The sequence below is a fragment of the Staurois parvus genome, unplaced genomic scaffold (genome assembly GCF_062004578.1).
Source record: "Staurois parvus isolate SC_StPar_1 unplaced genomic scaffold, SC_StPar_1.0 ptg001220l, whole genome shotgun sequence".
Taxonomy (NCBI): Eukaryota; Metazoa; Chordata; class Amphibia; order Anura; family Ranidae; genus Staurois; species Staurois parvus.
Genome location: NW_028319016.1, coordinates 533,491 through 677,669, shown reverse-complemented (window position 1 = coordinate 677,669; position 144,179 = coordinate 533,491). Strand labels below are relative to the sequence as shown.

The window sequence follows — 144,179 nt, the reverse complement described above, 5'->3', positions numbered from 1 at the left end:
TCACAGTGCAGATGGACAATGACCCAAAGCAGACTGCAAAAGCAACCAAAGAGTTTTTAAGGGAAAGAAGTGGAATGCGGCCCAGCCGCAACCACCGAAGGCAGTCGGTTACAGCTAGCCAACAGCTTGTCATTGCAGTGTACGGGCTTAGTGGCTGCAGCTACCCACTCACAGTTGTCAAATCCATCCGAAGAAATCAGTAAATATCCCCTGAAACTGTCCTATTGTTGATGAAACGCGTAAGGAGGGGCTTGTAGCCCTGTGATGTCACTCCTCCGTCTGGTGTACAATGGCATGGCATTTTATGCTTTTCCTACCCCGAGATGCTTGTGCGTACCTTTTTGTCGTTAGTCTTCTGACTAAATACGTTTTTTTTTTTGTCTAAATACGTTTTAGCAGTATTACCCTATGATATTCTGCTGTTCCTTCCCAGTACTCCTGAGGAGAGTGGTACATTCTGATTGGTACATAATTGGAGACGTGCAGTGGATTCGGAGAAATTTAACTCATTTGTTAAAGCACATTTGATCTCTTTTTCAGTCCTCATGCACACGGGACATTTTTACAGCGGCTGTTTTTGGCTTTTGATGGTTTTTTTCTACAGCCAGTAAACCCCCCAGCATGTTCTCCTATGTGTCCATCCCCGCCATGTTCTCCTATGTGTCCGTCCCCAGCATGTTCTCCTATGCGTCCATCCCCGGCATGTTCTCCTGTGTGTCCATCCCCGGCATGTTCTCCTGTGTGTCCGTCCCCGGCATGTTCTCCTGTGTGTCCGTCCCCAGCATGTTCTCCTATGCGTCCATCCCCGGCATGTTCTCCTATGAGTCCATCCCCAGCATGTTAGCCTACGTGTCCATCCCCGGCATGTTATCCTACGTGTCCATCCCCGGCATGTTATCCTACGTGTCCATCCCCGGCATGTTATCCTGTGTGTCCATCCCCGGCATGTTCACCTGTGTGTCCATCCCTAGCATGTTCTCCTATGCGTCCATCCCCGGCATGTTATCCTACGCGTCCATCCCCGGCATGTTATCCTACGTGTCCATCCCCGGCATGTTATCCTGTGTGTCCATCCCCGGCATGTTCTCCTATGTGTCCATCCCCGGCATGTTCTCCTACGCGTCCATCCCCGGCATGTTATCCTACGCGTCCATCCCCGGCATGTTATCCTACGCGTCCATCCCCGGCATGTTATCCTACGTGTCCATCCCCGGCATGTTATCCTGTGTGTCCATCCCCGGCATGTTCTCCTGTGTGTCCATCCCCGGCATGTTCTCCTATGCGTCCATCCCCGGCATGTTATCCTACGTGTCCATCCCCGGCATGTTATCCTGTGTGTCTATCCCCGGCATGTTCTCCTACGCGTCCATCCCCGGCGTGTTATCCTACGCGTCCATCCCCGGCGTGTTATCCTACGCGTCCATCCCCGGCGTGTTATCCTACGCGTCCATCCCCGGCGTGTTCTCCTACGCGTCCATCCCCGCCGTGTTCTCCTACGCGTCCATCCCCGGCGTGTTATCCTACGCGTCCATCCCCGGCGTGTTACCCTACGCGTCCATCCCCAGCGTGTTATCCTATGTGTCCATCCCTACCGTGTTCTCCTATGTGTCCATCCCCGGCGTGTTATCCTATGTGTCCATCCCCGGCATGTTATCCTATGTGTCCATCCCAGGCATGTTATCCTATGTGTCCATCCCAGGCATGTTATCCTATGTGTCCATCCCAGGCATGTTATCCTATGTGTCCATCCCCGGCATGTTATCCTACGTGTCCATACACACAGACTGGAATTAATGTTTTTTTGGCTGGAAAAAACCCCCAGGACTAATGGGTTTCTAGGTTTTTTAGCTGTAAAAACACTCCTAACACTGAAAAGCATGGCAAAAGACCGCAAACCGGCGTTTTTGGACTTTTTGTTGACAAAAAAAAATTATTTTTGGTAAAAAAAAAACCTAAAAAAACACTAAAATGCAAACACGGAAAAACGCAGCAAAAAGCTAATGCAAAAACACAAAAAAAAGCTGAAAAACTCACGTTTTTAATGCGAATTTACACAGCTAACGTTGCGTTATCAAAACACCCCGTGTGCATGAGGGCTCATTCTTAGATTGTAAGCTCCCAGGATCAGGGCCCTCCTATCCCTCTTGTATTGAACTGTATTGTCTCCCTTTATATTGTAAAGCGCTGAGCAAACTGTTGGCGCCATAAATCCTGTATAATAATAATAATAATATACAGATCCTGGTTTTCCGGTAAGGTGTTGGCATTTTCAGTGTACGGTTTTCCTGGAGCACTGCATGCACCATATATCCACAAGTTCTGCATACTGGATTAAATACTGCTTTTAGCCTGATTTTGGACACTGGGTGTGGACTGCATATGTTTTTTTTTCTCTGTTATAATTTTCTTCTCCATTTTTGGATATTGGTCTAGACTGTTTATTCTCAGTTTTATACACCAGATATGGTTAAGGAGTGACATTGTGTTCAGTCATATTCAGGGGCGGACTGACAACTCATGGGGCCCCCGGGCAATAGGGGATCACGGGGCCCCTGTGTCCTTGCCCACACTCAAACCACACCCAAAAAAAGCCTAAGAAAGGTACCAGGGGCATCTCATGGGGCCCCCTACTGCCCCTGGGCCCTCGGGCAGTGCCCGATCACCTGAATGGTCATTCCGCCCCTGGTCATATTCATTTACACGTTTAAGAGGATTGTGCACCATTTTTAGTACTGCATATAGCCGACAGCCTGCCATTGCAGTGTACAGGCTCAGAGGCCACAGCTATCCGCCCACAGATCTCAAACTCAGCTGATTCCTGCCGCCAAGATTTGCACTGTGCCTAGATGCCCATCAAATGCAGCCTAGGGTTCTGATCATGTGACTGGAGTCACATGATTTAGAGTCTGAAAACGTTTACCACCTTCTTATACACTCACCGGCCACTGTATTAGGTACACCTGTTCACTCGCTTGGTAACACAAATTGCTAATCAGCCAATCACATGGCAGCAGATCAATGAATTTAGGCACGTAGAGGTAGTAAAGACGACTTGCTGTAGTTCAAACCGAGCATCAGAATGGGGAAGAAAGAGGATTTAAGTGACTTTGAACGTGGCATGGTTGTTGGTACCAGATGGGCTGGTCTGAGTATTTCAAAAACTGCTGATCTACTGGGATTGTCACACACAACCATCTCCAGGGTTTAGAGAGAATGGTCCGAAAAAGAGAAAATATCCAGTGAGTGGCAGTTATGTGGATGAAAATGCCTTGGTGAGGTCAGAGAATGGGCAGACTGGTTGCTGCGACACTCAGATGGTGGGGTCAGAATTTGGCGTAAACAACATGAAAGCATGGATCCATCCTGCCTTGTATCTACGGTTCAGGCTGCTGGTGGTATAATGGTGTGGGGGAGATTTTCTTGGCACAAATAAGGTGTACCTAATAAAGTGGCCAATGAGTGTAAGTCACAGTTGCAGAAGGCTATGGTATAAAGTGAAACTGCATTTACTTAACCCCTTCATGCCTAAGGGTAAAACAAATCTAAATGCCTAAGCACAATTTTGCAACGTTGACATGTGTTAGTAAAACCGTACATATCATCACAACTACTTTGTACATCCAGGTGGATTATACCGTGTTTTTTTCAGGACAAATTGGGCTGGTAATGGATATCTGCAATTTTTTTTTATTATCAAAGGAAAACTGGCCCAAAATAGGAAAAAAAAAAAATTTTTTGCTCCTACCATAACCTACCACCAAAGAACAACCCAAAATAAATTTTCCAGCTCTTGATGACTGCAGTGATACCATATATGTGTATGTTATTTGTTGTTTGTACTGTTTTGTTTTTTTTTTTTACCTAAAACGCAGACACCAATTTTCTTTTTCTTAATCCTGACATTTTGCCCTTGACCTCTGACCCAAACACTAACCCTGGCACTGAACTAGATCAAACCTTGATCTAAGTATTAATTAATTTTATTTTTTAATATTTATCTTGTGTTTTTTTTTTGCAAACATTTTTTCCCCTCTATGCCAGGAGCTAGAGAGAGACAATGTATCTCTCTCCTCCATTCATAGAGAGAAAAAAAAACCACAAGGGAGCCGGGCTGTACAGTGACTGATCACTGTGATAGCCAATCAGAGGCTATCAACAGTGATCATGTGACCTGGAATCGGGAGTCCCGGATCGTTGGAACGGGACCCGGGGCTCTCAGTGACACTGCGGTCTTTGTGCTGGGAGCGCGCTGTGCGGTGCGCTCCCATCAGAAGGACAGGTATGCAAATATGTGGCCCCACAGAAAAAAAGCCCAGTTCTGTAAGGCCGCATATTTGCGTAAAAGCAGTAGCGTATTTAGGTTTTGTGCTGCCCTAGGCAACGCAAAAATTGCCCTCCCCCCCCTTCCCTAGAGAGAGGCTGACATTGACCAACAGCACCCCTGCCTCCCACCCGAGAGAGCATCGAGAGAACGACACTCACCTCCACAGCTCCGGACATCCCAGGGAACAAGAGCCGGGCTGTGCACACACCGTCATGAAACTTGCAGCCTCTCACCAGGTCCTCATGCCGCATGTGTCCCTTTTTCTGAGGGGCAGTGCTGCCCTCCCCCCTGAAAAATGCTGCCCTAGGCAAATGCCTTGTTTGCCTTGTGGTATATACACCCCTGGTCAAGTTAAGTTCATGCACATGGGTGCAAAATACAATGAGCTCAGATCTGTGAATGCGTAAAGTTTGGGTACAGAGACTGAGTTGTTAAAGGCAGCTCTCGGTTCCCCACTAATGATCAGAGCCCCCCCCTAAACCCCCCCCCCCCCTGAAAAATGCTGCCCTAGGCAAATGCCTTGTGGTATATACACCTCTGGTCAAGTTAAGTTCATGCACATGGGTGCAAAATACACTGCTCTCAGATCTGTGAATGTGTAAAATTTGGGTACAGAGACTGAGTTGTTACAGACAGCTCTCGGTCCCCACTAACTATCAGAGCCCCCCCCTAAACCCCCCCTGAAAAATGCTGCCCTAGGCAAATGCCTTGTTTGCCTTGTGGTATATACACCCCTGGTCAAGTTAACTTCATGCACATGGGTGCAAAATACACTACTCTCAGATCTGTGAATGCGTAAAATTTGGGTACAGAGACTGAGCTGTTAAAGTCAGCTCTCGGTCCCCACTAACGATCAGAGCCCCCCCTAAACCCCCCCCCCCCTGAAAAATGCTGCCCTAGGCAAATGCCTTGTTTGCCTTGTGGTATATACACCCCTGGCCAAGTTAAGTTCATGCACATGGGTGCAAAATACACTGTTCCCAGATCTGTGAATGCGTAAAATTTGGGTACAGAGACTGAGTTGTTACAGACAGCTCTCGGTCCCCACTAACAATCAGAGCCCCCCCCTAAACCCCCCCCCCCTGGACATACAGACTTTGTTAAAGGGACACTAGGGCTGAGTGGGAGGCAAGGAGTCTACTGTAAACAATGTGTCTAGACAGGCACACATCAATGTATATTTATTGAAATACAGACATGCCCAGTGCTGCATCAAACAGACAGCGTTCTCATAGCAGCGAGCGGCTTCTTCCCTTGACTTTTCCTCCTCCCGGATCACCAACGTCTTACCTTCTCTACCATCATAGTACAAATAGTTGCAGAACCGTCATCTTACACTACAAATGCTCCCCTACCGGATCTAGAAGCTGTTAGAAAATGTCAGCGTGATTCATTGGACGTTTGTCAGTTTTGGTTTCCCTTGCTTCATTCCTGTAAGTGTTTAAATGCCCATAAAGCGGCGACTCTGTAGTGCAGCGAACACCCTCTTGTTTGGTGCTTTTCCCATGTTTGATGTCAGGGGCGCCTGTTTGGCTCCGCCCACGTGACGCGTGCTCTGTTAGATATAATGAAGTTCATTTATTGTATATCTGGCTCCAGTCTTGACCTTAGAGGCTGACACTCCGGTGATGGCCGAACGTCGCTCTGCTTCCTCTCTCGTTGAGTCTCTCCCGGCCTGCACTGCTCTCTTCTTCCTCAGCCTCCATGTCTCTCCCGTCCAGACTGGTGACGTCACTCAGACCTCGCAAGTGTTCCACCGAGTCGCTTTTCTGCAAGTCAGAAGCGATGGTCTGCAGGCTGAGGAGGGAAACCGTATCGGCGGGCGGGCCCATCTCGGCGTCTGTTAGTGGGGCGGGGGCTTCGGCCCCAAGTGGAGGGGCCCGGAGTGTTAGCAGGGGGCCTTTAGTGCGACGGGCGTGTATTTCCTCACTGATCTGCTCCAAATTGCGGAGTGCCGCTGAGTATCGCAGTTTGGCCTGTGACACCGAGACCTCCAGAGATGTGACCCGGGCCTTGTGTTCCTGTGAAAGAAGAATGAAAGATATGTAATCAGCGACATCGGTGTAGAAAATCTGCTGTAACCAACACTGAGCCTGCCATTGCTGACCTCTTCATCAACAAATGCTAGTTTCCTGGCTGTAAGGCTTACCCTCTAGCAACAATAAGCTCTTTTGATTGATTTTCCTGATTTGCTCATATGTTTAAAATGATTGTAAAGGGTCCATTAAAAAACAAAAAAAATAATAACAAGCATGTTATACTTACCTGCTCTGTGTAATGGTTGTGCACAGAGCAGCCTAGATCCTCCTCTTCTCGGGTCCAATCCTCCCAATGCAAGCCGCTTGGTATGGAGGCTCACTCCTGAGTCGCGCTCTGTGTGTCCATCGACACACAGAGTGCAGTTTGGCCCTGCCCCTATTCCCTCCTTACTGGCTGTGATGGCCCCGCCCCTATTTCCTCCTTACTGGCTGATGGTCCCGCCCCTATTCCCTCCTTACTGGCTGTGATGGTCCCTGCCCCTATTCCCTCCTTACTGGCTGTGATGGTCCCACCCCTATTACCTCCTTACTGGCTGTGATGGTCCCGCCCCTATTCCCTCCTTACTGTGATGATCCCGCCCCTATTCCCTCCTTACTGGCTGTGATGGTCCCGCCCCATTCCCTCCTTACTGGCTGTGATGGTCCCGCCCCTAATCCCTCCTTACTAGCTGTGATGGCCCCGCCCCTATTCCCACCTTACTGGCTGTGATGGTCCCGCCCTTAATCCCTCCTTACTAGCCGTGATGGCCCCCGCCCCTATTCCCACCTTACTGGCTGTGATGGTCCTGCCCTATTCCCTCCTTACTGGCTGTGATAGTCCCGCCCCTATTCCCTCCTTGGCTATGATGGCCCCACCCCTATTCCCTCCTTATTGGCTGTGATGGTCCCCTCTGCTGTCTCTGAGCCAGTGAGGATGGAGAGAGTGGAGAGCACCTCTGCTCTTGTGCACAGTGCTGGATTGAGATCGGGCTCAGGTAAATATAAGGGAGGACATGGGGGGAGTTTTTTTTTTACCAAACTGCATAGAATGCATTAAAGTGTTACTAAACCCCGGACCCTGCATTCACTATATCTGGTCTGCCCGGACCCTGCATTCACTATATCCGGCCTGCCCAGACCCTGCATTCACTATATCCGCTCTCCCCGGACCCTGCATGCACTATATCTGGTCTCCCTGGACCCTGTATTCACTATATCTGGTCTCCCCGGACCCTGCATTCACTATATCCGCTCTCCCCGGACCCCGCATTCACTATATCCGCTCTCCCCGGACCCCGCATTCACTATATCAGGTCTCCCCGGACCCTGCATTCACTATATCCGCTCTCCCCGGACCCCGCATTCACTATATCTGGTCTCCCTGGACCCTGCATTCACTATATCCGGTCTGCTCGGACCCTGCATTCACTATATCCGCTCTCCCTGGACCCTGCATTCACTATATCCGGTCTGCCCGGACCCTGCATTCACTATATCCGCTCTCCCCAGACCCTGCATTCACTATATCTGGTCTCCCTGGACCCTGCATTCACTATATCCGCTCTCCCTGGACCCTGCATTCACTATATCCGCTCTCCCCGGACCCTGCATTCACTATATCCGCTCTCCCCGGACCCTGCATTCACTATATCCGCTCTCCCCGGACCCTGCATTCACTATATCTGCTCTCCCCGGATAGTAGGGAGGCAGAAGCCTGAACTGAGCTTCTGAGGAACTTCTGGGAGAGGGGAGCAGGGTGAGCTGAGCTGCTGCATCACTGCTGGTTGAAGGGAATGGGAAGCTGAGACGTCACTATTGGGAAGGGGGGAACGGGTTGAGCTTAGTTACAGGTGTGAGAGGAGAACTGAACTGATCAGTCACTGCCGGGAGAAGGAACTGGGTGAATCGAGTCACTGCTGCGAGGGAAGGGTATTGTGAACAAGTCACTGCCAGGAAGGGGGAGTAAGGGACGGTTAGCTGCTGAGTTACTACTGGGAGGTGAGAGCAGGGTGAGCTGAGTATTTGCTGGAAAGGGGTTCAGCAATGGCTCAATAATGAGAGGGGGAGCTAAGCTGTGTCACTTATTATTCTGTGAACTTTGTGGATGAATTGCTCTAGGGTGCCTCTTGTTACAGAGGCCAGTGAAGGCTTGCTTTAAAACGGTTCTTAAGTCACTTGTAGAAAAATTAAGACAGCAGCTACAAAAGTCCAGTTCTATCTTACCTCGGGCCAGTTTCTTCACAGGTCTTCGGTCCCCGGCAACGGCATCTTAACTGTGGGCAGCTAGCTGTGACTGCTTGCAGCTCCACAGCCCAGCTACCCACTACGCATGCGCAAGCTGCACTGCACTTTGTGAATGATCCCGCCACCTTGTGGGATCTGTGATTCTGTGTTCCAGAAGGATACAGGCAGGGAGGGGGCAATCTGAGTGGAAGTGAAAGTGGGTACCTGTCAAAACCAGGAACACCCCCCTCCCACCCCCTCAAAAAAGTGCCAAATATGTCAAAGTATGGGGGGAGGAGGTGGTGGGTGAGACTCCGCTAGTTTACTTAAGGACGGATATATATAACTAGTTATATCCTGATGTGACCAAATAAATCACTGAATCGATCAGCAGATTTAAAGGGCTATTTATGTTCAAATACAAACCTCTAGCCTCTTCATTGGGCCCCTGGGATTTATTTTACGCTATTTGAAGTGATCTGAAATAAACCGACATGGCTTTAATCTTTGAAATGCACAGACTGGGCACATCATTTTGTCATAGGATAACAAGACATTGTTTTTGGAGCCAATATAAATGGTGAATGCTTGTGAGCTATTATGAAATGAGGTGTTCAATATGTGACTTTAGATGTCCTTATTTCTCACGTGAGGTTCGCTGGCACTTGCACTGACTCATATGCTAGTGTATATATAATATTTTCAAAATAGATAGTGCCGCGCTCCCATGTACCAATATGTATATCTTATACTTTCAAAGTGCTAATGAATAGCTTTCAAGATACTGCATGTATCAAACAATTATTACTAGTGACTCAAAACATCATTGTGAATATTAATCTTCATGCAAGTGACATTAATAACTGATAATCCTAAGGTGATAGTGCCTATTAAAGTACAGTGATATACAAATCAGAAATACTCCTCTATTCTACTGTGATCCTTATATTTATATTGTGCAAACACATATATATTATGTGCACGTGCTTATGATATATTCAATAAAAAAAAAAAAAAAAAAAAAAAAAAAAAGTCTTTCAAAATAAATGTGCAGGTGGATTCTTTGTTCCCTCTCGCCGAGTGCTTAATGGTCTCCCTATGTGCTCACCTCTATATTTGCCTGAATAAATCCAGGCAAATACACTTTTTATCCTTCCAGGATAGATGGGATGGAATGATGCTCTTGAATTATCTCAGAAGGTGGATGTGGATTTATATTTGTTCTCCTGTAGCTGCTCATGAGTGGGTATACTGACCATCTCTCTGAGGATCTCCCAATTCCCCTCCTGGGGCTGTTTCCTTTTCCAGTCCTCCTTATATCAGCTCAAAGGGTGTTGTTCAATTGAGAAAGGAAGACAAACAGACCATAGTGTCTAGATGATTAGATCTAATCATTCCCCCTGATGAAGTCACGTGACCCTGTGACGATACGCGTAGGGGAGGGGCTCTGACGTCACGACATTGCACTGGAGAGGCTCGGTGATCTGAATACAGACACAGGTAGACAGCACTGCAGGAACAGAGGCAGAGCACATTTATGCTGGACTACAATTGTATACTACTGTGCAACTGGCAGCAATAAACCCCCTTTTTGCACAAGGATAAGACACTATGGTCTGTTTGTCTTCCTTTCTCAATTGAACAACACCCTTTGAGCTGATATAAGGAGGACTGGAAAAGGAAACAGCCCCAGGAGGGGAATTGGGAGATCCTCAGAGAGATGGTCAGTATACCCACTCATGAGCAGCTACAGGAGAACAAATATAAATCCACATCCACCTTCTGAGATAATTCAAGAGCATCATTCCATCCCATCTATCCTGGAAGGATAAAAAGTGTATTTGCCTGGATTTATTCAGGCAAATATAGAGGTGAGCACATAGGGAGACCATTAAGCACTCGGCGAGAGGGAACAAAGAATCCACCTGCACATTTATTTTGAAAGACTTTTTTTTTTTTTTTTTTTTTTTTATTTTTTTTTTTTATTGAATATATCATAAGCACGTGCACATAATATATATGTGTTTGCACAATATAAATATAAGGATCACAGTAGAATAGAGGAGTATTTCTGATTTGTATATCACTGTACTTTAATAGGCACTATCACCTTAGGATTATCAGTTATTAATGTCACTTGCATGAAGATTAATATTCACAATGATGTTTTGAGTCACTAGTAATAATTGTTTGATACATGCAGTATCTTGAAAGCTATTCATTAGCACTTTGAAAGTATAAGATATACATATTGGTACATGGGAGCGCGGCACTATCTATTTTGAAAATATTGTTTTTGGAGCCATTTCAAGAGCCCCTTTTGGGTGCTGGAGTTTCAGTGATGATGACATTGTACATGGAACAACAAGGAGTGATCACCTACACAGCGGACATTTAGGACATCATGTTCATGTAAAAAGAGAACATTGATTACTATACAGATTTATCACACTGAGACCAGACTAGCTGATCTTTATCATACAGCAGAGTGTTGTCACCTCTAACACTGTATTGAACTGCGCCTTCAGTTCGAAGTATGAGCGACTCTTGATGATGACCCGTTTTAAGCTCTTCTGCAAGGTCTGCACTCTGGCTTCGGCTTCATGGCATTGCCGGGTCACCCGCTGGTGTTCAAACTCGCTGCGTAGCCGCTCCTCCTCCGCCTCGTTCACCTGTAACAGGGATTGAGGAACCAGAAATGAATTTAAAAAAAAAATTATAACAACCATTTCTAATGGCAGAACTGTTCCATCTAAAAAAAAAAAATCACCATATGACTTAACCCCCCTGGCGGTATTCCTGAGTGTAGCTCGGGGTAAAGTTTCAGTACCAGAAGCGGTAACCCCAAGCTACACTCGGGAATACTCTGCAGCGTTGCTCCGGGATCCCTCCTGCACTTACCCTGTCCTGCGCTCCTGCGATGTCCCCCCTGCAGCGTCCCCGGCCAATGCCGGCATCCATCTTCCAGATTCTGTTCCCTACGCGCGTCGAGACGTACGGGGAACAGAACCGGCGGGAAATTCAAAAATGTTAAAAGTGACATTCACTAAATACACTAAAATCACATAGTATAACATTCCTGTATCAAACCATTTCACATACATTTTGTCCCGAGTGCTTTGTCCGGCGCCCTGCCTGCATTTTTACTGTTCTTTCTGCCTGGAAAGTGAGAAATGTCCATGGCGTCCAAAAAGAGTCAAAAGCAGTTTTAGACTGGCTAGAGAACAGCGATAGTAAATCAGAACCACTTGCAGAATTGAGTGATAATGATTCGTGGGGGAAATTCCTCATCAGACACTGAAAACGATTCTGCGACTTTGCTCAGCGATGTGCGAACTTGGCGCTATATTTCACATTTCAGTGTTTTTGGTTTTATTATATTATTAAATTAAATTTATTATTATATTATTATTTTTTATGATTATTTATTATATAATAATTTATGATTTCGTGTTTCAAGTTTTATCATACCCGGGATGTTTACTAGACTCTTGTTTGGACAGATTTCAGTGAGTTATTCCTAAGACTTACAGGCCTGCAATAAAAAAAACAACATATTTCCATGAAAAAAAATGTACCGCTTTGAGCACAGAAATACGGACATAATCAGACCATTAGGGAGGTTAAAGTAGTTCCAAAGGCTGAAGGTTTTTGCTACTGCGTGCTGCTCGCCCCCTCAGCTCCCCAATATTTACCTGAGCCTTTTCGCAATCCAGTGCTGTTCCCGAGAGCAGCGGCTCTCTCTGGAGGGAGCGCAGGACAAGGTAAGTGCAGAAGAGATCCCGGAGCAGCGCTGCAGTGTTTTCCCGAGTGTAGCTCGGGGTTACCGCTTCTGGTACTGAAACTTTACCTCGAGCTACACTCGGGAATACCTCCAGGGGGGTTAAGGACAAAGTGATAAGTTCACTTGACAGACCCCCACCAGCCGACTCTCACTTTGCATGTTCTCCCCCTGCCTCACCATTAGAGCCAAAAATGAATTTCTGGAAGCTCTGTCTGAGGACTTACCAGCAGCTGCTAAAATGATAATAGGGTTATCCTATGTGTACATGCACACTATTTTATGTTAGAAGAGTCTTTCAAGCTTCAACGGTTTCAAGCTTCAGAGTTTTTGAGCGTGTTTTCCCGGCAGAGAAAAGTGCTGAACAGTCCTAACAACTTTTTTTTTTCTTTATTCATTAACTGTAAAAGTGCTAAAAAAAAAACCCATCCAACACTCCTAAAATGCTATTATAAGCCAGCACAAAAATGCCATTATCAGCGTTTTTCATCCAGTGTTTTTTCGAGTGTTTTTTAGCCTTTAAAAAATGCTAGCGTACATGGGGCCTTAAAACAGCCCTGTGACAAATAACTGCTACCCCACCCTGATTCCAACAGGGAACCCGGGAAAGTTAAACACAAGTGTGGTTGAAGCTCAGGTTTCACACCTAATTGACAGAGCAGTTGTTCAGCAGTCAGGTTTACATCAGGTTCAGGACAGGATCAGCTCAGAATTTTATCCTGTTCACACATGTGCGATTTAGATGGTTCTGATAGAAGTCAATAACCTGTAATCCGCACCTGAACCGAACCGCACTGCTCAGAAATCGGACAGGACTTTTTATTTTTTAAACTGCACCGCTAGCACACTGGACATATATGAACAGGCACCATAGTAAGCCATGTTACTTCACATGTCATGCAGATTGGATGTGGTTCAAACCGCATTCAATCCTCATACATGTGAACTGGCACTTACTTTGCAGGTAGCGTGGTTCAGCATTTCTTGCCACGTTGGGTCCAGTCTGTTCTTGTCAGCAGTGACACCCTGCTCAGCCACAAACACCATTTCCCGGGCAGCGGCATGCATGCTGACCGCCCTCTCGTACCGTAGGGCAGCGCTGTGAGTGTCCTGCTGAGCCTAATAGGAATAAAATAAATCAAAATGAAAAAAAAAAAATATATATATATATATTTATATATACACATATAGTGAAGAAAATAAGTATTTGATCCCCTGCTGATTTTGAATGTTTGCCCACGCACTAAGAAATGATCAGTCTAAAAATCGAATGTTCGGTGTATTGTAACATTGAGAGACAGAACAGCAACAAAAAAATTCAGCAGAAATGCATGTCTAACAAATGATGCACTGATTTGCTGATTTGCATGTTCATGAGGGAAATAAGTATTTGATCCCCTATCATTCAGCAGGATTTCTGGCTACCAGGTGTCTTTCATACAGGTAAAAAGCTGAGATTAGAATCAGTCTCCTAAAAGGAGTGCTGCTAATCTAATTTTATTATTTATTACACCTGTCCAAAGGAGAAATCAAACAATCAGATTCCAAACTCTCCACCACAGCAAAGAACAAAGAGCTGTCCAAGGATGTCAGGGACAAGATTGTAGACCTACACAAGGCTGGATTAGGCCACCAAACTATCGCCAAGCAGCTTGGTGAGAAGGTGACAACAGTTGGTGCAATCATTCGCAAATGGAAGAAACACAAAACAAGTGTCAGTCTCCCTAGGTCTGGTGCGCCATGCAAGATCTCACCTCGTGGAGTGTCAATGATCATGAGAACAGTGAGGAATCATCCCAGAACTACACGTGAGGATCTTGTCAATGATCTCCAGGCAGCTGGGACCACAGTCACCAAGAAAACAATTGGTAACGCACTACACCGACAAGGACTGAAATCCTGCAGTGCCCGCAAGGTCCCTCTGCTCAAGAAAGCACATGTCCAGGCCCGTCTGAAGTCTGCCACTGAACATCTGAATGATGCAGAGGAGGACTGGTTCAAAGTGTTGTGGTCAGATGAGACCAAAATCGAGCTCTTTGGCATCAACTCGCCGTGTTTGGAGGAGGAGGAATGTTGCCTATGACCCCAAGAACACCATCCCAACTGTCAAATATGGTGGAAACATTCTGCTTTGGGGGTGTTTTTCTGCTAAGGGGACAGGACAACTGCACCGCATCAAAGGGACGATGGACGGGTAATGTACCATCAAATCTTGGGTGAGAACCTTCTTCCCTCAGCCAGGGCATTGGAAATGGGTCGTGGATGGGTGTTCCAGCATGACAATGACCCAAAACACACGGCCAAGGCAACAAAGGAGTGGCTCAAGAAGAAGCACATTAAGGTCCTGGAGTGGCCTAGCCAGTCTCCAGACCTTAATCCGATTGAAAATCTGTGGAGGGAACTGAAAGTTGGAGTTCCCAAACGTCAGCCACCAAACCTTAATGGCTTGGAGAGGATCTGCCAAGAGGAGTGGGCCAAAATCCCTCCTGAGATGTGTGCAAACCTGGTGGCCAACTACAGGAAACATCTGACCTCTGTGATTGCCAACAAGGGATTTGCCACCAAGTACTAAGTCATGTTTTGTGAAGGGGATCAAATACTTATTTCCCTCATGAACATGCAAATCAGTGCATCATTTGTTAGACATGCATTTCTGTTGAATTTGTTGTTGCTATTCTGTCTCTCAGTGTTACAATACACCGAACATTCGATTTTTAGTCTGATCATTTCTTTGTGAGTGGGCAAACATTCAAAATCAGTAGGGGATCAAATACCCATTTCCTTCACTGTATATATAAATGCTCTGGTCATATTTTATTTGTAAAACTACACCTTTACACCTGAGGGGAAAAAAAGCATGTACTGCAATACAATGTATATATTCATCATATACCTTATCTCAATATGATCTCAGGTTTTTGCCGTTTTAGTTCCTTATATGGTTATGTATCTTCAGATTTGGATCTTGTGCGCCTTGTAGACAGGAATAAACATAAACAATGGTCTTCATATTGTATGTGCCATTTGTTATCTGAGCCTACTCTGAGCTACAGGGGCCACAAACTGAAGAGACAACACTGCTCTTGTGAGGCCCTCTCCCTCTATGCCCATGAGGGCTCCTTGTCTGTATGGGATATCCGCCTTTTCTGTGCTGGTTATAAAATGATCTGAGAGGCTGACCATGTTTAGTCTGTTGGATGTAATGTAGACATACACTGGGGGTCTTCAGCTGCCTGGAGCAAGTCTGGCCTTCATGTATGTTGATGTACCTTTAGGAAGGACAAAAACGGTTTCCAGGGTATGCCTGCTCTCAGTTTATTCATTGCTAAGATAGAGATGTTTATATACTGTATGTCCCAGTATTGGTCCTCATACACCTTAGAGAAGGGGTCCTCAAACTTTATAAATAAAGGTTACAGTTTACGATCCTTTAAACCATAGAGAGACCGGGCTGTGGCCAGTGGACAAGAAAATGCCCCCGACTCAGTGGGAGGAATAGTGCTCCATCATTGGAGTCAATGGGAGGAAGAGCGACCCATCCTTGATGTCAATGGGAGGAAGAGCGACCCATCCTTGATGTCAATGGGAGGAAGAGCGACCCATCCTTGATGTCAATGGGAGGAAGAGCGACCCATCCTTGGTGTCAATGGGAGGAAGAGCGACCCATCCTTGGTGTCAATGGGAGGAAGAGCGACCCATCCTTGGTGTCAATGGGAGGAAGAGCGACCCATCCTTGGTGTCAATGGGAGGAAGAGCGACCCATCCTTGGTGTCAATGGGAGGAAGACGGACCCATCCTTGGTGTCAATGGGAGGAAGAGGGACCCATCCTTAGTGTCAATGGGAGGAATAGCACCCCATCATTGGTGTCAATAGAAGGAAGAGTGACCCATCCTTGGTGTCAATGGGAGGAAGAGGGACCCATCCTTAGTGTCAATGGGAGGAATAGCACCCCATCATTGGTGTCAATAGAAGGAAGAGTGACCCATCCTTGGTGTCAGTGGGAGGAATAGTGTTCCATCAGTGGTATTAGTGAGAGGACTAGTGCCCCATCATTTGTGTCAGTAGAAAAACTAGTGCTCCATCATTGGTATCAGTGAGAGGAATTGTGTGCCATAATTGGTGCCAGTGTGAGGAAGAGTGTCCCATTATTGGTGTCAGCAGGAGAAACAGTGTGCCATCATTGGTGTCAGTGGGAGGAATCGTGCCTCATCATTGGTGTCAGTGGGAGGAATTATGCCTCATCATTGGTGTCAATGGAAGGAATTGTGCCTCATCGTTGGTGTCCATGGGAGGAATTGTGCCTCATCGTTGGTGTCCATGGGAGGAATTGTGCCTCATCGTTGGTGTCCATGGGAGGAATTGTGCCTCATCGTTGGTGTCAGTAGGAGGAACTGCGCCTCATCATTGGTGTCAGTGGGAGGAAATATGCCTCATCATTGGTGTCAGTGGGAGAAATTGTACCTCATCATTGGTGTCAGTGGGAGGAATTGTGCCTCGTCATTGGTGTCAGTGGGAGGAATATTGCCCCGTCATTGGCGTCAGCGGGAGGAATAGTGCCCCATCTTTGGTGTCAGTGGGAGAAATTGTACCTCATCATTGGTGTCAGTGGGAGGAATTGTGCCTCGTCATTGGTGTCAGCGGGAGGAATAGTGCCCCGTCATTGGTGTCAGCGGGAGGAATAGTGCCCCGTCATTGGTGTCAGCGGGAGGAATAGTGCCCCGTCATTGGTGTCAGTGGGAGGAATAGTGCCCCGTCATTGGTGTCAGTGGGAGGAACAGAGCCCCAAAAGAGCAAGCAAAGGATTGCATCAAGGACCACACTTTCCAGGCTTTCCTTGCCTCAACATTTTAGTTTGATGCAACAAAACCCTCTGTTTTTAATCTAACCACTGAAAACAGTAAATCATGTTTTGCCGTCTATGTGGTACAAGTACTGGAGACGTTTTCTAATATCTGGATGGGGTAACCATACCGTTAAAGCATTTCTAAAATCTCTGTATTGGTGAGTATATTTCAGGAACAGTCTAGTAAATGACTTGGTGTAGTTTGGGATCCCTGTGGATGTTATTTTTCACCTCAGTCGTTATTTTTGGCCATGTGATTTTAAGCTCTCATTGCGAAAAACAACAATCCTGAAATATTTCTCTGTGACTGTGCAACGAACAGCAAACAAATAATACCTCCTTGGCCAATCTTCTGGCTTCATAGTACGGCCTGGCTTTCTCAATACAAGCCCCGAGCTGAGTGGCCAGAGAATTCAGGCGCCTCGCAGACTCGGTGAGGATTCGGCGGTAGGCGGTGCGGGCATCCTGCAGGGGGCGGTATAATACATGTCAGTGTTTATGGCTGGAGCACCGGGATAGAATTACAGAGAAGTGACCCAACACTCACATCCAACTGCAGCTCCAGCTGGTTGATCTCCTCGCTGGCCTGGTTCAGACGCTCCAATTCTTCCTGGAGAGACAGTAAATGTCACAATGCAGTACAGACAGCAACAAGTACAGAGGATGACAGGTACAGAAATAACCAAATGTCACATATAAATATTGGTGATTTTATTACCAGGAATTGTCACATCTATGTGACTTAAGGGAAGCAGTCATTCCCAACATATGTCCACCATACTGGTTTTATAGCAGTGCCATAGATTTCTGTTTCTGTCTATCCAGGCCCAAGATATATACAGCTCTGCCACACAGCACAGCCCTTTGTGACAGGGCATGAGTCCTGATTTTTCAGTTGCGGTTAAGTAACATTTACAGGTCTTGACCCTCCCCCAGCCTGTGATTGGCCAGTGAACAGAGAAGCAGCAGATTGGTGAGCTCAACTCTGTCATTCTGCTCTCTCAGGGGGACCCATAAGTGACGTTTTACACATCGCTTACGGGTCAGCAACAGAAGGTAGAGGATAGTGGATGTGTGCCCACTCAGCTAGCTCCCCTCTACCCGGCGGCACCCGCTAAGTCGGTCATAAGTGCCTCCTCATCAGCACAGCCCACCAGTGCCGGCTCATCAGTGCCACCTCATCAACGCACATCAGTGAAGGAGGAAGATACATGTTTGCAAAATTTTATAATAGAAACAAAGAAAAACTTTTTTCCCAAAGTTTTTGGGTTCTTTTCCTTTACAGTGCAAATAATAAAACACCCGGTGGTGATTAAATACCACCAAAAAAAGCTCTATTTGTGTGAAAAAAATGATAATTTCCATTTGGGTACAATGTTGCATGACGGAGCAATTGTCATTCAACGTGAGACAGCACTGAAAGCTAAAAATTGGCCTGGTTAAGCCACTTGCCTAAGACTTGAGTCGGAGATATTTGAATGGTTCTATTGCTGCAAATGGGGTGCAACCTGTCATTCCACTTTGAACTGGTAACTCTCAGGACAAGTCACATTGGTGTGAACTAGGGTGAAATGGTGTAAGGCAAGATTCACACCAACGCAGGTTGCCACTGATGCGTTTTTTTCCTGGTGCATTTTGCGTTTTTGTGATTTGTTAATGTGGCTAGGGGGAGGTGTCTGTCATGCAGGAAACACACAAAAAGCGCAGGTGCATGCATTGCCAATGAAGTCTATGGAACCAAAAATGCCACCTGCTGCAAGCAAAAAAATCCCTGACCCTCTATTAGTTATTTCACGTATTTATATAGTGCGGGATATCATTCTGTGCTTTGTGAAGTATGATGAACCATTGAGAAGAGTCAGTGCAATCAGGAAGAATCATTGAGAAGAGTCAGCGCCATCAGGAAGAATCATTGAGAAGAGTCAGCGGCATCAGGAAGAACCACTGAGAAGAGTCAGCTCTATCGGGAAGAACCACTGAGACGTGTCAGTGCCATCGGGAAGAACCACTGAGAAGAATCATTGCCATCAGGAAGAACCACTGAGAAGAGTCAGCGTCATCAGGAAGAACCACTGAGAAGAGTCAGCGGCATCATGAAGAACCATTGAGAAGAGTCAGCGGCATCAGGAAGAACCATTGAGAAGAGTCAGCGCCATCAGGAAGAACCACTGAGAAGAGTCAGCGCCATCAGGAAGAACCACTGAGAAGAGTCAGCGTCATCAGGAAGAACCACTGAGAAGAGTCAGCGCCATCAGGAAGAACCACTGAGAAGAGTCAGCATCATCAGGAAGAACCACTGAGAAGAGTCAGCGCCATCAGGAAGAACCACTGAGAAGAGTCAGCTGCATCAGGAAGAACCACTGAGAAGAGTCAGCGCCATCAGGAAGAACCACTGAGAAGAGTCAGCGTCATCAGGAAGAACCACTGAGAAGAGTCAGCGTCATCAGGAAGAACCACTGAGAAGAGTCAGCGCCATCAAGAAGAACCACTGAGAAGAGTCAGCGGCATCAGGAAGAACCACTGAGAAGAGTCAGCGTCATCAGGAAGAACCACTTAGAAGAGTCAGCGGCATCAGGAAGAACCACTGAGAAGAGTCAGCGGCATCAGGAAGAACCATTGAGAAGAGTCAGCGGCATCAGGAAGAACCACTGAGAAGAGTCAGCTCTATCGGGAAGAACCACTGAGACGTGTCAGTGCCATCGGGAAGAACCACTGAGAAGAATCATTGCCATCAGGAAGAACCACTGAGAAGAGTCAGCGTCATCAGGAAGAACCATTGAGAAGAGTCAGCGCCATCAGGAAGAACCATTGAGAAGAGTCAGCAGCATCATGAAGAACCATTGAGAAGAGTCAGCGGCATCAGGAAGAACCATTGAGTGCCATCAGTAAGAACCATTGAGAAGAGTCAGTGCCATCATGAAGAGCCATTGAGAAGAGTCAGTGCCATCAGGAAGAACCATTGAGAAGAGTCAGTGCCATCAGGAAGACTACAGTCTATGGAGTGTATCACAATCACAGCAGCTCACATATACACAGACTGAGGCCAGTGCGGTCAGATGCTGGTTAGCATATTAAGATATTTTTGGGTTGTGGGAGGAAACCAATGCGAATGCAGAGTACGAGCTCAATGCAGATAAGTGTCCCTTATGGGAACTGAATTCGGGACCCAGAGCAGCAAGGCAAGAATGCTAATCACAGCCCACAAGAATGTGAAGAATGACAATTACTTCACAGATGATGCAGAGGAAAGGTGGTTTGCTCTGTAGATATAGGGCAGAGAGTTCCTTATTATTCTCCTTCAATGAGCGTGATGTCATGGCAGGCAGTTAGAGGCACAGTCCATCTTTCTGACCAGGTTTCATATTTATATTATGAACCATGATTACACTCCTCAAACCCCCCACCCTCAAAGTGCTCCCCCAACACATTTACCTGAATTATGGGGTGCTTCTTGCAACATTCTGTGTTTCTTTTTTTTTAATTTAGGGCTCATCGTCATCATTCATTCACAGAAATCTCAGCAGAGGGACTCAATGGAGCACAAAGGCACCACACTCATAGTCCACTGACTACTTCCTCCTTCAGTCCCATAACAGAAGGTCCGTACAGAGCGGGGTGAAGGGAATAATGTGAAGGAGTCTGTGCGCTGCACCTGCAATACACCGACTACGGCTGCAATGCTCGGCAGGCTCCAGTGTAAAAATATAATAAACTCACATATTTTTTTTTTGTCTGTAATTGTAGGTGCATTTTTTATCAGGTCTCGATGTGGACATGTCAGAAAGTTTGACATCATCAGCCCGCCTCTCTGACTTCTATTTTGTTCCAGAACACACTGCTCTATACTGTATAAAGTCTCAGCTCCATACAGTTTATACAGCATATCCAGCAACTGCACGTTAGTGAGGGAAATCGTGTTTGGGCCAGCTTGGTTTGAAAGAACTATTTACACTGAAACTAAAGCTGTAGATCAGCATTAAAGTGTTACTAAACTCCGGACCCTGCATTCACTATATCCGCTCTCCCCGGACCCTGCATTCACTATATCCGCTCTCCCCGGACCCTGCATTCACTATATCCGCTCTCCCCGGACCCTGCATTCACTATATCCGCTCTCCCCGGACCCTGCATTCACTATATCCGCTCTCCCAGGACCCTGCATTCACTATATCCGGTCTCCCCGGACCCTGCATTCACTATATCCGGTCTCCCCGGACCCTGCATTCACTATATCCGCTCTCCCCGGACCCTGCATTCACTATATCCGCTCTCCCCTGACCCTGCATTCACTATATCCGCTCTCCCTGGACCCTGCATTCACTATATCCGCTCTCCCTGGACCCTGCACTCACTATATCTGGTCTCCCCGGACCCTGCATTCACTATATCTGGTCTCCCCGGACCCTGCATTCACTATATCCGGTCTCCCCGGACCCTGCATTCACTATATCTGGTCTCCCCGGACCCTGCACTCACTATATCTGGTCTCCCCGGACCCTGCACTCACTATATCTGGTCTCCCCGGACCCTGCATTCACAATATCTGGTCTCCCCGGACCCTGCATTCACTATATCCGCTCTCCCCGGACCCTGCATTCACTATATCTGATCTCCCCGGACCCTGCACTCACTATATCTGGTCTCCCCGGACCCTGCATTCACTATATCTGGTCTCCCCGGACCCTGCATTTTTACACAATGCAGAGGATTAACCCCTTAGCTTCCACAGTGAGTATAACAAGCATGTTATACAGACTGATTGTACTGATGGGGGTTTAGTAATACTTTAAAAGAGAGGTATCCATTGGAGTGATTGCCATCTTTGTATATTTTTTTGGGATTGGTGTGGGGGTACACTGGACATCTTCTTTGTGCTTTGCTGGGCTTCTACTGTGTCCTAGCACTTCAGGGAGGAATGGGCTGTCTCCAAGCATACCTGACCTCAATGTATCCATTGCTATATATGCTCCAACATGGAATTAGGACAACGCTTTACAGAGGAGCCTGGACAAGGCAGTGCCAGTTCCACATAGATTGCAAATGTTCTGCAAATTGTTGGACAGTGTACATTTTTTTTTTTTTTTTTTTTGTGCAGTGACAAGAACACCCGACTCGATGAAGGACCCTACCATTTATAAACCGAAGAAGTGAGAAGGCCCAGGACTGGAGTGGCATGTGGCTTTAGATAAGAAACAAGAATATTTGGGGAAGGCTTTCCTTTATTGCTGGGGAAGGATAGGGGGGGTAACATTATCCTGGAGATCAGCTTTGACCGGCAGGAATAGGAGATTGCTCAATACAGTGGTGTCCCAAGGCAGGTGCGGGGGGGTGCATGCCGCACCGGGTGACACCTACCGCAGGGGGTGACACCGGACCTGCTCCACAAAAAGGTAAGTTGTAAAGCAAGCTGACGATCCCCGCGGGATGGATGGAATCTGCGGATTGGGGAGCATAATGGACCGGACTCCGATCCATTATGCTCAGTCCTCAGATCCAAACCATCCCGTGGGGATTGTCGGCTTTCTTTACAACTTACCTTTTCTTGGAGCGGGTTCGGTGTCACCCCGTATAGGTTGCATGCCGATGATCCCCGCAGGATGGTTTGGATCTGAGGACTGAGCATAATGGATCGGAGTCCGGTCCATTATGCTCCCCAATCCGCAGATTCCATCCATCCTGTGGGGGTCGTCGGCTTTCTTTACAACTTACCTTTTTGTGGAGCGGGACCGGTGTCACCCCGTATAGGTTGCATGCAGACAATTCCCGCAGGATGGATCGGATCTGCAGATTGGGGAGCATAATGGATTGGAGTCTGATCCATTATGCTTAATCTGAAGATCCGATCCATCCTGCGGGGATCGTCGGAGGGGGTGTCACCAAGTGTTACCGCACCGGGTGACACCAACCCTAGGGAAGCCCCTGGCTCAATATATACTAGCCAGCTGAACTCCTCTATTCACTCTCTGAGTAAAGCTGGCCAAACATAGATAGAAATTCACGATTCAACAGGAACTGCCCAAACTTTATTCAGTGTGTGGCCATCCCTCCTGAACAGAAGTTGATCATTTACAAATTTACCATTGATCAGCAGCTGCAGTTTCCAGTGGCAGGTGTTGCTTTCAGAATACAATATTTGGCTGAATGAAAACAAAAAAACAACTGTGCGGCCAGCTTAAAGCAGTATTACCGTTATGGTTGCATTCATTTTATTTTTTTTAGGCTTTCCTTCTATTTTCATCTGGTGATCTGGCCGGTAAGTCTGTTGTTTTACAACAGAACAAGCTCTCCTGCAGATGTAGCAGTTCCAGGGATGAGGCAAACCATTAACCACTGACAGGGGTGCTTACAACGATCAGCTTTTATTTATTCATATAAAACCTTTATCCCAAAAGGAAAAAAAAACGGTTTGCTGTAACAGCTTAGAAAGTATTAGCTAGAGTTTGGTTTCAGTTTGTTAGTGTATTTAAACCTGCTAATACATTTGACACTCCTATCCCCCCTGACAATGCTGCTGTCTAAGAGCCAGTTCACAGCACATGCAGTCCAGTGCGTTTTGTTTCTGCATTAAAAGGCATTGATATTAGCTAACATGGTTCCTAATGTCATAGTTCACTCCAGTGCGTTCCAGTTACAGAAAAAAGCTGCATTTTTTTTCTGCACTGAACTGTACTGGAACGCAGTAAAATGCATCAAAAACACACCAAAAACACACAGGAACGCACATGTCCTTATTTAGGTTGAAGAAAAAAAGGGGAAAAAATGAACTGGAACGCATCAAAAATATGGTGTGAACCGCCCTAAAAGTGTTCCTTCAGGCCGGTTCACACCATAGAAACGCAGTCCATATGTTTCCACATGCACATTTCTGACGTGTTCAAACGTTTCTGACACGTTCTGATGCATTTTTGATGCTTTCCGGTTCATTTTTCCCCTCTCTTTTTACTTCAGTTTAAATAGGGACGTGTGCATTCCAGCGCATTTTTGGTGCATTGCAGTGCGATTTTTGATGCGTTTTTCCACGTTCCAGTACAGTTCTGTGCAGGAAAAATGCAGCCTGTTCTACTTTTTCTTTTCAGCAACCGGAACGCACTGGAACTGCAAGCACTGATGTGAACTATGACATTGACAGCCATATCACCTACTTTCTGTGCGTTTCGGATGCAGAAAAAAAAGCAACTGAAACACATTGTGACGGGAGTCACTTTGGGTGGGGGGCCCATGGAACGCAGCTCACTTTGGAGAGGTGGGGGGACCCGTCTTAGCTCCCCATATCCCTCTTATGTGTAAGTCACCCTGTGCCCGTTAGGGGTACAGGGTGATCTGTCCTAATATTGGGGTGGGGGTTGTTGACTGTTTAATGCCATGTGGTTGCATCCCATTGTTCTATTGTGTGTCTTGCTTGGGAGCAAACTATTATGGGATGTATGTGTTTGTATATTGGCTTGGTGGGGGGTGTCTGTTGATGTGTCTCTTGTTGCTAGATGTGGTTTGCCCCGCCCTGTGTCAATATGCAGGGAGGGGGGAATTGTTCCCTTGAATATATATATCTTGCATCTGTGTTAAAACAAAAGAGTCTATTTCCTGATTTATTTAAAGACTGGTCTTGTCTTGTTTATGTGTATTGGCTTGGTGGGGGGTGTCTCCAGCAGCCCTCCCTACTGATGGGACTGTCTGCTGGTGGGATGTTTGAATACCTGTGTGTCTCTTGTTGCTAAGTATAGATTGCCCCGCCCTGCATCATTATGTGGGGGGGGGGGACTGTTCCCTGAGTTCGAGTTTCAAATAAAGAGTTCCATGTTCAGACAGACCGGTGTTATCTAGTCTTGTATGGTCGGCTGTGGGGTCTGTGGTCGGTGTTCGTACGGGGAAGCGGTATTATAACGGAAGTACCCAAGCGCAGACTGGGTCGGTTCCGTTACACACATGCAGTGTGAACTGGCCCTTCATCCAGAGTGGAGGCACTCTAATACAGGAGGTGTTACTGACCAGATCACCAGGTGAAAAGAGAGGGGAAAAAAGCCTAAAAAAAAAAAAAATGCAGCCACCACATCTGATTGATAAGCTGCAATAGATTACATTTATAGCTTTGGGTTTAATACCGCTTTTAGAATATAAATATAATACCTGTATCCGGGGATCCAGCTCTTCCTCTAGCTCGCCCTCGTCCTTCTTTCCATCGCTGAGGTTTTCAGCCGGCTTCTTCATCTCAGTGCCACCTTCGCCCTGCAGCTCTAGGTGGCCAGTTGGGTGGTCCTCGGCTCCTGGAGTCGGAAGCCTCTCCTCACACGGGGGCCCCTCCCTGACCTCCATGATGGGACAGCTCACAAGTGCATGGTTTCTTCAGCCCTGCGGAACACAGAAACAATTTATAGGAAGAGATGAAGAAATGTCCTATTGGGAAGTTGAAACAGAACTCCACACAAAGCTCTTCATTGGTCATAGTAGCGGATTACATATGAAGGGGAAGCTGTAGTTATAGTTTCTAGATATAATCCATATGATCCTAGCACTGTGTGTTAATGCTGACGTTTAACCTCTTCGCGCCTGCCAGACACAAATGTGCGGCCTCTGGGCCTTGACGCCGAGCGGCCGCACACTTGCGTGCAAACTGGTTAGCACTTCCACCTGGCAGTACTGGGGTCGTTGGTTCGAATCCCAACCACGGCACCACCTGCCTGGAGTTTGCGTGTTCTCCCTGTCCCTGCGTGGGTTTCCTCTGGGTACTCCGGTTTCCTCCCACACTCTAAAGACATGCTGGTAGGTGAATTGGCTCCTGTCTAAATTGTCCCTAGTATGTATGAATGTGAGTTAGGGACCTTAGATTGTACGCCCCTTGAGGGTTAGGGTCTGATGTGAATGTACAATATATACGTAAATTGACGGCGCTATGTAAGTACCTGAAATAATAATAAAAAATAATTAAGAAAAACACGTGTGCTGAGAGCACGCGCCCTGCGCACTCCCAGCACGCGTCTGGTACTCACGGAAAAGGTCCCGATCTCCTCTTTCGATCGTGACAGCGAATCATGGCGGTCACATGACCCTAAAAGCCCGCCCCGCCTCCTAGCTTCTGAAACCCTTGAAGGGTCGGGAGGCACCAGCGCCAAGGGGTTAATCAACTTTTTTTCCTTCCTGAGTCATCAAGCAACCATTTCCATTTTTATCACATACCTTTTTTTAGACCCATGCACATCATCACTGGGTCTCAGTCCTTGTCTATGCAATGCAAGCAGTCATGGCTAGTGGGAGGGGCTAGGCGGGTGCTGTACATAGTTTCCTAAAAACATCACAGCACCTTGCCTCGGTACTCCTCTCACAAGCCCTCAGCCCTAATGCAAGCAGTGGGCTGGCTCTTGGGAGGAGTACTGCAAATATCACATGGGTGGGTAGGTGGGTGTCAGTCTGGATGGGTGGGTGTCAGTCTGGAGGAGTGGATGTTCATGGGGAGGTTGTATTTGCATGTAGACCACCCTAGGTAATACCCACATGTGATGCTGAGCTTCCATGATTGAAATCCACCTTCTGCGATATTCCAGCCCTGACCAGATGCTTGGCGCTGTGCAGGAAACCGTCTGATGATCTCACAGCACTGAACACATCTTCCAGTGTCTGAGCCCCCAGAGATTCAGAAAAGCAAACCCCTTCCACCTGCTGGACTATGATCTGGCCTTGGTTGTATGTTTGTACCCGGAGGATGGGGCCGGAGGGCTGACATTGTCACAATCCAATCACAGCCCTGAGTGACATCCTTATTAATAGTCTTAGGCTACAGCTGTCAACTAGCTGAAGTTTAATCTGCTTAGACTTTGCCTTCCCCGGTTCCCCCCTCCCCCCTTATCCACATCCCAAGGAAATATTTACACAAAATCGGTTTTCATTTCATACCACGCTTAAGAACCAGTGAGGCTATCACTTGGTCTCTGTGCTCCTTTACACAATGCAGGCAGATAATGGCTACTGGGAGGGTGTTGCACATTCCTGAAAACATCACAGCACCCTGCCTCAGTTCTCCTCTCAAGAGCCTTCAGCCCTGATGTAAGCAGTGGCAGGGGTTACGCAAACATCAAAATGCCGGGATGGGTGGGTGTCAATCTGGAGGAGTGAGCGTTGCTAGGCAGACTGTATCTGCATACAGACCCCGCTAGGTAACACCCGCATGTGATACTGAGCCTCCATGATTGAAAAGGCTGAAATCTAGTGCATTAAAAGGGCAGGTCGAGGACAGTCAGTATAGGGAAGAAAAGACTAGATGATGATGGACGTCCTCCAGCCAAGAAATGAGGCGGAGTTCTGACTTACTGTGCTGCCTCCTGAACACTGAAAGGGCCACCAGGAGGCAGCAGTAGGGGTTATAATGAAAGAAAATTGTTGCTGTGTAAATACATCTGCTGGCAGAAATGGCAGATGGATATAGAGAGACACAAATTAATTTTATTAATAAACGTTGATCAGACAGGAGATAGAGATTCAAAGTAACATTGTTTATAAACATTGATCACACAGGAGATATAGATACAAAAGTAACATTGTTTATAAACATTGATCACACAGGAGACATAGATACAAAAGTAACATTGTTTATAAACATTGCACGACTGTGCAATTGTCATTTAAAGTAACGCAGCACCATATCCCAAAAAATGGCCTGGTCAGGAAGGGGGGGGGGCAATCCTCTGGAGGGCAAGTGGATAAACATTGATCAGATGGGAGATAGAGATGCAAAGTAACATTGTTTATAAACATTGATCAGATGGGAAATAGAGAGATACAAAGTAACATTGTTTATAAACATTGATCAGACGGGAGATAGAGATACAAAGTAACATTGTTTATAAACATTGATCAGATGGGAGATAGAGATACAAAGTAACATTGTTTATAAACATTGCACAACTGTGCATTTGTCATTTAAAGTAACGCAGCACCATATCCCAAAAAATGGCCTGGTCAGGAAGGGGGGGGGGGGGGGCAATCCTCTGGAGGGCAAGTGGATAAACATTGATCAGACGGGAGATAGAGATACAAAGTAACATTGTTTATAAACATTGATCAGACGTGAGATAGAGATACAAAGTAACATTGTTTATAAACACTGATCAGACGGGAGATAGAGAAATACAAAGTAACATTGTTTAAAAACACTGATCAGACGGGAGATAGAGAAATACAAAGTAACATTGTTTATAAACATTGATCAGACGTGAGATAGAGATACAAAGTAACATTGTTTATAAACATTGATCAGACGGGAGATAGAGAAATACAAAGTAACACTGTTTTTTAACCATGTATAAAGCGAATAAATGTGAGCGCACAGAGAGGACGAAAGCAGCTATGCACAAGGAAACCAAAAAAAACCCTCTAAAAGACAGTATAAAATAAATGTGCAGCGCTAACTAATAAAATCAATACGATATGTATGAATGCTTATAAATAATAAAGAAAATATATAAATTACAGATATAATATCAAAATGGCACATAAACAGTTCATAGGTGACTTTATAGTGCTCAGATATTCCTATGACTTCCTGAAGACGAATGATGTGCATACAGGTGTGTAAGGAATGCGCACTCACCAGAACGCGCAAATTATGGAGCGTTTGTATATTATATCCTGATGTCATCTAATGGTCATCTCAGAGTAAGGCAGGAATCCAGTAGACTCCCTCTTGTGGTCCTGGGACTCAATGGTGGGACATCAGGGGTATCCAGAGTTCCCCTTAACCTCCCTGGCGGTATTCCCGAGTGTAGCTCGGGGTAAAATGTCAGTACCAGAAGCGGTAACCCCGAGCTACACTCAGGCTTACCATGCGGCGTTGCTCAGGGAGTCCCTGCAGAGCTTACCTTGTCCTTCGCTCCCGTGATGTGTCCCCGGCCATCTCCTCCGGCCGATGCCGGCATCCGGCTTCTGTGTTCCGGTCCCTGTGACGTCGGGACGTACGGCCGCCGCCGCCGCCAGTGGGAAATTTGAAAATTTTAAAAAATGTCTTTTTTTCAAAATTTTACATAGTAAAACATTGCTGTTTCAACCCATTTCACATACATTTTGTCCCGAGTGCTTTGTCCGGCGCCCTGCCTGCATTTTGAATGTTCTTTCTGCCTGGAAACTGAGAAACGTCCATGGCGTCCAAAAAGCGTCCCTTTAGGTCAAAATCGGTTTTAGACCGGCTAGAGAACAGCGATAGTAAATCAGAACCACTTGCAGAATTGAGTGATAATGATTCGTGGGGGAAATTCCTCATCAGACACTGAAAACGATTCTGCGACTTTGCTCAGTGATGTGCGAACTTGGCGCTATATTTCACATTTCAGTGTTTTTGGTTTGATTATATTATTGATGTAAATGTATTATTATTATATTATTATTTTTTATGATTATTTATTAAATTATAATTTATGATTTCGTGTTTCAAATTTTATCCTACCCGGGATGTTTACTAGACTCTTGTTCGGACAGATTTCAGTGAGTTATTCCTAAACATTACAGCCTACAATAAAAAAAATACATATTTCCATGCAAAATAATGTACCGCTTTCAGCACCAAAAATCTGAAATAATCATACCGCCAGGGAGGTTAAGGTATAGATGGGTGCAGCTCTCTGGGTGTAATGGAGGCTCCCTCTCTGGTGGTCAGGTGGTAGGTAGCTGTAAGTTGATACTGCACCCCTGATCCTGTACAGACAAGGTACTGCCAAGAAGTGAAAAAAAAAAAAAGTACCTTCCCTATACAGGATCAGGGGTGCAGTATCAACTTACAGCTACCTACCACCTGACCACCAGAGAGGGAGCCTCCATTACACCCAGAGAGCTGCACCCATCTATACCTTAAGGGGAACTCTGGATACCTAAGGGTTTCAGAAGCCGGGGGGCGGGGCGGGGTTTAGGGTCATGTGACCGCAGTGACACGCTGTCACGTTGGTCACATGATCGGGAAAGGTCCCGATCGAAAGAGGAGATTGGGACCTTTCCGTGAGTACCGGACATGTGTGCTGAGAGCGCGCTCCCAGCACATATTTTTTCTAATAGAACGCAAATGTGCGGCCGCTCGGCCCAGACGCCGGGAGGCCGCACATTTGCGTTCGGCCGGTGCCAAGCGGTTAAAGCGGAACTTCCCCTTTTGGGTGGAGCTCCGCTTTAATGATACCCCAAATGCAGGTCGTAAATGTACTGCATTTGCCCACACCTGCCTGCACCGGAGCACACAGTATTGTTGTACCAGACGATCCGGTTACAGCGCGTTTTAAAATGTAGTGCATGCACTGCTTTGGGCACGCTGCGATTTTAGCCCATTCAAAATGAATGGGCTTGAAAACGCGGCGCACAGATCCACGCTGTGCGCTTCTGATACGGGCATGGTGCGGACCAGCCCCAAAAAACATTTACTTTAGGGTGTTTTCTTGCCTAGTAACAGCTTTACCAAGAATAAAAAAATGCTTAAAGTGGAACTTCACCCCAAAGAGGACGTTCTGCTTTTCTGCCTCATTCCTAGGCGATCCGAGCGGAACTTCACCCCCCATTCTTCTGCTCACAGCCTTTTGGGACATGTCACAGGTCCCAGAGGACAGCAGGGACATTCACAGGACGCAGCGCGGCTTGCGCATGCGCAGAGCGAAGCTGCAAGGAGTCACAGGCTGCCACCAGTTAACATGCTGGCACCGGGGAGCTGAAGAAAGGCAAAGTACCGGCCCGGGTGAGGACAGCGCTGGATCCCTGCACAGTTAAAGAGGATCTATAGTCAGAAAAATAAGTCATGCAGGCCGGCCCCTTCTGCAGGTATAGCCATTAAAAATAAGTGACTATCTCATTTAAAATCCAGTAATACAATGTCTTAAGCAGACCATACATGGGTCGAATTCCGAACGATTTTTCGATCAAAAACATCATTCGTTCTGTAATCCGATGGTGCCACCAATGATTTCGAAAATCGGTCGTTTTACACACATTTTCCAGCATGCCCGATAAACAAAATGGGGAGGAACCACGAAAATCGGCCGGTGCTATTGCCCCACTAACAGAGCGAAAATCACCTGATTATTCTTAGGTCTGATTTTCGAACGAAAAAGCGTTAAAAAATCGACCTATGTATGGCCGGCCTTACACTGTTCTGCACATGCTCAGTTGCTCTCTACTGTTAGGCAGTGCGCTGAATTTGTAGAGGCTGACCTGCTGAGAGTCTAAAGATTAAAGTGGAACTCAACCTATCGATTTAACAGTTCAAAATGAAAACTCCTCCTACAAGCTTTAACCAATGCTCAGCTGGACACTGATAGAAGTCACAAGACTGCTGTATACTGCTGATGAGAAAAGGTATTTAGCAGTTTATATTTACTAAAATAATTGCATTTCCATGTTCTGTGGGAGACCAGATACAGTCAGGTCCATAAATATTGGGACATCGACACAATTCTAACATTTTTGGCTCTATACACCACCACAATGGATTTGAAATGAAACGAACAAGATGTTCTTTAACTGCAGACTGTCAGCTTTAATTTGAGGGTATTTACATCCAAATCAGGTGAACGGTGTAGGAATTACAACAGTTTGAATATGTGCCTCCCACTTCTTAAGGGACCAAAAGTAATGGGACAATTGGCTTCTCAGCTGTCCCATGGTCAGGTGTGTGTTATTCTCTCATTATCCCAATTACAATGAGCAGATAAAAGGTCCAGAGTTAATTTCAAGTGTACTATTTGCATTTGGAATCTGTTGCTGTCAACTCTCAATATGAGATCCAATAAGCTGTCAGTATCAGTGAAGCAAGCCATCATTAGGCTGAAAAAACAAAACAAACCCATCAGAGAGATAGCAAAAACATTAGGCGTGGCCAAAACAACTGTTTGGAACATTCTTAAAAAGAAGGAACGCACTGGTGAGCTCAGCAACACCAAAAGACCCGGAAGATCACGGAAAACAACTGTGGTGGATGACCGAAGAATTCTTTCCCTGGTGAAGAAAACACCCTTCACAACAGCTGGCCAGATCAAGAACACCCTCCAGGAGGTAGGTGTATGTGTGTCAAAGTCACCAATCAAGAGAAGACTTCACCAGAGTGAATACAGAGGGTTCACCACAAGATGTAAACCATTGGTGAGCCTCAAAAACAGGAAGGCCAGATTAGAGTTTGCCAAACGACATGTAAAAAAGCCTTCACAGTTCTGGAACAACATCCTATGGACAGATGAGACCAAGATCAACTTGTACCAGAGTGATGGGAAGAGAAGAGTATGGAGAAGGAAAGGAACTGCTCATGATCCTAAGCATACCACCTCATCAGTGAAGCATGGTGGTGGTAGTGTCATGGCGTGGGCATGTATGGCTGCCAATGGAACTGGTTCTCTTGTATTTATTGATGATGTGACTGCTGACAAAAGCAGCCGGATGAATTCTGAAGTGTTTCGGGAATATTATCTGCTCATATTCAGCCAAATGCTTCAGAACTCATTGGACGCTTCACAGTGCAGATGGACAATGACCCAAAGCAGACTGCAAAAGCAACCAAAGAGTTTTTTAAGGGAAAGAAGTGGAATGTTATGCAATGGCCAAGTCAATCACCTGACCTGAATCCGATTGAGCATTTCACTTGCTGAAGACAAAACTGAAGGGAAAATGCCGCAAGAACAAGCAGGAACTGAAGACAGTTGCAGTAGAGGCCTGGCAGAGCATCACCAGGGATGAAACCCAGCGTCTGGTGATGTCTATGCGTTCCAGACTTCAGGCTGTAATTGACTGCAAAGGATTTGCAACCAAGTATTAAAAAGTGAAAGTTTGATTTATGATTATTATTCTGTCCCATTACTTTTGGTCCCTTAAGAAGTGGGAGGCACATATGCAAACTGTTGTAATTCCTACACCGTTCACCTGATTTGGATGTAAATACCCTCAAATTAAAGCTGACAGTCTGCAGTTAAAGCACATCTTGTTCGTTTCATTTCAAATCCATTGTGGTGGTGTATAGAGCCAAAAATGTTAGAATTGTGTCGATGTCCCAATATTTATGGACCTGACTGTATAGTGAATGCAGGGTCCGGGGAGACCGGATATGGTGAATGCAGGGTCCGGGGAGACCAGCTATAGTGAATGCGGGGACCGGGAGACCGGATATAGTGAATGCAGGGTCCGGGGAGACCGGATATAGTGAATGCGGGGTCCGGGGAGACCAGTTATAGTGAATGCGGGGTCCGGGGAGACCGGATATAGTGAATGCGGGGTCCGGGGAGACCGGATATAGTGAATGCGGGGTCCGGGGAGACCGGATATAGTGAATGCGGGGTCCGGGGAGACCCGATATAGTGAATGCGGGGTCCGGGGAGACCCGATATAGTGAATGCGGGATCCGGGGAGACCCGATATAGTGAATGCGGGGTCCGGGGAGACCGGATACAGTGAATGCGGGGTCCGGGGAGACCGGATACAGTGAATGCGGGGTCCGGGGAGACCGGATATAGTGAATGCGGAGTCCGGATATAGTGAATGCGGGGTCCGGGGAGAGCGGATATAGTGAATGCGGGGTCCGGGGAGACCGGATATAGTGAATGCGGGGTCCGGGGAGACCGGATATAGTGAATGCGGGGTCCGGGGAGACCGGATATAGTGAATGCGGGGATCGGGGAGCCGGATATAGTGAATGCGGGGTCCGGGGAGACCGGATATAGTGAATGCGGGGTCCGGGGGGAGTGGATATATTGAATGCGGGGTCCGGGGAGAGCGGATATATTGAATGCGGGGTCCGGGGAGAGCGGATATAGTGAATGCGGGGTCCGGGGAGACCGGATCTAGTGAATGCAGGGTCCGGGGAGAGCGGATCTAGTGAATGCAGGGTCCTGGGAGAGCGGATATAGTGAATGAAGGGTCCTGGGAGAGCGGATATAGTGAATGCAGGGTCCTGGGAGAGCGGATATAGTGAATGCAGGGTCCTGGGAGAGCGGATATAGTGAATGCAGGGTCCGGGGAGGGCAGATATAGTGAATGCAGGGTCTGGGGAGACCGGGTATAGTGAATGCGGGGTCCGGGCAGGGCGGATATAGTGAATGCGGGGTTCGGGGAGAGCGAATATAGTGAATACGGGGTCCGGGGAGACCGGATAAAGTGAATGCAGGGTCCAGGGAGAGCGGATATAGTGAATGCAGGGTCCGGGAAGAGCGGATATAGTGAATGCAGGGTCCGGGGAGACCAGATATAGTGAATACAGGGTCCGGGGAGAGCGGATATAGGGAATGCAGGGTCCTGGGAGAGCAGATATAGTGAATGCAGGGTCCTGGGAGAGCGGATATAGTGAATGCAGGGTCCTGGGAGAGCGGATATAGTGAATGCAGGGTCCTGGGAGAGCGGATATAGTGAATGCAGGGTCCGGGGAGGGCAGATATAGTGAATGCAGGGTCCGGGGAGACCGGGTATAGTGAATGCGGGGTCCGGGCAGGGCGGATATAGTGAATGCTGGGTTCGGGGAGAGCGAATATAGTGAATACGGGGTCCGGGGAGACCGGATAAAGTGAATGCAGGGTCCAGGGAGAGCGGATATAGTGAATGCAGGGTCCGGGAAGAGCGGATATAGTGAATGCAGGGTACGGGGAGAGCAGATATAGTGAATACAGGGTCCGGGGAGAGCGGATATAGTGAATGCAGGGTCCTGGGAGAGCAGATATAGTGAATGCAGGGTCCTGGGAGACCGAATATAGTGAATGCAGGGTCCTGGGAGAGCGGATATAGTGAATGCAGGGTCCTGGGAGAGCGAATATAGTGAATGCAGAGTCCTGGGAGAGCGGATATAGTGAATGCAGGGTCCGGGGAGGGCGCATAAAGTGAATGCGGGGTCTGGGCAGGGCGGATATAGTGAATGCGGGGTCCGGGCAGGGCGGATATAGGGAATGCAGGGTCCGGGGAGACCGGATAAAGTGAATGCAGGGTCCGGGGAGACCGGATATAGGGAATGCAGGGTCCGGGGAGAGCGGATATAGTGAATGCAGGGTCCGGGAAGAGCGGATATAGTGAATGCAGGGTCCGGGAAGAGCGGATATAGTGAATGCGGGGTCTGGGGAGACCAGATATAGTGAATGCAGGGTCCTGGGAGAGCGGATATAGTGAATGCAGGGTGTAGGGAGAGCAGTTATAGTGAATGCAGGGTCCGGGGACACCGAATATAATGAATGCAGGGTCCGAGAGCAGATATAGTGAATGCAGTGTCCGGGGAGAACGGATATAGTGAATGCAGTGTCCGGGGAGAGCGGATATAGTGAATGCAGTGTCCGGGGAGAGCGGATATAGTGAATGCAGGGTCCGGGGTTTAAGAACATTTCAACTGCTGCTAAGGGTTCTAGGCTTCAACAAAATGGCGGCCTCCAGTAAGAAGAAATTGGAGCAACGCTGGAGGCAAGTAACAGCACACACTAATTGTGGTTGCATAATTATTAATGTGGAATCTACACTCACCAGCCACTTTATTAGGTCCACCTTGCTAGTACCGGCTTGGACCCCCTTTTGCCTTCAGAACGGCCCTCATTCTTTGTGGCATAGATTCAACAAGGTGTTGGAAACATTCCTCAGAGATTTTGGTCCATATTGACATGATAACATCACGCAGTTGCTGCAATTTGTTGGCTGCACATCCATGATAGGAATCTCCCGTTCCACCCCATCCCAAAGGTGCTCTATTGGATGGAGATCTGGTGACTGTGGAGGCCATTGCAGTCCAGTGACCTCATTGTGATGTTCAAGAAACCAGTTGGAGATGATTTGAGCTTTGTGACATGGTGCATTATCCTGTTGGAAGGAGCCATCAGAAGATGGGGATACTGGAGTCATAAAGGGATGGACATGGTCAGCAACAATACTCAGGTAGACCGTGGCATTTAAACAATGCTGAATTAGTACTAAGGGGCTCAAAGTGTGCCAAGAAAATCTCCCCCACACCATGACACCACCACCATCAGTCTGAACCATTGATACAAGGCAGGATGGATCCACCACACCATGACACCACCACCATCAGTCTGAACCATTGATACAAGGCGGGATGGATCCACCACACCATGACACCACCACCATCAGTCTGTACCACTGATGCAAGGCAGGATGGATCCACCACACCATGACACCACCACCTTCAGTCTGAACCATTGATACAAGGCAGGATGGATCCACCACACCATGACACCACCACCATCAGTCTGAACCACTGATGCAAGGCAGGATGGATCCACCACACCATGACACCACCACCATAAGTCTGAACCATTGATACAAGGCAGGATGGATCCATGCTTTCATGTTAAGCCAAATTCTGACCCTACCATCTGAATGCCGCAGCTGAAATGGAGACTCATCGGGCCACGCAATGTTTTTCCAATCTTCTATTGTCCAATTTTGGTGATCTTGTGAGAATTATAGTCTCCGTTTCCTGTTCATAGCTGACAGGAGTGGCACCCAGTGTGGTCTTCTGCTGCTGTAGCCCATCTGCTTCAAGGTTTAGCGTGTTGTGCGTTCAGAGATGGTATTCTGCATACTTTGGTTGTAATGAGTGGTTATTGGAGTTAGGCTACTTTCACACTGATCCGCCACAAGAACGCATAGACGTTTTTACCGCACTTTGAGTTTTCTTAACCATTAGCCGCCCGGCCTATAGCCGTTTGGCGGCAGCAAAAATGCTTCATCTTTCCGGGTGGACGCCATTTGGCGTGCTCCCGCACATGCGCAGTTTGTGCGGTTGCAAAGCCGCGCAGCGGCGCGATCTGTCACCGGCCGTGTACCTCGGACACGGCCGATGACAGATCTGAGTACCGGCCCCCGTTGCCGGTACCATGTGACTTGCTGTGACCAATCACAGCAGGTCACATGACAGTTGTATACAATGGATGGCTTCATTCATGCCATCCATTGTATACTAGTGTCTAGCTGTGAATGGTCGCAGCTAATCACATGCACATGTCATGTGATAAGCTGTGGCCAAATCACAGCTAAGCACAAAAAAAAAAAACCCTGAATGAATCGATGTCATTCAGGTAAATGCTTGCTTATAGCAAAGTAATTCTTTGCTATAAGCAAATTGTGTAAAAAAAAAAAAAAAATACTGATCACTTCCCCAAAGTAGTACAATGTTACTATGGTAACATTGTACTCCTTTGGTCATAGTAAAATATGAAAAAAAATCTTAAAAAAAATAAAAAAAATGTAATAAAAAATTAAAAAAAATAAAAAATATATATATATATATATTTTTTTTTCATATTGTCACCAATCAGTGTCCCTGATCACCGCCATGCCAGTTATATGATGACGCTGTACTGCACTGGTGACAATATGTAAAAATAAAAATAGTGAAAATAATTTTTTTAATTTTTTAATTTTCCGAAAAATTATGACAAAAAAAATACAACTTCAAAAAACTCGCCATGCCTCTTATGAAGGACGTCGGACTGTCTACTCTGCAAAAAGGAGTCATTTGGGGGATATCTGTACTGTTCTGACATTTGGGGGATATCTGTACTATTCTGGCATTCTTGGACCTCAAGAAATTAGATTGGCTGTCAGTACTTCAGGATTGATCAATATTCAGATCTATACCATAGTTTGTGAACTCTATAACTTTCCTACAAACTAAAAAATCCCTCCTAATTTGGGTTATTTTCACCAAAGACATGGAGTAGAATACATCTCGGCCTAAATTTATGAAGAACAATTATTTATTTGTAAACTATTATAACAAAAACAAAGAAAAACGTGTTTTTTTTTCAAAATTTTTGGTCTTTTTTTGATAATTTAGCAAAAAATAAAAACCTCGGCGGTGATTAAATACCACCAAAAGAAAGCTCTAGTTGTGTGAAGAAAATGATATAATTTTAGTTTGGGTACAATGTTGTATGACCGCGCAATTGTCATTCAAAGTGTGAGAGCGCTGAAACCTGAAAAATGGCCTGGGCAGGAAGGGGGAAAATTGCCCGGTATTGAAATGGTTAAAGAACAAATGACTTAAAAACTGCACCAAAAACGCTTCTCGTTTTTGAGGCCTTTTGAAGCGCTTTTCATTGATTTCGATGGGAAGAGGCATTTTTGTCCATTTTTTTTTTAACTCCCCAAACATGCCCCAAAGATGCTGTAAGGAATTTACACACAGCACCGCAAGCGCAGCGCCTCAGTGTGAAAACATTCATAGATATACATTCACATACACAGGGAAGCATTTTTCTTGTGCTTTTCAGGCGCTTTTTTTAAACTCAGAAAAACTTCAAAACTCCTCAGTGTGAAAGTAGCCTTACTTGTTGCCTCTCTATCATCTCCAACCAGTCTGCCCATTCACCTCTGACACCAACAAGGCATTTTCGTCCACACAACTGCCCCTCACTGGACATGTTCTCTTTTCCGGACCATTCTCTGTAAACCCTAGAGATGGTTGTGCGTGAAAATCCCAGTAGATCAGCAGTTTTTGAAACACTCAGACCAGCCCGTCTGACACCAACAACCATGTCGCATTCAAAGTCACTTAAATCCCCTTTCTTCCCCATTCTGATGCTCGGTTTGAACTTCAGCAAGTTGTCTTCACCACATCTAGATGCCTAAAAGCATTGAGTTGCTGCCATGTGATTGGCTGATTAGCAATTTGTATTACCGAGCAATTGAACAGGTGTACCTAATAAAGTGGCCGGGGGGTGTATGTCCCTTGATACAGAATCTTACTATTTTTTTATCAATTGTTATGAGGAAAGTTCCGGTTTAAGTCTCCTTTTATTAAAAGTCAACAGCTACAGGATTTGTAGAACCTCTTTAAGGCTGGCCATACACTACACAATTTTCTGCCCAATTTCCTTTAGAATAACCTTCAACTATGTAGTGCAAGAGCCTGATTGGATACAATTGAAAGTCTTGTTTAGGTTTGACCTATTATATGTTTTTTGGTAAATCTAAAGCAAAATTCTCAAGAAAATTGTATAATGTATGGCCAGCCTTATGCAGGCCATAGATGGTTCGAAAATCGGCCGATTTTGCGGCCGAAAATAAAATCGGCCGATTTTCGGATCGTTAGTGGGCGATTTGGTCGGCCGTTTTTCGGTATTTTGGCCGTTTTTTTTTTCGGTAAAGTTGGAAAAAAATCGGCCGATTTTGCCGATCGGCCGATTTTCGCGGCAATTAGTGGGCAAATCGGCCGATTTTTTACCGATAAAAAAATCTGCGCATGAGCAGTGACCTGCAAGAGGAAGACAAAAAGAAGAAAAAGAAGAGGAAGAGGATGAAGAAGAGGATAAAGAAGAAGAAGAGGAAGAAGAAGAGGATGAAGAAGAAGAGGATGAGGATGAAGAAGAAGAAGAAGAGGATGAGGATGATGAAGAAGAAGAAGAGGATGAGGATGAAGAAGAAGAGGATGAAGAAGAAGAGGATGAGGATGATGCTGATGAAGAAGAAGAGGATGAGGATGAAGAAGAAGAAGAAGAAGAAGAAGAGGAGGAGGAGGATGATGATGATGAAGAAGATGAGGATGATGATGAAGAAGAAGAGGATGAGGACGAAGAAGAAGAAGAAGAGGATGAGGATGAAGAAGAGGATGAAGATGAAGAAGAGGATGAAGATGAAGAAGAGGATGAAGAAGAAGATGAGGATGATGAAGAAGAAGAGGATGAGGAAGAAGAGGAGGAGGAGGATGAAGAAGAAGAAGAAGAAGAAGAAGAGGAGGAGGAGGATGAAGAAGAAGAGGAGGAGGATGATGAAGAAGAAGAGGAGGAGGAGGATGAAGAAGAAGAGGAGGAGGATGAAGAAGAAGAAGAAGATGAGGATGATGAAGAAGAAGAAGAAGAAGAAGAAGAAGAAGAGGATGAGGAAGAAGAGGAGGAGGAGGAGGATGAAGAAGAAGAGGAGGAGGAGGAGGATGAAGAAGAAGAGGATGAGGATGATGAAGAAGAAGAGGATGAAGAAGAAGAGGATGAGGAAGAAGAAGAAGAAGAAGAGGATGAAGAAGAGGATGAAGAAGAAGAAGAGGATGAGGATGAAGAAGAAGAAGAAGAGGATGAGGATGAAGAAGAGGATGAGGATGAAGAAGAAGAAGAGGATGAGGATGAAGAAGAAGAAGTAGGATGAAAATAAGAAGAATTCGAGTCCAGCAAAAAGTGTCTCTGCAGAGAGCTCTGCTATTTCTGACAGTTCCTTGACATTTACAGCGGTTGAAACATTGTATCTATTTGTTTCCGAATAAAAACATCTGTATCCTAAATGGAAACAAATAGATACAATGTTTCAACCGCTGTAAATGTCAAGGAACTGTCAGAAATAGCGGAGCTCTCTGCAGGGACACTTTTTGCCAGCTGTAGAAGGGATGAAAATCGGCCGATTTTTTTTACCATTGATGGTAACGTCGGCCACTTGAACGACCGAATTTTCGTTTTTTAAAAGAAAAATCTGCCGTTTTTTCTCCCCATCTATGGCCTGCATTAGGCTCCATGCACACTAGAGTTTTTTTTTTTTTTTTTTTTGCTTCTGGAAAAAACCTAAAAAAAAAAAAACTACAAAAAACATTTTTTTCTGCTCCTAGAAGCTGAAGCTCAAAAAATGCTGATAAGTAGTGTACATGGACAGATAGGAGAGCGCTATTTAGTTTCTAAGAACAGAAAAAAAAAGTGCTATTAACAGCTTCTAGGAGCTTAATAAACTGCTAGTGTGCATGGAGCCTGAAGCAGAACTACGCTGTATTGGAGCAGAAACTAAAAGTGCCATTTCATTAATTTTTAATATTCAAAGCACCCCCTCTCCCATCCATGCTTTACTTTCCTGAGAAATCACTTTAAAAAAACACCCCCTAGTATTTCTGGCAGTGGCCATCTTGAGTAAGGGCAGATGATTTATGTTGCAGTTACTTTCTGGATTCCATCTGCCCTTAGCTCAGGCAGGAGGGTGGTCTTAAATGAGAAAATCCCTCCTAAAGACTCCTGGGATGTATGACATCATTTGCCTTGGCCAGAAACCAGGAAGTAACTGAAGAAATATAAAAAACAGTTTAATACAAGTAAATATAAAACGCCTTCCGATCTGTGTCAGGATGCTAGCAGCATAAGGATTCATAATAGTTCAGGTTGAGAGAGTGACGTTATGCTTTAAGCCCGATATGTGCTCACAAAAGACGATACAAACTGACCAAAGACGCTGAAGTGTGACCGCGGCCTCTCCGGCACCGTACTCCAGGGTGCTATACTGCAACACGCGTCGGTCAGCATGGTGCGTGGCGTGCTGTGGGGGGGGGCATTTACAATAAACGGCATCCCACTGAGCAAACGGGGGAAAGTGCATGCAGTCACTCATTCCCTCACCTGACGCCTTTGCATCTTTGACCATTGCATTCTCCATTGAAATCCTGTAGTCGTGTGCGTGAGCAGGCGCGGTGATGTGTCAGAACGCACACCAGAACCTGATGCGTGCATGGAGATGTGTTTTCCATGAAATCCTATCGGTGTGTGCGTGAGCAGGCGCGGTGATGCGTCATAACAGACACTGGAACCTGCTGATGCGTGCGTGGAGATGCAGTTTCCATTGAAATCCTATCGGTGTGTGCGTGAGCAGGTGCGCTGATGCGTCATAACGCACACCGGAACCTGATGCGTGCGTGATGTGTTTTCCATGAAATCCTATTGGCGCGTGCGTGAGCAGGTGCGCTGATGCGTCATAACGCACACTGGAACCTGCGGATGCGTGCATGGAGATGTGTTTTCCTTTAAAATCCTATCGGCGTGTGTGTGAGCAGGTGCGCTGATGCATCATAACGCACACAAAAACCTGCTGATGTGTGACTGGAGATGTGGTTTCCATTAAAATCCTATCGGCATGTGCGTGAGCAGGCGCTCTGATGCGTCATAGCGCACACCAAAACCTGCTGATGCGTGCGTGGAGATGTGTTTTCCATGAAATCCTATTGGCGTGTGCGTAAGCAGGCGCGCTGATGCATCATAACGCACACTGGAACCTGCTGATGCGTGCGTGGAGATGTGTTTTCCATGAAATCCTATCAGTGTGTGTGTGAGCAGGCGCGCTGATGCGTCATAACCAGGGTGGATAAAAATCAATGATTTTTTTTTTAAAAATCAAAAAAAAACGGATTTTTTTTTTATTTAAATTGGATTTTTTAAAATAAAATGCTTTTTGAGGAAAATATATTACCATCCAAAGGTTATTCCATCATGAAATAAAGATTAGTTTTTTTAATTATGTAGAATAAGGCTGTATATGTTTAATATTTTTGGTAAATAAATTCCATGAATCCATTCACAATGTCAGGCTCTTCCAGAGGTTTCTGTAAGATTATTGGGCAGTTTCTCTGCCTACAAGATATTATCACAGATGATTGGTTTACTTTTGCAGTTCTCAAAACTGAATTGGACTCAGCGGAGATCACATGCCTCTTCTTCACAGCAAAAATGTTATAACATCAACAGAGTTAAGAAAAAGCCCTTCATCCTAACTTCTACAAACCTATGAATACAGAATCAACCCCTTCACTGCTAAGTTTCAAGAAGTTCAGTGAATAGAATAGAAACAATATTTTTCTGATTGTTTGGAGTGGAATAGATCTGCACAAGAAGAAAGTGAAACTAAGTGTGAGGAGGAGGGGCTGACAGTCTAAGTTTCTTAACATATATAGATTTTGTTTAGCCAAATTAGTTACCAAACATGGATGTTTAAGCCAATCACATATGCTGGAATGTTATTGTTTCAGTTGAATAAATCTATTTAAATTGTTATTATTAAGGTAATGATTATTTTTCTCCTTCCTAAGTACAACAGAAAAGTTGTCCAAATATGAATGATTAACCTATTAAACTGGGGATAAAAAAACTAATATGAAAAGTTGTTATCCTAAAAATCTTCATCTACTTGTATATTAAAGTTATACCAGCAAGAATTAGTCTTTATGTAGAAAACTAGGATTTACATCAAACCTTACTGACTAGTGATTTAAATCAAATCCACCCTGATTGAAATCGTATCGGCATGTGCGTGAGCAGGCGCGGTGATGCGTCATAACGCACACCGGAACCTGATGCGTGCGTGATGTGTTTTCCATGAAATCCTATCGGCATGTGTGTGAGCAGGCGCTCTGATGCGTCATAGCGCACACCAAAACCTGCTGATGCGTGCGTGGAGATGTGTTTTCCATGAAATCCTATTGGAGCGTGCGTGAGTAGGCGCGCTGATTCGTCATAACGCACAATGGAACCTGCGGATGCGTGCATGGAGATGTGTTTTCCATTAAAATCCTATCGGCGTGTGTGTGAGCAGGCGCGGTGATGCGTCATAACGCACACAAAAACCTGCTGATGTGTGACTGGAGATGCGGTTTCCATTAAAATCCTATCGGCATGTGTGTGAGCAGGCGCGGTGATGCGTCATAACGCACACTGGAACCTGCTGATGCATGCGAGCAGATGTGGTTTCCATTAAAATCCTATCGGAGTGTGTGTGAGCAGGCGCTCTAATGCGTCATAACGCACACCAAAACCTGCTGATGCGTGCGGGGAGATGTGGTTTCCATGGAAATCCTATTGGTGCGTGCGTGAGCAGGTGCGGTGATGCATCATAATGCACACCGGAACCTGATGCATGCGTGCGTGGAGATGTGTTTTCCATGAAATCCTATCACGTGTGCGTGAGCAGGCGCACTGATGCATCATAACGCACACTGGAATCTGCGGATACGTGCGTGGAGATGTGTTTTCCATGAAATCCTATCAGCGTGTGAGCAGGCGCTCTGATGCGTCATAACGCACACTGGAACCTGCGGATGCGTGCGTGGAGATGTGTTTTCCATGAAATCCTATCAGCGTGTGAGCAGGCGCTCTGATGCGTCATAACGCACACTGGAACCTGCAGATGCATGCGTGGAGATGTGGTGTCCATTGAAATCCTACTGGAGCGTGCATAAGCATGTTGATGCACCATAACACACACTGGCACTTTCTGATGCGTTTCCATTGACAGCCTATCAGCGCGTGCGTGGGCCGGCACGTTGAGGCACCATAACGCACACAAACTTTCTGATGCGTTTCCATTGATTTCAATCAAAAAACGCAAAGGTGTTCGATCTCAGCAGGATCTGGCGCTGTGACGCGCGCAGGAAGACACACACCCCCCCAACTGCATCTCATTGTTCTCAAGCCAGTGACAGGTCCACTTTAATGTTCTGACAGCCCCCTCACCTGCCGGGGGGGGGGGGCTACAACACCCAGCTAGTTCATACAGAAGGCTATGCTGGGATAGCAGCTGCCATGACACGCTGGGCCTTGCAGTCCCCATCCCTCAGGCAGGCACTTCCCCACCCAGTGCCCAGGTCACATGACCACACCCACCTGCACTGTCTCCTTATGGCATGATGGCCCAGGACCTCCTGAGTGACGTCACCCGTCTGCCAGTGACGTCACCCGAAGCCCCCCACCTGGCCGCCCGCCTGTTTGTTGCCGTCCCGTTGCCTGGATCTAGGCAGCGCCTGGCTGCCCCGGAAGCGGAAGGACGGCTGCGGCGGCAAGGGGGGCGCGGCCCTGGGAGCTTTCCGTACGGCAATATGGCTGTGTAATGCGACCCTTCCGTACAGGGCGCTCCGCTGTCATGGAGACACAGAGAGAGGCTCCTGGTTACCGTGGAAACCCGTAGGCCCCCAAAATGGCGGCGCTTACAAAGAACACCTGTCAGCAGTGATTTGTACATGAAACATGACTATGTTATTAAAAAGTGGATGGAAATAAAATAATAATCAAGCAAATATAAAATAATAATTCAAAAAACCTTTTTATTTGGAGAAGGGGGGAGGGGAGTGGGTGTCATGTGTCCCCATGAAGAGATTTGTTCTCCTTCATGTAAAAGTCTGCACCAGGGCTCATTCACACCGTGTCCGATGAGCTGCACCGTCCATGAATCAACGAAGGCCTAACATAAGGACACCAAGAAGCCTGTTCTCACCAAATATCCATAAAAATGGAGCATACAGTGCCTTGACAAAGTCCTCCTCCCCCTTGAAATGTCCCCCATGTTGTCATGTTACAATGTATTGTATTGGGATTTGATGTGATGGACCGACACAAAGTGGCACATAATTGTGAAGTGGAAGGAAAATGAGAAATGGTTTTCAATATTTGTTACAAATAAATCTGTGAAAAGTGTGGCGTCATTTGTATTCAGCCCCCCGGAGTCAATACTTTTTAGGACCCCCTTTCTCTGTAATTCCAGCTGCAAGTCTTTTTGGGGACGTCTCTCCCAGCTTTGCACATCTAGAGAGGGACATTTCTGCCCATTCTTCTTTGCAGAATCGCTCAAACTCTGTCAGATTGGATGGAGAGCGTCTGGAAACAGCAATTCTCAAGTCTTGCCACAGATTCTCCATTGGATTTAGGTCTGGACTGTGACTGGGCCATTCTAACACATGAAAATGCTTTGGTCTAAACCATTCCATTGTAGCTCTGGCTGGATGTTTCGGGTTGTTGTCCTGCTGGAAGGGGAACCTCCGCCCCGGTCTCAAGTTTTCTGCAGACTCTAACAGGTTGTCTTCTAAGATTGCCCTGTATTTGGCTCCATCCATCTCCCCATCAACACTGACCAGCTTCCCTGTCCCTGCTGAAGAAAAGCATCCTCACAACATGATGCTGCCACCACCATGTTTCACGGTGGGGATGGAAGGTGTTAGTTTTCCGCCACACAGAGCTTTGCTTTTAGGTCAAAAAGTTCAGTTTTGGTCTCATCTGACCAGAGCCCCTTCTTCCACATGTATGCTGTGTCCCCCACATGGCTTCTCGCAAACTGCAAACGGGACTTCTTATGGGTTTACTTCAACAATGGCTTTCTTCTTGTCCCTCTTCCATAAAGGTCAGATTTGTGGAGCACGACTAATAGTTGTCCTGTGGACAGATTCTTCCACCTGTGCTGTGGATCTCTGCAGCTCCTCCAGAGTTCCCATGGACCTCTTGGCTGCTTCTCTGATGAATGCTCTCCTTGCCCGGCCTGTCAGTTTAGGTGAACGGCCATGTCTTGGTAGGTTTGCAGTTGTGCCATACTCCTTCCATTTTCAGATGATGGATTGAACAGTGCTCCATGAGATGTTCAACGCTTGGGATATTTTTCTATAACCTAACCCCACTGTAAACTTCTCCACAACTTTATCCCTGACCTTTCTGGTGTGTTCCTTGGCCTTCATGAATCTGTTTGTTCACTAATGTTCTCTAACAAACCTCTGAGGGCTTCACAGAACATATATTTATACTGAGATTACATGACACACAGGTGGACTCTGTTTACTAATTAGGGGACTTCTGAAGGCAATTGGTTCCACTAGATCTTAGTTAAGGGAATCAGAGTATAGGGGGCTGAATACAAATGCACGCCACACATGGGAAGCGCACAGATGCAAATACCGCCTAAATGGCAAGACATGCATGACGCGAATATGTGACACTCCATGACCGTAAAAGGTTCTTGAGCTAGTTTGCGGCAGTTGTTGCGCACTTGAATGGGCTGTCCTATACCCGATGCATGTTTACATGTGCAAAACATGCCAAAAAAAAAGCTACCGCAAGTGGGAACGCATATTTCCGATACATTCAGGTGGTGTGAACTGGATGTGCTAGGGAGGACGTTTTTAGGCAGCAAGGATGACCAGGTAGAAGAGGCGAGGGTTAAAAAAAAAAAGCACTGCCTCAGATGTCTCAGCAAAGTCGCTGCAATAAGACAAATGTACGACTTGCTGGTGATTATACATTGAAGTCAGTGGGAGTTGTGCTGCACAAGAATTGCCCAAAAGTGCAAAAAAGTATTTTTTCCTCAGCAACTCAGATTGTAGCAATTTAGACAGCACCCAATAAAATCTATGTGTTTTCACTTCACCTGGGATTTTACATTTCGCCAGAATGTCGTACATCCCTGAAAAATCGCTCTAGCGTGAACCAGGGCTAAAAAAAAACAAAAAAAAAAAAACATTATACACCTTTTCCCTGTCTTATAAGTGATCACATTCCCTCTGTTCTCAGCTTCATAAAAGCTGGGAGAGGAAAAATAGCAGTCCACTGATCTTCCCAGTGAAAGGCTATGCAGGGGAGAGTGTGCAGGCTGAGTCCCCAGTAGGGATGCAGTGATACCGAGTATTTTCACGAGTACCCATACTCGTGAAAATGCTCCTGATACCTGAAACCAATACTTTGGGGTGCCATTTGCGTCAATACAAAATGTATGGACGTAAATTGCACTGCAAAGAATAGCATTCCTGTTTGAATCGCATGCGGTTTCCCCACTCCTCTTGTGTGAACACAGGATTGTCATAGCGGGAAACCTCCCTGCACTGATCCCAAGCTGTCACAGGTTTGAAATACCCCGCCGTGGTGCTGACCAATCAGAAGCTGTCTAGCCGTACTGTCATCCCTGCAAGGAGAGGAGAGAAAGCCGCTGGGATTTCAAATCCCCAGGCCTGTGAAGCGGATTTCTCTCCTCTCCTTGCAGAGATGACGGCACAGGCTAGATGGCTTCTGATTGGCCAGCACCATGACGGTGGTGACCAATCAAAAGCTGTCTAGCCCGTATTGTCATCCCTGCACTGAGACTAGAGAAAGCCACAGGGATTTCAAGCCCCCAGATTTTCCTTCTGTGACAGCATGGGATCGGTGCAGGGAAGTCTCCCGAACCACTCCTGTGTGAACTCGGGCTACGGCAAGCCTGGGTACACGCAGAAGAAACCGCATGCGATTTGGACAGGAATCACATGCACAGCACAGCCATCCAGAGCAGTGTGCTTACAGTGAAGCACCAACACACCGCCCCCTAGTAAAACACTCCCAGCACACAGTTAACCCTTTGACCGCCCCTCATGTTAACCCCTTCCAGCCTAGTGCCATTAGTACAGTGTCAGTGCTTTTTTTTTTATAGCACTGATCACTGTATTGGTGTCACTGGGGATGTCAGTGACACAAAGTCGGTTCCACCCAGTGTTAGAATGTCTGCCGCAGTCCCACTATAAGTCGCTGATTTTTTTTTAGCAAAGATATGTAGCAGAACACATTTTGGTGTAAATTTATGAGGAAATTTGATTTTTCAAATTTTTTACTGGACATGTTTAATAGCAAAAAGTCAAAAATATTGTTTTTCTCTCAAAATTGTTGGTCTTTTTTTTATAGCGCAAAAAATAAAAAACACAGAGGCGATCAAATACACTGAAAGAAAGCTCAATTCATGGGGAAAAAAATTACATAAATTTCATTTGGGTGCAGTGTTGCATGACCGTGCAATTGTTAGTTGCCGTAACCCAAACAATGGCCTGGCCAGGAAAAGGGGATAAATCCTCAGGAGGGTAAGTGGTTAAAGGTGCTAAAAAAAAACTAAATTGTTAAATTTACCCTTTTACCTTTCAATTAAGGCCTGAGAGGAGGACAGAAACTATCTCATGTATCCCAACAATCACCCAAATGTAGGAGGTACAAGATAGAGCCCACAAGAAAACAAAATTGGAGCCTTTCCCCTGCAGTGTCCTCTAGTGGCAGAAATGCAGATTTCTCTGGTCTGAGAACTGCATTTAGAAGTACAGTGTTACTTGAATTGTATTCCACGATTTGTTTGTCTTCAGTGTACATTGCATAAAGTCTCAGAATCTTTCATTAAGGTCTTCATGTCATAGATACAGTATATTATTTATCTTTTTAAAATAACATTCCACACTTTATTTCTTGAAACATTAAACAAAAATGGCTTTGGGAAAAAAAACTGTTTTTTTCAATTTTTTTTTTCCGGGCCTTCCCATGTTTAGTGTTCTTATTTAGTTCTAAATGTTTATTCATTTCACTGGCCAAAGTACTTGCCATTGAAATGAATAAATTCGGCTAGAGCTTAAATGCTCTCCCAAACGTGATTCTTCTGCATCTAACTGGCCCAAAACTCTGCTGTTAAACTCTGATAAAAGCGTGTGTGCATGGATACATAGGCTTTTATTGAGTTGAGTCCAGGGGCTTGAGCAAAAACAACGCCACAAGCTGCTCCACTCATGTTTAGGAGCAGCAGTGTACATGAGGCCTTTAAGGGGTTGATTTATACTGTGAAAAAGTGAAAGTGTGTGTATGACATATATACTGTATATACATACACACACATCAAAAAAATTAAAGGAAGACTTTGAAAACACATCAGATCTCCTGCTGGATCTCTATACTGACATGGACGGGGTAATGTGTTAGGAATGTAAGGAAGGCCCATCGTTTGATGGAAATGAAAATGATCGACCTACAGAGGACTGGATTCAAAGACACCCTGAAAATCAAATTGAATAAATGATGCAGCAGGCGAGTCCATTTTGCTGAAATGTCATTGCAGCAATAGAATGGTCCTCAGTAGTTTGTATGGCCCCCACGTGCTTTTATACATGCCTGACAACGTCGGGCCATGCTCCTGGTGACACGACGGATGGTGTCCTGGGGTGTTTCCTCCCAGATCTGGACCAGGGCATTACTGAGCTCCTGGACAGTCTGAGGTGCAACCTGGCGGCGTCGGATGGACCAAGACATGATATCCCAGAGGTGTTCTATGGGATTTAGGTCAATGTGGGGGCCATTCAGTGGTATCAATTCACCGCATGAGACCGGGCACTGTCGTGAACCAGGAGGAACCCAGGACCCACTGCACCAGTGTAGGGTCTGACAATGGGTCCAAGGATTTCATCCTGATACCTAATGGTAGCCAGGGTGCCATTGTCTAGCCTGTAGAGATCTGTGTGTCCCTCCATAGATATTCCTCCCCAGACCATCACTGACCCACCACCAAAACGGTCATGCTGAACGATGTTACAGGCAACAGAACGTTCTCCATGGCTTCTTCAGACCCTTTCACGTCTGCCACGTGTGCTGAGGGTGAACCTGCTCTCATCTGTGAAAAGCACAGGGCGCCAGTGGTGGACCTGCCAATTCTGGTCTTCAATGGCAAATGCCAATCAAGCTTTATGGTGCCGGGCAGTGAGCAGAGGGCCCACTAGAGGACGTCGGGCCCTGAGGAAGCCTGTTTTTGATTGTTTGGTCAGAGACTTGCACACCAGCAGCCTGCTGGAGGTCATTTTGTAGGGCTCTGGCAGTGCTCACCCATGCAAAAAGCTTTAAAAGTTATGCCAAGGGCCTCTTCAGCCGGTACGAAAGGAATATATATAGAGCGGAATGTGCGTGAGGAGGTGTAGTCCAACATGTTTTGCCCAATGAGCTCAGGATTTCCAATGCCACCGGCGCTGTACAGCATACAAGGAATGCATCTCCACAACATTTAGCGGTACTGTCCCAACATTACTCCTGACTTGTTGGAATGGAAAGCTCTGTATATGCCATAAGGGATGGTGAGAAGCTGACAACCATATGTATAGTTGTGTTCAAAATAATAGCAGTGTGTTGAAAAAAGTGAATAAAGCTCAAAATCCTTCTAATAGCTTTTATTTTCATCCACACAAATGCATTGGGAACACGACACATTCTATTCCAAATCAAAACATGAAGAAAAATAGATCAAATTTGTGTTGTTCCTCTAAAACAATTGAAGAAAAGTGAATATTAGACTGTTCAAAAAAAATAGCAGTGTTTATATTCTTCTTTACAAACTCAAACATTCACTATATAAACTGAAAAATGTTTGAAGATTTTGCTTTCCTTTGAATGACTTCATGAATATTTGGTTGTAGTCGCACTGTTTCTGAGAACTGCTGTACATCTGTGTGGCATGGAGTCACCCAACTTCTGGCCCCTGTGATCAGGTATTCCAGCCCAGGATGATTGGACTACATTCCACAGTTCTTCTCCATTTCTTGGTTTTGCCTCAGAAACGGCATTTTAGATGTCACCCCACAAGTTTTCTATTGGATTAAGATCCGGGGATTGGTCTGGCCACTCCATAACGTCAATCTTGTTGGTCTGGAACCAAGATGTTGCACGTTTACTGGTGTGTTTGGGGTCGTTGTCTTGTTGGAACACCCATTTCAAGGGCATTTCCTCTTCTGCATAAGGCAGCATGACCTCTTCAAGTATTCTGATGTATTCAAACTGATCCATGATCCCTGGTATGCGATAAATAGGCCCAACACCGTAGTATGAGAAACATCCCCATATCATGATACTTGCACCACCATGCTTCACTGTCTTCACAGTGTACTGTGGCTTGAATTCAGTGTTTGGGGGTCGTCTGACAAACTGTCTCCGGCCACTAGACTCAAAAAGAACAATCTTACTTTCATCAGTCCACAGAATGTTGCGCCATTTCTCTTTAGGCCAGTCAATGTGCTCTTTGGTAAATTGAAACCTCTTCAGCACGTCTTTTTTCCAACAGTGGGACTTTGCGGGGGCTTCTTGCAGATAGCTTGGCTTCACATAGGCGTCTTCTAATTGTAACAGTCCTCACAGGGAACGTCACACCTTCTTTCATCTTCCTGGAGCTGATTGTTGGCTGAGTCCTCGCCATTTTGGCTATTCTTCTATCCATTCGAATGGTAGTTTTTTCGCTTTCTTCCACGTCTTTCAGGTTTTGGTTGCCATTTTAAAGCATTTGCGATTATTTTAGCTGAGCAGCCTATCATTTTCTGCACTTCTTTATATGTTTTCCCCTCTCCAATCAACTTTTTAATCAAGGTACGCTGTTCTTCTGAACAATGTCTGGAACGACCCATTTTCCTCAGAATTTCAGAGAGAAATGCACTGTAACCAGCATGTACAACATTTGCTGCCTTACTTCCTAAAATAAGGGCAATAATTGCCACCTGTTTTTCAAAGAATGAATGACCTCACTAATCAAACTCCACACTGCTATTATTTTGAACACGCCCCTTTCAATTAGTGATTCAATGACACAGAATCAGCAGCATGCATGTCATGACTGTTGGGTCTGTTGGATTTCTATTACTCTACTACACCTGCTAGTAAATTATTTGCCATGTAGAAATATAATTTCCACCAAAAACAGTGATTGATCCGGTTAGTGATGTCTGACTGCTATTATTTTGAACATAACTATATACATAGCTGTTGATCCAAATGATGGAGGGATTTCGTCTCCCAAGATGTATCAGCTCACCTCACTAGGGGTCTGTCGTCACTTTGGACTGTCATTATGGACTCTTGTCTGTTTTTATCCCCCTTTGGTTTGTGAGTATGCATTTTTATGCTTTATATTAAATTCTTGGTTTACTACGTTAATGCATGAAGAGAGTGCGCCGTTTTGCTTTTGTTCACATATAGGTGTTGATGAACTTTGCTATTACAATATCAGTGAGCTCATGGAGCAGATGGAGCCACTATAGATGGCTTAAAGTTACTTTATTTCATGGGAAATCTTTACCCGGATCACTGCCGAATAGCAAGTCATATATTCTGCTATGTAACCACTTATTCCAGCACCAACTGTGAATTTAACCTATATGCCTCTAGGTCAGTTGGTCCTCAATCTGACTGCAACTTTCATCATATGGGACATCCTTTCATGATTATACAACCTCTGATATCAGATATATAGGAATTTCATCCCATGTGATTCCTCACATCTTATCGCCTCCCATGTGTGTAGTTGTATGAGCAGCTGCTTAGGTGACCAGACGTTGGCTTTGTAATTTGGTGAAGTTATGGTCATGGTTTGCTCAGCTTCTGTGTACTATGCATAATTGGTTTTCAATAAAGTCCATTTGATTAAGCTGCATGGTCCCATATGAAACTACCTGTTGGGGGATCTTTTTCCCCTGTGCATGTGACTGTGGCAGTACTCATCCTGTTCCTCCTTGCACAACCAGTCCTGCTGATGGGTTAAGACCTTCCACGGCCCTGTCCAGCTCTCCTGGAATCTCCTCCATGCTCCTGAGACTGTGCTGGGAGACACCGCAAACCTAACAATGTCATGTATTGATGTGCCATCCTGGAGGAGTTAGACTGCCTGTGCAACCTCTGTACTGTCCAGGGATCGCCTCATGCAACCAGTAGTGACACTGACACTAGCCAAATGCAAAACTAGTGAAAAACAGACAGAAAATATGCCGTAGGGGAAAAATATCAGTGGCCGCCACCTGTAAAACCAGTCCCATTTTGGGGGTCGTCTCATTGTTGCCCGTCTAGTGTACCTGATAATTTCATTAACACCAAAGCAGCTGAAACTGATAAACAACCTCCTCTGCTACTTAACTGACCAAACAGACATCCCAGTTTCATTGACTTGATGCTATACTCTGATTAAAAAGCACTCCTTTAATTTTTTTTTTTTGAGCAGTGTCTATACACATATACAGTGCATTCATAAAGTATTCACTTTTGTTATGTTGCAGCCTGATACTACAATTGCTTAAAGTTCATTTATTCTATTTTTTTTTCCCTCAACCACTTCCTGGCCGCCTACCACAGATATAATGCAGCAGAGCAGCCTACTTGCGCCAGGTCATGTGCACGTACATGATCCAGATCTTCCAGGCAGAGGGTGCACGCCCGCTGTGCTGCCGTTCACTACAGCACATGCTGATCAGCGGGTCCCGGCCAATGACTGATGATTGGAACCCACTGATTGGCTCAGCAAATGGCAGAAGAGAGTGGGTAAAAAAATTGCTTATTAAAACAGCACACAGTAAACATTGTTGGGCGCACAGATTACCCTTTGATTGCCCCTAAATGTTAACCCCTTCCCAGCTAGTGTCATTAGTACAGCAACAGTGTATAGTATTAGCACTGATCACTGTATTAGTGTCACTAGTGATGTTTCATTCAGTTCCCATCCAGTGTCGGATTGCCCACCACACTATCACAGTCCCACTAGAGGTCGCTGAGCACCATTACTAGTGAAATATAAATATATGTATTTACTTATATTTTACATATGTATATGAAAATTCCAATACACATCATGGTTTGTAGATGCGATAAAACTTTCACGCAAATCAAGCAATACGTACTTATTTGGATTTTTTTTTCATCAAAGACATGTAGCAGAATACATTTTGGCCTAAATTAAATTTTTTTTTAATTTGATGTTTTATAGCAGAAAGTAAAAAAGATATTGTATATCTCTGGTGGATGAGTATCATTAGTGGATGTAAAGAAGTTTGGTTGAAGTCTCTCCAAGGTCTGGTTCTATTAGTTTGAACACTTGAAGTCTGCTGGATCGGCCGTATTGATCTGGTAAGTGTGGAATATTTGCATGTGGTGGAGCACCTTTGTGGCACTTCAAGATTGTCTTTGAATATAGTGATATGGACATGGTGACTGGCATTATTCAGTTACACATTTTGGACGTTAACATCTATATTCATGTCACTGTGTATATTCACATGTGTGTGTTCTAAAGCAGGGGTGGGCAACTGTGGCCCTCCAGCTGTTGGTGAACTACAAGTTCCATCATGCCTCTGCCTTTGGGAGTCATGCTTGTAACTGTCAGTTTTGCAATGCCTCATGGGACTTTTAGTTCAACAGCTGGAGGGCCACAGTTGCCCACCCCTGCTCTAATGTTTAATATTCACTGATCTATCTTCTATGTTTTAAAGGGCTAGCGCCTACCTTTACAGTATTATCACACATTTGGTAGTGTCAGTTGCTCATAATAGCCTACCAGGCACCGTCACACCCCCCCAGCCAATTTTCAGCTTTCAGTACTGTTGCACTTTGAATGACAATTGCGCGGTCATGCAACACTGTACCCATATTAAATTTTTAGCTTTTTTTGAGACAGATAGAGCTTTCTTTTGGTGGTATTTAATCACCTCTGGGTTATTTTTTGCTAAACAAACCAAAAACCACTGAAAATTTTGAAAAAAAAGTTTTTGAGGAGGCACTGAAAGGCAACACTCATATGGCACTGATAGGTGGCACTAAAAGGCAGCTCAGATGGGCACTGATATGTGGCATTGATGTGCACTAGTAGCACCGATGTGGTATTGATGGGCACTGGCAGGTGGCATTGAAGAGTACTGACAGGTGGCACTGCTTGGGCTACATTGATCATCAGTGCCCTGATGATCAGTGTACATGTCCTCTCTGAGTAATGCCGATTACCGGCTCTCCTCTGTCAGTGTGACAGCTCGTGAGGGGAGAAATGCCGATAACCAGCATTGCCTTATTTACATGCTATCAGCTGTGATTGGACACAGCTGATCACATGACCGAGCCATCTTCGGCTCTTTCTATTGATCGCAATCACCTCGCTGCGTGCTCCAAAAGCCGCGCACGTGCGGTTAGAGTGGGAGGGCGTCATATGATGTCCTCCCAGAACGAAAGAACCTCCTTGCGCCCGTCATTTCCTTATATGGCGGGCAGGAGGCGGTTAAAGGGGCAGCTGCCTTGTTAATTGAACATTTGGTTCGGCGCCCGCTTATATTATTTTTAATTATGTTGGGTTTTTCAGCCCTACTTTGTCAAACACAAGTCTAAAGAGACATCCCTTGAAAGCCATGTGGATCAGGGCACAGCATAACTGTCCCCTCCTTGCCTAGAATCAAACATTTTGTGGCAAGGTAACATAGGTTATAAGGTAGTCACAAAACTGAACAGCTGGTAGCAGGTGAGAGTCAGAGGGCTGGTGGTGACCAAAGTAACTGTAGGTGGGCACCAGAAATGGATCTAAATTCAGTGTGGCTTTTGCAAGCGGGAGCAAGCAGCAGATACTTCAACTCTGTATGGAAAGGAAGAGAATGGAGAACATCCAATACGCCACCACATGGATGACATCAGCACATAGTCCCAAGAGTTAGAGGTTAACTCGGGGGGGAAACACACAGGAGAAAATAAAGGTGTCCAGAAACCTTTGCAAGTGGGTTAGCGCCCGATGCTCAACCCGAATTATCCATCCACTAAAGCGATTAATCTTCATTGATAAAATGTTGAGGCAATGGCAGCAGCTCTGGACTTCGAAAGCATTTCGCTGCTAACCAGAGTGAAGTTTGGAAAGTTACCCACACCAAACCCAGAGCTTAAAATTCACTTTCAGACTATCTCTGCAACATTCAGTCCAGCAGGGTCCAAATACAGTACTCCCAAAAGTCATACAGAGGATGACTGTGCTTCATAGCTGTAACTGAAGAGAAAGTTCCAGCAATGATATGAAGAACATGAGAAGGGGGGAAAAATAAAAAAAGTTACTTTAACCTCACTGGCAGTAATCTCAAGTGTGGCTTGGGGTTCATTTTCAGTACCAAAAGCAGTAACCCCAAGCCACACTCAGGATTACACGTGTGTGAGATGCCCTCCCCGCACGTCGGCTGGCCGATGCCGGCATCCGTCTTCCCTTCCCTGCAAGCGATGCGACGCAGGGGACTGGAACCGGCGGGAGATTAAAAAAAGTAAAAACATACACACAATACATTGTAATCTTTTTGGATTACATTACTGTATCAAACCATTTCACCTCAATTTTGCCCCTAGTGTTTTGTCCTGCGCCCTGCCTGCAGTTTTACCATTCTGCCCGGAAACTTGAGACCATCCATGGCATCCAAAAAGCGTCCCTTTTTAGGTCAAAAGCGGTTTTAGACCAGCTAGAGAACAGCGATCGTGAATAAGAATCACATGCAGAATTGAGCGATGGTGATTCATGGGGAAATTCGTCATCAGACACTGAAATTTCCATGCAAAACAATGTACCGCTTTGACGTTCAAAAATATTGACATAAATCAGACCGCCAGGGAAGTTAAATCAGAACTGAAGAGAAGGTGCACATCCTCCTAGAATACTAGCAAAAACTGAGGCACACTGGGAGGAGCCAGCATCGGCAATACTGGGAGGAGCCAGCATCGACAATACTGGGAGGAGCCAGCATCGACAATACTGGGAGGAGCCAGCATCGACAATACTGGGAGGAGCCAGCATCGACAATACTGGGAGGAGCCAGCATCGACAATATTGGGAGGAGCCAGCATCGACAATACTGGGAGGAGCCAGCATCGACAATACTGGGAGGAGCCAGCATCGACAATACTGGGAGGAGCCAGCATCGACAATACTGGAAACGCCTTGCAATAACATGAATCCACAGAACATCTTTAGATGGATGTCAATGAGCCCACAGAGATCTTTATCAATGTTGCCTTCTTGATCCTATATGTTAGATGTAACATTGTAACAAAGACATTTCACAACCAAAACAAAGGCTAGAACACCAAAATTGGCTCAACACCCTGCTACACAAACACAGGCAAAAACAAGAAATTGGTGGCCAAAATTTTTTGATTTTATTGTAAGATCTGAAACATGAGGCTATTGACAACTTAACGGTTGGACTTGGCAACTCTCTCCAATTCATCTTTCTTCTTGATGGCGTAGGAGTTAGAGGAGCCCTGAAAGGAAAAACCAAAAAAGTTAAGACTTGAAGAAAAACATTACTATGAGTATTGCAAAAAATCTTTGAAAATAGATTTTAATTTCCCTATGCTTCTGTTCTGAAAATACCACAAAGACCCCTACTCCCGCCGGGACGGTTTTTCAGAAATAGAAGGAAGGATGAATGGGGGTTCAGTTCAAAGAACATTGTGCCCTGAATGCAGTCTCTACAGAGAACCTGTCATAATGACTACCTTCAGTCAAAGTGGTGTGTCCCCCCCCCCCCCCCAAGCTTCCTTCCAGTTCAGCTCTAATTCTTCAGCAGGACAGCTATAACAGCACCATGTACAGAAATTTATTGAACTGCTTCCAGGAGTCAGTTGTGACAGCGTCCAGCACTAGATGGAAGCAATGGCTGTGACAGCTTCTTCAGAGCCAAAAAAAAACTTCAGCACAATGGAAAATTGTAGTGAGGTAGTATGGGGATCACTTCCTGAAAATACTAGTTCCCTGGCTGTCATGCAGATATATTAAAGTACAGTTCAGTAGAGTGGAGAGAGATTAAATACCCCATCAGGTTTATACTGCCATTTTGTCTTGTTTACCATCATCACTGAAGGCAAAAAAATCCTGTTCTGGTGTTAACCCAGAATTTTGGAAAAGGAGGGGAAAATCTTACAATGGAGGACACTAGTTCTGGTAACAGCCATGGACTTTGGAGGGATTCCCTCTTACTTGTTCTTGGATATGGGACGTGAAGTGAAGGGAGATCTCAATGAAACACAGATGCCAAAATAAAACAAAAAACCAGCAAACACAAAACCAAAACCTTTAAATCAGAACATCCAATCTATATACCTGGTGATACATTTATGCACCAACTTTTAACAACTTCAAACTTTAGTCTATATTTTTTAGATTTCTAAATTATTCTCAATATCCTACAACTGCGTAGCCTATAGTTTGCACTCCATGCACCCCTTATTTACCTTGGCTGCATTGATGAGCTCATCGGCGACACATTCTGCAATGGTCTTAATGTTCCTGAAGGCAGCTTCACGAGCTCCGGTGCACAAGAGCCAGATAGCCTGAGACAACAAGAGATCAACATTTAGAGACAGAATCTGATAGCCAACATATATTGAGAATCTTCAAACATTCCAACATAGGACATACTGCAGAAGAACTTTTTTTTTTTATATTGCATTTCACAAAGGTTAAAAACAATTATCTACTTTAAAGTGTAGCTCCTCCCAAAAGGGGAAGTTCCACTTTAAGACTTTGTCCCCCGCTTCCCATTAAGGATTGGCACCTTTCGGGAACGGGTACCCAAATTCGACAGGTACCCGCTCTCACTTCTGCTATGATCGCCTAAGCGCTCGGAAGTTGTCCCTCCCCCTCCCATTTTTTAGGGAAAATAAACACTTTATTTTAATGAGCAAAAACACCACCCAATTTTTTGGTAAAATATAAAAGATAAAGTTATGCCAAGTAAATAGATGCCCAACATGTCAGGCATTAAAATTGCACTTGTTGGTGGAATAGCACCAAACTATGGTACATAATCTCCATAGGCAATGCTTAAAAACAGTTTACAGATTACCAGCATAGAGTTACACAGGCCTGCTGCTATAATGATTGTTCTCACTATAAAGTTCACTGCGATACTTCACGTGGTATGATCGCTGTTTACATATGCATGTGCAACTTACATGTGTGTGCCATGCATGTGAGGATAGGGCACTTTTAGATTTTTTCATTTTATTTTTATTACATTGTCCCTTTACATTTTTTTTCATCACTGTTTTTGGTATCACAAGGAATGTAAACATTCTTTGTAATGAATCAGTGACAGGCTTCTTTATTGAGAGATCTAGGGTCTATTAGATCCCAGATCTCTCCTTTGCAAGCTTTGGATCAAATCCAGATCGGTTCGATCCGGGATTTCCCAAGCTGGTAAAAACACCGAAACCGGAAGTGACAAAATACTTGTCGCTTCTGGATTCACATACCATAGCACCTCTATGGTAAGCCGGTGGAACCACCGACTTCAGTGCAGGGCTCCCTGGTGGGACGGGAAAACCTGAAGAGGGACTGGAGGGAAGTGGGGGCAGTGGTGGTGACGTTCCCCTTCCGCCATCTGTAAAAGCAATCCAGCAACTAATTGGCCACTAGGATTGCTGTTAAAAGTGCATCACTGGCTACAAAGGAAAAAAAAAAAAAAAAAAAAAAAAAAAAAAATTATATATATATATATATATATATATATATATAAATAAAAATACAGGATTTATATAGTGCCAACAGTTTGCTCAGCGCTTTACAATATAACGGGGGACAATACAGTTCAATACAAGAGGGAAAAGAGGGCCCTGCTCCTTGGAGCTTACAAACTAGGAGATACACACACATCAGGGTTGATGCCAGCCCCTGTATAAACTTTAGGTCTACCATGTAAATGTCCCTTACCCATTTCAGAAGTGGTTAGAAAAAATCCTGGTCAAGAATCTCTGCACATACCAAAGCATTCCTTCTCGAAAAAGCATGTTTTTTTGCACGGGCAATGATTGTTGCCCGGAATCTTTTTAACCACCTCCCGCCTGCCATATAGTACAATGACTGGCGCAAGGTGGTTCTCTCGTTCTGATAGGACGTCATATGATGTCCTACCATTCTCACTGCACATGTGCGGCTCAGGGAGCGCGCAGCATGGCGATCGCCGGTCTGCTGTGTCCATCGGACACATCGGATCACGGAAAGAGCCGAAGATGTCGGCTCGGTCATGTGATCAGCTGTGTCCAATCACAGCTGATCACATGTAAACACAGAAATGCCGGTTATCGGCATTTCTCTCCTCTCGAGCTGTCACGCTGACAGAGGAGAGGAGAACCGGTAATCGGCTTTCCGCAGAGGGGACATGTACACTGATCATCAGGGCACTGATGATCAGTGTGCCCTGAGGATCAGTGTGGCCCCCGAAGTGCCAGTCAGTGCCGCCAGTCAGTGCCATGTATCAGTGCAGCCTATCAGTGCCCATCACTGCAGCCTCATTAGCGCACATCAGTGAAGGAGAAAAATCACTTATTTACAAAATTGTATAACAAAAACTAAAAAAATGTTTTTTTTCCCCCAAATTTTCTGTGGTTTTTGGTTTAAGAAAAATAAAAAACCCAGAGGTGACTAAATACCACCAAAAGAAAGCGCTGTCTAAAAAAAAAAAAAAAATGATAAAAATTTCATATGGGTACAGTGTTGCATGACCGCGCAATTGTCAAAGTGTGACAGCGCTGAAAGCTGGAAATTGGCCTGGGCAGGAAGGGGGGTAAAAGTGCCCTGTAGGCAGGAAGGGAGTAGAAGTGCCCTGTAGGCAGGAAGGGAGTAGAAGTGCCCTGTAGGCAGGAAGGGAGTAGAAGTGCCCTGTAGGCAGGAAGGGAGTAGAAGTGCCCTGTAGGCAGGAAGGGAGTAGAAGTGCCCTGTAGGCAGGAAGGGAGTAGAAGTGCCCTGTAGGCAGGAAGGGAGTAGAAGTGCCCTGTAGGCAGGAAGGGAGTAGAAGTGCCCTGTAGGCAGGAAGGGAGTAGAAGTGCCCTGTAGGCAGGAAGGGAGTAGAAGTGCCCTGTAGGCAGGAAGGGAGTAGAAGTGCCCTGTAGGCAGGAAGGGAGTAGAAGTGCCCTGTAGGCAGGAAGGGAGTAGAAGTGCCCTGTAGGCAGGAAGGGAGTAGAAGTGCCCTGTAGGCAGGAAGGGAGTAGAAGTGCCCTGTAGGCAGGAAGGGAGTAGAAGTGCCCTGTAGGCAGGAAGGGAGTAGAAGTGCCCTGTAGGCAGGAAGGGGGTAGAAGTGCCCTGTAGGCAGGAAGGGGGTAGAAGTGCCCTGTAGGCAGGAAGGGGGTAGAAGTGCCCTGTAGGCAGGAAGGGAGTAGAAGTGCCCTGTAGGCAGGAAAGGAGTAGAAGTGCCCTGTAGGCAGGAAGGTGGTAGAAGTGCCCTGTAGGCAGGAAGGTGGTAGAAGTGCCCTGTAGGCAGGAAGGGAGTAGAAGTGCCCTGTAGGCAGGAAGGGAGTAGAAGTGCCCTGTAGGCAGGAAAGGAGTAGAAGTGCCCTGTAGGCAGGAAGGGGGTAGAAGTGCCCTGAAGGCAGGAAGGGGGTAGAAGTGCCCTGTAGGCAGGAAGGGGGTAGAAGTGCCCTGTAGGCAGGAAGGGGGTAGAAGTGCCCTGTAGGCAGGAAGGGGGTAGAAGTGCCCTGTAGGCAGGAAGGGGGTAGAAGTGCCCTGTAGGCAGGAAGGGGGTAGAAGTGCCCTGTAGGCAGGAAGGGGGTAGAAGTGCCCTGTAGGCAGGAAGGGGGTAGAAGTGCCCTGTAGGCAGGAAGGGGGTAGAAGTGCCCTGTAGGCAGGAAGGGGGTAGAAGTGCCCTGTAGGCAGGAAGGGGGTAGAAGTGCCCTGTAGGCAGGAAGGGGGTAGAAGTGCCCTGTAGGCAGGAAGGGGGTAGAAGTGCCCTGTAGGCAGGAAGGGGGTAGAAGTGCCCTGTAGGCAGGAAGGGGGTAGAAGTGCCCTGTAGGCAGGAAGGGGGTAGAAGTGCCCTGTAGGCAGGAAGGGGGTAGAAGTGCCCTGTAGGCAGGAAGGGGGTAGAAGTGCCCTGTAGGCAGGAAGGGGGTAGAAGTGCCCTGTAGGCAGGAAGGGGGTAGAAGTGCCCTGTAGGCAGGAAGGGGGTAGAAGTGCCCTGTAGGCAGGAAGGGGGTAGAAGTGCCCTGTAGGCAGGAAGGGGGTAGAAGTGCCCTGTAGGCAGGAAGGGGGTAGAAGTGCCCTGTAGGCAGGAAGGGGGTAGAAGTGCCCTGTAGGCAGGAAGGGGGTAGAAGTGCCCTGTAGGCAGGAAGGGGGTAGAAGTGCCCTGTAGGCAGGAAGGGGGTAGAAGTGCCCTGTAGGCAGGAAGGGGGTAGAAGTGCCCTGTAGGCAGGAAGGGGGTAGAAGTGCCCTGTAGGCAGGAAGGGGGTAGAAGTGCCCTGTAGGCAGGAAGGGGGTAGAAGTGCCCTGTAGGCAGGAAGGGGGTAGAAGTGCCCTGTAGGCAGGAAGGCGGTAGAAGTGCCCTGTAGGCAGGAAGGGAGTAGAAGTGCCCTGTAGGCAGGAAGGGAGTAGAAGTGCCCTGTAGGCAGGAAGGGAGTAGAAGTGCCCTGTAGGCAGGAAGGGAGTAGAAGTGCCCTGTAGGCAGGAAGGGAGTAGAAGTGCCCTGTAGGCAGGAAGGGAGTAGAAGTGCCCTGTAGGCAGGAAGGGAGTAGAAGTGCCCTGTAGGCAGGAAGGGAGTAGAAGTGCCCTGTAGGCAGGAAGGGAGTAGAAGTGCCCTGTAGGCAGGAAGGGAGTAGAAGTGCCCTGTAGGCAGGAAGGGAGTAGAAGTGCCCTGTAGGCAGGAAGGGAGTAGAAGTGCCCTGTAGGCAGGAAGGGAGTAGAAGTGCCCTGTAGGCAGGAAGGGAGTAGAAGTGCCCTGTAGGCAGGAAGGGAGTAGAAGTGCCCTGTAGGCAGGAAGGGGGTAGAAGTGCCCTGTAGGCAGGAAGGGAGTAGAAGTGCCCTGTAGGCAGGAAGGGGGTAGAAGTGCCCTGTAGGCAGGAAGGGAGTAGAAGTGCCCTGTAGGCAGGAAGGGGGTAGAAGTGCCCTGTAGGCAGGAAGGGGGTAGAAGTGCCCTGTAGGCAGGAAGGGGGTAGAAGTGCCCTGTAGGCAGGAAGGGGGTAGAAGTGCCCTGTAGGCAGGAAGGGAGTAGAAGTGCCCGGTAGGCTAGTGGTTAAATAGTTTTTTTAGCCTTTGTAATCTGCAAACATTCCAGCATGGGTGTACTCCATAAGCACTTGGCATAACTTTTTTTTTTTAAATCAGTTCCATAGGAAAACAGATCCAGAACTGTGAAAGTGAACTGACAACTGCTACTACACTGCCAAGGCAGATCTCTACTACCTCCCAGAAAACCATGAGTGCCATACAGTTAGGGGCTCTTAACAGGCAATTATTTTCCAATACAAAAATTTGTGGCAGAAAAGCTTCAGCTCCATCCACACTGAATAGTATTCGCTACAAACCAGTGGCCGGTGTCACCGCTGTTCACATGTAATCACTCACCTGCGTGGTTACATGCCAATACGTGGTCCGACATGGACCTGGAATCAGTTTGAATATGGCCAGAAATGCTGGTCTTGGATGCAAACTGGTCAAAGCTAACCATCCAGTTTGTAAGTAGACAGAACAGGGTGCTCCTGTGTCCAGACGCAATGATTTGCCGCATCGAAGCGCAGCAGTCTATTCACCCATCTGAGTGGGTCCTTATAAATCAACTGCTTTGAAAAGCACTTTTTGCCCAAATTCCATGAAAAGCTTTGGAAATTTAGTAAAATTTATTTGAACATAGTGCATCACTATGGCATGCCACTGTAGCAGAAAAAACAAACGTGGAATATTACTTTGATGCCATATGACAGGTACATTTAAAAAGATCTACATCAGGTTGGCAACACAATTTAACCACTCTCAATACTGAGCACTTTTACCCCCTTCCTGCCTAGGGCAATTTTCCAGCTTTCAGTGCTGCCGCACTTTGAATGACAATTGCGCAGTTGCAACTCTGTACCCAAATATTTTTTATCACACAACTAGAGCTCTTTTGGAGGTATTTAACCACCAGGGTTTTTTTTTGCCAAAAAAAAAAAAAACCCCAAATTTTTGAAGAAAAAAAGTTTGTTTTAAAATTTTGCAAATAATTTTTCTTCATAAAATTTAGGTCAGAATGTATTCTGTTCCATTTCTTTGGTGAAAATAACCGAAAATCGGTGTATATTTAGCCTGTAGGGAAGTTCTAGAGAACACCAGCTGGTAAATATATCAGAAAAATCGATCAATCCTGATATAGCGCCGGCCTATCATTTCTTGAACCACTAAAATGCCAGAACAGTACAAAAAACCGTCAAATGACCCCTTTTCGTAAAGCAGACAATCCAAGGTATTGGAAAGCACGGTAAGTTTTTTTGAAGTTTTAATTTTTTGGGGAAAATGAAGGAAAAAAAAAAAAATAGTACATTTTTTTTTATACTGTCACCAGTGCAGTACAGCGCCATATCCGGTGTGGCGGTGATCAGGGGTACCGATTGGTGAAAGTAAGAAAAAAAAAAAATTCTCTTCAATTTTTTTAATTTTCTTAAAATCTTACACTGCAACCAGAATATGCTACCATAGTAACACTGTACTACTCTGGAGAAATGATCAGGAATTTTTTTTTAATCTTGTTTACACATTATGATTGCTTATTGCAGTGAAATTCACTGCTATAAGCAAGAACTTTACTGAAATTAGTTTTTTTTTTGTTGTGATTAGCTGTGATTGACCACAGTTAATCACATGGTACAGAAGGGGCTGTGATTGGCCCTGTCTGCACCACGTGATCACTGTGACCAATCAAGGGCCAGTTAATCACATGGTACAGTTGGAGCCGTAATTGGTCCTGTCTGTACCACGTGATCACTGTGACCAATCAAGGGCCAGTTAATCACATGGTACAGTTGGAGCCGTAATTGGTCCTGTCTGTACCACGTGATCACTGTGACCAATCAAGGACCAGTTAATCACATGGTACAGTTGGAGCCGTAATTGGTCCTGTCTGTACCACGTGAAAGGCCCCTGTCTGTACCTTGTGATCACTGTGCCCAATCACAGCTAACAAGTGTAATAAAAGGCATGAATCAAAGCCATTCATTGTTTACAATTGTCATGTGATCTGCTGTGATTGGCTACAGCAATCACATGGTACTGGCAGCGGGCCGGTACACTGACCAGTTGCGCATAACAAGGCTCTTTCCGGGAGGACGCTATATGACCAAACAGAACAATGTCCCACCCGGCTGTCAATGTGCTATAGGCAAGGTGGGAAGTGGTTAATAAAAAAAAAAAAAAAAAACTTAAAAATATCAAGCTGGAAGAATTAAAAACCCTTCATTTGCAGTCACCTGGTTGACTCTTCGTAGTGGGGACACGTCCACAGCCTGCCTCCTCACTGTTCCAGCTCTACCAATACGGGTGGAGTCTTCACGGGGTCCGCTGTTGATGATGGCATTGACCAACACTTGGAGGGGGTTCTAAAATCAGAGGGAAAAAAAAAAAAAAGTAAGTATACAGGATCTTACAAAATGCATTTGATCCCCAAAGAGATTTTGCTTTCTGAGCCTAAACTGAAGCAAAAGCTGGTGATAAACAGAAAACCAAAATACTTTATATGGAGTAGATAATAGCTTGATTCAATCAAGCTACAGGTCAGCCAGGATCATCAATGGTGTAAATATAGCTTTTTTTTTTTAGCTGTGTAAACTCATGTTAAAAACGCGAGTTTTCAGAGTCTGTTAGCGTTTTTGCATTAGTGTTTAGCTGCGCTTGCGGTTTTTAGCAGTTTGCCATGATTTATCACATTTTACAGTTAAAAAAACCCACTAGTTCTGGGGGGCTTTTTTCAGCCCAAAATGCAGATTACAGTCTGTGTGTGCATGAACACATAGGAGAACATGCTGGTGGGGGTCAAAATATATATTTAGCAGTTTGGCATTTTTGGGAAAACCTTGGTTTCCGCTTAACTATTGTAATGTGCGACTCCCATGAAAGGCCATCGTTATTGCACACAACGCACTCAGTAATGTGTCATCACAGAAACCACAGCGGGAATGCACACTGAGCCCACGCATGTGCAATTCGGAGTACATTTACGGCACCCACTCATGTGATGTGATGAAGTGACTCCCGTGCATATGTGCGAGTGTGACGTCATCATGGCCATGTCATTCAACCGACTGAACCCAGAAGGAAGCTCAGAAGTCAGAAGTGCCCGAGCACAGAAAACAATGAGTTAGTATACAGTGCATGTTCACATATTATGGAACAAACCTGAACCCATTTATAATTTTTTTTAGCGTAGAATGTGCGACCATGCACTGTATACTAACTCATTGTTTTCTGTGCTCGGGCACTTCTGAGCTTCCTTCTGGGTTCAGTCGGTTGAATGACATGGCCATGATGACGTCACACTTGCACATATGCACGGGAGTCACTTCATCACATCACTGAGTGGGTGCCGTAAATGTACTCTGAACTGCACATGCGTGGGCTCAGTGTGCATTCCCGCTGTGGTTTCTGTGATGACACATTACTGAGTGCATTGTGTGCAATAACGATGGACTTCCATGGGAGTCGCACATTACAATATTTAAGTGGAAACCAAGGTTTTCCCAAAAATGCCAAACTGCTAAATAGATATTTTGACCCCCCCCCCCAGCATGTTCTCCTATGTGTTCATGCACACACAGACTGTAATCTGCTTTTGGGCTGAAACCCCCCCCCCCCAGAACTAGTGGGTTTCTAGAGGAGTTTAACTGTAAAAATGCGATAAATCATGGCAAACTGCTAAAAACCGCAAACGCGGCTAAACACTAATGCAAAAACGCTTTAGCCCGGGTTCACACTGATGCGGTGCGGAATTTGCCGCGGTTTCAGTGCAAATTCTGCACCGCATCACAATCGCACCCCGTTCATACGAATCGATGCGGGTGTGTTAAATTAACACCCAGACATCGTTCCGCAAAACGCGGTGCGATGTGCAGAATCGGATCACATAGGATTGAATACCCATGCGATCCGATTCTAGCACGGACCAAAAAAGGGTCCCGCACATTTTTGGTGCGGTGCGATTAGAGCCATACAAAATGTATGGCTCTAATCGCACCGCATGAAATTTGTACAGGAATGTGGTGCGGTTCCAGTGAGAATCACATTGGATTTAATGCACCGCTGTAGTATGAACCAGAGGCTTAAGGCCTGCTCACATTTCAGTACTGTAGTATGTTTCTATGCACTGGAGACCTTGCATGCAGCACCGCATTGCTGCCATTGTTGCTGTTCACCCCGTGGAGTCTTCCCATGGCACTTACCTCACCAGTCAGCAGGTGGATGATCTCAAAGGCGTGCTTTACAATCCTGACTGTCATCAGCTTCTTGCCGTTGTTTCTGCCGTGCATCATGAGGGAGTTTGTCAGACGCTCCACAATGGGGCACTGGGCCTTACGGAAACGCTTGGAGGCATAACGTCCTCCGCTGTGTGGAAGGTACTTGGCGTACTTCTCCTTCACGGCAATGTAATCCTGCAAACCAACGGCCACAGTAAGTTCAAAGGAACACATTAAAGTATACCTGTCATATACACAATGCGACCAGCAATTCTAATACCAAACAGGTCAAAGCACTTCAGTGACTGCAACATACAGGGGATGGACAAAATTATGGAAACGGGTACAAGAATGAAATAGTTACCCAATATGGTGTTGGAACGCCTTTGGCATCCAAGACGGCCTGAATTCTCCTGGGAATTGACAAATATAGATCTTGGATGGCGGATAAGAGAATCTGATACCACTCTTTATGCAAAAATCGTTCCAGTTCTCGCCGAGATGCCAGAGGCACAAAACAAGCCCGAACCTTGTTCTCTAAAATTGACCATCATGGATCATATTGAGGTCCAGCAACTGCAGTGCCCAGGGAAGGTGCGAGACTTCTGTATGCTCAAACCAGGATTTCACAACACCAGCTGTGCTAATCGGAGCATTATTGTCTGGGTAAATGGCGCGTATTTGGGGAATCAAATGTCTGCACCATGAACTGCACAGGGTCGGCCAAAATTTGTACATAGTCACTGGCAGTGACTACCTTTCATGGTGATGATGGGGGCCTGCAGAATACCAAGATATGACTGTATAATCAGTCTGTATATGCAGTAAAGCATGCTTGTTATACTCACTGTGGAACCTAAGTGGTTGATCATCTGCATTGTATAAAAAGTTTGATCCGGTCTTCTCTGATCCTCCCCTTCTACGGTCCCCAATCCATCTGCTGATAGAACATGTGATCAGCACAGGGCCAATCAGCACTGTCCAGAGGTCAGGGGTCCTGCATCCTCCTACAGCAGAAAGGAAATTCCTACAAGCTTTAACCAGTGCTCAGCTGGACACTAAAAAGTCACAAAATGTTTATTAGGGCGCGCTTGTTAGAGCCCAACCTCTGTAGCTGTAGGATAAAGGTGCCAGATGGATACCAGGGATGGATAGGAGCAGTAACACTGAGGCAGCTCTTCTTAGAGTGGAAGCAAGGCTCTAATGTGGTAAACATGAAAAAGAGGAAGGTGCCTCTAAGTGCAATATTGACAATTTATTAGTGAACAATTAGATATCTTATAAGTGCAATCTATCTATTGTTCACTAATAAACTGTCAATATTGCACTTAGAGGCACCTTCCTCTTTTTCATGTTTGCTAAAAAGCCACAAGACTGCTATACACTGCAGATAAGAAAAGGTATTTAGCAGTTTATATTTATTAAAAAAATGTATACTCGGGGAGAGCGGCTCTAGCCAGGTGCAGGGTCCGGGGAGAGCGGCTCTAGCCAGGTGCAGGGTCCGGGGAGAGCGGATATAGTGAATGCAGGATCCGGGGAGAGCGGATATAGTGAATGCAGGGTCCGGGGAGAGCGGATATAGTGAATGCAGGGTCCGGGGAGAGCGGATATAGTGAATGCAGGGTCCGGGGAGAGCGGATATAGTGAATGCAGGGTCCGGGGAGACCGGATATAGTGAATGCAGGGTCCGGGGAGACCAGATATAGTGAATGCAGGGTCCGGGGAGACCAGATATAGTGAATGCAGGGTCCGGGGAGACCAGATATAGTGAATGCAGGGTCCGGGGAGACCAGATATAGTGAATGCAGGGTCCGGGGAGACCAGATATAGTGAATGCAGGGTCCGGGGAGACCAGATATAGTGAATGCAGGGTCCGGGGAGACCAGATATAGTGAATGCAGGGTCCGGGGAGACCAGATATAGTGAATGCAGGGTCCGGGGAGACCAGATATAGTGAATGCAGGGTCCGGGGAGACCAGATATAGTGAATGCAGGGTCCGGGGAGACCAGATATAGTGAATGCAGGGTCCGGGGAGACCAGATATAGTGAATGCAGGGTCCGGGGAGACCAGATATAGTGAATGCAGGGTCCGGGGAGACCAGATATAGTGAATGCAGGGTCCGGGGAGACCAGATATAGTGAATGCAGGGTCCGGGGAGACCAGATATAGTGAATGCAGGGTCCGGGGAGACCAGATATAGTGAATGCAGGGTCCGGGGAGACCAGATATAGTGAATGCAGGGTCCGGGGAGACTGGATTTAGTTAGCGCAGGGTCCTGGGTTTAGTAACCCCTTAATATCCGTCACTAGTGGTTTGGCAATTGCAGCTCACCCATTAATTTTTTGCTTATGGAGTTCCCTCTGCAGTTTGTGGACATGGGCTTTGGAAGACTGAGATTGAGATGTGCAGTCCCTCTTGCAGCAGTTGTTTTCTTATTCCGGGTCACAATCCTGTGCAATGTTGTCCTGTCTCTTTCGGTTAGTTGTCCATGTCGACCTCGCTTATGCTTATCAGGCAACGTTTCCCCAGAAACTGTACACGCCGCCATAACCTCTGATACTGGACCTCACGACACGGCAAATAAACTGGCAACTTCAGTCACAGAGACACCAGCTAAGCGGCACCAACCATTTGCCCTCAGTAAGCTCTGACATGGTTCCGTATTACTAGCAGCGCACGCAGTGAATGACAAAAGCGAGGCTTCCCACCTGTTTGCTAGGTGTCTCATCACACAGCGGAAGGAAAAGAATGTTGAATAACTTCTGCTTTCGCCTTGAAACATGTCACTTTCACACCTGCAAATTATGTAGTGTTTCCACATTTTTGTCTAACCCCTGTATGTTCAGAGTGATCAAATAGGCAGCATTACATGAGGTGTTGGTGCACCTTATAAAAGCGGCTGCCCCCATTATTTTGATCAAGAAAAAGTTCTACTGAGTCTAAGCTCACACAAACTGTTTTGTACTTTAAAATACTAGGAATTTTAAAAAATAAGTGTCTATGCAAGGCTAGTTATTTCAGTTGCCGGAGAAGTGTAGCACTTAACCACAGGTACAGGGCCATGCTAGAAGTAGATGTGGCAAAGATGGCTGCCTCAGGTGGCAGCATCACCTGTGTGCACAGAGTCAAACTCAGGGACTCAGCCTGCAGAGCTCCCCGACTGTCCTCTGCACCAATTACAGTCAGGATCAGTGACTGGCAACACTTATCTCAGTGACACCGAACCTGCAGTTTTAACAAATTCTGTGTCACTGAAAACATCCAGCCGCTGCATCTACCCGTGTGATAGCTGCAGCATCCGGCAGGGAGCTCAGCGACATTGAACCCATGATTTTATAACAATCAGTGCTACTAAAAGTTGCACTGAGGACAGAGCATCCAATATGAACACCCTGGTCTTGGTGCAACACCCCCCTCCCCTGCCATGAGTACCACCTCAATTGGCTTCATGGGTGGAGGGCCCTGCTCAGGGATGCCAACAATGGGAAGGCTTCCCTTGAAATCCCAATTGATAGACTGTAAATCGCTGTGCAAACTGTTGGCGCTATATAACTTCTGTATAATAAAAAGTCAGGGGGTGGGTTGGCCCACAAAACCTCATCCATAAGGACAAAGCAGCAGTCCAAGACAAGGTATGGCTCGTAGAAAAATGGAGTTATCATCAGGGGCGGACTGACCATTTCGAAACTCGGGCACTGCCCGAGGGACTGGGGTCAGTAGGGGGCCCCATGACCATGAGATGACCCTGGTACCTTTTTCATAGGCTTTTTTGAGTTTGGGCAAGGACACAGGGGCCCCATGATCCCCTATTGCCCGGGGGCCCCATGAGTTGTCAGTCCGCCTCTGGTCATCATGCTATGGTATGGATCCCACTTCCAGAAAATCATTCCCAGCGATCATCCTGTACCTGCAGTGAGATGTCATTGATCTGGACATCATCTGTACTCCATTTCCCGAACAGTTTAATTTCAGGGGTCTCAGCCCCAACAGGAACAGCTTCCCAGTCTGCCATTCTGCAAAAAAAAAAAAAAAAAGTTAGATAAACCAAAAGATTCCAACTAAACAGATAACCAATTCCTGAACCAAAAGGAAATCACTAGAGCTTAAAGCGGAGTTCCACCCATCATGTCAAAAAATAAAAGTCAGCAGCTACAAAAACTGGCCAGCGATTCCCAGCAGGGACTAGGTGATCGTCAGTAGGACAGAGATCTGTGTGTAAACACAGAGCTCTCTCCTGTCAGCATGGACATGCTGCTTTGTATCTCTGCACAGCAGGTTTCCCCAGTAAAGTGCACACAGCCTTTGATCACCACAGATGTTATCCCCTTCCTGCCCAGTGTCATTAGTACGGTGTCAGTGCTCATTTTTAGCACTGATCACTGTATTGGTGTCACTGGGGATGTCAGTGGATATTAGTCCCCCCGAGTCAGAATGCCCGCTGCAGTCCCACTATAAGTCGCTGAGTGCCGCCATTACCAGTATAAAAAGAAAAAAAACAGTGTATATACCGCCAGTTGTAAACGCTATAACTTTCACGTAAACCAATTAATTTACACGTATTGGGATTTTTTTTAGCAAAGACATGGAGCAGAATACATTTTGGCCTAAATTTATGAAGAAATTTGATTTTTAACATTTTTTTTATTGGATGTTTTATAGCAAACGGTCAAAAATAGTTTTTATTTTTCAAAATGGCCGGCCTTTTTTCGTTTATGGCTCAAAAAATAAAATACGCACAGGTGATCAAACATCAGCAAAATAAAACTCTATTTGTGGGGGGGGGGGGGGGGGGGGGGACTTAAAAATGTCATTTGGGTGCAGAGTTGCAATACCTCGCGAGTGTCAGTTAAACGAACACAGCGCCGTATGGTAACTATTGGCCTGGTCAGGAAGGAGGGGGAATCCTCTGGAGGACAAGTGGTCTCTTAAGATTGTAAGCTCCCAGGATCAGGGCCCTCCTCTTCCTCTTGTATTGATCGGTATTGTTACTGTATTGTCTCCCTTTATATTGTAAAGCACTGAGCAAACTGTTGGCGCGATATAAATCCTGTATAATAATATAAATCCTGTATAACAACTACAGTTTGGGTTAGAATTCTTAGGACAAGTAGACTGCGACAAAAAAATTTAACACCTCCCCCCACATATTGCACCTCCAAAGTACGCAAATGTCTTTGGCACTTGACAGGCGGTGGATCGCTTTTCGCAGAGAGGCAGCTGATTGGAAGCCGTCACAGCCAATCGTAATCAGTCCCTATGGGCATGTTTACACACGACTGCGGGGCAGAGATAGTCTTGGCTGCTTGAACACTTCCTAGCGGGATCAGACTGGGATGGGGATTATTATTATTATACAATATAACGGGAGACAATACAGCAACAATACAGTTCAATACAAGAGGGATAGGAGGGCCTGATCCTGGGAGCTTACAATCTAGGAGAGAGGGGAGAGTGGTACGGGAGGAAACAGCTGTGGGGGATGGAGTGGTGGGAAGAGCGGAGGAGATCGGCTGTTAGGTGAGGGTGGGGTTGGCTTCCCTGAAGAGGTGGGTTTTCAGGGTGCGCCTAAAGGTGAGGAGTGTAGGTGACAGTCTGATGGATAGGGGTAGTGAGTTCCAGAGGATGGGGGAAGCCCTGGAGAAGTCCTAGAGATGGGCATGGGAGGAGGAGACCAGGGAACTAGAGAGTAGGTGGTCTTGTGAGGAGCGGAGAGTACGTTTTGGGTGGTAGATGGATATCAGGTCAGTGGACTGGTAGAAGGAATAGAACATTCGGTTATTAGCTGGATAGTCTTCCCTGAAGAGAGATCACCTAAAAGTGGGCAGAGTATGTGATAGTCTGATAGATTGGGGTAGAGAGTTCCAGAGCATGGGGGAAGCTCTGGAGACGAGCATGGGAGGAGACAAGAGAGCTAAGCAGAGTTCATCTGTATGGTGGGCTGAAGATTGGGCAGCTGACATTCAGATGTGTACAGCCGGCTGTCCAACACAAGGCAGTCACAGGGATAGCTTTTGATGAAGGGATATGCTGAAAATCCAGCATCCGATCAGCGCCTACAGCCAATGGCTGCGAGCACTGATCTGTGTTCTGGCGGGGGGCCTGGTTGTCGGATCAGGTGACAACACACACAGCCAGATCCCTCCATGGTGGTGAGGACTGGACACATGGCAGAGGGGCACACAATGTCACATGATCAGGAATATGGTGAGGGGAGGCTGTGCTGTACAGGAGAAGCCATAGAAGAGACAGGTTCTCTTTATTGGTGTAGAACCATGTGCTCACCCCATTCCCAGCACATCCCACACACAGGCCTGTCCTGACCCCCCAGCCCCGGACTGAGCAGGCTGGACAGCACAGGACTCGTGTCAGTCTTCTACACGCATCACCACGTGTGTCCCCGGACCCCCTCCTCCACTCCCGGCGTCCCCCCGCACACATCCCACCCGTCCCGCTCCGCCCGGAGCCCCGGGATCCTCATGTATCACTCACGTGTCCGCACACCTCAGTCCTAACCGGTCGGAGCTCAGAGCGGAAAGAGGCCGGGGCGGGGTCTCCTGCTCGATTATACAGGGGCCCACACTTCCGCTTAGGCCTCATCCGCCAGTTGTGCCCACACTTAGCAGAGCCGACGTCCCAGCATCAAGAACGGAGAGGGTGCATAGAGCGCCATCTTTGTTAAGGGAGCCGGCTGCAAACGTCAGTTCCACGCTTCCATCTTTGAAGAGGCCGCGGCCGTACCCTTAGTGCGGTGGGAGGCATGTTTAGTGCTGGCAAAGCCGTGTGCTTGGCGGTAGTGCCATGGTGTGTTTGAATCAACTTTATTGAGATGTGACAATGAGAATCTAAAAGCAGAATTAAAGCGGGCAGTAAAGTCTGCTTTGTGATTTTTTTTGCCTACAGGTGAGCTTGTAATAAAGTTTACCTGTGAATAAAATGAAGATCTCCTAAATGTGCACTGTTTAAGAGATATTCACTCTTTTTTGGCAGTCAGTGCATGCGCTCCGAAGGAATGGCATTCCTGTGCCGTGACATCAGAGCACTGTGACGTGGCGTGTGACATCGCGTGTGACATCGCGGCTGGGCCATTCAAGATGCCGCATCCCGCGAACCCGGGAGGAAGACTGGGTGAAGATGGAAGCCCTGTTAGCAGCGACAGCGCACCACTGCAGGGCTGCAATCTAACACATTTACGTTACATACCAGCACGTTACGCCATTGCCTCACATGGGATTTTTTTATCCTGGATCTGTGATTCTTACTTTTTTCCTTAATTTTTTCTCCCTTCTTTATTTCTTTTTATTTTTCTATACCTTCTTTTTTTCATTCGTTTTATGTCTCGCTACCATTTTGAGTTGATACTTCTCGGTAGGAGTTTTTCCTCTTTGTTTTGTTTCGGTAAGACGGTGGAATGCTGTTGATATGGCTTTGTTCTGTTTTTTACCGTTTCCCCTTGGGACCGTTGGACCAGGAGCGGACTGACCATTTGGAAATTCGGGCACTGCCCGAGGGCCCGGGGTCAGTAGGGGGCCCCATGAGATGCCCCTGGTACCTTTTTCATAGGCTTTTTTGAGTTTGGGCAAGGACACAGGGGCCCCATGGATCCCTATTGCCCAGGGGCCCCATGAGTTGTCAGTCTGCCCCTGCGTTGGACATTCCATTACCTGGTTAATACACCCTGCTGATTTGTAACTGCTTTTGTATGCTTTTGTTCCACTCTGCCCCTGTGTGAGCGTATCATGAGCCTGTTGTATTCCATAAATTTCTTTAATAAAAATATTGAAAAAGAAAAATTGGAGCATAATTTAGCTTTATCGCTATCACAAGAGGGCCAATAAGCCCCCCCTCCCCATGTGATAGCATGGGCTGGTGATAGGTCCTCTTTATGGAGATATCAGGGGTCTATTGGACCCCAAGGGGTTTATTTACTAAAGCTGGAGAGTCCAAAATCAGACTCCCTTCTGCATAGAAACCAATCAGCTTCCAGGTTTCATTGCCAAAGCTTCATTGAACAAGCTGAGGTTAGAAGCTGATTGGTTTCTATGCAGAAGGGAGTCTGATTTTGGACTCTCCAGCTTTAGTAAATAAACCCCCAAATGTCCCACTGCCCTCCACAGACTGTGCTTGATTGGCTACAGTACCCGGGGAGGGATGGCTGTGAATCCGGATGTGATAAAATATGTGTCTCCTCTGGCTCCACCACTCACTAGACGTGCAGTTCGTTTCATTCTGAATTGAAATTTGGACTACTTTTTCGTTATTTGGATATATCCAAATCTTCAAATTAAAATGCTATCGAATTTAAATGAATCCAAAATAACGAAACAAGATTACTCCAGAAATTCAAATCATAATTGAATACGAAATCAAATTCGAAAACAAAATTGAATTCAAAAACAAGAATATAAAATAAATCAAATAGAAAATAAAGGAATATATTAGAATAGAAAAGAAAAGGACGGAATATAATAAAAAATAAAATAATTTAATAGAATAGTCAGCACAGTGGCTGAGTAGTTAGCACTTTTGCCTGGTAGTACTAGGGTCATTGGTTCGAATCTCAACCACAGCACCACCTGCCTGGAGTTTGCATGTTCTCTCTGTGCCTGTGTGGGTTTCCTCTGGGTACTCCGGTTTCCTCCCACACTCCAAAGACATGCTGGAAGGTGAATTGGCTCCTGTCTAAATTGTCCCCAGTATGTGTATGTATGAATGTGAGTTAGGGACCTTAGATTGTACACCCCTTGAGGGTTAGGGAGTGATGTGAATGTACTATATATGTATGTAAAGCGCTGTGTAAATTGACGGCGCTATATAAGTGCCTGAAATAAATAATAATACATGAATAAAATAAGAGAATAGAATATAAAAAATAGAATGGAATAGAAAAAAACCAATAGACTAGAATAAAACAGAAAGAATATAACCGCCTTCAGAAATTTTAATTTCAAATAGAATACATTTGAATTTGAATAGAATAAATTAGAATAGAAAAGACTAGGATAGAAAGGAAAAGAATAGAACAAAATAATATAATAGAAAAAAACAATAGAATAGAAAAAAATAAAATATAACTGTCTTCTGAAATTCAAATTTTGAATAATAGAATATAATAGAATAGAAAAAACAATAGAATGGAACAGAAAAAAATATAACCGTCTTTCAAAATTCAAATAGATTAAATTTGAATTCAAATTTTCTGAAATTGAATCTAATTGGGGGGGGGGGGGGGTACACAGTATAATTAGGTGTCCATTTCCTACTCTATTTAGGATTCTTCTCCCCTCTCCACCCATAATGCTAACACTTTGTTCTTTAGCACAAAGCTCTACACCAGCTGATCCTGCACAGTCGGGGTTCGCACTCACTTTGGGGTGCCTAAGCTGAAAAAAATCTCAATGTTCAGCCACCATAAACATGTGAACCTTCAAAAATGTTTTCTGCGGAGTTTCTCATTAATCATAGCTTTTATTATATCACATCATCCTTGTTGCTGTTGGTTGAAGTGAAATATCTTCTTGGCTGCCTCCCCGCTCACAAGCACAGCCTCTCTCTCCGCCCCTTGGCGCTCTTCGTTCGCAGTCTGGCGGCGGCCCGGTCAAGGCGCTCCCCCCACAGCTTGTTCTCTTGATCATCCCGCAACTTCATCTGTGTCACATGCAGAGAGCCGATTCTATCCTGTGTTTTACTAAGAGATTGCTCCAGAGAAGCAGAGCCCTGAAGGGGAGAAAACATTATAAGTATTATACACATACAGGGTGTGTTTAACCTCCTTAGCGGTGTTCCCGAGTGTAGCTCGGGGTAAAATTTCAGTACCAAGAGCGGTAACCCCGATCTACACTCAGGCTTACCATGCGGCGTTGCTCAGGGGGTCCCTGCAGCACTTACCTTGTCCTTCGCTCCCGCGATGTGTCCCCTGCAGCGTCCCCGGCCATCTCCTCCAGCCGATGCCGGCATCCGGCTTCCGTGTTCCGGTCCCTGTGACTGTTCCGGCAGGAAATTTGACATTTTTAAAAAATGTCATTTTTGCTGTCATTGGTGTTTCAATGCATTTCACATACATTTTGTCCCGAGTGCTTTGTCCGGCGCCCTGCCTGCATTTTGACTGTTCTTTCTGCCTGGAAACTGAGAAACGTCCATGGCGTCCAAAAAGCATCCCTTTACGTCATAAGCGGTTTTAGACCGGCTAGAGAACAGCGATAGTAAATCAGAACCACTTGCAGAATTGAGTGATAATGATTCGTGGGGGAAATTCCTCATCAGACACTGAAAACGATTTTGCGACTTTGCTCAGCGATGTGCGAACTTGGCGCTATATTTCAAATTTCAGTGTTTTTGGTTTGATTATATTATTGAATTAAATTTATTATTATTATATTATTATTTTTTATGATTATTTATTAAATTATAATTTATGATTTCGTGTTTCAAGTTTTATCATACCCGGGATGTTTAATAGACTCTTGTTCAGACAGATTTCAGCGAGTTATTCCTAAAAAATTACAGCCTACAATAAAAAAACTACATATTTCCATGCAAAAAAATGGTACCGCTTTCAGCACAAAAAATCAGAAAGAATCATACCGCCGAGGAGGTTAAAGAAAAAAAAATGAAATAGCTGCATGTAAAATTCGTTCTGTGTAAATGGCGCAAAATCGATTGATTCTAGGCTATATTCACTGCAGTTCAACTATGAATGCAGAAATACTACATTATGACCTCTAGATGGTCCAAAGAACGTGCTTATTTCCTGTGGTAGTCAGTGGCATCTAGTGGCCATAATGCAGTATGACCACTAGATGGTGCTGACTATCATAAGAAATAAGGGCTCATGTACAGTGCAGCTGATAAACTGAAGTTCAGGAGCTTTGTTTTTTTTAGCAGCCCCTGAACTCTCCCTAATGTTGTCCTATGTGTTCATGTACACATTGTTTATAGGCAGCTGAGTTTACAGTTGTTTTTTGAACGCACCAAACTTGCGTTCAGCAGTCGATTTTACCGGCGTTTCAAACGCCAAATGCTTGTAAACGCGGTTACTGCATTTATAAGCGTTTGCGTTTAGAAGCTTTTTTTGAACTCTTCCATGTCCAGATGCTGTCCAGAGCCTTTTTTCATTATCAGAAATGCATGCAAAGCGTTTTCCATGTATTCAAATGGACCCGGTACACCAGCGCAGTCAGTTCCAGGAACAAAATGGTAGAACGTGCCGCATTATGCTGATGATGGGATCCATAGTGAATACAACCAGAAAAGACAGGTCATCTCAACACATACTGCTCTCTGTTTCTGCTCTCTCTATTTTTCTCCAAATGTCTGAAATAGTTAATTTTTTACTGTTTTTCAGTGCATTCTGGGCATGTGGGAAGGGCTCCTGAGGTTATCTTTTAAAAATGCTTCTAAACGCAAACGCACATAAACGCGGTATACAAACATGGCTAAACTGACATTTTTTAACCTACGTTTTCCAGCAGTTTCCATCTTTCAGAAGAGTTTTCCAAATCCCCCGTGTACATGAGCCCTTAGTGTTCTCCTCAGTGACATGTAGTGGGTAAATGTGGTATTACAATTTTGGCCATATTCAATATATTTCAAAATATATTTCAATAAATATACATAAATATGTGTGTGTGTGTGTGGCATATTGAAATGCGTTTTTATTACAAAATATGTGAAAAATACGTTTAAAAATACATTTCAAATATACTGCATGTCTTTAAAAATAAAAATCTACATTTCTGGAATGCATTTACAGATATATGTAAAAATATATGTTAAAATGACTTTTTATATGTTTAAAAAAATCTGAAGAATATATTTTTAAAAATATATTTTTTTAAGTATTTTCTTCAGATTTTTTAACGCATAAAAAAAGTAATTTTGACATATATTTTTACATATATCTGTAAATGCAATCCAGAAATGTAGATTTTTATTTTTAATGACATACAGTATATTTGAAATGTATTTTTAAACATATTTTTCATATATTTTGTAATAAAAACTAATTTCAACATGCAGTACACACACACACACACACACATATATATATATATATATATATATATATATATATATGTGTGTGTTTATTTATTGCAATATATTTTGAAATATATTGAATATGGCAAAAATTATAGCATTTCGAATATATAGCAATATATTTGGGAAAAATATTTGTAAAATATATTTCAAATATGTTATTCTTCCATATGGGTAAGCAAATACCAAAATGCCTTGATGGTTTGGTGTCAGTCTAGAGAAGGCTAAATTTGCATTCAGACCCACCCTAGGTAACACCCACTATGAATCTCAACCTACTGTTGCTTGCCTCTTGCTGACCTGGATTGCCTGATCTGATTACTGCTGCCTGCCTCAACCTGTGCCGTGACCTGACCTAGGGGCGGACTGACCATTTGGAAACTCGCGCACTGCCCGAGAGCCCAGGGTCAGTAGGGGGCCCCATGAGATGCCCCTGGTACATTTTTCATAGGCTTTTTTGAGTTTGGGCAAGGACACAGGGGCTCCATGATCCCCTATTGCCCGGGAGCCTCATGAGTTGTCAGTCCATCCCTGACCTGACCACTCTCCTGTCTGCCGTCTTGTGCAACTGCCACACTGTAGTCCTTCTGTCCAGCAACCCCTTGCTGGGGCTATTCTAAGGGCCCCAACCTTGTGCCATTTTTCAGCAAAATAAAAAAAAAAAATGGGGGGCCATAAGGTTTTGTGGACCATCACCCCTTGCAGGGAGCTCTAATGAGGGCCAACTGTTACTTATGCTCTGCGCTTCGGGTGAGCCCATGTCACCTACCAGGGGGTACTGAAACAATGTACTGATTGAAAACACATATTAGTCTGGGCGAATATACACTCACCAGCCACTTTATTAGGTACACCGGTTCAATTGCTTGGTACAGCCTTTCTCAACCTTTTCAACACAGAGGAACCCTTGAAATGACTTTTTGGTCTCGGGGAACCCCTACTAAAAATTACTGTATCTACAGGTCATGATACATTCGTGTGATGGTCAGAGGGAAGAACGTTCCTTACACTTGTGGTCATTGAGAAGAATTACCCCTCTATAGGTAAAAGTATCAATGGTGTCAGCAGGAACCTATCTGAGAGGCAGATATTGCTCGTTGCTCAAGGAACCCCTAGCAACCTCTGGAGGAACCCTGGTTGAGTATCCTGGCTTGGTAACACAAATTGCTAATCAGCCAATCACATCAGCAACTCAATGAATTTAGGCATCTAGACGTGGTGAGGACGACTTGCTGAAGTTCACACCAATCATCAGAATGGGGAAGAAAGGGGATTTAAGCGACTTTGAACGTGGCATGGTTGTTGGTGCCAGACGGGATGGTCTGAGTATTTCAAAAACTGCTGATCTACTGGGATTTTCATGAACAACCATCTCTGGGTTTTACAGAGAATGGTCCGAAAAGGAGCATTTTGCAGCAGCAGTTGCGTGGACGAAGATGTCTTGTTGATGTCAGAGGAGAATGGGCAGACTGGTTCCATATGATAGAAAGGCAACAGTAACTCATGTCAATATGGACCAAAATCTCTGAGGAATGTTTCCAACCCCTTGTTGAATCTATGCCATGAAGAATGAAGGTATTTCTGAAGGCAAAAGAAGGTCCAACCCGATACTAGCAAGGTCGACCTAATAAAGTGTGATTGTACACCAATGGCATTCGGCCGTACCTGGGAGATTAAGGTGCTCTCGGGGAGTTGGGTTCCTGGGTGTCTCTGCAGAATTCTCACCAATGGACGATCTAGACGTTCTCTTACAGATAGATCCAAGCTGGACTCCGGACCCTGGAACATACATGTAACATTACACAGATTTACTAAGGAATCTACATTGTCTCCTTATATAATATAATTATTATTATACAGGATTTATATGGCACCAACAGTTTGCTCAGCGCTGTACAAAATGAAGGCAGACATTACAGTTACAATACAATTTGGTATAAGAGGAAACAGAGGGCCCGGCTCATCAGAGCTTACAATCTAGGAGGAAGGGTTGAGTGATACAAAAGGTAATAGCTGTGGGGGGATGAGCTGATGGAGGAAATAAATGGCAGTTTACTAGGTAGAAGCAGGATAGACTTCTTTAAAGAGAAAGGTTTTCAGGGATCGTCTAAAGGTGGATAGATTAGGAGACAGCCGGAAAGATTGGGGTAGGGAGTTCCATAGGATGGGAGAAGCTCAGGAGAAGTCCTGGAGGTGAGCATGGGAAGAGGGGACATGGGACCAGAGAGTAGAAGGTTTTGGGAGGATCGAAGAGAGTGATTTGGTTGACATTTTGAGACCAGGTTGGTGATGTAGCTAGGGACAGAGTTGTGAACGGCTTAGTAAGTTGTTGTTAGTATTTTGGACATATAATATACAGCTCCATGCTTTTCCTTTACGCCCCCCCGCCCTTTTATTCACCCTCCTATATGTGAGCATCATGCTTTCCTGTTGGCGTTAGGTTCTTTTTCCTGGACCAACCTGTGCCCGGGGTAATTTGGCTGGAATTTAAAAAATGGACTCAGTGGTTCAGACATGTGACTCCAAGTGAAACAGCCAATCCAAACAAGCCTGTGCTACCCAGGAAACACTGCACCTGTGTTAACCCGAGGATTAAAGTGGTAATAAACCCCAAAACAAATATTTATTATATTGCAGCTTACTGATCCTTAGATGTGGTGGCTGCATTAGGTTTCTTTTTTAGGCTGTCTTTTATACTGTTTTCATCTGGTGATCTGGCCAGTAAGTCTGTTGTTTTTTCAAAAGAACAAGCTCTATTCAGTTATTGCAGTTAGTGATGAGACAAACCATTTAACACTGGCAGGAGTGCATATAATAATCAGCTTTTATTTATTTGTGTAAAACCTTTATTCCAATAGGAAAAAAAACTTCTTTAACTGATAATAAAGTATTAGCTGGAGCTCAGCTTCAATTTGTTAGTGTATCTAAATTTGCTAGTACATCTAACAGTTCCCTCCCCCCAAACTGTTGTCCAGAGGTGCCTGCTGTGTTCCTTCATCCTGAGTGGGGGCACTCTAATACTGGAGGTGTGTTACAGGCCAGATCACCAGGTGAAAACAGAAGGAAAAAAGAAAACGAATGCAGCCGCCACCACATCTTTTGATTGGCAAGCTGCTACATATTATAATTTTGGTTTTGGGTTTAATAGCACTTTAAATAATTTACAGACTCAACAGGATTTTCACACTGCTCCTTGGCAGAGCTGAAGCTCCTTAACCCATTACCCTGAGCACCCCCCTGCAACATTCTGTAATGACCCCGGGAGTGGGTGGAGCCAGAACCAGGGAACACCCTGATCTGACTTTCTGCATCATACATACCAGCTGCAGCTGATAACTGCCCTCCATCTCCTGGTAAATCCTCTGCTGCTGCTGAATCATGTTCCTCATGTCTCCCAACGCCAGTGTCACATCCTCCTGATAGAAGACATTTTATTAATATTTATTCACTGGTTATGAAAACAGAATATTTCTTGAAAGACATCAGTTGCCATTTCTAGAAGTGAAGAAATACATTTTTAAAACTGGGTAACAGCTTGCACTGTATGGAATAGTATGAGATATACTCACCTAATCTGTCGATCGATCCTCCAAGCGCAAGAAGGGTCCCTGCCGCTCCTGCCCCCCCAGCACGCTTGCGGTCTTGTGAATGGACTGTTCTATAAGTCATCAGGCCCATAGACCGGCTCTTGACATGAAGATGGCAGGAACAGTCCACCTTGGACGTGGGGGAGCGCTGTTTTCCAGAGGATTGAAGGATCAGGTAAGTATAGCCTTTTTGTGTGCCCCTGGACAAAACGAGCGGTTATCCCATACAGTGCAGTTCTGCTTTAAGAGGAAGTAAACGCTCCACTCTGCATGACATAAAGCTCAAAATTTCCCATTTCAGGTCTCTTAAAGTCTTTGTGATGTAAGAGTGCTGAACCTTAAAGCAGAGTTCCACTCGACCTATCAAAAAATAAAAGTCAGCAGCTACAAAAATTGTAGCTGCTGACTTTTAAAAAACAGCCACTTACCTGTCCCTCGGTCCCATGGTGTGTCCCCTGCAACCCGTTTCACCGGCCGTCCTGTATTCCAGGAGGCCAGCATCTTCACTGTGGGCACCTGGCTGTGACAGTTTGCGGTTTCACAGCCAGGTACCCACTGCGCATGCGCGAGTAGCGCTGCACTTCATGAATGGTCCTGTAGTCTTCTGGGACCTGTCACGTGTCCCAAAAGACTACAGGAAGGGAGGGAGGACACCTTCCATTTCCGATCGCCTAGGAGATCGGACCGGAAGTGGGAGTGGGTACCTGTCAAATTCGCTCCCCCCCCTCTCCCCAAAGGTGCCAATCCTTAATGGGGAGCGGGGGAGCAGTCCATAAAGCGGAACTTCCCCTTTTGGGTGGAGCTCCGCTTTAAGGAGATTATAACACAATAGGTGGTTTAAGGTTCTAGAGGCTGCTCACCAGCAACTGTGGGGTCTTACTGGACCCCCAGAGGAGAATATTGAAGTTCTGAAGGGATGGGAGTGCCACACCAGCATGTATCCACTTCGGAAGTGGGAGTGGGTACCTGTCAAATTCGGGTATCTGCTTTCTAAAGGTGCCAATCTTTAATGGGGAGCGGGGGACAAAGGCCTAAAGTGGAACTTCCCCTTTTGGGTGGAGCTCCACTTTAGGAGAACCCTGCCCTCATCTTGGCCTGTCCCACCGATACCGTGTCCCAGCCCATGTAGCGGAATCAAAGCATCAACCTTGTTTGAGTTACTATACATGTACAGTAACTCAAAAAGGCCTTAATGGTAGGGATCGGAGCCATGAGTGGGTGGTCCCCACATATAATAAAGCAGGGTCTGGATGGGACCAACCTGCAAGGTGGTCATAATTGGGCACCCAGCAAGTGGGTGAAAGCAATGCAGACCATTAGCAGCGTTAACTGTGTCCCAGAATTTGGGACCATAATATTGTTGTTAAGTAATGGCAATTACCCGGATGCGGGAGCTCTCCTCTGCTTTTTTGCGGAGTCCTTGCGTCACGCTGTCTTTTAATTCTGTAGAGTCCAACGGTTTCTGCCAGTTGGGAGGCTGCATTTTTCGGAATTTATTACGCGTTGAAAGGGCATCTTTTATGGCAGCCTGACAATCTTAAAAGAAAAGCGAAAGAAAACATGTAAAGGGACGGTGTTCCAGACAGAAAAGAAAATATAAAAAAATGTGCATCAAAGAAAATAAGTGAGCTACTACAGAAAATGCTGCAATTATGTTAAAGTTAAAAGATCCACTCAGCTTATCTTATCAAGGCAGATATAGTAAAAAGCATGTACTGTATGCATAGGTGCCCGCTGGCTGAAAGAGCGCTCCCCCTCCCCCGCATTGCAGGGACAGAACGGTTGTCTGTGGGCTGTATGTAATCCCCTGCCCACTTCAACTGTTCCTTCCCCATGCTCTGAAGTGTCGGCAGAGGCAAATGGAGATTAAAGCTTGCAGCCGCACAGGACTATAGAAAATGTCGTCCATGGGGAGTGCTGTACCATGGGGTGGACAGGCTGCAGGACTACAATTCCAAGGCACACCCTGCACACAGGTGAGGGGAAGACAGAGTTTGTTCCAGGCAAATGCACCAATCAAGGGCAGTGCAGCACAGGGAATGAATGAATCAGAGAGTGCAGACCTGGTTCTGTCTGGGTCTGTGTTACCACTGAGAGAGAGAGAGAACGTGTGAGAGCTGATCCAGAGCCATGGAGGACCTGTATAAAGGACTGGATTCCTGAGTGCTGGCCTTGAACTGTGCAAACAGAGCGAAGAGAATCATAGAAAGTTGCTGTGTCCTGGAACAAGAGCTGGAAGACCTTTTGCCTTGTGTGCTTATGCCAGGGAGGCCCTAATCATGAGGACTGAGCCTTCTGGGACAACCAACCGCCAAATGTATAGGACTGGATCCGTTGCATACCAGGAGTGATGAGCGGAACAACCCAGCCTAATTTCTTACTGCCCACAGTAAACACCAATAGAGACTGCTCCTTACTTAACAGCCCATCAGCCATCCCTTGTGTACAGCCTTAAGTTTCATGTGCACCACCATACAGACAGGCCCCAATGTTATCCAGCTTAAATCTAATAGTTGGCTGCTAAATGGCAATTGGCTACCATGCACAGCTGCACCAGATTTTTGCACTCTCCAGTTTTAGTGAATCAACCCCACTGCCTTGTTTATTGTTCTATACATTGCCTTTTGCCTGTACTGCAATAGTTCATTTACCCACCATCAAGCAGCGTGTGACCTATTTCCTGTGTGCTGACGCAGTTGCGGTATTATACTGATGCCTAAGCCAATCTAGGTCCTTGCAGCACACTAAAAATATATCCAGGTGTGCCAGAGAGGACAAAGCATATTTTTTAATTGGTAGCCAGACCTCAATATTTGTTCACAGGACTTTAAATTAACCCTTGTGTTCTGAATCGTGAAACCAGAGGCTTTGTAAAGCTATGCCAGGGATAATAGACATCTGAGACAAATAATGAGGTCTAGCTACCAATTAAAATGTGGACCTAGGAATGGAGGCTTTATCTCTCTCCAAGCTCTACAAAGCCTCTGGGCTCCAGGACACAAAACACAACAGGCCACAGGTCCACAGGCCTTATATAGTTGTGTTTTGGGTCCCGCAGCCCGGAGGCTTGGTAGAACTTTAAGTGGGATAAATCCTCTATTCCAAGGTCCACATTTTATTTGGTAGCCAGATCTCATTATTCACCTCAGATGTCAGATGTCCTTTATATTATCCCTTGCAAAGCTCTACAAAGCCTCCAGGTTTTACAATCCAGAACACAACTTTTTCAAATTCCAAGAAAATTACGACATTTATTTTTTCTGTATTAGCCATAAACTTTGGAACCCCTCACCATGTCTAGGTGAGAAATCTAAGTGACTGTAACGGAACTGGACCCCGACTGCACTAGGGTATTTCCGTTAGACTCTCGCTTCCTTGTCCACGGACACCACCGCTGACCATACAAGACGAGACAGCACCAGACTTGTCTTAAAACAGGAAGGGGACTGCTTTATTTTAACACCGAGACAAGATATATACCCAGGGCGTGGCAATACATTTAGTAACAAGAGATGCACAGCAGACACCTCCCACCAAGCCAATACACATAAACACATACATCCCATAATAGTTTGCGCACAAGCAAGACACAATAGAACAATGGGACCACCTGGCAGTAAACAATGAACAACCCCCACACCCCACGTATACATGTCTACACAATATTAGGACAGGCTACCCTGTACCCCTAACAGGCACAGGGTGACTTACACATAATAGGGACATGGGGAGCTAAGACAAGGGTCTCCCCACCTCTCCAAAGGGGGCTGTGTTCCATGGCCCCCCCCCACCCAAAGTCACTCCTGTCACAGTCAGTGCCACACAGCAGGTAAAGCAATACTTTCCTTCCTGGAGTTCTACTTTGATAGCTTACATTATAGTAAGTGAAATGAACGCCTTAACAGAAGGGTGGCGGTTGTTTCTCCAAGCGATATCACAGTACCTTTATTTTCTGGGCCAAGAAGAGTGCTGCCCCCTGGCATTTTCTGTCCACGTGACTGGGGCCGAGCGTTCTCACTGATAATGTCCAATACTCGGCCCTTTTCTTTGCAAAACTCTGACAGCTTCTGCCGATGAGAATATAACACCTGCAAGACCAGAAAGACGCTCAGAAAGGAGCATGACGCACTGCAAGTAACAGAGCAAGCTGTACTTAAGTATGGTAAAAATCAGCGAAAAGTGAGGCATTCTTAGTAAATTAGATTTTCCAGCATGCTTTTTTTTTTTTTTTTGACTGGGTTTTTTTGTTTTATTTTTTTAAATTAGTATCAGTGGTAGGATTAAAAGAAAAAAAAAATTGTGCACTCTTATTTCTGGGCTGTACTATGGGTACAGATAACAACTAACATACACATGTGGTATCGCTGCGATCAGCAGGAACAGGAGAAATTATTTTGGGTTGTTCTTTGGTGGTAGGTTATGGTAGGAGCAAGAAATATACAAGTGAATTTTAAAAAATGTTGGTTTTTTTTTTACTATTTTGGGCCAGTTTTCCTTTGGTAATAAAAAAAAAAATCAGGAGATATCCATTACTATTTACCAGCAAATGAATGCCCAATGTGTCCTGAAAAAAACAATGGCATCACCCCTACAGCAGACGCGTGTTTACACGAAATGCGTCTAGGAGGAGCCCTTGCACGCCTTGCCGTCACGCCGCCGGATCAGGAGGTCCGGCGGCTCCCCTATGATCTCTACTGGTCAGTGCTTTTCAGGTGCTTTTATCATTATCTACAAGCAGCTTTCTACCACTACCTACAGTCATTGTCGGTGTGTATACTCTGCTTAACTCGAGTTAATAAACCTTTTATTAACATTACTACACTATGAGCACCTTTATTCTCTATACGTGGCACTGAGCCTCCACACCTCAGCCCCAGTATTTCAGGCATCGGTGCAGACCTGAGGAGTAAGTACGTTATGACCAGACCGGTATCCTTCCTACACACCATTGAGTGACCATCAGAGGATTGCACCACCGGGCAACACCCACCCAGGATCCCCGGCTACATGTGATCTTGATATGCGCATTGAGATTGCGCTTCTGGTGAGTAGGCAATCTACCTATATCTCTACATCAGGATACCGGATCATACCCGCATTGATTGAAGTCGCCTATAATGTTTTGGAATATAATTTCTTTGGACTATCCATTTCACCTGCTATTATTGTATTGGGCATTAGTTACTTAATTGCTGCAGATAGGTTCAGCTTGTTCATGACTCTTTGTAGCGCTGCACTCCTCATTGATTAGTTGTGATGATATGTACGGTTTTGCTAACACATGTCAAAGTTGCAAACTTGTGGTTAGGTGTTAAGATTTGTTATTCCCTTAGTTCTGCTTTAAGGCTCCGTTCACATCAATGTAGTTTGCTTTTTGTTCGTTTTGCAGTGCTTTTCGCAGTTCGTTTTGCATTTTTCAACACGTTTTTGATGATTTTTTGACGCATTTTTACCGTGTTTTGCATTTTGTTCAGCTTTTTTTTTCTTTAAAGTGGGATTTTTTTTTGCTGGGCAAAAAAAAATGCAAAGCGCAAAATGCGGCAAAAACCTACTGCCATGCATTTCAGCTGATTCTCCATTGTACTCTATTGTAGCAAAAACGCTGGTTTTTGCTTTTTAAAAAAGTCGCTGACCCCTTCCAAAAATGCAGTGGCTCAAAAACAGCATAGAGGTGAACATGTTTCATAGGAAACCATATTAAATGGACTGCAATGCGTTTCTGCAAAAAGCACAAAAAAACGCATTGGTGTGAACAGAGCCTAAGTCAGGCAGTGAAGAGCCGATATATTGCCTGCTCACCGCCTGTCATGCCCCACAGAAAAGGAATCCGAGTGTGGATCGCTTTTCAGAGGATCGTCAGTCTCTGCCGCACATGTGAATGAGCTCCAACGTTCTATGTGGTTTTTGTTAGATAAAGTCCATTTGTTCCAACATTGAGCCCTGGTTCATATTTAAGTAGCGTTTTCTTTGTGAATTCCACACCCCATCAGAATCGCACCCCGTTCATGCGAACCGCTGCGGGGGGTGTATGTTAAGTTAACAACACCCTGAAATGGTCCGCAAAACGTGGTGCGATGTGCAGAATCGAATCATATTAGGTGTGAATAGCCATGCGATCAGATTCTAGTGCGGACCAAAAAAAGGGTCGTGCACCTTTTTGGTGCAGGTGCGGTGCGATTAGAGCCATACAAAATGTATGGCTCCAATTGCACCGCACACAAATCGTATGTGATTGGCACAGGAATGCGATGCGGTTCCTGTACGAATCACATGCGATATACCGCGCCACATATATGTGAACCCAGGCTGAACGTTAAAAAAAACCAAATTTTGACATCTTTCAAGTCATCAAATGTACTTAGAATTTTTGTCCAAATTTCTGTTTGAATGTTCATCTAAAATGTTACTAGTGTATGGTCAGTTTACGGGTCATCGGGACCAGGGGTGGACTGACCATTTGGAAACTCGGGCACTGCCCGAGGGCCCGGGGTCAGTAGGGGGCCCCATGAGATGCCCCTGGTACCTTTTTTCATAGGGTTTATTGAGGTTGCGCAAGGACACAGGGGCCCCATGATCCCCTATCGCCCAGGGGCCCCATGAGTTGTCAGTCCGCCCCTGATCGGGAGTAGCTGCAAACCTCTGCTACTCTGCTTCCAAACCACTTCATTTTACCCCACACTAGTCAGGCATTTGTTTTTCATGAGTGGCATACAACCGATTACTATTATTATTATTATTATACAGTATATAGCGCCAAAGGGTATACTCAGCGCTGTACAGTAGCAAGGGGGACAGAACATGAGACAAGACAGTAACAATACAATACACGAGGGGTTCGAGGGCCCTGCTCTTTCAAGCTTACAATCTAGGAGGGAGGGGAAGGTGGCACAGGAGGAGATGGCTGTGGGGGATGGAGTGGTGGGAGGAGTGGAGGAGGTTAGTTGCTAGGTGAGGTCGGGTGTTAGGTGAGGTTGGGGTAGGCTTCCCTGAAGAGGAGGGTTTTCAGGGTACGCCTGAAGGTGAGGAGGGTAGGTGACAGTCTGATGGATTGGGGTAGGGAGTTCCAGAGGATGGGGGAAGTCCTGGAGAAGTCCTGCAATCGGGCGTGGGAGGAGGAGACCAGGGAGCTAGAGAGTAGGAGGTCCTGTGAGGAGCGAAGGGCACGGGTAGGGTAGTATTTGGGTATCAGGTCAGTTATGTAGTTTGGGGCGGCGTTGTGAATGGCTTTGTAGGTCAGAGTTAGCAGTTTGAATTTGATGCGTTGGGCAATCGGGAGCCAATGAAGGGATTGGCAGAGGGGGGAGGCAGATGTGGAGCGGTTGGTGAGGTGGATGAGTCTAGCCGCTGAGTTTAAGATTGACTGGCGTGGGGATAGCGTTCGTTTGGGTAGGCCGGTGAGAAGGGAATTGCAATAGTCCAGGCGTGAGATGATGAGGGAGTGTACGAGTTGTTTGGTGGTGTCTGGGGTGAACGATTAGAAGGAAGACTCATATGTCTTGCCCCCTGTAAGCCACAGACTGACTTTGAGCTGCCTTGAGACTTCTTGTAGCTGACGTTCTGTGTGTTTCTTCAGGTCCAGGAGGCCATTCCTCTCCTCTTGAAGAAGAGCGTCAACTTTGTCTGGGTACTAAAAAAAAAAAATACAAGACGATTTATCTAATGACAGCATGTTGGGCTTATAGTGTGATATCTCAGCATACATTAACCACTTCAGAGGATCCCCCCCCCCCCTTCCTGACTAGGACATTTTTTGCGATACCGCGCCACGTTAATTTAACTGACAATTGCGCGGTCATGCAACGCTGCACCCAAATTAAATTTTCTTCCTTTTTTTTCCCAACGAATAGAGCTTTCTTTCAGTGGTATGGTGTATGAACCACCTGCGCTACTCAAACTATAAATAAATGTGAAAAAATAGAAATAAAAAGAACAGGGAGCTGCTGTCACCTAACTCTATCCCTGAATGTGTTTAAAACATAAACATAATAAACATAAAAATAAAAAATAGTGTTGCGCTTCCCTATACAGTTCCTAAATACACTAAAAAGACATAATAAATGGATACATATAAATCACAAATAAATGATAATATACACGTCAAACGGACAATACCATGTGAATAAGTGCAACCAATAAACATATATGTGTCGACAACAAATCACACACTGATGAAAATTAGTGAAACACTGAACATGCGTCCCTTAAATCAGGGAAAAATTATGACTTCAATCACAAATAAAGGGATAAATGAATGGCATAAATTATGCCTAAATTAAAAAGTGTCGTGTCCAAACGACTCACAACAAACGTGAATAAATTGAAGTGAAATTGTCAGGATGAAACCTGACTACAAACACATCTTTCGGACCATATAAATGTGCTAAAAAATAGTGATAAATGACAAATATTGTTGTCTAACTCATATGAATAAATCCCGAATTGGGATTATATATAACCTTTTTGTGATATAGTAAATTAACAAAATAAAATAAGTTAAGAAATCATAAAATATATACCAAGAAATATAAAATAGAAATAATGAAAATACAAAACTCCCCAAATCCAAAAGTGTCCAATAATAAATCCAAATATAAGTCCAAAAACAGTGTCCAAAATTCCAATCTTTTTCTCCAAATACGAAAGTTGACCTCTATTTCATCCAAAACGTACCTCAAAAAGAATAAATATAAATAATCTAGTGAAATTCAGTTAATTAAAAGAAATCACCCTGTGAAACTTCACACTTCACTTCAAAAATATTTGTGGAAAGAGTACAAAAAAAAAATTCCCTAATTGGGATTGATTTGTGTGACTACAAACACAGAAAAAAGGTGTTAAAACACCATACTACAATGTGCTGAGAAGAAAAAAAAATTAATAAAAAATATTAAAAAAACCACAAAAAAAACTTTTAAACCATGTAATGCCACAAATGTGCCACTAAATAGTTAATAATTAACAACAAATGTCCCCTTGTGACCTCTTCAAACGAGTGGAAAATTCAACGGTGACTCTTGATCGCCTGTTCGGTTTTTATTTTTTGCACTAAAAAAAAAAAAAAAAAGACCGACAATTTTGAGAAAAAAATCTATATTTTTTACTTTTTGCTATAAAACATGTCCAGTAAAAAAATGTAAAAAATCAAATTTCGTTATGAATTTAGGCCACAATGTATTCTTCTTTGCTAAAAAAAATCCCAATACGTGTAAATTAATTGGTTTACGTGAACGTTATAGCGTTTAAAAATGGCGGTATAGATACTGGGCTTTTTTTTTTTACTAGTAATGGCGGCAATCGGTAACTTTAGTTATAGCGTCTACAAATGGCGGTATAGATACTGGAATTTTCTTTTTCTTATACTAGTAATGGCGGCAATCAGCGATTTATAGCGGGACTGCGGCGAGCATTCTGACACTGGGGGGAACTGACTAACTGCCACTGACTAACTGCCACTCACATCCCCAATGACACCAATACATACAGTTAGCCCCTTGATTGCCCTCCTCATCAACCCATTTCCCAACTAGTGTCATTAGTACAGTGTACAGTATTACAACTGATCACTGTATTAGTGTCACTAGCAATTTCAGTGTCAGTTAGTCAGCTAGTGTCCCTCCCAGCCACTGTCCGTTAGCGTCAGATTGCCCACCACACTATCACAGTCCCACTATAAGTTGCTGATCACCGCTATTATTAGTAGCTGCTTAGATTCCAGTATATATACACCATAGTGTGATCAGTTCTAATAAAAAGCACTGACACTGTACTAATGGCACTGGGCAGGAAGGGGTTTACATCTGGGACAATCAAAGGGTTAACTGTGTGCTGTGTGTTTTACTAGGGAGACATGCTGTGCAGAGAAATACAAAGCAGCATGTCCATGCTGACAGCAGAGAGACCCATGTTGTTCACCCACAGGTCTCTCCCCTGTCAGCTTGGGTGACGGCGGGGAATCTCCGGCCCGGGCCCGGCAATTGACATTCCTAGCTGCCAATGGCAGTGCAGGTAGGGTGTGCGCACGTATATATACATGATTTTGCGCAGCCCTGCTACCCTGTAGCAGTGCTTCTTCTATAGGGCAGCGGACAAGCGGTTAATATAAGTCATCTGAATCAAAGTCGATCTAAAGCCAAAAACCTTTTGTTTTCCATGTTGGATTGAGTGAGAGTTTCTCACTATCTCTGTTCCATTGGGGAGATTTCCCATCACTTCCTGTCATGTAGACACAACAAGAAGTAAATTCCCCTGCAGACAGTCAGTACAAGTAAACATGGAAAAAATTTGTTGCGGTTTGGTTTCGGATCGATTTGTGAAGTTGCTAATTCCGTTTTGTTGCATTCATAACGAAATTAGCTTGGTTTAGTTTCATTTTCTTTTGTTTGTTTTTAACCGGATTAGAAATTTTCCAGTCTGAAGTATTTGAATTGAATTCAAATTGAAAATATTGAATTGATCCAAATTCATTGTGAAGAATAGCTGGTTCTTTTCTATTCGAAATTCGAAAGACGGTTATATTATTTCTATTTTGTTCTTTTTATTTTCTATTTTATTTTTTCTATTCTATTCTTTTATTTTCTATTCTATTCCATTTTATATATTCTATTCTGTTCTGTTTTATTCTATTCAATTTTTATATGCTGTTCTTTTCGAAATTTGAATTTCAAAAGACAGCTATATTCTTTCTATGCTATTTTTTCTATTCTATTCATTTCTTTTCTGTTCTTTTGTATTCTATTCTATTATTTTCTATTCTATTCCTTTATGTTCTATTCTACTTCTTTCTATTCTTTTATTTTCTATTCTATTCTTTTTTACGCTATCCTTTTCTATTCTATTTGTTTCTATTCTATTCTTTTCTGTTCCTTTATTTTCTCTTTTATTTTATGCTATTCTTTTATTTTCTGTTCTATTCTGTTTTACTCCATTCTTTTCTATTCTATTTGTTTCTATTCTTTTCTATTCTATTCCTTTATTTTCTCTTTTATTTTAGTGTATTCTTTTATTTTCTATTCTACTCTTTTCTGTATTACTCGACTCTTGTATATTCTATTTTATTCTTTTCAAAATTCTAACTTCAGAAGACGGGTAAATTATTCTATTCTATTTTTTTTCTAATCTATTTTATTTATTTATTTTCTATTCTATTCTTTTTTTTCCCTTCTGTTTTATTCTATTCTATTATTTTTTAAATTAAAATATTGGAAGACAGCTATATTCTTACACTAATACACAGTCTTTGAAGGAAATCAGCAATAGTCAGCAATATGTTTATATTTCAAATTTGTTTTCAAATACTTTGTGTTGTTTTGCTATTTTGGATTTGTTTGTATTGTTTACTATTGTAAATCAGAAATTTGGATATATCTGATTCTCTGAATAATGAAAATTTAATTTGAATTTCCATTCGGAACCAAACGAACTGCACGTCTTGTTATAAGGACAAATGTTCCCATTGGAGGATTTCCCCGCTATTCCTGTTTCAGTGACAACTCAATATTTTGGACTTTCCTAACACTTTCTCTCCTGGGGACAATGGTCACCAGGACAAATGTAGAAGAAGAGGTAGAACCAGGGGCGGACTGACCATTTGGAAACTCGGGCACTGCCCGAGTGCCCGGGGTCATTAGGGGGCCCCATGAGATGCCCCTGGTACCTTTTTCATAGGTTTTTTTGAGTTTGGGCAAGGACACAGGGGCCCCATGATCCCCTATTGCCCGGGGGCCCCATGAGTTGTCAGTCCGCCCCTGGGTAGAACAGAGAGCAATCAAATCTGACAGAGGTGCTACATTTTTCCCAAGCCATCCAAAACTTAAAAAAGAGAAAGTTTGGCCTTTAGATACAAAATAAAAAAAAACTGAATTTGACTGAAAGCTACAAGAAAGTCAGAGTTCTGGGAACCGGTTTCCCTTTAACTGTTCAAATGAAAGAACAAACAGATCACTGGATTTTTTAAGTGTCACTGAAATTGTCACTGGGTGCACTGACTCCGGTTCGGCAGCACTTCAAAAGATGCAAGATGGGGATTCCCCCCCCGAGGGGAAAGGAAAGGGATCCAGAGCTGAGAAATCAGACACATACAATCCAATGAGAGTGCCAAAAAAAGTCCAAGATAATTTATTGATAAAAGTGATTCATAGCATAATAGAGCCAATGTGTTTCAGAGGCCAAACGCACTCTCCTTCATCAGGGCTAGAAGTATTTGGATATCAGGACCCGGGTCTCAACCTGCAACCTCTGCTGTGTCTGGCAAAGCCTATTCTTGCTGAGCCACTTGTGATATTGGACAGCTCCCTGGACGATCTTGCCTTGAACCTTGTTTCTCTTGAACCTCGAACTGTTTGGACCTCCAATTAACTTCTTTTAAGGCCATGTCTTTAACTTTCTGTTTGTTACATTATTGCCAGCCAATATTGCGCTCTTGTCACTCCTGCTGCCATCCTTATCTGCACTACCATTTGTTAGCAACCTTTGGCTTGTTCCTCGACTAGGCTTCTGCTTAATCCCAATCTGCGACCACTTGCCACCTACTTTTGGCTTGTTTACTGACTGCACTTTTGCTTGATCCCCACCTGCTATATCGGCTACTGGACCCCGGCTTATTCATCTACTAGGAGGGTGAACAGGAGGACAGCAACCTGGTACTAACACATAGCAAACCCATCTCCATCATCAGGAGCTCTGGTGAACATCGGTTGGTGCTTAGACTACGCACCTCGGGTGACACCGTGTCATCCTCCATGGTGACCTACTGCTGCATTTATCCAGCTTGTTGGTGGGAGCTGCTCTATTGCTATAGCTACTGGTCTACAAGCCTGACCCCTGACTGTAACATTGTACTTTTTTCATAGCCCTGATGAAAGGGGAGTGTGTTTGACCCCCAAAATGTGTTCACTATATTCTGCCAGGAATCAATTTTACCATTAAATTATCTTGGTCTCTTGGAAGTTTATTTGGCGCTCTCATTGGATTGTATGTCCCTTTAACTGTTGGTTTACTTGCAGCACCAGCAGTAGGTGGCACTAGAGATCAGCAAAAACATTTTCTCACCCTCTCAGTCATTGGTCTTGTACTGCGTAATTGCAGAGTCTCATTATGGGTCACCATATCTCTTCGCGTATTGGCATGGGATCGTTCCAATATATCTCTCTCTTTCTGCAGTCTCTGGATATGGCGATCCGTCTCCCACAAAGCTTGTCTAAGGATGAACACAGAGCTTCGGGTTTCTCTCATATACCCACAGGAATATGCATTGCATGCGCTGACTATTAGGTCCCGATGAAAAGGCGGAGGTGTTGGTTGAGGCCCAGCAGTTTCCTTTCTTTGAGCGCTTTCATCTTCTGTCATTATCCTTCCATGGCTGGTCTCAGTGGAGGGAAGAGTAGAAAAGGGACGTAATCGTAGATTGTGGGCCAGTCGAATTGTCTTGTAAGAAGCATCTCGCCAAGTGGCAGAGCCCACAGGAGTGACTGCCATGGGGTCAACGTTGGATTCTGAAAATTTAAAGGGACAAAATATCTTCATTTACATTGTATAGTTACTATTTTTACTATGTAATATACCATTTTTATGTATATACTAGTGCTCTGTGCCCAAGTTAGGCTTGGCATGCAGCAGTTTCACAGTGACTGCCATGGGGTCAACACTGGGACCCGACAGACTAAAGAGACAAAATGTGTTCATTTACATACCATAGCTACTGTTTTTACTATGTAATATACCATTTTTAAATATATATTAGTGCTCCGTGCCCAAGTTAGGCTTGGCATGCAGTAGTTACACAGTGACTGCCATGGGGTCAACACTCAGACCCGAAAAACGAAATAGAGAAAATGTCTTCATTTACATATCATAGCTACTGTTTTTACTATGTAATATAATATTATTATGTATATACTAATGCTCTGTGCCAAGTTAGGCTTGGCATGCACTAGTTACATAGTGACTGCTATGAGGTCAACACTGGGACCCGTAAGACTAAAGAGACAAAATGTGTTCATTTACATACCATAGCTACTGTTTTTACTATGAAATATACCTTTTTTATATATATATTAGTGCTCTGTGCCCAAGTTAGGCTTGGCATGCAGTAGTTACACAGTGACTGCCATGGGGTCAACTCTCAGACCCGAGAAACTAAATAGAGAAAATGTCTTCATTTACATACCATAGCTACTGTTTTTACTATGTAATATAATATTATTATGTATATACTAATGCTCTGTGCCAAGTTAGGCTTGGCATGCACTAGTTACACAGTGACTGTCATGGGGTCAACACTGGCACCCAAAAGAATAAAGAGACAAAATGTCTTCATTTACATACCATAGCTACTGTTTTTACTATGTAATATATATATATATATATATATATATATATATATATATATATATTAGTGCTCTGTTCCCAAGTTAGGCTTGGCATGCACTAGTTACACAATGACTGCCATGGGGTCAACACTGGCACCCAAAAGACTAAAGAGACAAAATGTCTTCATTTGCATACCATAGCTACTGTTTTTACTATGTAATATACCATTTTTATGTATATACTAGTGCTCTGTGTCAAAGTTAGGCTTGGCATACTGTAGTTACACAGTGACTGCCATGGGGTCAATAGGGGGTCTTAAGTTATCAAAAGGGACAAAATGTCTATTTATTTTTTCACATTGGAATATAATAGCCCCATTGCAAGGGATGATTTAAAGTTTCCTTTTATTGGACTTTAAGAGTACTTGGCCCATATACCAGACTGTACATAGTAAACATACAACATTGCAGTTTGATACACTGTGACCATAGTTACAGACAGAAAGCCAGGCAGGGAAATGGCAATTACTCTAGAGAACACAAAGTGATACAATGTCTAATAGACAGGAAACCTGGCAGCACTGCAAACACAACAACTTATAGTCACAGACTGATTGGTGGTTTGGGCATTGATTAAAGAAAAATCAGTCATTTGTTTCCACAATGCAGATTGGTGGGTTTTATATTTCCCAACCTGCCTTTTATGTTTATTATACTTAAATATAAATGTTAAATACAGTTTTAGGCAGGTGTGAAGAAATGCTGTAAAGTAATAAATATAATATAATATATATAATATGTAATATATATTTTAATTGGTTATTTTTTATCAATTTACAAAATGCAAAGTGAGCAAACAGAAGAAAAATCAATATTTGGTGTGTCTACCCTTTGGCTTCAAACCAGCATAATTTCTTACACTTGCACACATTGTACACTTCCACAAAGTCAGGGATTTTGTAGGATTAACCACTTACCCTCCTGAGGATTTACCTCCCTTACTGACCAGGCCATTTTTTGTGTTATGGCACTGCATTACTTTGACAATTGTGCGGTCATGCAACTCTGCACCCAAATGAAATTTACATCTTTTTTTCCATGAATAGAGCTTTTTTCGGTCGTATTTGATCACCTGACTTTTTGCTATTAAACATGTCCGGTAAAAAAATGTAAAATATTAAATTTCGTCACAAATTTATACCAAAATGTATTCTGCTCCATGTCTTTGCTAAAAAAAAAAGTCCCAATACATGTAAATTAATTCGTTTACGTGAAAGTTATAGCATTTATAAATGGCGGTATATATATTTTTACTAGTAATGACGGCGATCAGTGACTTATAGTGGGACTGACACTGAGGCGGGCATTCTGAAAGTGGGGGGAAATGACTTGGTGTCACTGACATCCTCAGTGACACCAATACAGTGATCAGTGCTAATAAAAAGCACTGACACTGTACTAATGGCACTGAGCATTCAGGGGATAACATCTGGGGCGATCAAAGAGTTAACTGTGTGTGTGCTGTGTGTTTTACTTGATGTTCTGTGTTTGTGATTCATTGTAAGCACACTGCTTTGCATGACTGTGCTGTGCACAGCCATGCAAAGCTGTGTGCAGGAGCTGACAGGGAGGAGAACTGTTTTGTTTACTAACAGTTCTTCCCACCCCCATCGGAGATCCTCTGCAATCACCGGGCGCTGGAAAATAATCACCATCCGGGACCTAGTGATTGACAGCCACAGCCACAAATGGCAGCGCGGGTAGGGAGCGTGCGCGCCTCGCGATCACCCCCTACCCGGAAATGCAAAATCACATATATATACGTACCGCTTCCACCCTGTGGCAGTATTTCTGCTATGGGGTGGCGCTAAAGTGGTTAAAGTTTAGACATGCGATTCACTTTGTTTTGATTCATTTATTAGACTAAATATTTTGTTTTTGGAGATTCGGATGATCCCAGACCATTTTTCTTACATTTTGACGTGGGGTTCCCCCCTAAATACATACCTGACCTAAAGGACCTGGTAGGGATTGGGAAGGGGACCCCCACTCTGTTTTTTGTTTTTTTTTCTAATGCCAGCAATTGTTTGTTTACAGCCTGCTGTCAGTGGGGACACCCGCTGCCATGGTTGGTAAAAAGGAAGTAAAGGCAAAACGAACTCCAATCCTGCTCTCAGACTTATTCTAAGCCTAATCTATCTACCCCTGTAAAGAAAAAAATCGTTATACTTACCCATTCAGCAGCCACTCCGCTCCGGTCCCAGGCTGAGCTTTTAGTAGCAGCTTCATTGTGTAGGAGAGGTAGCCAACAATGGAAGCTCCACAATAGCTCTATGGGTATGGCATTCCCAGGCATTTCCCAACCATTTTCGGCCTTCTCCTGCACACAAAGGGTCCCGCTGGAGACCGGAGCGGTTGCAGAACAGGTAAGTTTTGCCTTTGGGCTGGCCATACATGGGTCGATTTCTGAACGATTTTTCATTCGAAAATCGGACCTAAGAATAATCGACCAATTTTCGCTCTGTTAGTGGGGCAATGGCACTGGCCAATTTTCCTGGTTCCTCCTCATTTCATTTATTGGGCATGTTGGAAAATTTGTAAAAATTACCGATTTCCGAAATCATTGGTGGCACCTTCGGATTACAGAACGAACAATGTTTTCCATTTTCGATCGAAAAATTGTTCGGAATTCGAACCATGTATGGCCTGCATTACTACCACTTTAGGAAAACCATCTGCAACCAACTATTCTTCACAATGAATTCAGATCGGATTTAAAAATATCAAATCCTTCCGATACAAACGAATATACAAAACGAATGCCGGAGATATGAAACAAATCCCATAAATGAATCTGTTCAAAACATAACAAATATGAGAAAATTAAATTCTTCAATTAATGAATAAAACAAAATGAATATTTTGTCTGTGCTCATGTCTGTTATGCAGGCCATAGACGGGGAGAAAAACGGCCGATTTTTCTTTTAAAAAACGAAAAATCGGTCGTTCAAGCGGCCGACGTTACCAGCAATGGTAAAAAAAATCAGCAGATTTTCATACCGTCTACAGCTGGCAAAAAGTGTCCCTGCAGAGAGCTCCGCTATTTCTTTGACAGTTCTTTGACATTTATAGCGGTTGCAACAATGTATCTATTTGTATCCATTTAGGATACAGATGTTTTTATTCGGAAACAAATAGATACAATGTTGCAACCGCTGTAAATGTCAAGGAACTGTCAAAGAAATAGCGGAGCTCTCTGCAGGGACACATTTGCCGGACTGAAATTCCTCTTATTTTTCATCCTCTTCTTCTTCTTCCTCTTCTTCTTCCTCTTCTTCTTCATCCTCTTCTTCTTCCTCTTCTTCTTCATCCTCTTCTTCTTCATCCTTTTCTTCATCCTCTTCTTCATCCTCTTCTTCAAACTCTTATTCTTCTTCTTCATCCTCTTCTTCTTCCTCTTCTTCATCCTCTTCTTCTCCTTCTTCATCCCCTTCTTCTTCCTCTTCTTCATCCTCTTCTTCTTTTTCTTCATCCTTTTCTTCATCCTCTTCTTCTTCTTCATCCTCTTCTTCAAACTCTTATTCTTCTTCTTCATCCTCTTCTTCTTCTTCTTCTTCTTCATCCTTTTCTTCATCCTCTTCTTCTTCTTCTTAATCCTCTTCTTCAAACTCTTCTTCTTCTTCTTCTTCATCCTCTTCTTCTTCCTCTTCTTCATCCTCTTCTTCTTCCTCTTCTTCTTCATCCTTTTCTTCATCCTCTTTTTCTTCTTCTCTTCTTCTTCATCCACTTCTTCATCCTCTTCTTCATCCTCTTCTTCATCCTCTTCTACTTCTTCTTCTTCCTCTTCTTCATCCTCTTCTTCTTCTTCATCATCATCCTCTTCTTCTTCTTCATCCTCTTCTTCATCCTCTTCTTCATCCTCTTCTTCTTCATCCTCTTCTTCTTCTTCCTCTTCTTCTTTTTCTTCTTTTTGTCTTCCTCTTGCAGGTCACTGCTCATGCGCAGATTTTTTTATCGGTAAAAAAATCGACCGATTTGCCCATCATTGCTGTGAAAATTGGCCGATCGGCAAAATCGTCCGATTTTTTTACAACTTTACCGATAAAAAAAATCTGCCAAAATACTGAAAAACGGCCGAACAAATAGCCCACTAACGATCCGAAAATCGGCCGATTTTATTTTCGGACGAAAAATCAGCAGATTTTCGACCCATCTATGGCCTGCATTAGAGTCAGGTGTATGATTAACCAATTATATCAAGCAGGTGCTAATGTTCATCAATTTCATATGTAGGTTGAAACACAGTCATTAACCTCCCTAGCGGTCTGATTATGTCAGTATTTCTGTGCTCAAAGCGGTACAGTTTTTTGCATGGAAATATGTTGTTTTTTTATTGTAGGCCTGTAATTTTTAGGAATAACTCACTGAAATCTGTCCGAACAAGAGTCTAGTAAATTTCATGTATCTATATTGTACCGCGCTCCAATCTATATAACTATAAGTGCTCTAAATAAATTATAAATGGATGATGTGTATCACCAATAATTCAATAATAATCTAAAACCATAATACTTGAATTCATAATTGCATAATACTTGAATCCATAATTAATATAAATCAAAAAAAATTCAATTAATATTTATAAATAAGTGCATAAAAAACTACGTGCATAAAAAACTAATAAAAAGTGAAAAAATAAAATAATAAAAATATAAAAAATGAAATAAACTGAAAAAAATTTGAATAATAGTTCAGTTCATACGAATTGAGATGGTAATGTAGTTCAATCTAATCTGCGTAGTAAGTCAATGTTCATGGCATGAACCTCTCTCTCCTTCCTCCTCTCCTTTCTCCTCAATACAGCTTTTCTCAATAAGAACTTTCTCCTCTAGCTGCTTGGCTTATTCCTCCATAACCGATACATACAGAGAAGGGAAAAAGAAACATAGTGTCTTATCCTGGGTAACAAATGTTTAATGAGCTTCTGATCTCCCACTCACATGGCATCAGCAAAAGTAGCGCTTTGTATAAATGTATCCAAATCCTCCTGCAAACAGCCCTGCAGGTGTGTGTGTGTTCACTCGATATACTCGCCGTTCCTCTGTGGATGCGTGATGACGTCACCGCCCCTCCCCTGCGCGTTACGCTACAGGGACTCCTATAATATGGAGGGGGTATTAAGAACGTATAAATCACAGCAAAAATGGCGTCGGTAGGATATATATAACCTCAGTGCAGGATGACATGTAAAACTACATCCCCCAGAGGAAGCTACGAGTCCCTGTAGCGTAACGCGTAGGGGAGGGGCGGTGACGTCATCACGCATCCACAGAGGAACGGCGAGTATATCGAGTGAACACACACACACCTGCAGGGCTGTTTGCAGGAGGATTTGGATACATTTATACAAAGCGCTACTTTTGCTGATGCCATGTGAGTGGGAGATCAGAAGCTCATTAAACATTTGTTACCCAGGATAAGACACTATGTTTCTTTTTCCCTTCTCTGTATGTATCGGTTATGGAGGAATAAGCCAAGCAGCTAGAGGAGAAAGTTCTTATTGAGAAAAGCTGTATTGAGGAGAAAGGAGAGGAGGAAGGAGAGAGAGGTTCATGCCATGAACATTGACTTACTACGCAGATTAGATTGAACTACATTACCATCTCAATTCGTATGAACTGAACTATTATTCAAATTTTTTTCAGTTTATTTCATTTTTTATATTTTTATTATTTTATTTTTTCACTTTTTATTAGTTTTTTATGCACGTAGTTTTTTATGCACTTATTTATAAATATTAATTGAATTTTTTTTGATTTATATTAATTATGGATTCAAGTATTATGCAATTATGAATTCAAGTATTATGGTTTTAGATTATTATTGAATTATTGGTGATACACATCATCCATTTATAATTTATTTAGAGCACTTATAGTTATATAGATTGGAGCGTGGTACAATATAGATACATGAAATTAACATCCATACACCTGGAGAGGGTGTAAAAAGTACCTGGCGATCTAAATATCTAATTAAGCACGTAATTAATTTATTAGTGGTTCACTTCATTCATTATTTAATATTATTTTTATACACGGAATTAATTGCTCTATAAGTAAGAAAACTTCTAGTGGCTCACAAGTATTTAATCAATTAGCATTTTTAAGAGTCTAGTAAACATCCCGGGTAGGATAAAATTTTAAACACAAAATCATAAATTATAATATAATAAATAATCATAAAAATAATAATAACATAATAATAAATTTAATTCAATAATGTAATCAAACAAAAAACACTGAAATGTGAAATATAGCGCCAAGTTCGCACATCACTGAGCAAAGTCGCAAAATTGTTTTCAGTGTCTGATGAGGAATTTCCCCCACAAATCATTATCACTCAATTCTGCAAGTGGTTCTGATTTACTATCACTGTTCTCTAGCCGGTCTAAAACCGCTTTTGACCTAAAGGGACGCTTTTAGGACGCCATGGACGTTTCTCAGTTTCCAGGCAGAAAGAACAGTAAAAATGCAGGCAGGGCGCCGGACAAAGCACTAGGGACAAAATGTATGTGAAATGGTTTGATACAGGAATGTTATACTATGTGATTTTAGTGTATTTAGTGAATGTCACTTTTTGTAAATTTTGGAATTTCCCGCTGTTTCATCCCCTGTATGTCCCGACGCTCGCGGTGAATGGAATCCGGAAGACGGATGGCATTGGCCAGAGGAGATGGCTGGGGGGACATCGTGGGAGCGCAGGACAAGGTAAGTGCTGGAGGGAATCCCTGAGCGATGCTGCAGGGTAATTCCGAGTGTAGCTTGGGGGTTACAGCTTTTGGTACTGAAAGTTAATTCCGAGCTACACCTGGAAATACCTCCAGGGGGGTTAACTGAAACAGAAACAGCTGTGTAGGAGGCTTAAAACGGGTTGAGGAACAACCAATCTCTACTACTAAGGTGAGGTTGTGAAGACAGTTTCATGTCACAGGTCATACACCATGGCAAGACTGAGCACAACAACAAGACTCAAGGTAGTTATACTGCATTAGCAAGTTCTTTCCCAGGCAAAGATTTCAAAGCAGACCGGGGTTTCAAGATGAGCTGTTCAAGCCCCTTTGAAGAATCACAAAGAAATGGGCACCACTGAAGAATGTAGACACAGTGGTCGGCCAAGAAAACTTAATGCAACAGATGAAAGACACATCATACTTATTTCCCTTCAACATCGGCAGATGTCCAGCAGTGCCATCAGCACAGAACTTGCGATAACCAGTGGGACCCAGGTACACCCATCTACTGTCTGGAGAAGTCTGGCCAGAAGTGGTCTTCATGGAAGAATTGCAGTCAAAAATCCATTCCTCTGATGTGGAAACAAGGCTAAGCAAATCAACTAAGCAAGAAAACATAGGAACCGGGGTGCAGAAAAATGGCAGCAGGTGCTCTGGACTGATGAGTCAAATTAAGAAATATTTGGCTGTAGCAGGAGGCAGTTTGTTGGGGGAAGGGCTGGAGAGTGGTACAATAATGTCTGCAGGCAACAGTGAAGCATGGTGGAAGTTCCTTGCAAGTTTGGGGCATTTCTGCAAATAGAGTTGGAGATTTGGTCAGGATCAATGGGGTCCTCAATGCTGGGAAATACATGTAGATACTTATCCATCATGCCATACCATCAGGAAGGCGTGTGATTGGCCCCAAAATTATTCTGCAGCAAGACAATGACCCCAAACATACAGCCAATGTCATTATGAACGCTCTTCAGTGTAAAGAAGAACAAGGAGTTCTGGAAGTGATGGTTTGGCCTCCACAGAGCCCTGTTCTCATCATCATGGAGTCTTTCTGGGATAACATATCCCAGACAGAAGGATTTGAGGCAGACTACATCCACAGAAGATCAGTGGTTAGTTCTTCAAAATGTTTGGAACAATCTAGTGCAGAGTTCCTTCAAAAACTGTGCAAGTCTACCTAGAAGAAGGCAAAGGGTGGTCACACCAAATATTGATTTGATTTGGATTTCTCTTCTGTTCATTTACTTTCCATTTTGGCAATTGATAAAAATAAACAATTAACACTTCTGACATCATTGCTTAGTACGTGTGAAATCTGTGAATGATCACAGAGATCACACTGTACAGGGCTATTCACAACAGCCTTGTACCATGTGACAAGCTGTGACCAATCACAGCTCACACAGTATTTCTCAATGGCTGCAAGAATGCAGCCAGAGAGAAGGAGAAGTGTTTGCTTTTACAGCCTTTATTTATGCAAAAGCAATCAGTGTAAAAAAAAAAAAAATCTTCATCACCCCCCACAAGTAGTACAGTGTCATCATGGTGACACTGTACTGCTAGGATGACAGTATGTTAAAAAAAAAAAAAAATATATATATATATATATATATATATATATAAAAATGTAAAAAAAAATGTTTTAAGCATTATAATTTTTGGTTTTAAACTAATTTGGGTTATTTTTTTTTAACTAAAAAGATAGCTGAATACATTTTGGCCAAGATTTATGAATAAAAATTATTGATTTGCAAAATTTTATAAAAAAAACACTTTTTTTCAAAATTTTTTAACATTTTCATTTATATAGCAAGAAAAATAAAAATCCCAGTGGTGAATAAATACCACCAAAATAAAGTTTTATCTGTCTCAAAATAATGCTAAAACATTCATATGGGTACAGTGTTGCATGACCGCGCAATTGTCATTCAAAGTGTGATAGCGCTGAAAGCTGAAAATTGGCCTGGACAGGAAGGGGGTAAAAGCGTCTGGACATGAAGTGGTTAAACGGTGTGTGGGGGGGGGGGGGGGGCTCACAGGCCGGAGCCTTTTCTGCCTATTTGCTAATCCGGCACTAAACCTGAAGTAAAATGTTGACTTTGCCTTTAAGATAATGGGAGTGTAAATACACTTCATTACTCTCAAGTTACTAAATGACATGATGGATTGCTTTTTGGATGCACCTCAAGAGCTGTCACAACCGAACGCACAGCACAGCACCGCTTGTGAAGTCTGACGACTGTATAATGTTTAATCCAACAAGACCAGATCCAGTTTAATTTCTAACTAAACTGCAGAATTCAAAATTTTTTATGCAAGGATGGCATCTTAAATAAAGTCATCAAAATTAGATTTTCTTAATGCACTTTAAAAAAAATACTTTTTTTTTTACAGAAATAATTTTTTGTGCCTAAAGATAGCTGTAGGCAAAGCGGACTGAATATCTTGTTTCAAAGTGATCAAAGTATTTAGTATTTATAATATTATAGAATTATACTGTATATGATATACTATATAGACATGTTTGATTTGTTTTATTACGAATCAAAATTTGGACAAAATCTTCATTATTCAGAGATTTTAATGTATCCCAATTTTCCAGATCACAGGTAACGAATCCAAAATAAATAATAACAAAACGAATTATCCAAATTTGAAAATGAATCCAAATTCAAAATAGAAACATATTGTAATGGATGCAGTAAGGTATAAAAGTGAAATAAGATGATGATTCCTACTTAGGTTTCTGAATAGAATAGAATAAATAGAATAAAACAGAATAGAATAGAGAATAAATTATTAGCAGAGCAAAGAACAGAATAGAATAGAAAATAAAGGATTAGAATAGCAAGGAACAGAATGGAATAGAATAGAAAATAAAGGATTAAAATAGCAAAAAACAGAATAGAATAGAAAATAATGGATTAGAATAGCAAAGAACAGAATGGAATAGAATATAAAATAAAGGATTAGAATAGTAAAGAACAATATAGAACAGAATATAAAATAAAGGATTAGAACAGCAAAGAACAGAATGGAATATAATAGAAAATAAAGGATTAGAAAAGCAAAGAATAGAATAGAATAGAAAATAAAGGATTAGAACAGCAAAGAACAGAATAGAATAGATAAAAATATTAGAATAGAACATTGGTGCTCAACTTGTGACCCTCCAGCTGTCACGAACTACAAGTCCCATGAAGTGTTGCAAGGCTGGCAGGTATTATTATTATTATACAGGATTTATATTGCGCCAACAGTTTGCGCAGCGCTTTACAAAATGAAGGTAGACATTACAGTTACAATACAATTTGGCACAAGAGGAAACAGAGGATACAAGCATGACTCCCAAAGGCAGAGGCATGATGGGACTTGTAGTTCTGCAACAGCTGGAGGGCCGCACTTTGAGCACCCATGGAATAAAACAAAGAAGAATAGAATAAAACAGAATAGGACAGAATAAAGAACGAAGGAATAGAATAAAATGAATACAGCTGTCTTCTGAAATTTGAATTTCAAATCGATTTTGAAAACACCAAATATACGAAATTAATCTGAATATATAAAACGAATTATAAAATTCTAACATAATGAGTACAAAGAAACAAAATTATTAACCTAACGAATGAATCGAAACAAACAAAAGGAAACAAATGTTTCCATCACGCATCTCTCATTATATATATATATAAAATTTTAATAATTTAAACTGTAATTGGGTGGATCGTTTTTAAAATCCTGATTCATGGGCTCAGACCACATGTGTTTTTGAATGTTGGTTTTATATTTTTATTCTGGTAAATTAATTTGTTGGTTTCATCAGATGCCATGCAAACACATAAGTTGAATTTTTTTTTAGATATTAATATATGATTGGAATGTCATTAGAATTGATCAATTTTTAAGTCCTGAGTCTACAGAATGCCAAGATCACATTCCTGGATGGCAGCAGACCTATGGAGAAAGTTTTGGAAACTCTCTCTTCTCTTCTTATCTTACCTCTTAGCAGTTCTCTGCTCCCTGAGCTCTTTCTCTGTCTGATACCTCCTCTCACCCTGGGCAGTGTGTGTTTTCCTCCCCCCCCACCCCCCCACCTCTGTGTGTGCGTCTCTCCGGAGATTGTTACTATGTACATTGTCTCGCTCTGTATTGTGAAGTCACCGCCTGTTCACTATTACCCAGATCAGTGTCAGAGTGTAACATTGTAAGGCACATGCAAGCTGAGACACAGGGTATAATAGTAGAGGATTAACAGGATGAATGTAATTTAAAGCAGAACTCCATGAAAACATTTTTCTTCTGCGATGCAGTGGAGCTGTGCCCGCACGGCGGAGTTCCAGCTGAAAAAAAAAAAAGTCAGCAGCTACAAAAACTATAGCTGCACGGTGGCTAAATGGTTAGCCCTTCCCCTTGGCAGTACTAGGGTTGTTGGCTCAAATTCCAACCATTTCACCTCCTGCCTGGAGTTTGCATGTTCTCCCTGTGCCTGTGTGGGTTTCCTCCCACCCTCTAAAGACATGCTGGTAGGTGAATTAAGGACCAAGGTCCTCCTGCGCTATGAATGGAAGTGTACCTAACTTAAAGCTGCCAACGCTTAAAAAAACTGATACCTAAACAGTGTCAAAACATTAAACAAATACTGCAGCGCTCATAAAAAACTGAATAACTCATATAAAGTGTAATTCATAACTACAAATAGTGCTAAGCAAATCTAGTGTCAAACCCAAATTAATAACAGTCACTGTGCCTCTCACTTAAAAAACCGTGAACACACACTTAATAAAACATAGTATATAGAAAACCCCTCAAATTAAAGGGGCTAAACCAAAAGTGCTAGAGTGCAATAAAGTGTCCACACTTCAAAAAATGCTCAAATGATCAGAAAAATGTCCAAAGACAATCCATGAGTGATAAATAAAATCATGCAGTGTGCAATAGTGTTTAACAATTCCGTGATTCCGTGCCAACACACTTCTTCTGTTTGCGGCCAAATTGCCTCCTCACCTCCTCCAGGTGACCCCTAGGGGCCAAACCGCTTGCAGGATCACCCTGGATCCTTAACCTCCTTAGTGGTATTCCCGAGTGTAGCTCGGGGTAAAATTTCTATACCAAAAGCGGTAACCCCGAGCTACACTCGGGCTTACCATGCGGCGCTGCTCTGGGGGTCTCCTGGCAACACTTACCTTGTCCTTCGCTCCCGCGATGTGTCCCCTGCAGCGTCCCCGGCCATCTCCTCCGGCCGATGCCGGCATCCGGCTTCCGTGTTCCGGTCCCTGTGACGACGGGACGTACGGGCGCCGGAACCGGCGGGAAATTTGAATTTTTAAAAAAATTTCATTTTTGCTGTCATTGCTATTTCAATGCATTTCACATATATTTTGTCCCTACTGCTTTGTCCTGCGCCCTGCCTGCATTTTGAATGTTCTTTCTGCCTGGAAACTTAGAAAAGTCCATGGCGTCCAAAAAGCGTCCCTTTACGTCAAAAGCGGTTTTAGACCGGCTAGAGAACAGCGATAGTAAATCAGAACCACTTGCAGAATTGAGTGATAATGATTCGTGGGGGAAATTCGTCATCAGACACTGAAAACGATTTTGCGACTTTGCTCAGCGATGTGCGCACTTGCCTCTGTATTTCAAATTTCAGTGTTTTTGGTCTGATTATATTATTGAATTAAATTTATTATTAATATATTATTATTTTTTATGATTATTTATTAAATTATAATTTATGATTTCGTGTTTCAAATTTTATCATACCCGGGATGTTTACTAGACTCCTTGTTCGGACAGATTTCAGTGAGTTATTCCTAAAAATTACAGCCTACAATAAAAAACTACATATTTCCATGCAAAAAAATGTACCGCTTTCAGCACAAAAAATCGGAAAGAATCATACCGCCGAGGAGGTTAATCATAAAAGCCAGCAGCATTCTTCCTCCAGTGGATCTCCTTATGGGGCTCCTGTTGCCCCTGATCAGACCAGATGTCTCTAAAGGACAGTAGCACACCAGCCCAGTGAGCCAATAAAGACCCTCTAAGTGCAGTATTGTAGAAACCAAGACTCCTTTTATTTAGAAAGAAAAGGAATACCACTCACATGTCTCACAGTTCTCCCTCCTCACACACATCGGTGAGGAGGGAGAACTGCGAGACATGTGAGTGGTATTCCTTTTCTTTCTAAATAATAGGAGTCTTGGTTTCTACAATACTGCACTTAGAGGGTCTTTTTTCTTAGCTCACTGGGCTGGTGAGCTACTGTCCTTTAGAGACATCTGGTCTGATCAGGGGCAACAGGAGCCCCACCTCTGCAACATCGCCAAAATCCGCACGTTCCTAACCCCAGAAACCACTAAACAGCTCATCCACTCCCTCATCATATCACGACTTGACTACTGCAACTCCCTCCTCACTGGCCTGCCTCGCCGCTGGCTATCCCCGCTTCAGTCCATCCTGAATACGGCTGCCAGACTCATTCACCTTTCCAACCGCTCCATCTCCGCCACCCCCCTCTGCCAATCCCTCCACTGGCTTCCGATTGCCCAACGGATCAAATTCAAAATCCTAACGCTGACGTACAAAGCCGTCCACCATACTGCCCCGAACTACATCACCGACCTAATATCCAAGTACCGCCCAGCACGCGCACTCCGCTCCTCACAAGACCTCCTTCTCTCTAGTTCCCTGGTCTCCTCCTCCCATGCCCTCCTCCAGGACTTCTCCAGGGTGTCACCCATCCTCTGGAACTCCCTGCCCCAACCCATCAGATTATCAACTACTCTCCTCTCCTTTAGGCGCACCCTGAAAACCCATCTCTTCAGGGAAGCCTACCCCACCCCTGCTAACCTGCCGACCTCCTCCACTCTTCCTACCACTCCATCCCCCACAGCTATCTCCTCCTGTGCCACCATCCCCTCCCTCCTAGATTGTAAGCTCAAAAGAGCAGGGCCCTCAATCCCCTCATGTATCGCATTGTATTGGTATTGTTCTGTCACATGTTCTGTCTCCCTTTGTAATGTACAGCGCTGAGCGAACTATCGGCTCTTTATAAATACTGTATAATAATAATAATAATAAGGAGATCCACTGGAGGAAGAAGGCTGCTGGCTTTTATGATTAAGGATCCAGGGTGGTCCTGCAAGCGGTTTGGCCCCTAGGGGTCACCTGGAGGAGGTGAGGAGGCAATTTGGCCGCAAACAGAAGAAGTGTGTTGGCACGGAATCACGGAATTGTTAAACACTATTGCACACTGCATGATTTTATGTATCACTCATAGATTGTCTTTGGACATTTTTCTGATCATTTGAGCATTTTTTGAAGTGTGGACACTTTATTGCACTCTAGCACTTTTGGTTTAGCCCCTTTAATTTGAGGGGTTTTCTTATGAATTACACTTTATATGAGTTATTCATTTTTTTATGAGCGCTGCAGTATTTGTTTAATGTTTTGACACTGTTAGGTGAATTGGCTCCTGTCTAAATTGTCAGGAGAGATGAAGGGGATGATCAGCGCAAAACTGAACAAAGTCCTGGGTGCTGGTGGTGTTGTGGATGAACTTGGGTTGGCCCGTATGGCACTAAGGACAATGCTTCTAACAAGTACTGTAGCAGACTCTGTAGGGGGAGAGAAGGAGAAGAAGCGCCTCTAAGTGCAGCATAACACTTTATTAACCACTTGCCGACCGCGCATAGCCGAATGACGGCTTCACCGCGGCCGGCCAGTTCTGAGTGGACGTCATATGACGTCCTCCCAGAACGCGCTCTCCTGCGCGCCCCAGGGGGCGCGCACCCGGCGATCTCCGTGATCGCTGTGTCCTACGGACACAGCTGATCACGAGATGTGGTGAAAGGCCGATCCCACCGGCCTTTTACCACGTGATCAGCGGTGTCCAATGACACGCTGATCACAGGAAAATGCAAGTGCCGGTTCTCGGCTGCACTTTCCTCACGCTGTCAGATCGTGAGGAAAGTACTGCCGAGAACCGGCAGTTGTCAGAGCGGGGATCGGCACCGATCATCAGGGCACTGATGATCAGTGCCCTGATGATCGGTGCCCAGCAGTGACCCCCGCAAGTTCCGATCAGCTGTGCGCCCACTAGCCCCGCCCACCCATTCCCAGCAGTGCCCCCACCTGTGCCCAGCAGTGCCCCCACCTGTGCCACTCTGCAGTGCCACCTACCTGTGCCCAGCAGTGCCACCTACATGTGCCCAGCAGTGCCACCCACCTGTGCCCACCCACCTGTGCCCACCAGTGCCACCCACCTGTGCCCACCAGTGCCACCCACCTGTGCCCACCCACCAGTGCTGTCCACCAGTGCCACCCACCAGTGCCACCCACCAGTGCTGCCAGTCAGTGCCACCAGTCAGTGCCCAGGGGTTGTGCCAGTCAGTGCCGCCAGTCAGTGCCCAGAAGTGATGCCAGTCAGTGCCGTCTATCAGTACCCATCATCAGTGTCACCTATCAGTGCCGCCTATCAGTGCTGCATATCAGTGCCGCCTATCCGTGCCACCTCATTAGTACTGCCTATCAGTGCCCTTTAGTGCTGCCTATCAGTGCCCATCAGTGCCGCCTATCAGTGCCCATCAGTGCCGCCTATCAGTGCCCATCAGTGCCGCCTCATCAACGCAAATCAGTGAAGGAGAAAAAATACCTGTTTGAAAAATTTTATAAAAGAAACAAATAAACTTTTTTTTTTTTTTCAAATTTTTTGCACTTTTTTTAATTTATAGCGCAAAAAGTAAAGCGCCCAGTGGCGATTAAATACCACCAAAAGAAAGCTCTATTTGTGAGAAAAAAATGATCAAAATTTCATATGGGTACAATGTTGCATGACCGCGCAATTGTCAATCAAAGTGCGGCAGCGCTGAAAGCTGAAAATTGGCCTGGTAAGGAAGGGGGTATAAGTGCCTGGTAGGCAAGTGGTTAAGGTTGAAAGGTAAAATCACTCACATGGTTGAGGTTAATATAAATCATTAACCACTTACAGACCGGACACTTTTACCCCCTTCCTGTCCAGGGCAATTTTCAGCTTTCAGCGCTATCACACTTTGAATGACAATTGCGCGGTCATGCAACACTGTACCCAAATGAATTTTTTACAATTTTTTTGAGACAGAAAAGCTTTATTTTGGTGGTATTTATTCACCGCTGGGATTTTTATTTTTTTTGCTATGTAAATGAAAATGTCCAAAATTTTTAAAAAAAGTGTTTTTTTTATAAAATTTTGCAAATAAATAATATTTTATCATAAATCTTTGCCAAAATTTATTCCATTATCTTTTTAGTAAAAAAAAAAAATCCAAATTAGTTTATAACCAAAAATTATAATTTTTAAGCATTTTTTTTACATTTTTATTTATTTTTTTTATATTCTTCTTTTTTTTTTTTTTACATACTGTCACCCTAGCAGTACAGTGTCACCATGGTGACACTGTACTACTTGTGGGGGGTGATGAAGATTTTTTTTTTTTTTTTTTTTTACACTGATTGCTTTTACACCCATATAGGATGTAAAAGCAATCATTTCTCTTTCTCTCTGTCTGCATTCTTGCACTCATTGAGAAGTACTGAGTGAGCTGTGATTGGTCACAACTTGTCACATGGTACAAGGCTGTTGTGAATAGCCTTGTACCATGTGACCTCTGTGATCATTCACAGATTTCACACGTAGTAAGCAATGATGTCACAAGTGACATCTTGTTTACTACTTTGCATGTGATCACTGATTGGCCAACCAGTGATCACATGATCGGGACCTCATACAGAGGTCCCGTCTGACGATCGGTGTTTCACTGTGTCCGGAGGAAACAGCGGGCACAGGATCGCGGTGCTGCTTGCTCCCAGGGAGCGCGCACAAGCAGGGTGCGGGGAGGCCGTTTATAAACGGCCACCCGACCCTGCACTGCCACCGTCCGGCCGTTTATATGCAACGGCCGGTCGGGAAGTGGTTAAAAAACCGTAGTAGGTTGTAACATCGGTCAGATGGGTGTACAGGGGGAAGAGCTGTCATCAGAATGGAGGATGGTGTAGTCAGCGTGCCGCTGGAGCAGCGTGGTGGCTGAAGGGGAACAGCTGAGGAGCTGGCCGGCGTGCACGTCCTCCCTTCAGAGCCGGGTGGAACGCACGCTGGAACGCAGCGGCGGCATGGCCGTGATGATGTCAGATACCCAGAATGCACTGCGACATGTTTCGGAGCATGCGCTGGCCTGCAAAGGCGGAAGTGCGCTCCTTTATCCAGCAGGCTGCTTGATAAAAAAAAATAAAAGTCAGCAGCTAGGAAAACTGTAGCTGTTGACTTTTAAAATACAGATACACCTTTATGGGTGTAAAAGCAATCAGTGTAAAAGAAGAAAAAAAAATCTTCATCACCCTCACAAGTAGTACAGTGTCACTATGGTGACACCGTACTGCTAGGGTGACAGTATGTTAAAAAAAAAAAAAAAAATAATAATAATATAAAAATGTAATTTTTTTTTTTAAATTATAATTTTGGTTATAAACTAATTTGTGTTATTTTTTTACTAAAAAGATAGCTTGGCCAAGATTTATGAAGAAGGATTATTTATTTACAACAGTCTATAAGAAAAACACTTTTTTCAAACTGTTTGGACTTTTTCATTTATATAGCAAAAAAATAAAAATCCCAGTGGTGAGTAAATACCACCAAAATAAAGTTTTATCTGTCTAAAAAAAATGCTAAAAAATTCATATGGGTACAGTGGTGCATGACCGCGCAATTGTCATGCAAAGTGTGACAGTGCTGAAAGCTGAAAATTGGCCTGGGCAGGAAGGGGGTGAAAGTGTTTGGACTTGAAGTGTTTAAAGCATTACTAAACCCTCCATTTTTAAGCACTTTGAGCAGCTCATGTAATCAATTATTCAGAATGCAGCTTCTTTATTATTTAATCCTTGTCTATGTTCCAGTTTAAGCTGGTGCCATGACCACTGCCCCAGGTTTCCTGTTTCAGGGTGGCTCCTTTCTATTTCAGTGTCCTATGGAGCCACCATTGCATGCAGGGACTAAAGTTGTGTCTCCCTATCAATATAAACACACAGCCCCATAGTCTGGGATGGCAATGAACTCCCCTGCCTCTCACTTCTCCAAGCTAACAGACTGACTGGAGACTGCCCTACCCACCATAAAAGCAGAACTGTAGGTAAAACTTTTTTTTTTCATGTTTTAGAGTAAGGGAGGGTTAAAACCCCTGTCACTTTTTTCACCATGTGTGTCCCCTTGCAGAGATTTCCCTTCACTTTGAGTCCCATAACCAAACAGGAAGTAAGAGGAAATCTCTGCAAATTAAGTGAATTCATTGGGGCCCCCCAGGTAACCAGAATTAATGTCCCTACTGGATGATTTCCTCTTTATTACTTTTCTGGGAAAAACTCATAATTTGGTATTTCTTTTACTTTCACTTTCAACAGGACAAATAGAGAGGGGGAATCTCCTTAAAGTGTTACTAAACCCCAGACCCTGCATTCACTATATCCGGTCTCCCCGGACCCTGCATTCACTATATCCGGTCTCCCCGGACCCTGCATTCACTATATCCTGTCTCCCCAGACCCTGCATTCACTTTACCTGGTCTCCCCGGACCCTGTATTCACTATATCTGGTCTCTCCAGACCCTGCATTCACTATATCCGGTCTCCCCGGACCCTGCATTCACTATATCCTGTCTCCCCAGACCCTGCATTCACTTTACCTGGTCTCCCCGGACCCTGTATTCACTATATCTGGTCTCTCCAGACCCTGCATTCACTATATCCGGTGTCCCCGGACCCTGCATTCACTATATCCAGTCTCCCCGGACCCTGCATTCACTATATCTGGTCTCCCTGGACCCCGCATTCACTATATCTGGTCTCCCCAGACCCTGCATTCACTATATCCGGTCTCCCCGGACCCTGCATTCACTATATCCGGTCTCCCCGGACCCTGCATTCACTATATCCGGTCTCCCCGGACCCTGCATTCACTATATCCGGTCTCCCCGGACCCTGCATTCACTATATCCGGTCTCCCCGGACCCTGCATTCACTATATCCGGTCTCCCCGGACCCTGCATTCACTATATCCGGTCTCCCCGGACCCTGCATTCACTATATCCGGTCTCCCCGGACCCTGCATTCACTATATCCTGTCTCCCCAGACCCTGCATTCACTTTACCTGGTCTCCCCGGACCCTGTATTCACTATATCTGGTCTCTCCAGACCCTGCATTCACTATATCCGGTGTCCCCGGACCCTGCATTCACTATATCCAGTCTCCCCGGACCCTGCATTCACTATATCCGGTCTCCCCGGACCCTGCATTCACTATATCCGGTCTCCCCGGACCCTGCATTCACTATATCCGGTCTCCCCGGACCCTGCATTCACTATATCCGGTCTCCCCGGACCCTGCATTCACTATATCCGGTCTCCCCGGACCCTGCATTCACTATATCTGGTCTCTCCAGACCCTGCATTCACTATATCCGGTCTCCCCGGACCCTGCATTCACTATATCTGGTCTCCCAGGACCCTGCATTCACTATATCCACTCTCCCCAGACCCTGCATTCACTATATCCGGTCTCCCTGCACCCTGCATTCACTATATCCGGTCTCCCTGCACCCTGCATTCACTATATCCGATCTCCCCGGACCCTGCATTCACTATATCTGGTCTCCCAGGACCCTGCATTCACTATATCCACTCTCCCCAGACCCTGCATTCACTATATCCGGTCTCCCCGCACCCTGCATTCACTATATCCACTCACCTCGGACCCTGCATTCACTATATCCGGTCACCCCGGACCCTGCATTCACTATATCCGGTCACCCCGGACCCTGCATTCACTATATCCGCTCTCCCCGGACCCTGCATTCACTATATCCGGTCTCCTGTGCCCTACCTGTGCTGCCATTGCAGCCACGGCTGTCAACCCGGTGATTGCCAAGCATCTCCGACGGGGAGGAGAATTGTTTATAAACAAAACAGTTCTGTCTATCAGCTCATGCACACTGTTTTGGATAGCTATGCACAGCACAGCCATACAAAGCAGTGTGCTTACTGTGAAGCACACAGACATAGCACTATGTTAAACAGCACACAGCAGACAGCAAAACCCTTTGATCGCCTCTCATGTTATCCCCTTCCTGCCCAGTGCCATTAGCACAGTGTCAGTGATTTTTATTAGCACTGATCACTGTATTGGTGTCACTGGTGATATCAGTGACACCACATTAGTTACCCCCAGTGTCAGAATGCCTGACGTAGTCCTGCAGTCCCGCTATAAGTTGCTGATCGCCGCCATTACTAGTAAGAAAAAAAAAATCCCGGTATGTATACCGCCATTTGTAAACACTATAACTTTCAAGTAAACCAATTAATTTACACTTATTTTTTGGCTAAGATCAAGTGTAGTATCTGTTCTTATCAGTGTCCAGTGGGGGTGCTCCCGGCCATTCTAGCTTTGCAGGGATGGCTGTTGTATAGTACCCTCACTGGTATGATGGGGGTCTGGAAGGCTAGTACCGGGGGGACAGAAAGCGTGGTGCCCACGAGTAGAAGCTGGGGCCCGTGAGTAATTCCCCCGAGAAGACCGGAAGGACCCAGTACCTCCTGATTTGGACGGATCTACCTTGTCTGGCCAGGGGTCGGGAAGGCAGAAAGTCCGCAAACCAGTGCCCCCTGAGTAGACGCCCTCAGGGGTGCCACTAGTAACACCTGGGTGTGGGACCCCACAGTGTGAAGATGGCACAAGGTCACTGTTTTTCACTCTTTTTGCACAAGCGCCCTAAGGACCAGGCCTTTTGGCTAGGACCAGGGCAATTTTTTGCTACAGGCCTCAGGGCCTGGTCTGTGCACAATTTGGCACGGCCACTTTTTTATTTTCTATTTATTTAATTTATTATCACTCCCACGTTTTGTCACTTTTTCTTACTTTTGTGTGTGTTTTTCACAGGATGGAGGGCGTTGGTCCTCGGGCCTGCCCTGAAGTCTAGGGGGAGGATGTGTGGCCTTTTGGTTCCTTCCTCCCCTGTCCCTAGGGGGTTTTCTCTTCGGGAGAGCCCCCTGACCAAGTACTGGGTGTCCGGCTTCGGCTGGACACAAGGAACGGTGGTCCACCAGGCCTTTTGGCCAGGAGGACCAAATGGGAACCTTGTCCCTGTCAGGAGCTTCGTGCCCCGGGGGATCAGGGTAGCGGTCCAGCCCCTTTAAGGGGTAGGACAAAAGCACACCCCTAAGTGCACTTTTTCGTGTGGTGTTTTGCACTTGCACTTTTTTGTGAACACTTACAGGTTTTTTCGTTATAGTTGCACGTTTGCGGACTTAAAAAAAAAAAATTAATTTACACGTATTGGGATTTTTTTGTAGCAAGGACATGGAGCAGAATACATTTTGGCCTAAATTTATGACAAAATTAGTTTTAAAACATTTTTTAATGAACATGTTTAATATCAAAAAAGTAAAAAATATAGTTTTTTTTCTCAAAATTGTCGGTCTTTTTTTTTATGGCGCAAAAAAAAAATGTACAGGCGATCAAATAAAACAGAAAGAAAGCTCAATTCGTGGGAAAAAAAGGACATAAATTTCATTTGGGTGCAGCGTTGCATGACCACGCAATTGTCAGTTAAAGTAGCGCAGCGCCGTAACGCAAAAAATGTCCTGGTCAGGGAGGGCGGTAAATCCTCAGGAGGGAAAGTGGTTAAGGAAAAAATGGTCAGTAACAGGTTAAGGAGAACTACACTGCATCTGAGCACCAAAAACACTGTTTAATTCATTTTTAATATTCACTCCTCCATCCATGCATGTCTCCATGCTTTATTTTGCTGAGAAATCACTTTGAAACCCCTCCCCCCTAGCATTAATGGCCGTGGCCATCTTCAGTAAGGGCAGATGATTCATGTAGCATTTACTTATTTATTTATTTATTTCAGGTACTTATATAGCGCCATCAATTTACGCAGCGCCTTACAAATATATTGTACATTCACATCAGTCCCTAACCCTCAAGGGGCGTACAATCTAAGGTCCCTAACTCACATTCATACATACACATACTAGGGACAATTTAGACAGGAGCCAATTAACCTACCAGCATGTCTTTGGAGTGTTCCTGGAATCTATCTGCCCTTAGCTCAGGCATACATGCAGGAGATAAAGCGACAACCAGGTAGTAACACAGCTGTGAAAGATCCAGTAGAAATGACAGAAATGCGCACTCACCGACCGCGCATAGGAAATGCGCATGTATGTATTAAGATCAGCAGGTGTCGTTTCCCTCAAGAAGGGGTATCATCAAGCGATGGTCTGCTGGACTCAGAGGACCTCCTCAAGATCAGGGTGCACAATCCGGGTGAAGTCTCCCTCCTCTGGATATAGTATGCAGTGAAGGCTGTGTATGCTGGTCTGGTAACCCCAGAAAGTGCATAACAATGCGCATCTGAGTAGTTAAACCAACTCCTGGTCATCCGCATCTAAGCATCTGGAACGCCGTGTCAACTGGTGGGCATCACCAGGATCTACAGCGCACCATCAAGGCTTCCAGGTATCAGAAGTACAATCATGTGAACACCAGAGGGAGCCAACACTAGCAGTGTGAAGTCGTCTCACTTTGAATAAAATATCAGTATTAAAGATGGCCGCCAGCCATTCAGAGGAAACCACGTGGTATGACGTCACTGAGGGCTGCTTCCTGACATGTTTCGTGCACTCGCACGCTTTCAAACAAACTGTTAGTTTGACATTTTTAGCGCTGCACTTTATATTTATTATTTAAATGTAAGGCGGTTGTGATCTCACCCTCGATCCCCTCATGTTTTGCATTGTATTGGTATTGTTCTGTCACATGTTCTGTCCCCCTTTGTAATGTACAGCGCTGAGCGAACTATTGGCGCTTTATAAATACTGTATAATAATAATAATAATCTCCTTTAGTGCTTTAGCTGCTTATCCATTCATTTACATATAAGGAGCGCTCACTTTATTATATTATATATTTTATAAAGGCAGGAGGGTGTGCTTAGCTGACAAGACCCCTCCTCCCCTCCCCTGAAGACTCCTGAGATGTATGAAATCACTGGCCTAGGCCTAGAAACCAGAAAGTAACTGAAAAAAAGTAAAATAAACGAATAAATAATTAAATAAATAATGATAAATAAATAAATAAACTACCGTATTTTTCGCTCCATAAGACGCACTTTTTTCCCCCCAAAAAAGGGGGGAAAATGTCAGTGCGTCTTATGGAGCGAATATAAAGCGGCCGGTCCGGTATTTCTGATGCCACCATGTCAGAATACCGGGCCGGACGCTCAGCTGTTCTCTCCTGCAGGACCTTACCTGTTCCTTGCTCCAGCGCTGCACAGTCTTCCCGCGCCGGCTTCTGTGACAACCGGGTGCCCACTGCGCATGCGCTGCGCTTTGTGAATGGTCCAGTGTTTTCTGGGACACATGACAGGTCCCAGAAGGCGCTGGGCCATTCACAAAGTGCAGCGTTTCTCGCGCATGCGCAGTGGGCACCCGGCTGTCACAGAAGCCAGCGCGGGAAGAAGAGGGAAAGACAACTCCGCAGAAGTGGGAGCCGGTACCTGTCAAATTCAGGTACCCGCTCCCCCTCCCTCCCCAAAGGTCAGCAGTCTCTGGTTATTCCCTGCACTGTCTGCAGTCTCTGGTCATCTGTACTGTGTCCCTGGTATTTTCCCTGTACTATGTCCGCAGACTCTGGTCATCTCCTGTACTGTGTCCGCAGTCTCTGGTCATCTCCTGTACTCTGTCCGCAGTCTCTGGTCATCCCCTGTACTGTGTCCGCAGTCTCTGGTCATCCCCTGTACTGTGTCCGCAGTCTCTGGTCATCCCCTGTACTGTGTCCGCAGTCTCTGGTCATCTCCTGTACTGTGTCCGCAGTCTCTGGTCATCTCCTGTACTGTCCGCAGTCTCTGGTCATCTCCTGTACTGTGTCCGCAGTCTCTGGTCATCTCCTGTACTGTGTCCGCAGTCTCTGGTCATCTCCTGTACTGTTTCCGCAGTCTCTAATCATCCCCTGTGCTGTGTCCGCAGTCTCTGGTCATCTCCTGTACTGTGTCCGCAGTCTCTGGTCATCTCCTGTACTGTGTCCGCAGTCTCTGGTCATCTCCTGTAGTATGTCCGCAGTCTCTGGTCATCTCCTGTACTGTGTCTGCAGTCTCTGGTCATCTCCTGTACTGTGTCCGCAGTCTCTGGTCATCTCCTGTACTGTGTCCGCAGTCTCTGGTCATCTCCTGTACTGTGTCCGCAGTCTCTGGTCATCTCCTGTACTGTGTCCGCAGTCTCTGGTCATCTCCTGTACTGTGTCTGCAGTCTCTGGTCATCCCCTGTACTGTGTCCGCAGTCTCTGGTCATCCCCTGTACTATGTCTGCAGTCCATTGGTTCAGAATATTTTTTTTCTTGTTTTTCGCCTCTAAAACCTAGGGTGCGTCTTATGGTCAGGTGCGTCTTATGGAGCGAAAAATACGGTAAGTATATAATAAATAAATAAATAAATAAAGTTAAATATGATATACTTTCCTATTTCTTTACTAATGCTAGCGGCATGAGGATTAAAAATAGTCACTGTTAATTGGGAGTGTGAAGTTCCACTTTAAGGCTCCGCTTTAAGCACCCCAAACATAATAAAGGATTTTTAGCATAAAAAAAAACTACCCCTCAAAATACCACCCCAGGGAAGGGGACGTCTATGTTATCATGTAATTATTTTGCAATATCTACATTGAATTAAAACACAAAAGCACAATTTTTAAGGCCCTATTTATATGTAATAAATATCAATATCACCCCCCAAATAAATGAAAACCTCAAAATACACCCCCCTGATCTCCAGGGTAGGGTAGGGGAGGGGTTGACTGCTAAAAGTGACCTGTGACCTTAAATCAATCTCAAATTATAAAAAAAAAAAAAGTAGCAAAAGGGTTGATTGTCTTACAGCACAGTTTTCTAGCTGAACACACGATCAAACCTCATCCCTACATATTGAAAATGATTTCTTAAATTTGTAGAGTACAGTGCCTGGTCTATGCCATCATGTAATTATTATGCAATATCTACATTGAATAAAATCGCAACAGTTAATTTGTTGAGTGTTTTTCACATGCAGGTGCAAATGATTTCCTCCAGGAATGGGTCCGCGGCACCTCCAAGGCCTCATGGTAATTAATTAGCATCGTGAAAGGCATTTACAACTGATTTCACAACATTAATGGTTTTTCATTTAATGAGTCTCACAGAGGGGCAATTAATGAGGTGTTTACTAGAACAGCCGCTCTCCCGTTTATTTATTTTTTATTTATTTTGCTAACATGATGAAACATCGCTAATGATCACAATGGAGATTAAAGTCTCCAAGGCCCCCGTCCTTTATTCTCAATGAGATAATCTGTCTGTATTCTGATCACAGGTCATGGCAACAGTCAATGGAACTTTCTTATGTATTGTATTATAACCAGAAGTTTATTGGTATCAGGGGCGGACTGACCATTTGGAGACTCGGGCACTGCCCCAGGGCCTGGGGTCACTAGGGGGCCCCATGAGATGCCCCTGGTACCTTTTTCATAGGCTTTTTTGAGTTTGGGCAAGGACACAGGGGCCCCATGATCCCCTATTGCCTGGGGGCCCCATGAGTTGTCAGTCCGCCCCTGATTAGTAGAGTGTAAGTTCCTTGGAGTAATACAGACTTGGATCTCCGGTTCTTATTTGAACTCTGTGTCTCATTTTACTGTGCTAATATTTTCCTACAGCAGAATACTGACAGCAAATATACTATATTGCCAAAAGTAATGTGGACCAGCTCTCCCACCTGCAGGAACCCAATACTGTATGCTGTTGGGTACAGAGGAAGGAAACCAGCAAACCTCCATTTGCTGATCTTCCCTACCTAGTAAGAACTCTGAAGCGACATACACTATATTGCCAAAACAATTGTGCCCGCCCTCCAAATCATTGGATTCAGGTGTTCCAATCACATCCATGGCCACAGGTGTATAAAATCAAGCCCCTAGGCATGCAGACTGCTTCTACGTAACATGACAGAGCGGGGTCAGCGCATAATGAAGCGCACAGTGCGCAGAAGTCACCAACTGTCTGCAGAGTCAATAGCTAAAGACCTCCAAACTTGGTGTGGCCTTCAGATTAGATTAGTGGGATGGGATTTCATGGTCGAGCAGCTGCATCCAAGCCTTACCTCACTAAATGCAATGCAAAGCATCGGAGGCCGTGGTGTAAAGCATGCCGCCACTGGACTCTAGAGCAATGGAGACATGTTCTCTGGAGTGACCAATCACGCTTTTCTGTCTGGCAATCCAATGGACATGTCTGGGTTTGGTAGTTGCCAGGAGAACAGTACTTGCCTGACTGCACTGTGCCAAGTGTAATGTTTGGTGGAGGGGGGATTATGGTGTGGGGTTGTTTTTCAGAGCTTGGGCTTGGCCCCCTAGTTCCAGTGAAGAGAACTCTTAAAGCATCAGCATACCAAGACATTTTGGACAATTTCATGCTCCCAACTTTGTGGGAAGAGTTTGGGGATGGCCCCTTCCTGTTCCAACATGACTGCACACCAGTGCACAAAGCAAGGTCCATAAAGACATGGAGGAGCCAGTTTGGGGTGGAGGAACTTGGCTGGCCTGACCTCAACTCGATAGAACACCTTTGGGATGAATTAGTGCGGAGACTGCAAGCCAGGCCTTCTCCTCCGACATCAGTGCCTGACCTCACAAATGTGCTTCTGGAAGAATGGTCCAACCTTCCCATAGACACCCTCCTAAACCTTGTGGACGGCCTTCCCAGAAGAGTTGAAGCTGTTATAGCTGCAAAGGGCGGGGCCAACTCAATATTGAACCCTACGGACTAAGACTGGGGGGCCATTAAAGTTCATGTGTGTGTAAAGGCAGGCCGACCAATACTTTTGGCATCATAGTGTAGATCAGGGGTCCTCAAACTTTTAAACAGGGGGCCAGTTCACTGTCCCTCAGACCGTTGGAGGGCTGGACTATAGTTTAAAAAAAAAAAAACTATGAACAAATGCGGACACAGTACAGGAGATGACCAGAGACTGCGGACATACAACGGCGGCGGGAATACTGGGCCAGCCGCTCCATAAGACGCACAGACATTTCCCCCCAAGTGTGTCTTATGGAGCGAAATAGTGTCCTATCATTGGTATCAGTGGAGGAATAGTTCCCCATCATTGGTGTCAGTGGGAAGAAACGTACCCCATCATTGGCGTCAGTGGGAGGAATAGTGCCCCGTCATTGGTGTCAGTGGGAGGAATAGTGCCCCATCATTGGTGTCAGTGGGAAGAAACGTGCCCCATCATTGGCGTCAGTGGGAGGAATAGTGCCCCGTCATTGGTGTCAGTGGGAGGAATAGTGCCCCATCGTTGATGTCAGTGGGAGGAATAGTGCCCCATCATTGGTGTCAGTGGGAAGAAACGTGCCCCATCATTGGCGTCAGTGGGAGGAATAGTGCCCCGTCATTGGTGTCAGTGGGGGAAGGGGATAGTGTCCCAACATTGGTGTCAGTGGGAGGAATAGTGTCCCATCATTGGTATCAGTGGGAGGAATAGTGCTCCATCATTGGTGTCAGTGGGGGAAGGGGATAGTGTCCCATCATTGGTGTCAGTGGGAGGAATAGTGTCCCATCATTGGTGTCAGTGGGAACAATTGTGCCCCATCATTGGTGTCAGTGGGAGGAATAGTGCCCCATCATTGGTGTCAGTGGGAGAAATAGTGCCCCATCATTAGTGTCAGTGGGGGAATAATAGTGCCCCATTGTTGGTGGCAGTGGGGGGAGGAAAGTGCCCCATCGTTGGTGTCAGTGTGGGGGGGAATAGTGCCCCATCATTGGTGTCAGTGGGAAGAAACGTGCCCCATCATTGGTGTCAGTGGGAAGAAACGTGCCCCATCATTGGTGTCAGTGGGAAGAAACGTGCCCCATCATTGGTGTCAGTGGGAGGAATAGTGCCCCATCATTGGTGTCAGTGGGAAGAATCATGCCCCATCATTGGTGTCAGTGGGAAGAATCGTGCCCCATTATTGGTGTCAGTAGGAATAGTGCCCCATTGTTGGTGTCAGTGGGGGGAGGAATAGTGCCCCGTCATTGGTGTCAGTGGGGGAAGGGGATAGTGTCCCAACATTGGTGTCAGTGGGAGGAATAGTGTCCCATCATTGGTGTCAGTGGGAAGAATAGTGCCCCATCTTTGGTGTCAGTGGGGGGGAATAGTGCCCCATCTTTGGTGTCAGTGGGGGGGGATAGTGTCCCAACATTGGTGTCAGTAGGAGGAATATAGTGTGCTGGGTGAATGGTGTGTTGGGTGTATAGTGTGCTGGGTGTATAGTGTGCTGGGTGGACTGTGTGCTCTGTGTTGGGTGTATAGTGTGCTGGGTGAATGGTGTGCTGGGTGTATAGTGTGCTGGGTGAATGGTGTGTTAGGTGTATAGTGTGCTGGGTGTATAGTGTGCTGGGTGAATGGTGTGTTAGGTGTATAGTGTGCTGGGTGTATAGTGTGCTGGGTGAATGGTGTGTTGGGTGTATAGTGTGTTGGGTGTATAGTGTGCTGGGTGTATAGTGTGCTGGGTGAATGGTGTGCTGGGTGAATGGTGTGCTGGGTGAATGGTGTGCTGGGTTTATAGTGTGCTGGGTGAATGGTGTATTGGGTGTATAGTGTGCTGGGTGTATAGTGTGCTGGGTGAATGGTGTGTTGGGTGTATAGTGTGTTGGGTGTATAGTGTGCTGGGTGTATAGTGTGCTGGGTGAATGGTGTGCTGGGTGAATGGTGTGTTGGGTTTATAGTGTGCTGGGTGAATGGTGTGTTGGGTGTATAGTGTGCTGGGTGTATAGTGTGCTGGGTGAATGGTGTGCTGGGTGAATGGTGTGCTGGGTGTATAGTGTGCTGGGTGGATGGTGTGCTGGGTGAATGGTGTGTTGGGTGTATAGTGTGTTGGGTGTATAGTGTGCTGGGTGTATAGTGTGCTGGGTGAATGGTGTGTTGGGTGTATAGTGTGTTGGGTGTATAGTGTGCTGGGTGTATAGTGTGCTGGGTGGATGGTGTGTTGGGTGAATGGTGTGTTGGGTGTATAGTGTGCTGGGTGAATGGTGTGTTGGGTGTATGGTGTGCTGGGTGAATGGTGTGTTGGGTGAACGGTGTGTTGGGTGTACAGTGTGCTGGGTGAATGGTGTGTTGGGTGTATAGTGTGCTGGGTGAATGGTGTGTTGGGTGTATAGTGTGCTGGGTGAATGGTGTGTTGGGTGAATGGTGTGTTGGGTGTATAGTGTGCTCGGTGAATGGTGTGTTGGGTGAGTGGTGTGTTGGGTGTATAGTATGCTGGGTAGACGGTGTGCTCGTCACAAGGTTTTTTGATGGCGGCTCCTGCGATCTCCATGGCACCTCTCCACAGACAATCACAGAGCATTTTTTTTATAAATAGACCCCTTAGTGCACAATGGGTTTTTAAATAGAGGTAGATTGGGACTTTGGGGACCGCCAGAGAAAGGGAGGGGGAGGTCCCACTACATGGTGCTCTTTGCACGCAGCAGATGAAATGGGGAGTGTCTATAAAGCGTTGAGTATTGGGCCTAGTAGAGGTAACATGGAGTCCCAGTACACACATCACTGTCCTTGTACCCACTAAATACAGACATTTTCCTACCTGGGCTCAGAGTACCCGACACAAGCACAGGAGCTGCAAACCCACTGAACGATAGGCCGCTGACACAGGCTCCTCCCCCCTGATGGTCCTTTATTGGACAGAAAACACCTGTGTAGGAGGACTACTCAGCCTGCCATGTTGGGCTTCTTGAGGTTATGGAAACCAACAACCAACAGCTATGTTGCTAGGAGACACCAGCCCGACAAATCTCTATTGGCCTGGAGAGCAGCATCCCGGCCCTCCCACTCCGGCCTTTTGAGTGCACACCACTGTTATCGCCTAGCAACTAGAAGGCGGGGCTGTATGATGTGCATTGTACACGCCATATACATACAATACACATCACATAGCTCCGCCTTCTAGTTGCTAAGGCAGATTACGGGAAAGTTGTTTATAAAGGGTTAGTTCGCCTTCACCAAAAAATTGCCGATGGCGATACATGGTGCCTATAAATAAAAACAAACTCTGCAGCTCCAGCTAGAGTTGAATGATGCCCTTGCTATAGGTGTAGGGCATTTACATACCTCATGTAGCCTGACTGGAATACTCCCAGGACGTTGCTAGGACTTTGCTAAGTGAGGCCTAGTTGTTCCTGCTCACCTCTACATTACAGGAGTGCGCTCTCAAACTCAAAGCTATTGCATCAGGGGGGAGAAAGATCATGGGGGGGGGGTTGAATCAGATAAAAAGCTCACCCCTGTGATGGTGGAGATAAGCAGTAATTACTAGGCCTCAGTTAGCAACGTCCTGGGAGTATTCCAGTCAGGTTTCATGAGGTACATAAATGGTCTACACTTATAATCCTACACCCACAGTTGATCCAGAGGAAGGCAAAAAAACCCAGCATAGCATGATCTAATTTGATCCTGCAGGGGAAAAAACATCCTTCCTGATCCCCCGAGAGGCAAACGGATATTCCCTGGATCAACTTTACCTATAAATGTTAGTATCCAGTTATATTCTGTGCATCCGAGAAAGAATCCAGGACTTTCCTACAGCAATCCACTGAGCTGGCCACAACCAACTATTGAGGGAGTCTATTCCACATTTTCACAGCTCTTACTGTGAAGAAACCTTTCCGTATTTGGAGATTACATTTCTTGTCCTCCAGACGTAAAGAGCGCCCCCTTGTCCTCTGTTATGGCCTCAGGGTGAATAGCTCTACACCGAGTTCACTATATGAACCACTGATGTATTTATACATGGAGATCATATCCCCCCTTATGTATTATACATGGAGATCATATCCCCCCTTATGTATTATACATGGTGATCATATCCCCCCTTATGTATTATACATGGAGATCATATCCCCCCTTATGTATTATACATGGAGATCATATCCCCCCTTATGTATTATACATGGAGATCATATCCCCCTTATGTATTATACATGGAGATCATATCCCCCGTATGTATTATACATGGAGATCATATCCCCCCTCATGTATTATACATGGAGATCATATCCCCCCCTTATGTATTATACATGGAGATCATATCCCCTCTTATGTATTATACATGGAGATCATATCCCCCTTATGTATTATACGTGGTGATCATATCCCCCCTTATGTATTATACATGGTGATCATATCCCCCCTTATGTATTATACATGGAGATCATATCCCCCCTTATGTATTATACATGGAGATCATATCCCCCCTTATGTATTATACGTGGTGATCATATCCCCCCTTATGTACTATACATGGAGATCATATCCCCCCTTATGTATTATACATGGAGATCATATCCCCCCTTATGTATTATACATGGAGATCATATCCCCCCTTATGTATTATACGTGGTGATCATATCCCCCCTTATGTACTATACATGGAGATCATATCCCCCCTTATGTATTATACATGGAGATCATATCCCCCCTTATGTATTATACATGGTGATCAAATCCCCCCTTATGTACTATACATGGAGATCATATCCCCCCTTATGTATTATACATGGTAATCATATCCCCCTTATGTATTATACATGGAGATCATATCCCCCCTTATATATTATACATGGAGATCATATCCCCCCCTATGTATTATACATGGAGATCATATCCCCCCCCCTTATGTATTATACATGGAGATCATATCCCCCCTTATGTATTATACATGGAGATCATATCCCCCCTTATGTATTATACATGGTAATCATATCCCCCTTATGTATTATACATGGAGTTCATATCCCCCCCTTATATATTATACATGGAGATCATATCCCCCCTTATATATTATACATGGAGATCATATCCCCCTTTAATCTCCTCTTCTGAAGAGAGAATAAATTCAGTTCCTCTAATCTTTCCTCATAGCTGAGCTCCTCCATGCCTCATCAGTTTGGTTGCCCTTCTCTGTACTTTCTCCAGTTCCCCAATGTTCTTTTTGTGAATTGGTGCCCAAAACTGAACTGCAAATTCCAGATGAGGTATTACTAGTGATTTACCCATTTTTTTTTCTTTGTTTAATATAAAAACTGAGGCTTCATCGAGTAACATGTCAAGCTCCAAAACTGCATGCACCCATCAAATTATGTAAAACTACAGTACCCTACATTCTCCATAGGCAATGGTTTAAATGCCCCTATAGGTCACTTTAGTATTAACTAGAGATGAACGAAGAAATGAAAAATTCGATTCGACTGATTCGGCGAATTCGTGGACAATATTCGATTCGAGTCGAATAAATTCGCTGTGAATTTAACTTAAAAAAGGGTGTTTCTAGGCTTCAGAGAGACTTAATATTAGTGCAGAACACTGTACCTTTAATTTAAATGCCCTTGGAGTCTGCTGGGGAAGAGAAATAATACTGTCTGTCAGTATGACATGCAGATGAGTGCCGTCGATCTTAGAATCACCGCACACTTCACTCCTTTGGCCAGTCACGGGGCCAAAACCAGTGTTTGGAGCCACAGTGTGGCGGTGGAGCCAGCAGCAATGGGAGGCCATACAGCAACCTATGACAAAATGGAAACCAGCAGGAGCGTGAGGAGACCTGAAAGTGGCACATGGCAGAGTGGGAGCAATGGGAGGCGGTACAGGGACCCAGGTCACACTGTGGGCCCAGCAGCAGCGTGACCAGGCGGTACGGGGGCCCATGGCCGATATGGGGCTTGGTGGCACCTATGGAAGGCCTGTAATCTGCCAGCAACCTATGACAAAATGGACAACCGCAGGAGTGTGAGGAGATTTCAAAGTGGCACATGGCAGAGTGGAAGCAATGGGAGGACGTACAGGGACCCAGGTCACACTGTGGGCTCAGCAGCAGCGTGACCAGGAGGTACGGGGGCCCATGGCCGATATGGGGCCTGGCGGCACCTATGGGAGGCCGCTAATCTGCCAGCAACCTATGACAAAATGGACAACCGCAGGAGTGTGAAGAGATTTCAAAGTGGCACATGGCAGAGTGGAAGCAATGGGAGGCCGTACAGGGACCCAGGTCACACTGTGGGCCCAGCAGCAGCGTGACCAGGCGGTACGGGGGCCCATGGCCGATATGGGGCCTGGCGGCACCTATGGGAGGCCGCTAATCTGCCAGCAACCTATGACAAAATGGAAAACCGCAGGAGTGTAAGGAGACCTCAAAGTGGCACATGGCAGAGTGTAAGCAATGGGAGGCCGTACAGGGACCCAGGTCACACTGTGGGCTCAGCAGCAGCGTGACCAGGAGGTACGGGGGCCCATGGCCGATATGGGGCCTGGTGGCACCTATGGGAGGCCGCTAATCTGCCAGCAACCTATGACAAAATGGACAACCGCAGGAGTGTGAGGAGATTTCAAAGTGGCACATGGCAAAGTGGAAGCAATGGGAGGCCGTACAGGGACCCAGGTCACACTGTGGGCCCAGCAGCAGCGTGATCAGGAGGTACGGGGGCCCATGGCCGATATGGGGCTTGGTGGCACCTATGGAAGGCCTGTAATCTGCCAGCAACCTATGACAAAATGGACAACCGCAGGAGTGTGAGGAGATTTCAAAGTGGCACATGGCAGAGTGGAAGCAATGGGAGGACGTACAGGGACCCAGGTCACACTGTGGGCTCAGCAGCAGCGTGACCAGGAGGTATGGGGGCCCATGGCCGATATGGGGCCTGGCGGCACCTATGGGAGGCCGCTAATCTGCCAGCAACCTATGACAAAATGGACAACCGCAGGAGTGTGAGGAGATTTCAAAGTGGCACATGGCAAAGTGGAAGCAATGGGAGGCCGTACAGGGACCCAGGTCACACTGTGGGCCCAGCAGCAGCGTGACCAGGAGGTACGGGGGCCCATGGCCGATATGGGGCTTGGTGGCACCTATGGAAGGCCTGTAATCTGCCAGCAACCTATGACAAAATGGACAACCGCAGGAGTGTGAGGAGATTTCAAAGTGGCACATGGCAGAGTGGAAGCAATGGGAGGACGTACAGGGACCCAGGTCACACTGTGGGCTCAGCAGCAGCGTGACCAGGAGGTACGGGGGCCCATGGCCGATATGGGGCCTGGCGGCACCTATGGGAGGCCGCTAATCTGCCAGCAACCTATGACAAAATGGAACCCTGGGCTGGGGCAGGCAGAACCGCCGTATCTTTATCACGTTTTTCACAGGCCACCGAATGGCGACGCTGCATATGCTGACGCAACGCTGTAGTCCCAACATGGGCCCCCTGGCCACGCTTGACTTTCTGGCCACATAGTCGACATACGGCTACGTTTACTTCCTCGGGCGGCTTGACGAAAACTTGCCACACCGCCGAGTAGGAAACTTTGCACCCGCTACTCCTCACTGGCTGACTGCTACTTCCTCCGTGCACACCGGCACCACTACTGGCTGTGGTGGTAGGCTGCAGTGGAGCTGCTGCTCTACTCCGTGGCCGTTTGCCTCCACTGACAAAGCTGCGACCCTGCTGCCTCCTGGCAGCAGCAATGGGAGGCCGTACAGGGACCCAGGTCACACTGTGGGCTCAGCAGCAGCGTGACCAGGCGGTACGGGGGCCCATGGCCGATTTGACCTCATTCATCCCATAGTCCTGCCGACTCACGAATAGCGTGGCCTCCTCAAAGGGCCTGAGCAAGCGCAGGTGTCACGCATGAGATGACAATGGCTGACATCTAAGTTACACAGGGAGTACCTTTATCCGCTTTTAACATCAGGAAATCTGTGATGGCCTTTAGCTGTTCGTAAAGGCGGTCTAACATATGTAGGGTTGAATTACACCTTGTTGCAACGTCACAGCATGAGGAGTCGGTACGGGGGCCCATGGCAGATTACGTGTCTGGCAGCAGCAATGGGAGGCCCGTAATCTGCCAGCACCCTATGTCAAAAAATTCAACACACCAGCAGTGTGAGGAGACCTGAAAGTGGCACATGGCAGAGTGTGGCGATGGAGACAGCAGCAATGGGAGGCCGTACAGGGACCCATGAGAGACTCTGGACCTAGCAGCAGCATGAGGAGGCGGTATATAGGGGCCCATGGCAGATAAGAGGCCTGGCAGCAGCTATAGGAGGCCCGTTATCTTGCAGCACCCTATGTCAAAAAATTCAACACACCAGCAGTGTGAGGAGACCTGAAAGTGGCACATGGCAGAGTGTGGCGATGGAGACAGCAGCAATGGGAGGCCGTACAGGGACCCATGAGAGACTCTGGACCTAGCAGCAGCATGAGGAGGCGGTATATAGGGGCCCATGGCAGATAAGAGGCCTGGCAGCAGCTATAGGAGGCCCGTTATCTTGCAGCACCCTATGTCAAAAAATTCAACACACCAGCAGTGTGAGGAGACCTGAAAGTGGCACATGGCATGAGAGACTCTGGACCTGGCAGCAGCAGGAGGAGGCGGTATAGGGGCCCATGGCTGATTAGGGGCCTGGCAGCAGCTATGTGAGGCCCGTAATCTGCCAGCACCCTATGTCAAAAAATTAAACACACCAGCAGTGTGAAGAGACCTGAAAGTGGCACATGGCAGCAGAGTGTGGCGATGGAGACAGCAGCAATGGGAGGCCGTACAGGGACCCATGAGAGACTCTAGACTTGGCAGCAGCATGAGGAGGCGGTATATAGGGGCCCATGGCAGATTAGGGGCCTGGCAGCAGCTATGTGAGGCCCGTTATCTTGCAGCACCCTATTTTAAAAAAATTAAACACACCAGCAGTGTGAAGAGACCTGAAAGTGGCACATGGCAGCAGAGTGTGGTGATGGAGACAGCAGCAATGGGAGGCCGTACAGGGACCCATGAGAGACTCTAGACTTGGCAGCAGCATGAGGAGGCGGTATATAGGGGTCCATGGCTGATTAGGGGCCTGGCAGCAACTATGTGAGGCCCGTAATCTGCCAGCACCCTATGTCAAAAAATTAAACACACCAGCAGTGTGAAGAGACCTGAAAGTGGCACATGGCAGCAGAGTGTGGCGATGGAGACAGCAGCAATGGGAGGCCGTACAGGGACCCATGAGAGACTCTAGACTTGGCAGCAGCATGAGGAGGCGGTATATAGGGGCCCATGGCAGATTAGGGGCCTGGCAGCAGCTATGTGAGGCCCGTTATCTTGCAGCACCCTATTTTAAAAAAATTTAACACACCAGCAGTGTGAAGAGACCTGAAAGTGGCACATGGCAGCAGAGTGTGGCGATGGAGACAGCAGCAATGGGAGGCCGTACAGGGACCCATGAGAGACTCTAGACTTGGCAGCAGCATGAGGAGGCGGTATATAGGGGCCCATGGCTGATTAGGGGCCTGGCAGCAGCTATGTGAGGCCCGTAATTTGCCTGCACCCTATGTCAAAAAATTAAACACACCAGCAGTGTGAAGAGACCTGAAAGTGGCACATGGCAGCAGAGTGTGGCGATGGAGACAGCAGCAATGGGAGGCCGTACAGGGACCCATGAGAGACTCTAGACTTGGCAGCAGCATGAGGAGGCGGTATATAGGGGCCCATGGCTGATTAGGGGCCTGGCAGCAGCTATGTGAGGCCCGTAATCTGCCTGCACCCTATGTCAAAAAATTAAACACACCAGCAGTGTGAAGAGACCTGAAAGTGGCACATGGCAGCAGAGTGTGGCGATGGAGACAGCAGCAATGGGAGGCCGTACAGGGACCCATGAGAGACTCTAGACTTGGCAGCAGCATGAGGAGGCGGTATATAGGGGCCCATGGCAGATTAGGGGCCTGGCAGCAGCTATGTGAGGCCCGTTATCTTGCAGCACCCTATTTTAAAAAAATTTAACACACCAGCAGTGTGAAGAGACCTGAAAGTGGCACATGGCAGCAGAGTGTGGTGATGGAGACAGCAGCAATGGGAGGCCGTACAGGGACCCATGAGAGACTCTAGACTTGGCAGCAGCATGAGGAGGCGGTATATAGGGGCCCATGGCTGATTAGGGGCCTGGCAGCAGCTATGTGAGGCCCGTAATCTGCCTGCACCCTATGTCAAAAAATTAAACACACCAGCAGTGTGAAGAGACCTGAAAGTGGCACATGGCAGCAGAGTGTGGCGATGGAGACAGCAGCAATGGGAGGCCGTACAGGGACCCATGAGAGACTCTAGACTTGGCAGCAGCATGAGGAGGCGGTATATAGGGGCCCATGGCAGATTAGGGGCCTGGCAGCAGCTATGTGAGGCCCGTTATCTTGCAGCACCCTATTTTAAAAAAATTAAACACACCAGCAGTGTGAAGAGACCTGAAAGTGGCACATGGCAGCAGAGTGTGGTGATGGAGACAGCAGCAATGGGAGGCCGTACAGGGACCCATGAGAGACTCTAGACTTGGCAGCAGCATGAGGAGGCGGTATATAGGGGTCCATGGCTGATTAGGGGCCTGGCAGCAGCTATGTGAGGCCCGTAATCTGCCTGCACCCTATGTCAAAAAATTAAACACACCAGCAGTGTGAAGAGACCTGAAAGTGGCACATGGCAGCAGAGTGTGGCGATGGAGACAGCAGCAATGGGAGGCCGTACAGGGACCCATGAGAGACTCTAGACTTGGCAGCAGCATGAGGAGGCGGTATATAGGGGCCCATGGCAGATTAGGGGCCTGGCAGCAGCTATGTGAGGCCCGTTATCTTGCAGCACCCTATTTTAAAAAAATTTAACACACCAGCAGTGTGAAGAGACCTGAAAGTGGCACATGGCAGCAGAGTGTGGCGATGGAGACAGCAGCAATGGGAGGCCGTACAGGGACCCATGAGAGACTCTAGACTTGGCAGCAGCATGAGGAGGCGGTATATAGGGGCCCATGGCTGATTAGGGGCCTGGCAGCAGCTATGTGAGGCCCGTAATCTGCCTGCACCCTATGTCAAAAAATTAAACACACCAGCAGTGTGAAGAGACCTGAAAGTGGCACATGGCAGCAGAGTGTGGTGATGGAGACAGCAGCAATGGGAGGCCGTACAGGGACCCATGAGAGACTCTAGACTTGGCAGCAGCATGAGGAGGCGGTATATAGGGGCCCATGGCTGATTAGGGGCCTGGCAGCAGCTATGTGAGGCCCGTAATCTGCCTGCACCCTATGTCAAAAAATTAAACACACCAGCAGTGTGAAGAGACCTGAAAGTGGCACATGGCAGCAGAGTGTGGCGATGGAGACAGCAGCAATGGGAGGCCGTACAGGGACCCATGAGAGACTCTAGACTTGGCAGCAGCATGAGGAGGCGGTATATAGGGGCCCATGGCAGATTAGGGGCCTGGCAGCAGCTATGTGAGGCCCGTTATCTTGCAGCACCCTATTTTAAAAAAATTTAACACACCAGCAGTGTGAAGAGACCTGAAAGTGGCACATGGCAGCAGAGTGTGGCGATGGAGACAGCAGCAATGGGAGGCCGTACAGGGACCCATGAGAGACTCTAGACTTGGCAGCAGCATGAGGAGGTGGTATATAGGGGCCCATGGCAGATAAGAGGCCTGGCAGCAGCTATAGGAGGCCCGTTATCTTGCAGCACCCTATGTCAAAAAATTCAACACACCAGCAGTGTGAGGAGACCTGAAAGTGGCACATGGCATGAGAGACTCTGGACCTGGCAGCAGCAGGAGGAGGCGGTATAGGGGCCCATGGCTGATTAGGGGCCTGGCAGCAGCTATGTGAGGCCCGTAATCTGCCAGCACCCTATGTCAAAAAATTAAACACACCAGCAGTGTGAAGAGACCTGAAAGTGGCACATGGCAGCAGAGTGTGGCGATGGAGACAGCAGCAATGGGAGGCCGTACAGGGACCCATGAGAGACTCTAGACTTGGCAGCAGCATGAGGAGGCGGTATATAGGGGCCCATGGCAGATTAGGGGCCTGGCAGCAGCTATGTGAGGCCCGTTATCTTGCAGCACCCTATTTTAAAAAAATTAAACACACCAGCAGTGTGAAGAGACCTGAAAGTGGCACATGGCAGCAGAGTGTGGTGATGGAGACAGCAGCAATGGGAGGCCGTACAGGGACCCATGAGAGACTCTAGACTTGGCAGCAGCATGAGGAGGCGGTATATAGGGGTCCATGGCTGATTAGGGGCCTGGCAGCAACTATGTGAGGCCCGTAATCTGCCAGCACCCTATGTCAAAAAATTAAACACACCAGCAGTGTGAAGAGACCTGAAAGTGGCACATGGCAGCAGAGTGTGGCGATGGAGACAGCAGCAATGGGAGGCCGTACAGGGACCCATGAGAGACTCTAGACTTGGCAGCAGCATGAGGAGGCGGTATATAGGGGCCCATGGCAGATTAGGGGCCTGGCAGCAGCTATGTGAGGCCCGTTATCTTGCAGCACCCTATTTTAAAAAAATTTAACACACCAGCAGTGTGAAGAGACCTGAAAGTGGCACATGGCAGCAGAGTGTGGCGATGGAGACAGCAGCAATGGGAGGCCGTACAGGGACCCATGAGAGACTCTAGACTTGGCAGCAGCATGAGGAGGCGGTATATAGGGGCCCATGGCTGATTAGGGGCCTGGCAGCAGCTATGTGAGGCCCGTAATTTGCCTGCACCCTATGTCAAAAAATTAAACACACCAGCAGTGTGAAGAGACCTGAAAGTGGCACATGGCAGCAGAGTGTGGCGATGGAGACAGCAGCAATGGGAGGCCGTACAGGGACCCATGAGAGACTCTAGACTTGGCAGCAGCATGAGGAGGCGGTATATAGGGGCCCATGGCTGATTAGGGGCCTGGCAGCAGCTATGTGAGGCCCGTAATCTGCCTGCACCCTATGTCAAAAAATTAAACACACCAGCAGTGTGAAGAGACCTGAAAGTGGCACATGGCAGCAGAGTGTGGTGATGGAGACAGCAGCAATGGGAGGCCGTACAGGGACCCATGAGAGACTCTAGACTTGGCAGCAGCATGAGGAGGCGGTATATAGGGGCCCATGGCTGATTAGGGGCCTGGCAGCAGCTATGTGAGGCCCGTAATCTGCCTGCACCCTATGTCAAAAAATTAAACACACCAGCAGTGTGAAGAGACCTGAAAGTGGCACATGGCAGCAGAGTGTGGCGATGGAGACAGCAGCAATGGGAGGCCGTACAGGGACCCATGAGAGACTCTAGACTTGGCAGCAGCATGAGGAGGCGGTATATAGGGGCCCATGGCAGATTAGGGGCCTGGCAGCAGCTATGTGAGGCCCGTTATCTTGCAGCACCCTATTTTAAAAAAATTTAACACACCAGCAGTGTGAAGAGACCTGAAAGTGGCACATGGCAGCAGAGTGTGGCGATGGAGACAGCAGCAATGGGAGGCCGTACAGGGACCCATGAGAGACTCTAGACTTGGCAGCAGCATGAGGAGGCGGTATATAGGGGCCCATGGCTGATTAGGGACCTGGCAGCAGCTATGTGAGGCCCGTAATCTGCCTGCACCCTATGTCAAAAAATTAAACACACCAGCAGTGTGAAGAGACCTGAAAGTGGCACATGGCAGCAGAGTGTGGCGATGGAGACAGCAGCAATGGGAGGCCGTACAGGGACCCATGAGAGACTCTAGACTTGGCAGCAGCATGAGGAGGCGGTATATAGGGGCCCATGGCAGATTAGGGGCCTGGCAGCAGCTATGTGAGGCCCGTTATCTTGCAGCACCCTATTTTAAAAAAAATTTAACACACCAGCAGTGTGAAGAGACCTGAAAGTGGCACATGGCAGCAGAGTGTGGCGATGGAGACAGCAGCAATGGGAGGCCGTACAGGGACCCATGAGAGACTCTAGACTTGGCAGCAGCATGAGGAGGCGGTATATAGGGGCCCATGGCTGATTAGGGGCCTGGCAGCAGCTATGTGAGGCCCGTAATCTGCCTGCACCCTATGTCAAAAAATTAAACACACCAGCAGTGTGAAGAGACCTGAAAGTGGCACATGGCAGCAGAGTGTGGCGATGGAGACAGCAGCAATGGGAGGCCGTACAGGGACCCATGAGAGACTCTAGACTTGGCAGCAGCATGAGGAGGCGGTATATAGGGGCCCATGGCAGATTAGGGGCCTGGCAGCAGCTATGTGAGGCCCGTTATCTTGCAGCACCCTATTTTAAAAAAATTTAACACACCAGCAGTGTGAAGAGACCTGAAAGTGGCACATGGCAGCAGAGTGTGGCGATGGAGACAGCAGCAATGGGAGGCCGTACAGGGACCCATGAGAGACTCTAGACTTGGCAGCAGCATGAGGAGGCGGTATATAGGGGCCCATGGCTGATTAGGGGCCTGGCAGCAGCTATGTGAGGCCCGTAATCTGCCTGCACCCTATGTCAAAAAATTAAACACACCAGCAGTGTGAAGAGACCTGAAAGTGGCACATGGCAGCAGAGTGTGGTGATGGAGACAGCAGCAATGGGAGGCCGTACAGGGACCCATGAGAGACTCTAGACTTGGCAGCAGCATGAGGAGGCGGTATATAGGGGCCCATGGCTGATTAGGGGCCTGGCAGCAGCTATGTGAGGCCCGTAATCTGCCTGCACCCTATGTCAAAAAATTAAACACACCAGCAGTGTGAAGAGACCTGAAAGTGGCACATGGCAGCAGAGTGTGGCGATGGAGACAGCAGCAATGGGAGGCCGTACAGGGACCCATGAGAGACTCTAGACTTGGCAGCAGCATGAGGAGGCGGTATATAGGGGCCCATGGCAGATTAGGGGCCTGGCAGCAGCTATGTGAGGCCCGTTATCTTGCAGCACCCTATTTTAAAAAAATTAAACACACCAGCAGTGTGAAGAGACCTGAAAGTGGCACATGGCAGCAGAGTGTGGTGATGGAGACAGCAGCAATGGGAGGCCGTACAGGGACCCATGAGAGACTCTAGACTTGGCAGCAGCATGAGGAGGCGGTATATAGGGGTCCATGGCTGATTAGGGGCCTGGCAGCAGCTATGTGAGGCCCGTAATCTGCCTGCACCCTATGTCAAAAAATTAAACACACCAGCAGTGTGAAGAGACCTGAAAGTGGCACATGGCAGCAGAGTGTGGCGATGGAGACAGCAGCAATGGGAGGCCGTACAGGGACCCATGAGAGACTCTAGACTTGGCAGCAGCATGAGGAGGCGGTATATAGGGGCCCATGGCAGATTAGGGGCCTGGCAGCAGCTATGTGAGGCCCGTTATCTTGCAGCACCCTATTTTAAAAAAATTTAACACACCAGCAGTGTGAAGAGACCTGAAAGTGGCACATGGCAGCAGAGTGTGGCGATGGAGACAGCAGCAATGGGAGGCCGTACAGGGACCCATGAGAGACTCTAGACTTGGCAGCAGCATGAGGAGGCGGTATATAGGGGCCCATGGCTGATTAGGGGCCTGGCAGCAGCTATGTGAGGCCCGTAATCTGCCTGCACCCTATGTCAAAAAATTAAACACACCAGCAGTGTGAAGAGACCTGAAAGTGGCACATGGCAGCAGAGTGTGGTGATGGAGACAGCAGCAATGGGAGGCCGTACAGGGACCCATGAGAGACTCTAGACTTGGCAGCAGCATGAGGAGGCGGTATATAGGGGCCCATGGCTGATTAGGGGCCTGGCAGCAGCTATGTGAGGCCCGTAATCTGCCTGCACCCTATGTCAAAAAATTAAACACACCAGCAGTGTGAAGAGACCTGAAAGTGGCACATGGCAGCAGAGTGTGGCGATGGAGACAGCAGCAATGGGAGGCCGTACAGGGACCCATGAGAGACTCTAGACTTGGCAGCAGCATGAGGAGGCGGTATATAGGGGCCCATGGCAGATTAGGGGCCTGGCAGCAGCTATGTGAGGCCCGTTATCTTGCAGCACCCTATTTTAAAAAAATTTAACACACCAGCAGTGTGAAGAGACCTGAAAGTGGCACATGGCAGCAGAGTGTGGCGATGGAGACAGCAGCAATGGGAGGCCGTACAGGGACCCATGAGAGACTCTAGACTTGGCAGCAGCATGAGGAGGCGGTATATAGGGGCCCATGGCTGATTAGGGGCCTGGCAGCAGCTATGTGAGGCCCGTAATCTGCCAGCACCCTATGTCAAAAAATTCAACACACCAGCAGTGTGAGGAGACCTGAAAGTGGCACATGTTTGAGGCATGATTCATGGCGGATTTAGTCAGTTGTGTCAGGAACTGGTGGTTTGAAATCCAGACTAATCCACGCCTGATTCATTTTCACAAACGTGAGTCTCTCCACACTTTGGGTGGACAGTCGTGTCCTCCGCGGAGTTACAATACCTCCTGCCGCACTAAACACGCGCTCCGATGCCACGCTACTGGCCGGGCATGACAGCCTTTCAAGGGCAAATTCAGCTAGTTGGGGCCAAAGGTCAAGTTTCGTTGCCCAGTAGTCAAGGGGATTGTCTACCTCGGTTGGCAGGGTGCTGTCCAAGTAGGCCCAAGCCTGTTGTTTGAGCTCCTGCTCCAGGTCCACCTGATGCTGCTGCTGCTGCTGCGGCTGGTTAGTAGTTTCCTCACTGCGCTGGTGAAGAAAGCTACTCATCATCGACTGCAGACTGAGGCAGCCGCTGCTGGTGGAGCTGCCACTGCTCCTACCACCCCACCCCTCCCCTGCTGCCATGCCAGCGGAACGCGAGCGCACAGGGCCCACAGTGTCTGAGGATGGACGTTGGCGCACAAAGGCAGAGACCAACTGACTACATAGGTGGTTTTTATAGTACGTAATTTTGGCCTCCCTCTCAGCAGGTGTGAAAAAGGCCACCATTTTGGACCGGTAGCGAGGGTCCAACAAGGTGGACAGCCAAAAGTCATCCCTCTGTCTGATGGTTATTATTCGGCTGTCGCTACGCAAGCAACCGAGCATGCTATGGGCCATTTGTGCCAAGGAATGCGAGGGACTCCCTGCCTCCATCTCCACAGCATACTGCCACGGTGCGTCTGGGTCCTCTGTCTCCTCCTCCTCCTCCTCTACCAGATGCTCCTGCTCCTCCACTCCTGTCCGCTGAGTGGAAAAACCACCCATTTCACTCAATAATTCCTGAGCACAAATGTCCTCCTCTACCTCCTCCTCTTCTTCCTGTCCTGCCCCCACAGGGGTCATGTGGCGTTGAGATCTGTGCGCCACGTCTACCGCACCCTGACCAGCCATTGTTAACAGCATTTGTTCCAGGACGTGCAACAGAGGAATGACGTCGTTCATCCCATAGTCCTGCCGACTCACGAATAGCGTGGCCTCCTCAAAGGGCCTGAGCAAGCGGCAGGTGTCACGCATGAGCTGCCAATGGCTGACATCTAAGTTACACAGGGGAGTACCTTTATCCGCTTGTAACATCAGGAAATCGGTGATGGCCTTTCGCTGCTCGTAAAGGCGGTCTAACATGTGTAGGGTTGAATTCCACCTTGTTGCAACGTCGCAGATCAGGCGATGCTGTGGAATTCCGTTCTGCCGCTGCAGCTCAATGAGGGTGTTCTTTGCGGTGTAGGAATGGCTGAAATGCATGCACAGTTTACGTGACATTTTAAGGATGTCTTGCAGTGGGATGGTGGATTTTAAGAACCGCTTGACAACCAGATTGAACACGTGAGCCATGCATGGCGCATGGCACAACCTTCCTTGACGCAGAGCAGACACCATGTTCTTTCCGTTGTCAGTCAACATGGTTCCGATTTTTAGTTTGCGCGGAGACAGCCATCTGTCGATTTCTCTGTTCATTACACTCAGCAGTTCCTCCCCTGTGTGACTACGTTCGCCAAGGCATACCAGGTGCAGCACAGCGTGACACCGTTGCGCCCTGCACATGTGATATGCCGGTCGGGTAATGGGACTTGGCACGGGGGTGGCGGCTGAGGACACGGCGGAAAAAGAGGTGGTAGAGGCGGACATGCTTGCTGGACCAAGGACGTGCAAACGTGGAGGCAAAAGCGTCGTGACCTGTCCAAGTTGCTGGTGCGGCTGTGCCGGCACCACGTTCACCCAGTGGGCCGTAAATGACATGTACTGTCCCTGACCGTAGTTACAGCTCCACACGTCGGCGCTGCCGTGCACTTTGGCAGAGACCGACATGCTCAAAGACTGGCCCACCATCTCTTCTACATGTGAATGCAGGGCTGGCACTGCCTTTTGGGCAAAGAAATGACGGCTTGGCACTCTCCACCGCGGCGCGGCACAAGCCATCATTTCTCGGAAAGGTGCTGAGTCCACCAGTTGGAAAGGGAGGGACTGCAGCACCAGCAACTTGGACAGGAGGACGTTCAGCTTTTGCACCGTCGGGTGCGTGCTCGCAAACTGTTGTCTCTTGGATACGGATTCCAAGAAAGACTGTTGACGGAATCCGAGAAGAGGAGTAGCAGGAGAAGGAGCATCTGAACGAGCGGAAGATGCCAAGGAGCGACAACTCCCCTCAGCAGAGGTGTTGGAGCCTTGACTGGCTGATAGAGGGTGATTGACGACGTCGGGTGACGGAGCAAGTAACGGAGCGGGTGATGGAGCGGGGGCTGGGGCAGGCAGAACCGCCGTATCTTTATCACGGTTTTCCCAGGCCACCGAATGGTGACGCTGCATATGCTGACGCAACGCTGTAGTCCCAACATGGGCCCCCTGGCCACGCTTGCATTTCTGGCCACATAGTCGACATACGGCTACGTTTACTTCCTCGGGCGGCTTGACGAAAAATTGCCACACCACCGAGTAGGAAACTTTGCCCCCGCTACTCTTCACTGGCTGACTGCTACTTCCTCCGTGCGCACCGGCACCACTACTGGCCGTGGTGGTAGGCTGCAGTGGAGCTGGTGCTCTACTCCGTGGACATTTGGCTCCACTGACACTGATGCGACCCTGCTGCCTCCTGGGCAACCCACCGACTGTTTCGCTCGCTGCCAAGCTGGCACCCTCTTCTCCTGATGATGCGGAAGAAATTGCCTGATGACGACGAGGCAGCCAAGTGCGATCAACCTCCTCATCATCAAGTACGGTCTCCGCCTCACTACTAGCCCCTTCGGCTGCGTCTGGGTCAGGAGACAGACCTGTCTCTAGACCGGCTACCGAGCCACTCTCCTCGCCAGTACTTGTTCGCTTGGCTGCTGAAAAGGCCGATGTCTCCCCCCGTTCCTGACCGCCCTCTGTTAGCTCTTCCTCACTGTACAGTGGGGCTGAGCCCACAGCATGCGATACTTCGCTTGGTGAGGGAACAGCAAAGGACAGGGGCAGGTAGAGGACACGTGATTTCAGTGGGCTTGCTCCCGGGCCATGCCAACTAACGGTTGTGTCTGACGTACCCACCGACCGTTGGCTGTAGGTGTCAGAGGTGACCTGGGAAGAGGAAGACGACCGAGCCAACCAATCAATGACGGCAGGGTTGTCGGTGGAGACACGACCGCTGGATGACACCGGGAGCACTGGCCTCTGGCTGCGAATACTGCTGCCTCGACCCCTTCCTCTGCTGCCACGTCTGCTCGCTCCTAAAACATTGCCTCCTCTGCCACTCCTCTGCATGTTGTCTGACATACTCTTTAATTCAACGATTAGGTGTCCCTGAGTAACAATTCTGTGTCCCTGAGTAACAATTCTGTGTCTGTGCGAGTAACAATTCTGTGGCCCTAAGTAACAGTTCTGTGGCCCTCAGTAACAGTTCTGTGTCTGTGCGAGTAACAATTCTGTGTCTGTGCGAGTAACAATTCTGTGGCCCTAAGTAACAGTTCTGTGGCCTTCAGTAACAATTCTGTGTCTGTGCGAGTAACAATTCTGTGTCTGTGCGAGTAACAATTTTGTGTCTGTGCGAGTAACAATTCTCTGGCACTCAGTAACAATTCTGTCTGTCCCTGAGTAACAATTCTCTGGCACTCAGTAACAATTCTGTCTGTCCCTGAGTAACAATTCTCTGGCACTCAGTAACAATTCTGTCTGTCCCTGAGTAACAATTCTCTGGCACTCAGTAACAATTCTGTCTGTCCCTGAGTAACAATTCTCTGGCACTCAGTAACAATTCTGTCTGTCCCTGAGTAACAATTCTCTGGCACTCAGTAACAATTCTGTCTGTCCCTGAGTAACAATTCTGTCTGTCCCTGAGTATGAATTCTGTGGCCCTG

At 45.7% G+C, this 144,179-nt stretch overlaps 3 protein-coding genes across 3 annotated transcripts; all 3 read right to left on the bottom strand.

Annotated features, from left to right (window-relative positions):
* Positions 1 to 5,478: 5,478 nt before the first annotated feature.
* SH3BP5L (SH3 binding domain protein 5 like) lies at positions 5,479 to 44,676 on the bottom strand. Its single transcript, XM_089660236.1, has 7 exons — positions 44,508 to 44,676; positions 25,315 to 25,536; positions 17,738 to 17,800; positions 17,527 to 17,655; positions 13,304 to 13,465; positions 11,064 to 11,237; positions 5,479 to 6,345 (listed from the first exon to the last, which is right to left on the bottom strand). Exons 2-7 carry the CDS (start codon positions 25,498 to 25,500, stop codon positions 5,932 to 5,934), a joined length of 1,128 nt encoding a protein of 375 aa, XP_089516362.1. The 5' UTR covers positions 25,501 to 25,536; positions 44,508 to 44,676; the 3' UTR covers positions 5,479 to 5,931.
* Positions 44,677 to 57,312: 12,636 nt separating this feature from the next.
* Positions 57,313 to 73,990, bottom strand: RPS5 (ribosomal protein S5). The gene is made up of 6 exons (XM_089660235.1): positions 73,856 to 73,990; positions 71,274 to 71,379; positions 67,350 to 67,559; positions 65,385 to 65,513; positions 58,413 to 58,511; positions 57,313 to 57,440 (listed from the first exon to the last, which is right to left on the bottom strand). The coding sequence occupies exons 2-6, from the start codon at positions 71,376 to 71,378 to the stop codon at positions 57,372 to 57,374; spliced, it is 612 nt and encodes a 203-aa protein (XP_089516361.1). The 5' UTR covers position 71,379; positions 73,856 to 73,990; the 3' UTR covers positions 57,313 to 57,371.
* A 2,821-nt stretch (positions 73,991 to 76,811) lies between these two features.
* Positions 76,812 to 108,132, bottom strand: TEKTL1 (tektin like 1). The gene is made up of 8 exons (XM_089660263.1): positions 108,082 to 108,132; positions 96,034 to 96,476; positions 90,509 to 90,613; positions 86,930 to 87,074; positions 84,368 to 84,522; positions 82,720 to 82,815; positions 81,065 to 81,178; positions 76,812 to 77,080 (listed from the first exon to the last, which is right to left on the bottom strand). Exons 2-8 carry the CDS (start codon positions 96,457 to 96,459, stop codon positions 76,898 to 76,900), a joined length of 1,224 nt encoding a protein of 407 aa, XP_089516389.1. The 5' UTR covers positions 96,460 to 96,476; positions 108,082 to 108,132; the 3' UTR covers positions 76,812 to 76,897.
* Between the last annotated feature and the right edge of the window lie 36,047 nt (positions 108,133 to 144,179).

What these genes read in the sequence shown, in the direction of transcription:
- SH3BP5L (XM_089660236.1), bottom strand. Translation starts at nt 25,500, where the DNA reads ATGGAGGTCAGGGAGGGGCCCCCGTGTGAGGAGAGGCTTCCGACTCCA. An exon ending in AGCTGGAGCTGCAGTTGGAT is followed by an intron (nt 17,656 to 17,737) that starts GTGAGTGTTGGG and finishes CGCCCCCTGCAG; the next exon opens with GATGCCCGCACCGCCTACCG. An exon ending in AGTTCAATACAGTGTTAGAG is followed by an intron (nt 6,346 to 11,063) that starts GTGACAACACTC and finishes CTTCTTTCACAG; the next exon opens with GAACACAAGGCCCGGGTCAC.
- RPS5 (XM_089660235.1), bottom strand. Translation starts at nt 71,378, where the DNA reads ATGGCAGACTGGGAAGCTGTTCCTGTTGGGGCTGAGACCCCTGAAATT. An exon ending in TCCACCTGCTGACTGGTGAG is followed by an intron (nt 65,514 to 67,349) that starts GTAAGTGCCATG and finishes CTCTGATTTTAG; the next exon opens with AACCCCCTCCAAGTGTTGGT. An exon ending in CACTACGAAGAGTCAACCAG is followed by an intron (nt 58,512 to 65,384) that starts GTGACTGCAAAT and finishes TTGTTGTCTCAG; the next exon opens with GCTATCTGGCTCTTGTGCAC.
- TEKTL1 (XM_089660263.1), bottom strand. Translation starts at nt 96,459, where the DNA reads ATGGCAGTCACTCCTGTGGGCTCTGCCACTTGGCGAGATGCTTCTTAC. An exon ending in CAAGACCAATGACTGAGAGG is followed by an intron (nt 90,614 to 96,033) that starts GTGAGAAAATGT and finishes TTTTTTTTTTAG; the next exon opens with TACCCAGACAAAGTTGACGC. An exon ending in AAGTCTCAAGGCAGCTCAAA is followed by an intron (nt 87,075 to 90,508) that starts GTCAGTCTGTGG and finishes CTGGTCTTGCAG; the next exon opens with GTGTTATATTCTCATCGGCA.